The sequence below is a fragment of the Thamnophis elegans genome, chromosome 5 (genome assembly GCF_009769535.1).
Source record: "Thamnophis elegans isolate rThaEle1 chromosome 5, rThaEle1.pri, whole genome shotgun sequence".
NCBI classification, from domain to species: Eukaryota; Metazoa; Chordata; class Lepidosauria; order Squamata; family Colubridae; genus Thamnophis; species Thamnophis elegans.
The window spans coordinates 61,298,922-61,443,100 of NC_045545.1; the positions used below are offsets into that span (position 1 = coordinate 61,298,922).

The 144,179-nt window shown below is 39.2% G+C and overlaps 6 protein-coding genes across 9 annotated transcripts; 3 read left to right on the top strand and 3 right to left on the bottom strand.

The window, feature by feature from the left end:
- Window positions 1-853: 853 nt before the first annotated feature.
- LOC116509425 (bcl-2-like protein 15) lies at window positions 854-11,819 on the bottom strand. The gene is made up of 7 exons (XM_032218583.1): window positions 11,749-11,819; window positions 11,393-11,586; window positions 11,291-11,362; window positions 8,145-8,183; window positions 7,357-7,481; window positions 1,812-2,030; window positions 854-1,093 (listed from the first exon to the last, which is right to left on the bottom strand). The coding sequence occupies exons 2-7, from the start codon at window positions 11,532-11,534 to the stop codon at window positions 1,073-1,075; spliced, it is 618 nt and encodes a 205-aa protein (XP_032074474.1). The 5' UTR covers window positions 11,535-11,586; window positions 11,749-11,819; the 3' UTR covers window positions 854-1,072.
- A 3,587-nt stretch (window positions 11,820-15,406) lies between these two features.
- BCL2L15 (BCL2 like 15) lies at window positions 15,407-26,662 on the bottom strand. Its single transcript, XM_032219053.1, has 7 exons — window positions 26,610-26,662; window positions 26,226-26,408; window positions 23,893-23,937; window positions 22,161-22,205; window positions 21,179-21,303; window positions 16,573-16,791; window positions 15,407-15,933 (listed from the first exon to the last, which is right to left on the bottom strand). Exons 2-7 carry the CDS (start codon window positions 26,341-26,343, stop codon window positions 15,901-15,903), a joined length of 585 nt encoding a protein of 194 aa, XP_032074944.1. The 5' UTR covers window positions 26,344-26,408; window positions 26,610-26,662; the 3' UTR covers window positions 15,407-15,900.
- A 5,497-nt stretch (window positions 26,663-32,159) lies between these two features.
- Window positions 32,160-52,976, bottom strand: AP4B1 (adaptor related protein complex 4 subunit beta 1). Its single transcript, XM_032218516.1, has 11 exons — window positions 52,673-52,976; window positions 50,864-51,020; window positions 49,393-49,617; window positions 48,886-49,016; window positions 48,210-48,357; window positions 46,658-47,154; window positions 41,488-41,571; window positions 37,077-37,180; window positions 36,110-36,317; window positions 35,113-35,397; window positions 32,160-33,053 (listed from the first exon to the last, which is right to left on the bottom strand). The coding sequence occupies exons 2-11, from the start codon at window positions 50,974-50,976 to the stop codon at window positions 32,626-32,628; spliced, it is 2,223 nt and encodes a 740-aa protein (XP_032074407.1). The 5' UTR covers window positions 50,977-51,020; window positions 52,673-52,976; the 3' UTR covers window positions 32,160-32,625.
- An 86-nt stretch (window positions 52,977-53,062) lies between these two features.
- Window positions 53,063-58,223, top strand: DCLRE1B (DNA cross-link repair 1B). 2 transcript variants are annotated; one of them, XM_032218517.1, is made up of 5 exons: window positions 53,063-53,311; window positions 54,567-54,766; window positions 54,966-55,131; window positions 55,789-55,971; window positions 56,366-58,223. In XM_032218517.1, the coding sequence occupies exons 2-5, from the start codon at window positions 54,578-54,580 to the stop codon at window positions 57,493-57,495; spliced, it is 1,668 nt and encodes a 555-aa protein (XP_032074408.1). In that variant the 5' UTR covers window positions 53,063-53,311; window positions 54,567-54,577; the 3' UTR covers window positions 57,496-58,223. The 2 variants fall into 2 exon arrangements, with proteins under 2 accessions (XP_032074408.1, XP_032074409.1); XM_032218518.1 differs by lacking the exon at window positions 54,567-54,766 and having other exon boundaries at window positions 53,064-53,311.
- Window positions 58,224-76,173: 17,950 nt separating this feature from the next.
- HIPK1 (homeodomain interacting protein kinase 1) lies at window positions 76,174-114,556 on the top strand. 3 transcript variants are annotated; one of them, XM_032219114.1, is made up of 16 exons: window positions 76,174-76,520; window positions 81,320-82,397; window positions 89,892-90,015; window positions 92,542-92,661; window positions 93,601-93,687; window positions 94,106-94,290; window positions 94,868-95,030; window positions 95,335-95,557; window positions 96,108-96,229; window positions 97,528-97,662; window positions 101,066-101,208; window positions 101,998-102,180; window positions 102,623-102,838; window positions 104,186-104,418; window positions 106,444-106,577; window positions 108,967-114,556. In XM_032219114.1, exons 2-16 carry the CDS (start codon window positions 81,322-81,324, stop codon window positions 109,435-109,437), a joined length of 3,615 nt encoding a protein of 1,204 aa, XP_032075005.1. In that variant the 5' UTR covers window positions 76,174-76,520; window positions 81,320-81,321; the 3' UTR covers window positions 109,438-114,556. The 3 variants fall into 3 exon arrangements, with proteins under 3 accessions (XP_032075005.1, XP_032075004.1, XP_032075003.1); XM_032219113.1 differs by lacking the exon at window positions 76,174-76,520 and adding an exon at window positions 76,545-76,684 and having other exon boundaries at window positions 101,069-101,208; XM_032219112.1 differs by lacking the exon at window positions 76,174-76,520 and adding an exon at window positions 76,546-76,684.
- Window positions 114,557-127,886: 13,330 nt separating this feature from the next.
- On the top strand, window positions 127,887-137,175 carry OLFML3 (olfactomedin like 3). The gene is given in 5 exon segments (XM_032217317.1): window positions 127,887-128,904; window positions 129,760-130,045; window positions 136,211-136,501; window positions 136,504-136,872; window positions 136,875-137,175. Coding segments are annotated over 5 exon segments (1,170 nt in total). The 5' UTR covers window positions 127,887-128,799; the 3' UTR covers window positions 136,994-137,175.
- The last annotated feature ends 7,004 nt before the right edge of the window (window positions 137,176-144,179 follow it).

Below are 144,179 nucleotides of genomic sequence, written 5' to 3' on the forward strand. Positions count from 1 at the left end.
AACCCCAAGTCTATGGCAACCAGGCTATGGGCAAAGTTTGCCTGCAATGCTGCATTCTAACCACTGCGCCACCAGGGCTCTTAGAAGAAACATTATAGAAACATACACTTTATTTTAGCCAAGAAGTTATGCATCCCTAAAGACTACTACTTTAAATGGGATCAATATATTCAACATTTCCCAAGCTGAAGCTCTGCTAGCTTGGAGTGATGGGAAGTGTATTTCAACACATTTGAAGGCTGTGAGATTGACATATGAACGTGCAATTTGCTCAAAAACAAAGATTTTCAAGCCAGAAGGGAACAGTCAGTCTTGCCATATCTATTAAAAAAGAAAGGACTCTCCATAAGTCAAAATGCTTCATACCAGTTTCTGCTAACTAATTTAAATTTCCAATTCATGTATACCTTATAACTATGTGTAGATACTACACGTGAGCAATATGGGTCATCTCAGGGTAATAAATTGAGGGAATTCGTTAGGTAAATTTCCAGATAAGGCATATATTACATAGTCTTTAATAATCCATATTTCTTCTATCTTTCTTATTCTTAGGTATTCTTAACTATTTTCTTCCCATGCCAATACGGTTAGTTAAAGCTCTCTAATATGCTTTATAATATTTTTCCTGAGACATTTTATCCTGCAAATGTTTACATATAGAGAATTGACACCAACTAACAACCCAGGAAAACGAGATGCAAGTAATGTTCTAGTGTTCTCAGATAGAGACATTTCCTTTGGATGAAACAGGAATATATTAATAGGACAAAGGAACTGATGATCTACTAAAGCAGGGCACTGTAAATTGATGCGATGTATTGTGTGGAATTGTGGCTTCAGGAATTACCTATGAAATTCCATAACTGACAATTTAATAGTAATGACAACCAAGCTATTGTGAGTTTCTTTTAAAATTAATTACATTTATGTTGTTTTTTTAACAGAATTGTATTTAGCCTTTTCAATTCATTTTCAGTTCCATTTCCAGTTTTGAAGCAACTCTCCAGCTCTATTTCCTCCAAAATAGCACATGAGTCTTTAATATTGGAACCAAGAAACTATGGGCTGTTTAGACTCTTCCAAGATTACCCTAAAAAAAGGAAAAAAAGAAAAATGTTGCTAATTAGATGAGGGTGGAAGGAGCAATAAATGACCTTTCTCCAAAGTATCTAGTAAAGATCCTGAATCCATTGTTGCAAAATACATTGGGATTTTGATTTAAGACCTGAAGATGATATCAGTAGATGGCACTGTATTTGCCCCCATATCTAATACTCAGAGGGAATACCATTGCACAAGATAAGGATATGGTCTCATCCATTAAATATGGAAGGAGCTTGCCTTGTCCCTGCCTGTCCTCAGCAATCAGCTCCTTTTGCTTGCTGTTTGGGGATTGCAGATTAGTGAAATACATGAATCCGGATAGAAGGGACTCTGCACTCATGAGCATGTGAGAAAGGAGTGGATCATTATGTATTAGTGCAGATGGTTTAGAATTTAGAATTTTACATTCAGAAATGTTTCAGTTAAAACTGAGGAATAAATCTTTAAAATGGGACACTAAAATTTTTCCATGTGGTGCTTTCAGATTGCTTCGGACTACAACAGTCAGACTTTCCAATGAACAACTGTTGACTGTTTAATAATTTTGTCCATTGGAATTAATGGAATTAATTCATGTTGTTAATTAATTAATTAATTAATGTTGTTCTGCTAGTTATTTTTTATATTTTCTGAGCTTTTGAAGGTTGGCCTTGAATGCAATCTACCAAAGTGCTAAGTCACAGATAAGCATTAATGTAACTTACCCAACCACCTTGCCTTTCAATATAGCTTCTCACTTCAGGATTTCTGTTGATTGTTTCTGTGAGTATGTTTATCTGACTGCGATCTCCATGAGTTTTCTTTATAAAATTCACAAACAACTTCACAGCAACAGCTAGAAAAGCTCTTTCTGGCTCTAGCTCAGGATTTTGACTGATCCAAATGCTGCTGAGAGATTCTGCTACTTCTCCAAATTTCTTTATCTGTAAACATAGAGTGAATATTTCAAAAAATAAAATGCAACTACTGTAAGACAACAGACATTTAGGGTGGGCAACAGGTCTGATTCACTTTTAAATTTGAATCAAACATTTATTAATAGGATCAAATATCAAAATTATTTGATATTTGACAATCATAATGCTTAAGGTATTTCAATTAAAGCTTAAAATTGTCTACATTTCATGAACCAACCAGTCCCTTCTTAGGAAAAAGCTGCTGAAGAGACAAGCAAATAAGATATAATAATATCAAAACTTGACATGAGATCTTGGTGGAATCATCTTCTACTCACTAATTTTAGACTGAAAGCCTAACACAAAGACAATCAACATAATTACATTGAAAGTGAGAGATACACAAGTGCCAGATTATTTTAAAATGTTTACCTTGGAACAAGTTCCTCTTAAGAGGGGGTGACTATCTCTGCTTTTTGAATCAGCCCTGCCTAATAACAGTCAATCATTACAACATTCATATTAGCTTTTTGGGGGGGGGGGTTTCATTCCAATACCTTCATCTATTTTTTAGGCTTTCCCAGGATTGATCTTGCCTTGTTGTATTGTACTCTCTGAACCTTGATTTCTGATACAAAATTCTCTGTTTGGGTCTCTGGGTTGAGTCTTGACTGCCTTTTTGTTTACTACTGTCAATGGAGGAGTGCCCTCCTGGCTTTGGACTTGAGTCATTGACGTCTTGCTCTGGTTTTTATATTACTCCTGACTAAAGCTAATCACTAGATAATAAAAATGAAAGTACAAGGGTTATGGATAAAGTATCAGAAGATACTACAGCATCCTTTTTATTGCTGCCTAAAATAGCAAAGGAATGAAAAATAGAAAGTGAAATAAGAATTGGAAGAAATAAAATAAGATGAAAGAACAGGGATATAAGTGGCAACTGTGGTGCCTTGAATCCTATAATTATTGTTTGTTATATTAATCTGTTGATTTAAATAGATCCCACATAGGTCTAAACACCATACTGCTCTTGAAAATGTAACACCGAGTCAGAGGTGTGTTGCTGCCGGTTGGATGTGGTTCGGCTGAACCAGTAGTGGAATTCAGGCCTGGGTCGCAGAATCGGCAGCAATCCAGGCCTGCCACACCCCTGAACTGGTTCCCTCACTGTCACTTGGCTGCCGCCTTTTTGGATTTTAGTGCATGTGCACAGTTCACTGTAAATTGTTCTGCACATGTGCAAAGAACAATTCACATTGAAGAGCCCACAGCGCACATCTGGTGCATGTGTGGCACACGTCTGGTGCACATGGGTTGCTCGTGGGTTGTAAACAGGCAATGAGGCCAGCAGCAACCCACCCCTGTACAGAGTAGATAATAAACCAGCATAAAATAAAACTGTTAAGATCCACATCCCTAGAGTAACAGGGACAGAATTGAAATGGAGATTGGTGATCAGATGGTGAATTTTGGCTAATCAAATATCTGGGGGAAAAAATCATGAGATCTCTCACATGTATACTGGACAACTGGTTCTTGTTAGTAGACTGCAGAAACTGAGATTTTTGTGATCAAATTGGCTATGAATCACGGATTCAATTCAGCTGCAATGTAGTCTATTCAGGGATGTCAAACTGGCAGCCCATGGGCCGGGTGTGTCACACGCAAGCCACGCCCACCCCAGTTCCGTGAAGGGGAAAAACATCATGAAATATCATCCAATGGCAATGTGACATGACGAGTTTGACACCCGTGGATATGGACATAAGGCTCACTGAACTTCATTTCTTAATCACTTTTGGAAATTGCTTCTTAACTGCTTTTTAGCTATTAGGAATCCTCACAATGATAAGTTTTAGAGCAATGAGTAAGTTTCTCTCAATCCTTGGTGAAAGACTTATTTTTTTAATGAAAGGGAAAAAGGGCCACTAGAACATTGATTTTGGGAAGTTACAAGTGGACTAAGGGTTCAGATGGATTTGAAATAAGATTTTGAAATTAATTATAAAACTCAATCCCATGGGAAAGAAAGAATATTGAATTCTTTAAGAAACGATAGGATAGCTTTGAAAATTGGGCACTAGAGGGAACTAGAAGGAATGAAAGATTATAATAAAAGGAGAAGAACAGTTAATTTGACTTACTAATACAGAATGGAACAAAATATTTTAACATTGGACGGATTGAAGAATATTTGTGAACAATGGACCAAAAGTTAATTTTAAAAATCTCTGCCATTATAGAAATGCTATGCTTAGAAGATATTATGGAAGAGGAACAAGTTTTATCAGGCAAGGCTGAGACTGATTTAAAAGGATATTTTAAAAGGAAAAGCTATAAAATACTACACTGGATATTTATTTGTTTGTTTATATCTCAACTTTTTTAATTTTATGAATAACTCAAGATGGTCAATACCTAATACGCCTCCCCCATTTCCCTACAACAGCAATAACCCTGTGAGGTGAATTGGGCTGAGAGAGAATAACTGGCTCAAGATCACCCAGCTGTCTTCCATGCCTGTAACTTCTTCTTCTTGTGCCGTATTCGCCATCGGACATTGATGATCATGTTGGTGAGCCTATTTTTATCAACAGTCACACAAAAAAGTGGTGTTGAGTTTTGTCCAAACCAATCCCTTAGATTTTGAAGCCATTACATTCTTCTTCTGCCAGGACCTTCTTTGCTATCAATCTTTCCCTGGAGGATTAAGTGATGTATGCCGTATTTTTCTGGGTGTTGGATCACATGTCCAAAATATTCTAACTTTTCTTTTTTATGGTTTTGATTATTTTGCTTGGCTTTCTCCAGTGGATTATCATCTCCTCATTTCTGATTTTGTTAACCCAACTTATATGTAACAGCCACCTGAAAATCCATATTTCAAATGCTTCCAGTCTCTTCAAGTGGCTTTCTGTCAGAGGCCAACTCTCCACTCCGTAGAGCAGGATAGAAAAGATGGAACATTTGACAAGGCTGGTTTTCAATCTTAGGCTTATGTTGTGACTGCAGAAGGCCTTTTTCATTTTGAAGAATGCTGTTTGTGCTTTCTCTATCCTTGTTTTTACTTCAGTAGTCATGTTCCAGATTTCATGTAATTAGAACTGAGGTACATGATCCTTTCAACTTTTTCTAGTGGCATTCCTTCTGAAGTTATTGGTGGTAAATTAATGGGTTGTTAGCTTAAGACCATGATCTTGGTTTTTCAGATATTAAGCTTCAAGTTGTATTTTTCAGATATTTCAGTGACTGTTGATGAGGAACTGAAGATCTTGCTTACTGGCAAGCAGAACTATGTCATCAGCATATCTTAAATTGTTGATCCGAACACCATTTACTTTGAGGCCAGCATCTATGTTTTCTAGTACTTTGCTGAAAATTGATTCAGAGTAGATATTAAACAACAGAGAAGACAGAATACAGCCCGGCCTCAACCCTCTTCATATTTCTGCATCATCTGAGTATTTTTGGCCTAGTCTCACATTTGCTATCTGATGCCAATATAATTTTTTTATGATTCAGATGTCTTTGTCCTCTAGTCCCACTTGTTTTAGGATTTGTAATAGTTTGCTCTGTTTTCTTTTATCAAATGCTTTTTCAAAATCAATGAAGAACATGTAAATACTGTGACTGATATCTCTACAACACTGTGCAGCAACTTGAATGATGAATAGGGCATCTTGTGTAGCAAGATTGCTTCTGAAACCAAATTGTGTGCTACTTAGAAGCTCCCCAATTTTTTCGTATATTCTTGTGTGAATTATTCTCAGGAATATTTTCAGGGCATCACTCATTAAGCTTATTGTTCTGTATTCAATACACTTCTTTGAATTAATTTTGGGGGGATTGTCACAAAAGTTGACTTTAGCCAATCGTTTGGTATCTTTTCTCTTTCATATAGTCGATTGAAGAGCTGCAGTAAAAATTTCTTCCCATTGCCTTCTAGCAATTTTAAAATTTCTACTGGACTATCATCAGGACCTATGGCTTTTCTTGTTTTCTCTATTTTTATTACATGTTCAGCCTGCTTCATAGTGATGTTTTGTTCAGGTGTTATGTTTCCCATATCGATATCATCCCTAGTGTCCTCAAAAAGTTCTACAATATATTCTTTCCATCCTATTAGTTTTTCATCCTTATCTAAGATAATTTTCCCTCCTTGTCAACTAAGTTGATTTTCTTTTTGTAGAGGCCTGCTGCTTCTTTCACTTTTTTGTGTAAATTGAAATTATCATGCATGTGTTCTGTCTCTTTTATTTCTTTGCATCTCTTTGCAAACCACTTTTCTTTTGCCAGATGAATTTGTCTTCTAATTGCTTTCTGCAATTCATTGTATTTTTTGTTATTTTTATAAGAGCTTTTTTCATCCATAAGATGAAGAATTTCATCTGCCATCCACTGTTGTTTCTTGTGGTACCTCTCTCTTGGTTTTGAGTTTGTTATCTTTACTATTGCATTTTGCATTTATTCCAATTCACTTCTACATCTTCATTATTCAAGTTATTGGTTTCTCTTAAATAAATTTCTAGTTCTTATTTTATCTCAACTCCATGCCTATAACACAGGACTGGAATTCACAGTTTCCTGCACCTTAACCACTAGACCAAACATGCAAGGAAACTGTAATGTCTTAATAATTAAGAAGGATGTACAAATAACGAACCAAAATAGTGGTCTGGTTAGCTTTCCTATATGGGACTGACAAAAGAGACTTTTGTTAATGTTTTGAAGGATTTTGTGAGAAAGGACATAGAAAAAAATGAAAAGCGGGGTCTAGGACATTATATGAAGGGATGAAAAATTAAGATTCTTAAAGTAAAAGGAAGGGATAAGGGTTATTTTATGTGATTACGGTTATATAGGTATATTGTTAACACTGGTTAAAATAAAGGGGGTGTTAAAGATTTGTTTATAGGTAAGAGACAAGATATTGGGAAGTACAGATAATTTGTTGTATTTTAAGAGAAGATAATAAGTTACTAAAATTGTTTATACCTGTTATGGAGGGGTGAGTTACTTCTTTATATAGTTCTTTTACTTTTTTACTATATCATTTTTATTTCTTTTCTATTTCTCTTTCGCACTTGGTTTTTCTTTTTATTCTTTTTTTAAAATTTGAATTAATTCATAACTTTTTAATTGTAACATTCAACAAAATTACTATTTTTTAAACAGAGCATAAAACATATCAAGCTGGGACAGATCAAAGCAGCCAATATAAAATGCTTTGCATCCAAGAGGCCACAAAAATGTATTCTGGCATAATTTACATCTACATAGATAACTTCTATTATTTAATGGTAAGCTGAAACTAATGGACTTTGACCACAATGCTTAGGAAGGTATTTACCTTTTTTCTGCTTTCCTCTGCAATCACTGCGTTTATTGGGCCCTCCATTTCTGCATTGTACTGATCTCCTATAGATGTCAGTAACTTGGCAATAGCAACTGGATCAAAAGTGCTTGCTGAATCAACTGTTGGTTAACAGAAAGCCAATACAGATTTACAGGTTCTTTCCCTATACAAAAATATTCTAATTCAATTTCTATTCCATTTCAATTCTAACCCCTTTGACGTGTCCCATATGACATTTTGCCTACATTTTAAATTTAGCTAAAGAGAAATTAAATTTCCTTATCTAAAAAAAAATACAGGTAATTCTTAGGTTAGAACCAATTGTTCAGCAGCTATTTGAAGTTATGAAAATGCTGAACAAGGGTGGGCGGGGGGGACTTGCAACCAGACTGTGCAGTTGCAGTTAATGCAGCATCCTTGTAGTCGTGTGATCATAAATTCTGACATTCCCTTCTGGCTTCCCATTAGTGAGGTCAATGGGGGAGCTGCCAGGAAGCTGCAAGTTGCTCCTGCTGGTTTTCCACTTGCCTATGCTCTATAGCAGGGCTCTCCAACTTTGGGAAATTTAAACCTGGTGGACTTTAAGTCCCAGAATTCCTCAGAATTCTGGGAGTTGAAGTCCTCCAGGCTTAAAGTTGACAAGGTTGGAGACCCCTGCTCTATGGTGCCTAACTACGGCAACTTCCCAGTCCCCCTATGGCACCAACATACCTTCCAATGCTTTATAGTGCCTGGCTGTGACACTCCCTCACCCACCCATAGCTCTCAACCAAAGTTCTTACCTGCTATCCTGCTTCCCTGGAGCTTCACAGGTTTTGGGCCTATGAATAGAACAAAGTTTTCTCAGAGAACAAAATGAAAAGGGAAATCACCTAGAGAAAAGAAGAAGTAGAAAGCTCACTCCACTAACCCTGCTTACATAATTGTGAAGATAAAAGCAGTGGAAGAAAGTTAATAGATATTAACAAAGTTATAGATACATTACACAGATAACCTCTTGGTATGTAATTATCGTAAACCTCAAAATGTCCCACACCATGCACAGACTAATTTATCTGCTTCACAATTGAAGCAGATTGTCTGAGACAGCATTTGGTATCCCTCACGCAAAGATTTTACAGGTGAGTGCATAGAATAAACTGATATATTTGGTTTCTGTTTCAATTTTGGGGACAATTCTTACATTACTGTTTGATTTGGGGACTGCTTCTATTCACTTTCATGTCTTACCACACTAACCATGATATCTGCAAAGACTGGACTAAATGGCCCCCATTTCCTTATTACCTACAGGTGTTCCTTTTTGCAGCTATTACACAGAAGAATAATTAGCAATAACAATAGCACTTAGACTTATATACCACTTCATATTGCTTTACAGCACTATCTGGGCAGTTTACAATGTCAGCATATTGCCCTCAATAAACCGAGTCCTCATTTTATTGTCCTTGGAAGGATGGAAGGCTGTGTCAATCTTCTTCCTGTATACATTTATTATGTTTTATCAATAGTAATAAAATACAAAACAGAAAAACAAAACAGAAAAAGTCAATCTTGAGCCCCATCAGATCGAACTACGGGGTGTGAGCAGTATGAATACATACATACATACATACATACATACATACATACATACGGGGTATATATATATATATATATATATATATATATATATATATATATATATATATATATATATATGTGTGTGTGTGTGTGTGTGTGTGTTTGTGTGTTTGTGTGTGTTTGTGTGTTTGTGTGTGTTTGTGTGTGTGTGTTTGTGCTGATAAATAAATAAAGGTAGACTAGTATAGGTCTATTTCAAGCTATTTAGCTCTTATCAGCTAGCCATACCCTTACTGGGATTTGAACCTGTGCTGTATTACATATTAGGCAGTTGTGTTAACCACTAAGCCACAAGGTTCTCTTCCTTTATCAGCTGAGCCAGGGAAATAGGTATGTATTTAGTGTCACAACCCCTGGTATGCCCAAATATATATAATGTGTTCGATATATCTTATCTTTCCTGCTCCTGAATCATGAGTTTAGCAGTTTAGGATTTTGAAAACTCGTCTGACTTTGTTAGAGGTCTGCTTATGTTTAAAACCTGCTTCCTCAAAGTCTCACCATCAACCATCCCAATTTAATATTCTAAATATGTACTTCAATACAAGTCCCGTTTTCCGCATATAGCACAATTCATGATTAGTCAAGCAGGGAAGACAAACAGAACTTTGCTGAAAATGTTAGCTCCTACAGCAGAATTAACAACATCCAGAAACTTTATAGTAATATACATTTACCTGTGGAAATAATCAAAACTTATTGTAAAAGAATAGTACCCATTTCCATTGTCTCAGCCATCCATAAGTCAAAAGGGGCAATAAGCTATGTTGCAGGCAAATAAATACAATGTAACTAAAAATCACTAAAAGCACAATTAGCCAAAACAAAGAACTGAAACCGATCAACCTGGCAAAGGAAATTTAAAAAGACAAAACCTCTATGCCCATGCTTCCCTTCACCTACAAAGAGATAACTAGACACCATATACAAGACAGAAAATAAGCCTACAGTTATAGAAAAAAATGATTAAAATTTCCCCCTGGCCATAATGATACAGTGGAACAGTCAGGTTCTCATCCACCCCATGCACAAATGATTACATGCACACCCCAATCCTCTGTAGCCTACCGCCAAGAGCTATCCCTCTTTGCTTATGAGATTAAAGGGGTCACTACCTTTCTACCAACAGTGTGCCTTGCATCTCATTTGCAATATCCTGACTTGGGAAAAAACCAGAAAATTATTTTACCAAAACCAACTAATGTTTTAATTAATAAGCTGTAGATTTAAAACACAACTATTCAATTTTAAGGATCGCAGAGGCACAGTGGCTAGACACTGAGATTGTCGATCAGAAAGGTTGGCAGTTTGGCAATTCGAATCCCTAGTGCCGCGTAACCAGGGGTGGGTTTCTCGCCCCGTTCCAACCGGTTCGGTTGGAACGGGCCGGCGGCGTCCTCGTGCACGCGTGCGGTGCACGCATGCGTACTAGCATCTGCGCGACACTCCAGCTGCTCCTGGACGATCGCGCAGGCGCTGTATGCGTCCTGCGCATGCGTGGAAGCGCAGAACTTGTCAAAACCGGGTAAGGACCGCGGGCGGGTGGGCGCGCCCTTCGCCGTTCCCGGAAGTTACTTACTTCCGGGTTCGGCGACCAACCGGTTCGCAGGGACCGCCGCGAACCGGTTGAAACCCACCCCTGCGCGTAACGGAATGAGCTCTCATTACTTGTCCCAGCTTCTGCTAAAGTAGCAGTTCAAAAGCATGTAAAAATGCAAGTAGAAAAATAGGAACCACCTTTGGTGGGAAGGTAACAGCGTTCCATGCGCCTTCGACATTTAACCATGCCAGAGATGTCTTTGAAACGGAGTTGAGCAACCACCACCACCCCCGAGTCAGGAACGACTAGCACATATGTGCAAGGTGAACCTTTTCCTTTATCTTTTTATTCAATTTTAAAACTTTGTTTTGGAGTATTATTATGCCTTAAGAATGAAGTTTTTGATATAACAGACATAGTTCAGAATTAAGAAGCAAGTTCTTCTTGCTTCTTAAATGCAAGAATTTTTTTAAATTTGGTTTTAATAAATATTTAAATATTTATTTAAATGTAACTGATTAATTAGATGACAGATGGCTAAAATCCTTTAAAATTAGTGGTTTCCACTAGTGTTTATGCTCTATGGCCTAAAGAAACTAGTTTTGGTCTCGAACAAAAACTAGTACAGGTTGCAATTTTTTTTTAATTTTTTTTTTGCTCCAAGTAAGAAGATCCAGCAGCTGGTCCTGCCTTCAAAATTTGGGAAATACACAGCCATCCCTTTGCCCTCCCTCCCTAATTTACTTTAGGAAAAAACTCTTATACCTTCGAATCGAATTTTATTTCCATAGTCTAGCTCCAGGCATCGATCAGTTACTTCTTCCCGTGGCTTCTTTAAACAATTACTTTAGGAAAAAACTCTTATACCTTCGAATCGAATTTTATTTCCATAGTCTAGCTCCAGGCATCGATCAGTTACTTCTTCCCGTGGCTTCTTTAAACAAAGAGTAGTAAACAAGGCTTCCACAATTTGTTCTGTTTGTTCTTCAAACGTCATTGAGTTATTCATCTTCAGGTATGTATTTCAAAGTTATTTTTCTAAGAATTGTTTCTTCTGTTGCCTAGAAGAGATTGAACATAAAAAGTGTCCAGCAACTTCCTTCATTTACAAGTCAGAACGGGAATCATAACTTACGGAATGATTTATGTTTTCTGTGATCTGTAGTCCCACCATCACCGTTTTAAGATATCGTCATCTATAATAACTACAAAATATTAATTACCAGAAGCATTCAGACTATCAAGTCTACCAACGTTTTCTCTTCTACCATTCAAAATACTCAGTTGAGTAAAAGGAAGTAGAATTTTATATTCGTTATTGTATGCATAACCTTTGGACTCCAAGGCATTCTCATGTCGTTGCCATAGCAATAATATCTCTCATTAAACAGATATCTATTTTTTTCAACAATTGTTTCAATTATTCTAGATGCATACTATACATCTTCCATAAGTCCCCTTCAACTTTATCTTGACCCCTAATAACTTTATGGATCCATCTATTGGTATGTAGCTTTTATTGACAACAATGTGAAACTTATTTGATACTGCCTCCCCCCCACCCCCGCAAAAAAAAATTTTGTATCCTTCTAACCGGGAGTTCTCCTGCATTACCTTCAGAGATCAGCTAAGCTTGGCTCAGCACTGTTATCTACTTGAATTTCTAGATATATATTTTATTTTATTTTATTTTATTGGCTGCCTGAATGAGTGAATATATTATGCTTATCACAGTTGAGAAATATTATAATCCTTAGATGTTAACATAACCATGAAACAGAGGCCTTCACACTCTTAGGACTCCAGGCCCAGGGATATAAACAGGTCTTCAACGCCTCCTGAACATTGCCTTCTGAGAGGCATTTCCGAGGAAGCAATGGCAGATTGAGGACAACTTCACTTTTAGTGGAGCCATTAGCCATAGTGGAAAGTGCAACCAGTGAATCTAGATTAAGGAGAAGTTTTGGGATTGTGCAGAGTGTTTCTAGCAGATGTTCCCTATAACAATAGTTATAATTTGGAAATTTAAAAAAAAGACTAATTACAATGTTGATTTTGGAAAGCTTTTAAATCGACGAAAGGGGTCAGATTGACTGAAAAGAAGATTTTGAAACACAAAAAAATACCTGCTGTGGTTTGTTTAAAATATTATTAAAATATATAAAGATTTTAAGAGTAAGAAAGTTCTTCCTGGAAAAATGTTGTAGGTCAGGGGTGTCAAACATGATGTCATTGAGGGCCCCATCAGGGTTGTGTTTGATCTTGGGGGGCGGGGAAGGGTGTGGCCATGGTGGGCGTGGCCAGCTCAACCTCACTTGTGTCGGGGCGCCTGTGATGGCCCAAGTGCTGTGCCAGCAGCTCTCCCAAGCTCTATCTTTGTTGGCAGAGGCACCCGGGGGCCGGTCCATTTTTTGAGTAAGTGATAAGGTATGGTATTAAAATTAAGAGGCGATGTAAAAAAGATGATAAATTAATTTGTGGGATGTCATTTCAAAGTATTAAAAATTAAAATGTTTAATACGTTATTTCTGAAGGATCATGAAGTTGTAAAAGCTCTGTTTATAGATATGAAATAACATATGAAAAGATTTTTTTCTTTGTTTTTTCTTTCTTTAGAGAAAATGACAAGATACTGTGCAAAGTAAATGAAAAAAGTATGAAATTGTTTTACTTGTTTTAAGTTCAAATGTGTATTATTTCTGATCGCTTAATCAACTGCTGCTGTATGAGATCTCATCTTTTATCTATTAACAAATAATATTCAACATTCAGAGACTTTATTATTTAGAGGATGAGATTTATGATGTAGAGAATTTTGACTGAAATATTAAAGAAGGTATTAAGTTGCTGAAAACATTTGTATTTGTGGTGGAGTCATTTCTTTCTATACTTTGCTTTTAAATTTTAATATTTTTCTCTTCCACTGATTTTTTCTTTTTCTCTCATCATTTTTCATATTTCTTTATACATTTCCCTAGTTTGTACTGATTTATTTTTGAATGGTTAAACTTTATTTTTTTTTAAATTCTTCCAAAAGGCCAACAGGGTCAGCACCATCATAATCTCAGAAGGAAGATATTCCAGAGGGCATATGTTATAACACATAAAGTGTATCTCCTGGTCTCTGGCAGCCGATATTCCTTGACTTGGCATTATTTGCTTCAGCTAAAAATAAGGCTTAAAACTCCTTTGCTTACTGGAATGTTTATTGTCTCTGGATCCAAAAGAACCAATTGCTAATTGGGCATCTGAACAGCCTCATTTGGTAGCCCTTTCCCCTTTTTTGTCAACAGGAGGAATATAGATATTGTGAAAGCTTTCCAGAAGGTCAATATTATGACCTGTCCATCAAAAAAAACTTTAAGGGGATGGCTGCAACTTCCCATGAAAGCAAGGACCAGATATTTTCTTTCCCCGAGCCATTATGTGCATCCTTCTCCAGGCAACTGGCTGCTTTCTACTTTCTCCCTCCTTTTCTCCCTGGGCAGTGACTTTTTGCAAGATTTCAGTCATTGCCAGCCTTATAAGGCAGGCCAGATTAAGCAACCAATGCCATATCAGCCAGGAGTCCATTTACTTCCTCATTTTTATCTTGTTTGAACTAGGTCTGAGATATTTACTCAAAGTCCTCTTTTACACCCACAGCTTTCTGACTTCACAACAGAGTGCCAAAACTTTTAATACTATTACTGTATATACTCGAGTATAAGCCTAGTTTTTCAGCCCACTTTTTGGGCTGAAAAAAGCCGCCTCGGCTTATACTCGAGTCAGTGAAAAATTTGCCCGAAATGGAGGAGAAAAAGGGGCGGGGCCATGCCGCTGGGTGACACTCGTGAATGGCCCAGTGCCCCTGTGAGTTTCCCCTCCCTCTGTGTCAGTTTGCCGCGCAGTGCGCACCGCACCATCCCCCCTCCTCACGTTCTAATGTAATGCAGGGCTGTCTTACGATTCCCCTTCCTCCCCCTCCTGCCGCTCTGCAACGATGTCCCACCTCCTCCTTGTTATGGCAAGCAGCCACATAGCGATGTCCCACCTCCTCTGGTACAGTGATCCAATGATAGGAATCACTGTGCCGTGTGTCATAGGAGGCGGGACATCGCTCCCGCGGCTGCACGGGACATCATCATCACAGCGGGACATCAGCATCATGAGGTGAGTGAAGTATTTCATTGAATACACCGCTAGTTTACTGTTTTTCTTTGAAATAAATATTCAAAAACATTATTGGTATTTATTTTTAATTTTGAAATTTACCGGTAGCTGCTGCATTTCCCACCCTAGGCTTATACTCGAGTCAATAACTTTTCCAGTTTTTTGTGGTAAAATTAGGTGCCTCGGCTTATATTCGGGTCGGCCTATACTCGAGTATATACGGTAAACTGCACCTGAAATACGCTTCTGTGCCTGCTTACTTTCAAGCTCTGCTGTACTAGTGAGAAAAGGCTTTTTCCTGCCTGCAAAGAAGCATCAGCTGTGTTCCTCATGCTCCAGGAGCTACCCAATGACAATAGAGCTCTTCATGGGATGTTATTCTCAGCTCAAGGCAGCAAGGGGGCAGGGTGTCACCCAGCTTCTTTTCTCCTTTCTAAGGCTTGCTTTGAATTAAAACATGCACATGAGATTTAGAGAACATTGTGCAACTGTCCATAAGGCAAAATGCTTCATACCAGTTACTGTTAAGTAATTTAGGTTTATAATTCAATTATACATTATAGCTATATGTAGATAGTAGATAGTACACTTGAGCAAAATAGATTATATCAGAATAATAAATTGAAGGGAAACCATTGTCATTTGGTTCAAATGAGATAAGTTTCCAGATAAGCCATATATACACAGTATTGAACTTTAATACACCATATTTCTTCTATCTTTCTTATTCTTAGATATTCGTAACTATCTTCTTCACATGCCAATATGGTTAGTTCAAGCTTTATAATATGCTTTACCATCTTTTCCTGAGACATTTTATTCTGAAAATGTTTACATATAGAGAACTGACACCAACTAACAAGCCAGGAAAATGAGATGCAACTAATTCTCCAGTCTTCCCAGACAGAGACATTTCCTTCGGATGAAACAGGATAATATTAATAACTAGGACCAAGGAATTGATGATCTACTAAAGCATTAGTATGATGTATTGTGTGGAATTGTTTGGCTGCAATTGCTTAACTGACAATTTACCGGTAATTGCAGTGACAACCAAGCTATTATGATTTTCTTTTTGGATTAATTAAATTTATTTTGTTTCTTTACAGAATTGTATATAGCCTTTGCAATTCATTTGCAGTTCCATTTCAAATTTGAAAGAACTTTCCAGCTCTATTTCCTCCAAAATAGCAGAAGGGCTTTTCATTATTGGAACCAAGGAACTATAGGCTGTTTAGATCTCTTTCAAGATTACCCTAAAAGAAAGAAAAAAAGAAAGAAAAATATCATTAATCAGATGAGGGTGGAAAGAGCAATACATGACCTTTCTCCAAAGTATATGGTAAAGATCCTGAATCCATTGTTGTGAAATACATTGGATTTTGATTTAAGACCTGAAGATGATATCAGTAGACGCCACTGTATGTGCCCCCATATCTTATACTCAGAGGGAATACCATTGCACAAGGATATGGTCCCATCCATTAAATATGGAAGGAGCTTGCCTTGTCCCTGCCTGTCCTCAGCAATCATCTCCTTCTGCTTGTTGTTTGGGGATTGCAGATTAGTGACATCCATGAATCAGGATAAAAGAGACTCTGCACTCATGGGCATGTGAGAAAGGAGTGGATCATTTTGTATTAGTGCAGATGGTTTACGTTTAGAATTTTACATTCAGAAATATTTCAGTTAAAACTGAGGAATAAATCTTTTAAACAAATTCATGTTGTGTTTCCAGATTGTTAACTGTTTAATAAGTTTATTCACTGGAATTAATGGAATAGTAATTCATGTTGTTTTGTGAGTTATTTTTTCTGTTTTCTGAGCTTTTGAAGTTGCCCTTGAATGCAATCTATCCAGGTGCTAAGTCACAGTTAAACATTAATGTAACTTACCCAACCACCTTGCCTTTCAATATAGCTTCTCACTTCAGGATTTCTGTTCATTGTTTCTGTGATTATGTTTATCTGGCCCTTATCTCCTTGAGTTTTCTTTATAAGTTTTTCAAACAACTTCACAGCAACAGCTAGAGAAGCTCTTTTAGGCTCTAGACCAGGAGTTTGACTGATCCAATTCCTGGTGAGAGATTCTGCTACTTCTCCAAATTTCTTTATCTGTAAATATGGAATGAATATTTTTTTAAATAAAATTCAACTACTGAAAGACAACATTTGGCAGGAAGCAGCTCACCTTAAAATTTGAATCAAATATTTCTTTAATAAGATTAAAGGTCTATTTTGTACAACTTGTGCAACAAAATTGTTTGACAATCATAATGCTTAAGATATTTCAATTAAAGCTTAGAATAGTCTAAGTTTCATGAACCAACCAATCCCTTCTTAGGAAAAAGATGAAGACCAAAAGCTGCTGAAGAGACAAGCAAATATTAAATAATGATGTCAAAGCTTGACATGATATCTTGGTGGACTCATCTTCCTCTTCAATTCTAGACTGAATCATTTCACTTCTTGACTTGGTTTTTATATTATTCCTGAGTAAAGCTAATCACCAGATAATAAAAACAAAAGTAAAATGATTATGGATAAAGAAGTCAGAAGACACTGCAGCATCCTTTTATTAGTGCCTAAAATAGCAAAGGAATGAAAAATATACAGTAAAATAAGAATTAAAAGAAATAAAATAAGATGAAAGAACAGGGTTACAAGTGGCAACTGCAGTGCTTTGAATCCAATAATTAACTATTGTTTGCTATATTAATCTGTTGATATAAATAGATTCCACATAGCTCTAAACACCATACTGCTCTTGAAAATGTAACAGACAGTAGAGGAGAAACCAGCATAAAATAAAACTTCCAGGGAAGATTCACATCGCTAGAGGAGCAGGGAGAGAATTGCAATGGAGATGGGTGGTCAGATGGTGAATTCTGGCTAATGAAATCTCTCTGGAAAAAGAAAAGAGCATGAGATCTCTCATATGAACTCTGGACAGCTGGTTCTTGTTAGTAGATTGCAGGAGCGGAGGTTTTTGTGATTAATTTGGGGGTTGAGTGGTTGTGAATCATGGATTCAATCCAGCTACAATATAGTCTATTCAGGGGTGTCAAACTGGTTGCTCCTGGGCCAGATGTGTCGCAAGCAGGCCACGGCCACCCTAATTCCATGAAGGGGAAAAATGTCGCAAAAGGTCATGTGACAACAATGTAACGTGATGATTTTGACACCCGTAGATATGGACATAAGGCTCGCGGAATCTCATTTCTGAATCACTTTTGGAAATTGCTTCTTAACTGCTTTTTAGCTATTAGGAACCTTCACAATGATAAGTTTTAGGGCCACCAATCCTTGGTGAAAGTAGTTTAAAGAAAAAAGGGTTACTAAGGCCACATTGATTTTGGAAAGTTACAAGCGGACTAAGGATTCAGATGGGCTTGAAGTAAGATTTGAAATTAATCATAAGACTCATTTCCATGGGAAAGAAAGAATGTTGAATTCTTTAAGAAACGATTGGATGGTGTTCTAAAAACTGGACACTAGAGGGAACTAGAAGGAAATAAAGATTAAAGTAGGCAAGAAAATGATAAGTGAGCACCTGTTCATCCTAGATGAGTTCAAATCACCAGGACCAGATGGATTACATCCCAAGGTTCTGAAGGAACTGGCAGATGAGATCTCACAATCACTGAACTATATCTTTCAAAGATCCTGGAGCACCGGGGAACTACCAGAGGACTCGAAAAGAACTGATGTAGTTTCCATCTTCAAGAAAGGGGGGAAAATAGATCCAGGAAACTATAGAACTATTAGCCTGACATCAATACCTTTGAAGATTCTGGAAAAGATAATCAAGCAACGAATTTGTGAATACTTAGAAGCAAACAAAGTCATAACCAAAAGCCAACATGGGTTTGTCAAAAACAGATCATGCCAGACAAATCTTATTGCATTCTTTGACAAAGTGACAAAATTATGAATGCTGTGGATATAATTTACTTCTGTAAGGCATTTGATAAAGTAGACCATAACCTACTACTTGATAGAATAGAAAAATGTGAGTTAAACAGCATTACCACCAGATGGATTCATAACTGGCTGACCAACATCACTCAACGTGTATCCTCAATGGAACCACATTTATATGGAGGGAAATATGCAGTGGGGTATCCCAAAGCTGTTTTAGACCCAGTACTCTTCAACATCTTCATCAATGATTTAGATGAGGGGATAGAACAGAGATGGTATTCAGCCAGTTTGCACCAGTTCGCCTGAACTGGTAGCAGAAATTTTACCCAGGTGGAGAACCAGTAACAATGGCCAGCTGGCCATGCTCCAAACTGGCTCCCCCTGTCGCTGGTTACTCACCCTGCCCATTTGGTCACCGCTTGCTTGCACTGCCTCTTTGCATATCGGCTCTCAAAGAGGCTGGCAGCTGAAAAGTCCTCGGGTCAGCAAAAAAGCGGCTGCTGTCACTCCCATCTTCTTTGTGCAGGTGCATCCCATTGCGTTGCAAGTCCACTTGGATGGGATGCACATGCGCGAAAATGATGGTGGCAACAGCAACTGCTTTTTTGTTGACTAGAGGACTTTTCAGCGGCCTGCGGCCAGCCGCTAGCCTCATTAAGAGCCGGTATGCAAAGAGTCAGCAGCTGGAAAGTTTCCTTGCCATCCAGCTGTTTCCCAGCAGCGGCGGCTGGATGGGGGCTGCCAAAAACTCAGGTCAGCTTGCCTTCCAGACTGGACAAACTGCCGCAGAAGATAAGCAACCAAAGAGGCAATAGTGAGGGAGGAAGTGAGGAAACGGGGGTGACTAGCGAAGGGAGGGTGGGGGTAGATAGGGAAAAATCCTAAAAATTTTCCTGCCTTTTCCTGTGGGCATGGCTAGGTGGTAGGAAATGTAACTGAGTGGGCATGGGTGTGAGTGATGTCACATTGGCCACACCCACTCAATAACATGCCCCCCCCCCCACCTAGCCAGCCCCACCGAACCACTAGCAAAAAAAATTTGAATCCCATCACTGGGATAGATGGATAACTCGTCAAATTTGTAGCTAGTAGGAATAGCCAACACTGCAGAAGATAGGCTTAAGATACAGAAGGATCTTAAGAGACTTGAACATTGGGCACTATCCAACAAAATGAAATTCAATGGTGAAAAAAGTAAGGTTCTACATTTAGGCGAGAAAAACCAAATGAACAGGTACAGTATAGGTGGTACCAGGCTAAATAACACTGAACTGGAACTCACAGTCTCCTGCACTTTAACCACTAGACCAAACATGCAAATGAAACTGTAACAGCTTAATGATTAAGGGGGATGTACAAATAATGAACCAAAAGAGTGGCCTGAATATGGGATATATCCCTATATGGGATTTACAAAAGAGACTTTTGTTAGTTTTGAAGGATTTTATGAGAAAGGTCAGAGAAAAAAATAAAAATAAATTAAGTTCTAGGACATTATTTGAAGAGATTGAAGATTAATGTTATTAAAGTATAAGGAAGGGATATACGTAAAGTTATTCTATGTGATTCAGGTTATATAGCTATGTTGTTAATTCTGCTAATATTACGGTCGTAATGATTTTTTTTACAGATAAGAGATGACATATGGGAAGAACAGATCATTTATTGTATTAAGAGAAGGTACTGAGTTACTAAAATTGTTTATACGTGGAATATGGAAGTGGAATTTATTTCTTTATATTTTTACTATTTTACTATATTATTTTTATTTCTTTTCTATTTTGCATTCTTTTCTGAACGGTTTTTCTTTTTATTCTTTTTTTGAAGTTTGTACTGATTTAATAGCAACATTCAACAAAATTACTATTTTTAAAAAATAGCATAAAATATATCAAACTAAGACAGTTCAAAGTAGCTAATGTAAAACACTTTGCATCTATGAGGCAGCAGAAATGTATTCTGGAAAAATTTACATCTACATAGATAATTTCTACTAGATAATGGTAAATAAAAACTAATGGATTTGGTCCAGAATGGTTAGGAAGGTACTATATTTTTGGAGTATAAGACGCACTTTTTTCCCTCAAAAAAGAGGGTAAAAATCTGGGTGCATCTTATACATTGAATACAGCATTTTTGGCCTCCCAAAACCCCATCCACTTTGCAAAAATGGCTGAGCGTAGCCTTTAGGAGGCTTCCAGAGTGCTTCTGGGGCTGGGGAAGGCAAAAATGAGCAAAAAATTGAGCATTTTTTTGCTCATTTTTGCCCTCCCCCCCCCCAGCCCCAGGAGAACTCTATAGGCCTCCTAAAGGCTATGCATGCCCTTTTGTGACAAAAATGGGCCTGTTTTCGTGGAAAATGAGCCATTTTTTGCTCATTCCCCCTCCTCAGCCCCCAGGAGCACTAAAGGGTAGGCATGCCCTTTTTTGACAAAAAATGGGCCCATTTTCATAAAAAATGGGCAGTTTTGGGGCGGTCTGCAGAGTGCAAAAACTTTTTTTTTTAATTTGCCTCTTCAAAATCTTGGTGCGTCTTATACTCTGGTGCGTTTTATAGTCCGAAAAATACAGTAATTACCTTTGTTACGCTTTCCTCTGAAATAACTGCCTGTACATGGTCCTCCATCTCTGCGTTGTACTGATCTTTTATGGATCGCAGTAACATGGCAATATCAACTGGATCAAAACTGCTTGCAGAATCAACTGTTGGTTAACAGAAAGACAATACAGATCTACAGTTTCAGTCTCTTATAAAAATATTCTAATTCATTTTCTATACCATTTCAATTCTAATCCTTTTGACATGTCCCATTTAACATTTAACTACATCTTAAGTGTAGCTAAAGAGAATTTAGATTTGCTTATTTAAAAAAAATATAGGTAATTCTCAGGTTACAATCACTTGTTCAGCAACTATTCAAAGTTAGGAAAGTGCTCAACGAGAGGGACTCAGAACCAGTCTGTGAAGTTGCAGTTGAAGCAGCAACCTTTCAGTCATGTGATGATCATTTTCCACATTCCCTACTGGCTTCCCATAAGCAATATCAATGGGGCAGCCAGCAGGAAATTTCAAGTTGCTCCTGCTGCTTTTCCATAATCTCACACTTTATATTGCCTGTCACGATGTATTTTTTGTTTTGCCAGCTGTGCTTATATTCTAAGGCATACGGTAGACTGACTCTTGTCTGTAAACTCTACTGAGCATGTCCGTTCCTTCCTTTTTTTCTCTTTCACCTTTTCTCTGTTTGTCTGAAACGAGGAGGTAAGCTAGGAACTTTGCCAAAATGTAGTTATTAGCTAGTAAGTTTGTCTGTTATTTATTTTATAATAAAAATGTGTTCTTCAAATATACCACGAGTTTATTTTACTTAATCATAAGGTATACTTCAAGGAAAACCATGGTTCAACCTCCTTTAAACACAGGGCTGAATTTCCAACCCTCACATTGTCTGCCTTTAGCACCTTCCCTATCCCCTGTAGCACTCACATCCTCCGATACTCCATTAATGCCTGCCTGTGACATTACCTGCCCGCTCATAGCTCTCAAGCACAGTTCTCACCTGCTGGCTCACTTGCCTGGGTCCTGTGTCTTATCAATTCTGGGTCTAGAGAAAACAAAGGTATTTTTTTTTTATCTGAGAGAACAAGGAACTGAATCATTCTAGAGAAAAACAGAGGTAGAAAGATACCCATGAAGCTCACTCAACTAGCCTAGCCTGCCTAATTATAATGATAAAGCAGATGGAGGAAAGTTAATATGTGTCATCAAAATAATAGATACATTGCACAGAGGATATATCGGTATGAAATGGTTGTAAACCTCAAAATGGCACACAGCAGGCTCAGACGTGATGTGCCTGTGACCGAATGTGATTTCACAAATGATTGCATAAAGTAAACTGATCTATCTGGTTTCAGTTTCAATTTGGAGAAAATTCTCATGTTACTATTAGATTTAGGGACTGCTTTTCTACTTGCCCACGCTCTACAGCGTGCCTGTTGCAACTTCCTGGTCTTCCATGGCACACATCTTCCACTACTCTACCTTCTTGTGACACTCCTTTGCCCATCCATAGCTCTCAACTACAGTTCTCACCTGCTGGCCCACTTGTCTGGGTCCTGCATCTTATCAGTTCTGAGTCTATGAAGGGAAAACAAAATTTTCTAGCTCAGAGGACAAGGAAGTGAAAGGGGGAATCATCTAGAGAAAGGCAGAAAGAGAAAGTTACTATCAAGCTCACTCAGCTAGCTTAGTTTGCATAATTGTGAAGATAAGAGCAATGGATGCTGTTATCATTAATTTGATAACATTGATGGATGTTATCAAAGTAATAGATACATTGCACAGCGGATATCTTGGTTTCGTGAGACATTTTATAACCATATATATTTTATTCTTTATACTGTTTCCATCTTTCCCTTAAATATATTAACCGAATCCACAAAGGTCTGAAAATCAGTGTCTCCAAGTTAATCAAATTAGCAAACTTCCTCAAACCCTGAAAAAGGTCACTGAGACCTAATCCACATATCAAAAGATAAGGTCTGCAAACACAAATAGAGTTAACAAAATTAAGTCTTCCTATAGAACTATACATTTGCAAGAATACATATCCACCCACACACATTTACACATGCCTCTCACCACAAAGAACTTTCCCACTCCAGACAAGCTTCTCCATCCCAGACAAACAAATTATTTTGCTTTTAGGAATAAATATTTCTACTTTCCTCACAGCTATCTGGATCTCATTTTTATTTAGTCTTGTGCAATCCCGGCTTGAGTTGGAACCCCAAATTATTCTTCTGGCAGTATGTAATGGTTGTAAACCTCAAAATGGTACACAACAGGCTTCAACTAAATTATTTTGCTTCACAATTGATGTGTCTGAGACAGATTTTGAAGTCTCTCACACAATTATTTCAGAAGTGATTGCATAGAATAAACTGATCTACCTGGTTTCAGTTTCAATTTGGAGACCAATTTCTTTGTTATTAGATTTAGCATTAGATTTAGGGATGGCTTTTCTATGTGCCCATGCTCTATACCAGGGGTCTCCACCTTGGCAACTTTACGACTTGTGGACTTCAACTCCAACAATTCCTCTGGCTGAAGAATTGTGGGAGTTGAAGTCCACAAGTCATAAAGTTGCCAAGGTTGGAGACCCCTGCTCTATAATGTCTTCCTGTGGCACCTTCCCTGTCTCCCATGGCACCCACTCACCTTCCACTGCTCCACATGTTCCTGTGACACTCCTTTGCCCACCCATAGCTTTCAAGCACAGTTCTCACCTGCAGGTACACTTGTCCAGGTCCTGTATCTTGTCAGTTCTAGGTCTATGAAGATAAAAGAAAGTTTTCTATCTCAGAGGACAAGGAACCGAAAGGGGGAAAGTTACCCATAAAGCTCGCTCAGCTAGCCTAGCTTGCATAATTGTAAAGATAAAAGAGGTGGAGGAAAATTAATAGATATTATAATTGTAATAGATATATTGCACAGGGGGAATCTTGGTATATGCAATGGTTATAAACGTCAAAATAGCAACAGCATGCTCAGACTAAATTATTTTGCTTCACAATTGATGTTTCTGAGACAGAATTTGAAGTCCCTCATACAATGATTTCACAAGTGATTACGTAGAATAAACTGACCTATCTGGTTTTCAGTGATGTGCAGTCAGGTGAGGCAAGTGAGATACAGACTCACCACTGTCATCATGAAAAGAAAAAAAAAGTAAAAGGAAAAAGGTGAGAGCTGAGGTCAGGCTGAGCTAGTTGCTGCCTCACCGTGGATGACTCTGCTTAACTGTTTAAAAAAGCCTCTAAAAAGCGCCCTTTACTATGAGGCAGGAGAACTGCATGCCTCATCTAGTCTGACTTTTTAGGCGTTTTATGATCACTTGAGCAGAGTTAAGCAAGGGTTAAAAGCCTACAAATTCCTGACATAGGTGAGGCACGCAATTCTCCTGCCTCATAGTAGAGGGTGCTCATTTGGGCGGGGCTTCTTCAGAGGACCCGAGGCAAGAGCAGAATTGAAGTCCTCTCTTGAAGCAGCTGGAAAAGGTATGTGAGGGTCGGAGGGAGGGGGAGGAGTTCAAACTTCATCCTCCTGGTGCTGTGCAGGACTTTGGGCAAAGGCTGGAGGGAAGGACCCTGGCTCACTTGTGCTCTCTCTCCCCAAAGTGTAGTTTTATTGCAGGCAGAGCCACGTTGTCTTTTCAAACCTGTAATCAGTGAAGCTGGGCTGGATCTTTCCCGGGCTGGGGGAAAGTGTGTGTGCTCCAGTATGGCTCTTTGACTGGCTTCCTGCCTCCTCCTGTGGTCTCCTCGCTGGTGCTCTCCCTCCAATCCAACTTTGTGTGTCCGTGTGTGTATTTGAGAGAGAGTGAGTGAGAGAGGGATGGGGGCAGGAGAGATAGTCCAATCCAACTTCTGTGTGCGTGTGTGTTTGAAAGAGGGGGGAGGGAGGGAGAGAGAGAGGAAGGAGGGGAAGGGAGAAGAAAAAGAAAAAGAAAGAAGGAAACTTATTTCGCAAAGGAGAAAAACAAACGCTGTCGGTTTAAATCGGAACTGAGCATGCGTGGCTGTGGAATTCTGGGAGTTGAAGTCCACAAGTCTAAAGAAATTTGAAATCCACTACTGTGTCAGTGCCTCACCAGCCATAAACCTCACCACACATCACTGCTGGTTTTAGTTTCTATTTGGAGGCTAGTTCTTATGTTACTGATAGATCTGGGAACTGCTTCTGTTCACTTTGATGTCTTATGTTGGTAGTCCTGACATTAGATCATTGACCAAATGGCTGTGGAAAACACCACCATTGCTCTATTTCCTACATTGTGTTCCTATTTGCATCCATTACAAGGAAGAGTAATTCATGTATATCTCATGTTTCCTGCTACTGAATCAGGAGTCTGGCAATTCAGGATTTTGAAAACTCAAGGACGGACTTTGTTATAGGGCCTGCTTGTGTTTTAAAAACTGCCTCTTTAAAGTTTCACCATCAACCATCCCAATGTACTGTTTTAAATATGCACTTGAATATAAATCCCATTTTTCCCATACAGCACAACCCATGGTCATGCTAGCTACTGAGGCAAACATAGCCTTGCTGAAAATAGTAGTTCTTACAAGAGGATTAACAACACCCTGAAACTTTAGTACACATTAAATCAACTGATGTTTGAATTAATAAGCAGTAGATTTAAACAGAACTATTCAGTTTTAAAATCTTATTGAATTTTGAAATTTTATTTAAATGTAACTGATCAATTAGAGGGCAAATGGTTAAAATCCTTTAAATTAGTGGTTTCCACTAGCATCTATGCACTGCAGCCTGAATGTCAAACTCGATTGCATCACAATGTCACGTGGTGTATCATGACGTTTTTTTTGTCTTTGCGGAGCTGGGGTGGGTGTGGCCTGCGTGTGATGCATCTGACCCAGGAGCCCCCAATTTGACACCCTTGCACTACAGCATATAGAAACTAACAAAAAACACTATGGTAGCAAACTTATTTTTTCCTCTAAGCTAGATGCAGCTGCTGGTCCTGACTTCAAAATTTGGGAAAAACAAAGCCACTCCCCCCCTCTCTGCAAATTTTCTTCCAAATAATTGTCATTACCTTCAATAATGATCGTTTTTCTAGGATGGAAAGAACATTGCTTCCTTGAGTAAGAAGTAGTAAATAATACTTCCGCAATTTGTTTTGTTTGTTCTTCAAACGTCATTGAGTCGTTCATGTTCAGATATGAATTTCAAACAGAAGTTTCTGTCTTATTTTTCTAAGAGTTGTTTCTACTGTTGCCTAGAAGAGATCAAACATAAACAGTCTCTAGCAGCTTCCTTCATTTACAGATCAATATATATAACATTCAGCAGATACTCCTCAGAACAGGAAACATAATTTACAAAGTAAAATTATTTATGTTTCCTGTGATACATTGGTAGCCACACCATAGCCATTTAAATATATTGTTAACTATGATAAATAAGAAACATTAATTACCAGAAACAGATATCAAGTCCGGCATTGCTTTCTCTTCTACTATTCAAGACTCAGTAGCCTAAAAGGAAGTAGAATTTGATATTTGATATTGTAAACATAACCTTTGGACTCCAAGACATTTTCATGTGGCTATAATAGTAGTAATATGTCTCATTAAGCAACTGCTATGTGTATTTTTTTCAACAATGATTTCAGTTATTGTAGATGCATACTGTAAATCTCATCTGTTTATAACTTTATAATATTTCACAATTATTTCCTACCATTGAAGAGGAGTTGGGTTTTCCAACTATAATGCTCCTTTCAATTTTATCTTGACCCCTAACCGCTTTAGGTACCATCCGTTTAGGCTTTATTGGCAACAATGTAGGACTTATTTGCCTTTCCCCCTCAAATTTGTATAAGGACAACTCTGTTATTTCTTGACACTACGCCATCTAGCTTCTAACAGAGTTTTACCCTGTGTTGTTTTTAAAACTTGGCTAAGCTTGGTTCTGCACTGCTTTCTGTCTGAACTTCTAGATACTAATATAATATAATATAATAATATAATATAATATAATATAATGTAATGTAATGTAATGTAATGTAATGTAATGTAATGTAATATAATAGTATAGTATAGTATAGTATAGTATAGTATAGTATATAATATAATAACATATACACATATACACATATACACATATACACATATACACATATAAACATATACACATATACACATATACACATATAAACATATACACATATACACATATAAACATATGTGCTGTATTACATATTAGGCAGTTGTGTTAGCCACTAAGCCACAGGCTCTCCTTTATCAGCTAAGCCAGGGAAATAGGTATGTATTGTGTCACAACCAATACATAATACAGCACAGGTTCAAATCCCAGTAAGGGTATGGCTAGCTGATGACAGCTAAATAGCTTGAAATAGATCTATACTAGTCTCCCTTTATTTATTTATCAGCACAAATGCAACACAAATGTAACAAAGGCAACAGTAAAAATAATGGCTTTCTGCCTGGATGGTCTCCTGGGGTGAGCCGATAGACAGAGAAAGGAAGCAGTATGCTTCCTCCCATATTTGGGCATACCAGGAGTTGTGACACAATACATACCTATTTCTCTGGCTTAGCTGATAAAGGAGGAGAGCCTGTGGCTTAGTGGCTAACACAACTGCCTAATATGTAGTACAGCACAGGTTCAAATCCCAGTAAGGGTATGGCTAGCTGATGAGAGCTAAATAGCTTGAAATAGATCTATACTAGTTTCCCTTTATTTATTTATCAGCACAAATGATAGTATGTGTATGTGTGTGTGTGTGTGTGTATAGCTGCCACCTCCAGTGAACTCATGATATAGCAATAGCACTAAAACATATATACTGCTTCACAGTGCTTTACTCTCTCAGTGGTTTACAGAGTCAGCATATTGTCCCCAATAATATGGGTCCTCATTTTACCAACCTTGGAAGGATGGAAGGCTGAGTCAACCTTGAACCGGTGAAACTCGAACTGCTGAACTACTGGCAGCCAGTGGTCAGCCGAAGTAGAATTAGCCTGTAGTACTATAATCTAACCACTGTGCCATCACGGCTCTTATATTGTGCTTATAGATGCTGAGAAATATTATAATTCATAGATATTACCATAACCAAGGATCTCCAACCCATGTCTTCAATGCCTTCTGAGCATTGTCTTCTAAGGGGCATTTCAGGGAAGCAGTGGTGGAAGTAAAAACAACTTCAATTTTAATGGAGCCAGTAGCCATAGTGGAAAGTGTAACCAGTGGATGTATTGCCTCCCCAAACTCTTCTCCAGATTAAAGCGAAGATTTGGAATTTCCCAGAGTGCTTCTAACAGATGTGCTTTACAATAAAACCACTTAACAGAGGTCTTGGCAGGGTTTTAATGCTCTGGGAACTGGGAGAATTAGCTTTGCTAAAGTCAGTTCAGAGCCATCAAAAAGATGCTGGGATCACCCACTTCCCTTCATAATAACCTGCACTAGAAATGGCTATATATGTGGGGGTGGGGGGATGCAATGGCTCAGTGGTTAAAGACACTGAGCTTGTTAGCTGCAAAGTTGACAGCCTGGGTTCAAGACAGAAAAAGAGGCAGCTTATCCAAAAATACTGCTGTTTTCCCCAACGTAAAACATAACTTTCATCTGGGTTGAGAGAAAACAGATGCAACATTTTCTCAGTGCTATAGACATTTTTTTCCAGAGCAGAAGAACCAATTCTTTCACAGAAAAATAACAAAGGCAGGCTGTAAATTTACTTGAGTTGCAGAAATATTAAAATGACTTTGAAAGTGACACAATTTTCCTGAGACAAGAGAAAAACATGCACCTTTTGAAAACCTCCTACTTTTAGGTCAAAGAAACTATATTCTACTTTATTTTTTTCCCTTCAGTATTGTGTGGGTTTTTCAAATACATGGTACTTTAGACTAGCTATCTGAATGTTCAGCTATTCTGATTCGTTTCCTATGCACAGTAAGAGATTTTATAAAGCTGAAGCAAACATACAGGCTGATTGCTGAATAAACCTAGAAAAGAATCCATTAAGAGCAAACCACTTCAGATGTATGTTATCTTCCATTGTACTGTCATCTGAACTGACACTCTTCCTTTTACATGAACAGCTGTGAAAACATGGCTTTCAAGGGGGCTTTTGGGGTATAAGATCATTCCAGCACAGAATGATACAAGAATCCATTGATTGTAATTTTATCAGGAATGCTTACTATTAATTTAACCCTAATTGTAGTGCACTGTAAGCCACCAATTTTTTGGAAATGAAGTACAATCTAAATGGAAGTAAATCAATACAAAGATTTTATACACCTTGATACACCATTCACTTAGGATCTAAGTGAAGCACATGCACTGCAGTTGCTGAGACCTCAGGGGTGGGTTCCTGCCAGTTCAAACCTCTTCTATAGAAGAGGTTCCACAAATCTACAGTGCCATTTAGAACCGGTTCCAGCTCCTTCCTCCCGCCCATCCGCACATCATCAAGATGAAGAGCGAGAGGAGGAATTCTGGGAGTTGAAGTCCACAAGTCTTAAAGCTGTCAAATTTGAACACCCCTGGGTTTTTTTTCCTAAAGAGTTAGGGGTGCAAGGGTCTTGTAACTTGACAGCTTTAAGACTTGCATACTTCAATGCCAGAGTTCCTGAGCCAACATGACTGGAGGAGGAATTCTGGGAGTTGAAGTCCACAAATCTTAAAACTGTCAGGTTTGAACACCTCACTGTTGTTTTTTTCCTAAAGGGTTAGGGGTGCAAGGGTCTTGTAACTTGACAGCTTTAAGACTTGCATGCTTCAAATGCCAAAGTTTCTGAGCCAAGATTTTGGCTGCTAAGCAAGAGCGTTGCTAAGTGAGTTTCACCACATTTTACAAGTTGGCCATGCCCACCCAGTCACATGGCTGGCAAGCCACGCCCACCTGGTCACATGGCCAGCAAGCTGCTCCCACTTGGTCACATGCCTAGCAAGCCACTTCCACAAAGCAAGCCACGCCTACAGAAGACGTTCTAACAAAATTTGAAACCCACCGTGAGACCTCTGCTGACAAAAGCACTGAAAGTGCTTTGCCAAAGTGTATAGAAGACTGGTCATCAGCCAAAAGAATGGAATTTATCCCAATCTCAAAGAAAGGTGATACAAAACACTGTTCCAACCACTGAACCATAGCCTTGTTACCACATGTGAGTAAAGTTTTCTTGAATCCAACTGCCAACAAGAAACTGACTGATACAGAAGCACGATTTTGGAAAGGAAGAGGAACACATGATCATATTGCTAATCTGTGTTGGATGATAGAAAAAGCACAGGAATATCAAAAAGCCCTCTATATGTGCTTTATTGACTATACAAACACCTTTGATTATGTTGACCATGATAAGCTCTGAAACTGTCTTAAACAACTTCTTTTATTACAGTATCAAATTTCTACACCCAATGAAACTATTTTAGATGCATACAAAATATTGACTACCATTATGAGTTGGAGAACAATGGAAAAGGACTGTGCTCCTTTGTGTATGAGTGACATGAATGTTTTATTTTGTTCTACATGTTGACTTAAAACCTGAAATATTTTTGCTGGGGATTTTACTAGAAAATTATAGTAAAGAAAATGTATGTTTGATTATTCATGCTATAACAACAGCTATGATTGTATTTGCACAAAATTGGAAAAGTGAAGAGATCCCTACAGAGGAGAATGTAATTAGGAAAATATTAGAATGTGCAGAAATGAACAGATTGACACTGGCTATCAAAGAGAAAGAACAAACTGATTATTATACAATTTAGGATTGTTCTATTTAAAACAGGTGGCCATGTGGGTTTAATCTATATAAATAAAAATGTAATGGTTGTTTGTTCAAAATCGCTAAGCTCCTAAAGTTCTTCACCGATTGCTTTGAAATTTTGACACAACGTTGCAGTCGAATACACAAATGTTTTTATATACATATATTATATAGATGTCACACCTGTGACAAGTAAAAGCATGATTTTTTGTAAAAACATGCTTTTTTGAAAACCAGCGCCATCTGGTGGACGTAAAAGCAACACACGCTATGCTAAATATTTCATGATTCCATTTCGGTGTTTCCAGCGCCATCTGGTGGACGTAAAAGCAACACACGCTATGCTAAATATTTCATGATTCCATTTCAATGTTTCCAATTGCATTGTTATATTGAATTTTCATAGATTTTGATTTATTTCCACTTTGATTTAATTATTTCGTGTGACATTGCGTTGGAATTGAGCTGTGTCGCTTACCATAACGTTCATTTAGTGAGTATAGTATATTCGGAACAGTTCAGCCTCTCTCCAGCTTCGTCCCAACTTTATATGTGTGGCTGGGCTGTGGCTGCACCCTTTACCCCCCCTCCTCTGACGAGCTTCGGCCATTTCTGCCAAGGGTGACGAACCCTTTCGTCCCCCCTCTTTCCCCTTCCCTCCCGCCAGGACTTTGCTATCTGTGGCGGGGCACCACCTGTGCCATCCCTCAGCCACCTTCCCCCGCCCTTAAGCTGGCCTACCCCCGACCAGCCCAGCGGAGCTCCAGAGGAGGCAGAGCATCTCCTTAGCCCGGCCGGCCACACGCTCTCCACTCCCCCCTCACAGCGATCCAGCTTCGGCCTTGCCAAGGCGGCTCCAACGGGGCAGCGGCGGTGGTGCCAGCCTGAGGTGCAGCGGAGCTGGGGCGGCCCCTGGGTGCCCCGTGAGGCGGCACACCGAATACACACTTCCTCACAGATCCTGGACGGCTCACTCTCCGAGGCCACTGACTTGGGGAAGCCCGAGCACAGCTCCTCGAGGAGATGCTCAACAACTTCCACGAGACCGACAGCCCCAGCGCTGTCTCCCCCAACCAGCCTCGCCCGGCCCAGCAGCCCCGAGTCCTGACCAACGGCAGCACCCACCTGCCGCCCCACTATTCCCAGACTGGGCCACAGCAACGTGTGGCCGGGTACAGCTAGTAAATAAATAAATTTGAAATTAAACAGAAACAAAATTATAATTGCAAATGTTTTAATTTGCAATTTACTCATATACTCATATTGTGGCAAAGAAATTTGTACTTGTTTTAGGAAAAGATACACAAAACATTTTTTTCCATACACGGCTGTCAGAAGTTAGAGGGAATATTGGTAAGTGACATCTTCCAGACACACAAATGCTCCTTAATTTACCATCACCCTCAATTCTCAGCTCTGCCATTTTAATTTTAATTCTGTAGATAAATACAAAGTTCCCCTTTGTTTGTCCACAGACATGTTCTTCATATTTGGCCTTTTGAGGGTGATTGGTTTCTCTCCATATTTTTCTAAACACAAAGTTTTCATTTGCCTTAAAAGTTATTCTGTAGAAAGCCTTTACAGACAACTTGTAAGACCTACAGCTTCATCTAAAGAATACAATAAATAAACTGTATACAAACTCTTCCTGGTTATGATCAACCCCATAAATTAGAAAAAAAATCAGGATGTCAGGCCTGCCACTGTCTCTAGAACTGTCTTCAAGAGCGCAACAAATGCCTGCAGGGCTTCCAGCTTGTTTTCAGTCTGCTTCACTAACATCTGCATCTCTGCACTTCCAGTCTCCAGCTGCAACTCAGTTAGGAAAAGGCAGCCTGTGTCATCCTGTGCCCCTAGGTAGACTTTCCATGACTGTGAACCAGGCTTGCTCATTGCAATAGTCTGAATATGGACCATTTGCAGGGCAGCCTGCAAAGTCTCTGGCTGCATGGATTCCTGCCAAGGAATGGCTTGCTGGCAGCCAACAGCCAGGTTTAGCCATGTCCTCTCAAACTGCTCTGCAGTCAGACATAGACTAGATATTAAGGTAAGGCTACTGGAACTGGCATTCATAACAGGGTCCTTCTCCTCCTTTTCCAACATCAGCGGCACTGAAAAAGAAAGAAACACCATAATATTTACTTATTATTTATTACATACATTTGTGTACCATCAAATTATCTGACTCACAGAGGTTTGCAGCAATAACTTCTGTTAAAACATACTAAACTCATCCTTCTAATCCTCTGTATAAAATACATGGTACTTTAAAATCAAAATTATAAGCATAAAATTATGTGTTAAAAGAGCAGCGGTGGTGCAGTGGTTAGAGTGCAGTACTGCAGGCTATTTCTGCTGATCCAGCTGCCAGCAATTTGGCAAATCCAATCTCACCATCTTCAAGGTTGACTCATTCTTCCATCCTTCCAAGGTCGGTAAAATGGAGACCCAGATTGTTGGGGGCAATGTGCTGGCTCTGTAAAACCGCTTAAAGAGGGCTATAAAGCACTAAGAAGTGGTATATAAGTAAGTGCTATTGCTATAAAAACAGGCCAGATCCACCATTAGTTTCTAAAGATTATTTGGAAGACTCTCTGTTCGGCAGCCAGCCCACAACGATAAAGCGCACTCCTAGAGCGGCCACTGATGGAAGACTCGGCAGCGGCGTTTTGGAGTTTGGAAGCTGGAGAAGCAGTTATGCTTGGAGCGTGGCGGTGCCAGCGCCCTGGCCCTGCAAGGAGAGCTGGGCCAGGGCATGGTGAGGCTGGGAGGTATGCTTGCTGGGGGCGGAACAGGCACTCGCGTAACTCCCTTCTCCAGCCGGGCAGAGCTCCATGCAATGACCTAGTGGTATCCCTAATGTGCCAAGCCACGGGAGCTTGGGGGGGGGGGGCAGAGCACCACATGCCTTGGCCCCCTTAGTCAGTGAATGGCACTCTGCCCGGCTAGAGAGGGGATTTGCCGGGCGGTTGCTCATAAGTGTGGTCACCACATGGCTGCTTCGCCCCTGAGGCTGTGCCCGGCTCTTCGGGAGCCAGTTTGCAAGGGAGCAGCTGCCCGGCAACCCCAAAACAATAAGCCCTCCCCCTATAATAAGCTCGAGGCCATATTTTGTGGGGCAAAAGAAAATAAGACCCTGTCTTATTTTCGGGGAAACACGGTAGTCCTTGACTTCCAACCACAATGCAGACTGAAATTACCATCATGAATCATTGTGGTCCTAAATCAAGCGGAACCTGGTTTTACAACAATTTTTGCAATGGTCATTAAGTAAATAACATAGCTGTTAAACAAATCCTGCTTCTCTAATATATGTTATTTGGTGGAAAGCTGTAAAATGGTTGTAAATCTTGTTCACGTGATTGCAGGATACTGCAATCAGTTGTAAATGCAAGCTGGTTGCCAAGCACTTGAATTGTGATCATATGACTGTGGGGATATGATGGATCCCTAAATACCATAAGGGTGTCTAGTCCAAGGACTGTAATTACCACAACAGCCAAAGATGAGTAAAAGCTCTACTGGCCATGGTCTTGACTTGCTCTCTAATGCAGGAGAACCCTAATTCAAGGACATGTCCCTCCAGAGGAAAGGCAATTTTGTCAAATCCAGTGCTTCACAAATTATAGAAACTGAAAAAGGATCTCTATTGCATCTCTTGAACTGAACAATATCATCATATGATGATGTCTCACCTCAAGCTTAAAGATGAATCAGTTTCATATACTTGTTAAATAATATGAAAGAGAGAGCGCGAAGTTTTGTGGAACTTCGCAGTGGAGAAAGTACTATTAACAATATAAGCTGTTAATAGTAATACTATATGCTGTTATTAGCATGAACATGAACATTACAATAAAAAACTTAGTATCACCTACGAAGCGAAGAATAACTTGTCAATCCGATGTCCCAAAGGTGCTTCTTTCAAGAGGCTGACTGGAGCTGAAGAAGTTTCTTAGATGAGAAGCGAAACATCTTCAAAGGAAAATCAGAAAATCCAGTTGCCTCTTGAAAAAAGCACCTTTGGGACAAACCATGGATGACTGAGAATCTCCAAAGACTAATATCTAAAAGTAATGTTTTCTTCAGTGAATACTCTGGCTATCCTTATTAGAATAAGTGAGCCCAGGAAGACTAGGAAAGTAACTAAAATCTACGTATGTCTCTTACCTTTGCCTTCTCTTTTGGAATCATCTGTGCTGGGATCTGCACAGTGGAGATCAACTACTCGACCAGCTGTCATAGCTGCCCATTGATCTTTGCCATAGATGGGCACCAAAGAATTAAAGTCATGGACCCATCCGTTAATGGAACTTTCGGTCTGCTCTTCTAAAAGGCGGAGAGAACGATCCGATGTTGGACTGCACAGAATTCCTTTCGTTTCTTCCACCCCAGCTTGTAATAGACGATAGTAAAATAAGGCACGGTCCCGAACTGCCATGTCTTTTTCCTCCTCTGGATCACAGGCACAAACATTTGGCAACAACAACAACAAAAATAAGCAATTACTTCACTTGGCTTTTAGTGATGTAGTTCCAAGAGGTTTTTCCCAATCCTTCCCTTTTTACTTCAGAACCTGTTATGCAGAGTGAAATCGGCCCAGTTCGGCCAAACCAGTAGGGACAATTGTCCTTGTTCTGAGAATCAGTAGTAAAAAAAAAAAAACTTCAGAGGATCGTGTGTCTGAATGTCCCCCCCCCCCCACACTTTTTTAAGCATTTTTTTTCCTGCCGGTTCGGGCAAATAGGCAAGAAAAAAATGCTTTAAAAAGAGGAAAAAAAAGAGCTTCCGATGATCGTGCGGCTCAGGGTCTTATTACAGGGTCTTATTTTTGGGGAAACACGGTAGTTACTGTAGAACAGCACACACAAATACAGGTCTTATTTTCTTTTGACCCCCGAAATAAGCACTTGGACTTATTTTCGGGGAGGTCTTGTTATTTTTGAGGTGCAGGAGACGGTGTGCATGGTCACCTCATGGTTGCTGCTGTGTTGCAATATTTTTGGGAAGGGCTTATTTTCGGGAGAGGGCTCATTTTAGTGCATGTGCTCAAAAACCCGTTTGGGCTTATTATCTGGGGAGGTCTTATTTTCAGGGAAACAGGACATAACTGTTGTCTTTCATCTAATTCACGCTATAGCAACCGCCATAGAAGTAACAGACTTACCAATGCAATAATAAAGTAATCGACCCAGAGTATCCTGACATTCAGCAGGACGTGCTATGAAGAGCCGGGCCACAGCCGTCAGTAGTTCCAGCTTGACAACTGAGAATGGTTCCGATTTTACATTCTCCACAAAATCTTCTAATATATAAGGGGCATTGGGAACTCTTTCTCCATGCACACCCAGAAGCCAGATTAATGCTTGCTTTCCCTAAAAAAATTAAACCAAGGAAACATTTGACATTCAGTACTGTTGAGAACAATTCACATACCGAACCTCCATGTTAAGACTATTACAGGTAGCCCTTGACTTACAACAGTTTATTTAGTGACCGTTCAAAGTTACAATGGCACTGGAAAAATGACTTATGACCATTCTTCAATTACAATTTTTGAAGCATCCCTATGATCATATAATTAAAAATCAGATTCTTGGCAACTGAATTGGCAACATATTTATGACAGTCGCTGTGTCCCAAAGTCATGTGATCACCTTTTGCAACCTTCAGACAAGCAAAGCCAATGGGGAAGCGAGATTCACTGAACAACCAGGTTACTAACCTACCAATTGCAGTATTTCACTTAACAACTGATAAGGAAGGTTGTGAAACTCACTTAACAAATGTCTTATTTAATAACAGAAATTTTGGGCTCAGTTGTGGTTTTAAGTTGAGAACTACCTGTATTTGATTTTATGATTGCTTACGCTAAAAACTCACTTATATATAGTAAATATATACTTTTTTTTTTTACTTTCAGCCTCAATTTTAGATTTCATCAACAGAATAGAGGAGAGGCAGATACAATTATGAAATGAATTATAGTACAGGTAGAGGCAGTACCTCCAGCTGTACTATACCAGAAATGAGGGTTTCATACAGAACTCTAGATCACAAGGTGCATTTTTTGCTTCTGGAATTGGACTCAAGGGTTTTGAGTCATCTGCATTACAAAAAGCATCCTTTGTTACCTCACTGTCCTGGATGATCTCTTCACAGCCAGACAAAGACTGGGCCACACACTCTATACACTCTGGACACAACCATACCAGATCTCGGAACACCTGTACTACCGCTGTAGGGAAATAGATAACAATATATTTATATATAACACTCTTTGGTCAAAGTGATAACATCTTAACACCATTAAAACCCGAGTGGAGTAAGCTTCACATTAAGGAGTGGCTAAAATAGAATTTGCAGCTAATAAAATTAAAATGCAATAAAATTCTAGCAAAATGCATTTTCACTATTTACCGTATATACTCGAGTATAGGCCGACCCGAATATAAGCCGAGGCACCTAATTTTACCACAAAAACCTGGAAAAGTTATTGACTCGAGTATAAGCCTAGGATGGGAAATGCAGCAGCTACCGGTAAATTTCAAAAATAAAAATAGATACCAATAATGTTTTTGAATATTTATTTCCTCCCCTGGAGTGGGGAGGAATTGGGGATTTTGCAGTATCCTACCCCTGGAGTGGGGAGGGAATGTGGCTTTCATAGTATCCTATCCCTGGAGTGGGGAGGATTTGGGGGATTTCATAGTATCCTTCCCCTGGAGTGGGGAGGAAATGTGGATTTCATAGTATCCTTCCCCTGGAGTGGGGAGGATTTGGGGGATTTCATAGTATCCTACCCCTGTAGTGGGGAGGGAATGTGGATTTCATAGTATCCTACCCCTGGAGTGGGGAGGATTTGGGGGATTTCATAGTATCCTACCCCTGTAGTGGGGAGGAAATGTGGATTTCATAGTATCCTACCCCTGGAGTGGGGAGGATTTGGGGGATTTCATAGTATCCTACCCCTGTAGTGGGGAGGGAATGTGGATTTCATAGTATCCTACCCCTGGAGTGGGGAGGATTTGGGGGATTTCATAGTATCCTTCCCCTGGAGTGGGGAGGAAATGTAGATTTCATAGTATCCTTCCCCTGGAGTGAGGAGGATTTGGTGGATTTCATAGTATCCTTCCCCTGGAGTGGGGAGGAAATGTAGATTTCATAGTATCCTTCCCCTGGAGTGGGGAGGATTTGGGGGATTTCATAGTATCCTACCCCTGTAGTGGGGAGGGAATGTGGATTTCATAGTATCCTACCCCTGGAGTGGGGAGGATTTGGGGGATTTCATAGTATCCTTCCCCTGGAGTGGGGAGGAAATGTGGATTTCATAGTATCCTTCCCCTGGAGTGGGGAGGATTTGGGGGATTTCATAGTATCCTACCCCTGTAGTGGGGAGGGAATGTGGATTTCATAGTATCCTACCCCTGGAGTGGGGAGGATTTGGGGGATTTCATAGTATCCTACCCCTGTAGTGGGGAGGAAATGTGGATTTCATAGTATCCTACCCCTGGAGTGGGGAGGATTTGGGGGATTTCATAGTATCCTACCCCTGTAGTGGGGAGGGAATGTGGATTTCATAGTATCCTACCCCTGGAGTGGGGAGGATTTGGGGGATTTCATAGTATCCTTCCCCTGGAGTGGGGAGGAAATGTAGATTTCATAGTATCCTACCCCTGGAGTGGGGAGGATTTGGGGGATTTCATAGTATCCTTCCCCTGGAGTGGGGAGGAAATGTAGATTTCATAGTATCCTTCCCCTGGAGTGGGGAGGATTTGGGGGATTTCATAGTATCCTTCCCCTGGAGTGGGGAGGATTTGGGGGATTTCATAGTATACTAAGTCAGAAATAACATTGCTGCGTAGCCAGGAGTGTGTCTCAGTCACTTAAACCTCATACATAAATCATTGTACGAGGCGCTCGACGGCGCCTCTTACCTTCCGCGGGTCCCACCAGGACCGGCCAGAGGCACAGCAAGCTCCGGAACCCGAGCGGGAGCCTCCGCCGCATGGCTCAGCTCCGCCAGGGACGCATCCGGCAAGGGGAAAGCGGGGTCCCCTCTCGCGCAGCGGGTGGAGGGCGCGGGGCGGCGGCAGGGCTGGGCTGCCTCCGGGTCCTGCCTCCCGGAGCCCTGGGGCGGCCGTGGGAGTCCGTGGGCGGCGGGGCTTGCTCGGCTTCCAGCAGGGAGGAGAAGGGGGGCTTCCCGGAGCCGCGCACTCGGCAAGCTCGCCGCTCAACTCAGCGCCAGTGCGCCTTCATCTCCGAGCGCCCAGCGGAAGGGCCAAGCCGCTCGCCTCGGAGCCGCTGGAGCTGGGACGCCACCTCCGCCGCGGAATTTGCTCCAACTCAGCCGCTCCGGCCCATTGTCAGCCGGCTGGTCCCTGCCTTCCCTCCCCTCCTCTCTCTAGCTTAAAGAGACACCGACTTGCCTCGGCTGGAGGCCGGGCACAGGGAGGAGTTGGCGCCAGCCCGGGGAGGGGGCTGCGAGCGGGCGGGCGGGGGGACGGGAGGTAAAAGGCTGGATGGGTTTGGTTGCCAAACCGAGGCGGCTCGCTCGGGGCTCTTCCCTCTCTCCCCACAGGTGGGCAGCGGCCGGAGTTCCCACCGAGGAACTTCGCTGGGCAACTCTCGGTTCGGACGCCAGGGGCGACTGGAACCCAGCATCCTCGGGTTCCGATTCTAACCCCGAAGGAGAGCAAAGCCGGGAAGGGCGTCAAACTCTTCCACCCAAGCTGGGAGCCTGTCACGTTTGGGAGGCTTGCAGCGGCTCACCTGCGTGGAAGTCAGCGGACTACACGCGCATACACAGACACATCCAGACAAACAGACAGACAGACAGACAGACCTCTGGCCCATCAGGAGGTCCAGCAGCCACCGGCCGTCCTTTGACTCGGACGTGGAATGGAAGGGAGTTAACAGAGGAGAGGGAATGGCTGGCGCAGACTGCCCAGCAAGACAAGAGATCCTGGGGCTTTCATAGTATCCTATCCCTGGAGTGGGGAGGATTTGGGGGATTTCATAGTATCCTTCCCCTGGCAGGCTAGGAAATGGAATGAACGAGGGGGCAGGCAGGGGAGGGAAACGAAACGAATAAGTGGCCAGGCAGGCTAGGAAATGGAATGAACGAGGGGGCAGGCAGGGGAGGGAAACGAAACGAATAAGTGGCCAGGCAGGCTAGGAAACGGAATGAATGAGCGGGCGGGCGGGCACGCGAGGAAACAGTCCAGCGGATGGAGCAGAAGCAGCCCCGGGGCTCCACTGCCGCTCCCCGCATTTTTCTGGACGGGGTCTCGCAGGAAGGAATCCCCTCCTCCTCCAACAGGCAACAGCACTGCCGGATCCAGTTGTAGACTCGAGTATAAGCCGAGCCGGCTTTTTTCAGCCCAAAAAGTGGGCTGAAAAACTCGGCTTATACTCGAGTATATACGGTACCTAAAATACAATAAAATGTTAGACCTGCTTGGAAGGAAGACCCATGATTAGGGTGCTGCCACTAAAAAGGCTATGTCTGATTCTCTGACCCTCCCAGAAGCAAAACAGTGATTGAGGAGATGGCATAGCTGATAGAGAGGATTGTGTACAAAGAAAAAGGTCTCCCAATATTCTAAGTTATGTGAAGTTCTATGGAGAATTTTAAGTGATACCAATATCCTGAATTGTTTCAGAGTTGAAATGGAAGCCCATGGTACTTTAAAACTGGTTAGCATGGGGGGGAGGGGGAATGACAGGTTACACCTTTGCAGCACTGCTAGTTAAGAACACCTTTCTAGGCAGACTCTAGAAAATAAATACCAGGAACCTAATCTGGATGGGACTAAGGCATACGATCTGGGGTCAGATCTGTCCAAGAATGAATAGCTAGATATGTAAAACACTCTTAGCACTGAGTAATCACTTGGTCATCCAGGAACTATGACAAATTGATGAAACTCCCAAAGATGCAAAGATTGTTTTTCTCATTCATACTGAGCAACATTGATTAAGTTTCTCTTACCAATTCAGAGTTGTCAAGGGGGAAAAAATGGAGTCAAAGTGAGTAACGTTACTTTAAAAAATCTTAAAAGCTTCAGTGGTTAAAAAGGGAATATGGTACCTGATACATTAGTATCCCACATGATTTGGGGCAGTGTCTCAAGTAAAGAAATGAAAGATTTATGTCATTTAAACATAGCAATAATTATGGGACTGTGCTTTTCAGATTTAAAGACAAAAAAAGATGATTTGGAATAGCTGTCAGTGTCCTTGCCACACTTGTTGAAGTTCCTTAATTAAGAAAATGATAAGAGCTTCCACACCCACTGAAAAGGACCTGTTACATCTTGTCCTCATTACAAATTATTTATTTCCTTGGCCTCTATGTGAACCAGGAAAATAGGCAGTTTCTTTAAAGAGGCACCAATTGGTACCATATATTTACCCTTACTCATTTGGAAGCAACTTTTGGATTTCTTCTAAATTTAGAAGAAAGTATGTCACATCTGATCAAACAGGCTAAATCTTGCAACGGTGAAAATCAAATATAAACCAGAAAATCCGGAATAATACCTGATGTTATATGTTCTTGCTTCAGTTCAAGGAGTTCTGTTAGAATCCTCACACATTGTTCTGAGTAGGTTCTTGCAATATTTCCTAAAAAATAACAATAGCAAAACAACAAGAAAATATTACACATATGACCCAAAGTTCTCAAGATTGCTTAATAATTCCTTAACCTGGAAGGACTGATCCAGCAACACAGAGATATTAGTAGTTCTCAGTACAGAAATGCAAAATAGGACAAAATGGAACAGTTTGGTAAACAGTAATATTATACATGAGAAAATTCTAGCCAGGCTATTGGACCACTTAAGGAAGGGAACTTTGATTTCTCAGTTTCTAGTCCAGGACCTTAATCACTACATCAAACTACAATAAGGCAAACAATATTAGGTGATTAATATTTAGGAAATAAGGCAAACAACATACATCTTGATATGCATTTTTCAATACAGTAATAGCTTTATTAAGATTTCTTAAATTTTGGAGTCATTTGATATGAAATAAAGACTAAAGCTGCCATGCTCTTTAAATTTTCAGACTATAAGATGCATCCCCCCAAAAAGCGGGTGGAAATGTCTGTGTGTCTTATAGAGCGAATACAGGCTCGTTTTTGGCCTCCCTGGAGTCCAGAAGCACTCTGCAGGCCAAAACCGGGATCATTTTTGGCCTGCGTGGTTCACATTTTCAGCCTCCCCGACGCATGGGATGCAAAATGGGATGCGCTGAGGCAAAAAACTATTTTTTTCTTGTTTTCCTCCTCTAAACCTAGGTGTGCCTTATGGTCCGGTACATCTTATAGTCCGAAAAATACGGTACTTTTGAGCAAACATACTTTCTTGGTTATTATGAGTGTAGTAACCTGTGTTTTCAGAAATATCTTAGCTGGCAGGGATCATAGCAAACATATTCAAAAGACTGCACTAACTTAGAATTGCTTCATTTTCTAGTTTGACTACACTTTGCTTCTGTCAGCCTCTACTGTGCTGCTGCTTCGGTTGCCATTGAAACGGGGAGGGAGGGCATGGTATTTGGGAGGGGTTTACTAATTGTGCTGGAGGAAGATTCTGGAGTTCTGCCTGTCGGATTGCGCATGCGGAGGAGGTTCCCGCCAAGGCCAACGGCACCGACATTCCATCTTGGTGATGCCTTTCGAAGTTATCTCACACCTGACACTTAGGAGAATTATGATTGGACTGTAACTGGGATGCCAAGGGGTGGGGAATGGGTTATTATATATATCATTCGCTTTCGCGCCTAAATAATCAGTCTTCGCTTTGCTACGCTTCTATTCATTTATAATTAGTAAAAGTACACTTGATTTCTATCAATGGACTCTCGTGGTTTTCTTTCCTAATTATTCAATGAAGAGGTGCTGACAGTAAGCGAAGACTCACTCACACCCCACCAGGAGGTCTCAACCTACCGTGGGGGGTGTACTCAAAAGAAGGAACGGAGGAAAAGATGTCATTGCAAGCGAGCGATGATGAGGAGACTGGAAGAGAAACTGCAGAACCATCTTTACCTGAAAAGCTAGCTGGGCTGAGGATAGAAGAAACTGCAGTTCGGCCCCAATGGACTTTGGGTGTGGGGCAAAAGGAAGATTGTGAGAGTTTGGATGCTGGAATTACCAGGAGAAAACAAAAGAAAAAACCAGCCGACTGGGAAGAAGCCATGACCGAGGTCCCGAGCGGAGGTCCCGAGAAAGAGAGCAAACGGAAGAATTTGAACAAAGGTACTCTATGCATAAATTTAGGGAGGGTGAAGAGGCCGAGGGGGGATGGGAGCAAACAAACCCAGAAACAGCCTCCCCCCCCCAGCCAGAGCTGCTGCCAGAGTAGCCCCCCCCCCCCCAGAAGACGCAGAATGGCAAAAGTCCCTCCCTTACCAGTAAAATATAACGGAAATCCCCGGGACCTGGGTCTCTTTGTTATACAGATTTGGAATTATATGGAAATTTATGGGCCCGATTTAGAAACAGATGAGATGAAGGTGCGAATGGTTTTACTTTCTTTGGAGGGAAAAGCGGCCGACTGGATGGTCAGCTTACCCCAATGTAACTCCCCCCTCCTGAGGAATTTTGATGTCTTTATGACTGCACTAAAGAGGAGATTTGATGATCCGCTGATTGAGAAACGGGGGAAGGTGAAATTTATGGCCCTCAAACAGGGAGATAGACCGGTGGCTGAATATAACCGCCCCGCCCCCTGCCAAGAGGGAAGGGAAGCCTAGCAAGGCCCCAGGGAGGAAGAAAGAGGCTGCTTTTGCTGCTGAAAACACCCCCCAGCGTTTCCAGCAGGAGGCGGAAGAAGAAGCGGATGTGACCACCAGCTCCTCTGATGACTCCGATGACGACGCCTCGCCTCGTTGGGTGAGTTCACATAAAGGCCCCATGTTGATCCCAATAGAGTTAAGGGTGCCACCCGATGGGGAGACAGAACAGCTTCCCGCCCTCCTTGATTCGGGCTGTTCTAGATGTATGATTAATCCTGAATGGTTGAAAAACTGGGCTTGAAATTGAGGACTTTGAAAACCCCTATTGTTTTTTGCCAAATCGATGGATCCATTGCAGGGGGTGGCCCAGCCCATTTCTACACTGAACCTCTAGAGATGAAAATGGGCACCCATGTAGAATTGATCTCTTTTATTGTGGCTCCTGGAATGGGCAGACCCCTTATTTTGGGACTCCCCTGGCTTCGTAAATGGAACCCTCGCATTAACTGGAGGGAGGGGTGGCTGCGTATTTGGACCAGCACAGCCCCAGACGGGGAGGCCGACACCCCAGAGCCTGCTGGCTCCAGTCCCGCATTGGCCGCCAGGGGCCAGGAGAAAATTGAGGGGGAAGAAAAGATTCCAAAAGAGTATTGGGACCTGAAGGGGTTTTTTAGTGAAAAATCTTCAGATAAACTTCCACCCCACAGACCTACTGATTGCTCCATCGATATTTTACCTGGAGTAAAGCTTCCAAAGCCCCAAATATATTCAATGTCCCCTAGGGAAATAGAGGAAATGAGGAAATTCATTGATAAAAACTTGAAAAGGGGTTTCATTGAGCCAGCACAGCCCAAGGTGGCAGCGTCTATGTTGTTCAGAGAAAAGAAAGATGGCTCCCTGAGATTATGTGTTAATTTCAAAAAATTGAACTGCATCTCAGCTCAGAACCTATACCCATTACCACTGATGAAGGACATGCTGGCCCAACTGGGAAAGGGCAGTATTTTCACTAAATTGGACCTCAGAGAAGCATACTATAGGGTCCGCATAAAGGAGGGGGATGAGTGGAAGACGGCTTTCAACTGCCCCCTGGGTTGTTTCCAGTTCCGGGTGATGCCCTTTGGCCTGCAGGGGCGCCTGCAGTTTTCATGCAATTAATTAATGAAATTTTGCATGACCACCTTTACAAGGGCGTTATCGTATATTTAGATGATATCCTTATTTACACTCAAACATATGACAAACACGTCACGTTGGTCCGCACTGTCCTGAAGAAACTCCGAGCCGCTGAACTTTATGCCAAGTTATCCAAATGTGAATTTCACCAAGAGAAGATAGACTACCTTGGGTATCGTATCTCCCCCGCTGGTATTGAGATGGACCCCGCTAAGGTCAAGGCGGTCACTGAGTGGGAGGCGCCCCGTACACCTAGGCAATTACAGAAATTTTTGGGTTTTGCCAATTTCTATCGTCAGTTCATCCCTTCTTTTGCCAAAATTGCACTTTCCATCACTAATTTGTTGAAGTCCAAAGGTGGGCCTAAACCTAAGCCTAGCAAGCCGTTGAATTGGACCATGGAGTGTCAAGCTGCTTTTGAGAAGTTGAAACGACTCTTTGCCGCGGAACCGGTTCTGAAGCATCCGGAGATGGACAAGCCTTTTGTCGTTCAAGCTGATGCCAGCAACGTGGCAGTAGGGGCCGTCTTGCTTGAGACTAACAATCAAGGTAATTTACAACCGTGTGCATACACCTCCCGTAAGCTCACAGACACGGAAAGACGTTGGGCAATCTGGGAGAAGGAAGCATTTGCTGTACGTTGGGCTTTGGCCACGTGGCGCCACTTTCTGGAGGGCGCTAAGCACCCATTTGAGGTGTGGACTGACCATAAGAACTTGGAAGCTTTGAGGACCCCCAGACGCCTCTCCCCTAAGCAGATGCGCTGGGCTCAGCATTTCAATAGGTTCGATTTCACACTCAAGTACATCCCAGGAGGGAAGAATTTTATGGCTGATGCTTTGTCCAGACTTCCTCAATACAACTGCTCTAAGCTCAGTGTTATCCAGCCCGTGGTTCCCACGTCCTGTTGTTACTAGGCAGCAGTCACGCTCAAAGGTGGAAGTGTCTCAAGATTTTCTCTCCGATCTCAAAAAGGCCCTTCCCCAGGATGATTGGTTCCAGCAGCATCAAGGTGAATGCACAATGAGGGACGATTTGCCATGGATTTCTTTTTCTTTTTTTTGTTGTTCGTCTGTTTGTTTGTGTTTTGTCGTTTTCCAGGCCTGACCACCTTTTTTCCGGAGGACGGCCGGATGTCAGCCTCTACTTTGCTGCTGCTTCGGCTGCCATTGAAACGGGGAGGGAGGGCATGGTATTTGGGAGGGGTTTACTAATTGTGCTGGAGGAAGATTCTGGAGTTCTGCCTGTCGGATTGCGCATGCGGAGGAGGTTCCCGCCAAGGCCAACGGCACCGACATTCCATCTTGGTGATGCCTTTCGAAGTTATCTCACACCTGACACTTAGGAGAATTATGATTGGACTGTAACTGGGATGCCAAGGGGTGGGGAATGGGTTATTATATATATCATTCGCTTTCGCGTCTAAATAATCAGTCTTCGCTTTGCTACGCTTCTATTCATTTATAATTAGTAAAAGTACACTTGATTTCTATAAATGGACTCTCGTGGTTTTCTTTCCTAATTATTCAATGAAGAGGTGCTGACAGTTTCTGTCTTTGAAGCATATTTTTTGTTTTGGAGAAGACTTTCCTACCCACACCTATAAAGACAGTCATATTCTTTTCTACCCAAAAGAAATGCTAACAGATGCAGAATTTGCAATATAATTGCAGAGGAGAGGGGTGCTGTTTTATATTTTGTTTACATAGACATTACAACATTGGTGTACATTTATTTGCATGCTGGAGGTCTTGCATTAGAATCCTAGCAGTCCTAGCAGTCCACTTACCTATGGCAAATATTGCTGCCCGGGCAAGCTCTGCTGACACATCAGTGCAGTAGTCTCTCAATTCCTCCAATATAGGCTGAACATTTTCATCATTCACCAATTTGCACAGCACTTCCATTTTCTGGCACTTGATATAATGTGGTTCCGAGTAAGAACAGAAGAACTTCTTATATTGGCTACTGAAATGGCCAGGAAGGCTGTCTATTATCTGCCGTACATGACACAAAGCAGTGAAGCAGAGTTCTCTACTCCCAGATGTGCATGCTGTTAGGAGTGGACCTTTAACTCTTACAAGCACATCTGCCTGGACATGCGGGAAATCTCTAGCCAGCACCAAGAAGAGTTTTGTGGCAGACATCACGACACTGGAACTGCTGTTTTTAAGGTATCCATCAAGTAAATTCAGGATATCAAAAAGCTCTACTTCACAGTGGGGTTTATATCGCAGCAGAAAAGTCAACACCTCACTCTGCCCCCACTGATCCAGATCTGGCATCCTGCAAAGAGGGAAAAATAAACCCAAATGGTGATGTAGGGAAGCTATAGCTTCTCTCTCCCAACCTGCAGGCCACTTTTCCCATTATTTCATCAGTATTACACTTAAATATATGAATCAATAAGATGAAATGGAGGGATATGACCAAATACTACTAAACTATATACTTCAAGTACATTTTTTCTTAGCCCTCGACTTACAGAGATTTCAACATTTTAAAGAATAATACAAATATATATTTGAATGACAGATCATCCCCCCTAAGCATAAAAGGTGGCAGAAACACAGGCTTGTTATTGTGGGGAAGAAAGGAGGCAGGAACATGGAGTGCATTAACATTCTCAAACAGATACATAGATTTTTGTCATCTGTTTGATTGTGTCCAATAGATATAAATAAAAAATAGGATAAAATGTATTAATAACAATAATATAATATCTGCTATGTATGCCTCTAAAAATCAGATAAGCAATCATATATTATCTATGAGCACTGGGTTTACAAGCTGACCAGTTATTTTATTTAAACTGTATATAATCGCATAGGGTATTTTATATTAATACTCAAATGCTTTAAAGCCAGAACTAGGAAACAATTCTTCAGAAGAAGTAATTATTTCAGCTGCCACTATGTAAAAATAAAAGACCTTGGACAATGTTACATCACATTATGTGAAGGTCTTTTCAATGGTGGGTTCCAGGTCAGGCACTTCCTGCTGAGAGAAGTTGCCTTCTTGTTAGTAGGTTATTTCTGGTCAAGCAGCTGTTCTGTCAATCTCTTGAAAAAAGACTTAACTATTCTGGTATTCTCCCACAAAAGTATTTTTGATTAATTCATGGTGTATTTTAATTAAATGTTTGTTTTTATTTTTTATTATTGTTGTTAGCTGCAATGATTGCCTTTTTGGCAGAAAGGTTATAGGTTATAAATGCAATAAATTAATACAGAAAATATTAGCATTAATTTGATACGCATATGGTTTTCACAATTCAAAACACAAAGGGCAGTGGAGAGCGATACCTCTAGTTTACTCAAGAATTTTGGAGGGGAATATACCTGTTAAGAAGATGGTGGGCAATGGGTTTGTTGATGACAACTCCTCCTTCATGTGCCAGAATTTCCTCAAGAGCCCTCAGACAATTTACCACTACAATAGGATCCTGATCTCGAAGCAAACTATATAACTCATTAATTAATGCACCATCTGCAGAAAGCACGACAGAAAGGAAGTCAGAAATATTTCCCCCTTCATCTGCAACAAAATGCTGCTTTTAACAGGATGTATACAAACATAAACAATTATTATTTAATGAAAACAATCCGGATGTTGTTCACTCTGATGTTGTTTAAAAGATCTAGGTCTTCACCCAGGCCTTTGGTGAGGAAGAATGAGACCCCTCACTTCACTTAGTGCCTTCTTTTATCTTTATTTTATTGATTTTATTGTTGGTTGATTTATATGATTGTTGTAAGGAACCTAGAATTTCAGGCAAGTTTCCAAATAATAAATACGAGATTGCTGAGAAGAATTTCTAGCAAATAATTATGGGGCAAGGTAAGAATGTGCCTTCTGTGAAGGGGAGATCCCCGCTCCCTACACACAGAGTAAAACTGTTACAACATTCATGGCCAACTTTCTCTTTATAACATCAAAACTATATGCCACATATTTATTCTAATATGAATGAAGAGGCGGAATTGAAAAGAGAATGGAAAAAATATGTTTATTTACCCACTTCACAGTCTCCTTGAAGTTTCTGCATCTTTGCACATCCAAGAACAGCTACTCTCCTTACATAAGAAGCTTTGTCTCGCAGACCATTCAGGATTGGCTGCTGAATATATTCTTGTATGCCAGGCATCCTAGGAACATTGTAGGCTATCAATCTATAAATTCTCATAAAACACTAAATGGATGCCGTCAATAATTCCAATTAAATATTACTAAATATCTGCACTAGGTTCCATAGGTATGATAGCAAAATAACAATCTACATAATTCAAGGGAAAGTCAACCTTGGCCAGCAAAATCGAAAGCTCCTCAAATGTGTCCCGGAACTAGAAGGGAAGTGCTATTTGTAGTGATGTCTTACTGATAAGAGTTAGATTCAAGAAAAAAGAACTGAAAGCTTATAGTTGAGGTCATGAGTTTTTCAACAATAACTCCTGTATTTGAGTGTATACCCTTGTCTAATACGAGATGACTGTGAAGGTCAAAGTAAGCAGTACATTTTCTTACCTCAGACTGCACATGCTGCGCAGGGCCAGACCTCTAACCATAGGGTTGGGGTCTGAACAGTCTTTGCACAGAGTATTGATAGCTAAAAGAGCTAGATCAGGCTTCAAAGGAGCATATGTACACATATACAAGTACACTAGCTTCTTTTGGACAATGTCTATGGTAGCACTAGCTTTAACCATCTCCATAAAAACACTGGATACATCTACACCTTGGGTCATATGTCTGCAAGAAAAAGATAAAAAAAATGTAGATACAGCAACAGAGATTTCATACCGGTATTAATCTACTGGAAAACTCAAAATATTATATAACTTAGTAATTATTATAGTCAATGCATAAGTCATAACAAGTTGTCACCCAGAATGTGTGTATATACCTGTGCTAATACATTCTAAGTTTTATTTGTACCCCACCTCATTGCAGTAGGTTAACTGTAAACAGTGTCAAATTAAGCCCTACACCACAAAATCTAAATTCTTCATCTGGAGCATTTTATGCTTACTTTTGACTACATATTACATACTTGGCATACTTTATTTCACTGTGATCCTCCACTTTCCAAAGTATCAGAAAAGATAAATCAATAAATATGAAATATAAATGTGTCAATGTATATACATTCTTAAGCCTAGCTATTCAACACCAGGTAAGAACATTTCAACAGTTCTCTTAGAAAGCATTTATTAGCTGCAGTTTTGATAGAAGAATGTAAGAAGAGAATTCACAATTAAACTATTGCATACTGATAATAATATGATGTTTACATAATACTTTTTATGCTTTGAAATATATTAACAACAATTAATAAAATTTGACAAACTAGAAGAAAGGTTAAATAGAATTTTCAATTAATGAGAGCATGTTTCAATATCTATGGATATTATTTCTTTGACTTGTTTAAGGGTAGCAGAAAGTTTTTTTTTAAATCACAGTTGCAAAAATGAAAATTATATATGAATTTTCATCTATAGATTATAAGATTACATTACTTTATTTATAATTGGGTAAGATCCACAGCACTAGTGTTTTGCACTCTAATGTTTTTGCACTCTTGAAAACTAAATTTAACCTCCTGAGATGTACCAGAATGTTCTCAAAAGGATTGCAAAATGAAATTCAAAAATATGATAACAAAAGAATATTCTTGTCAATGGTTTTCTTATATACAATTAGAGAAAGGTTTATAGTGGATAAAATGAATTATGGTTTTGAACAAAGTAAAACTGAGTTTAAAATAGAATGATGTACTAATAATGAACATATTATTGCTAAAATGAATAAACATTATATATTTGCATTATTTATTACTTTTAAACTTTCCTGATAGTTAATTTTGTTTTAATATTATATAAACAACTATCTAAAACAATTTTTGCATGTATGAATTAAAAAACTTCCAGGATTTCAGAAGACCAATTATAATTGACAAAATGCAAGAAAACTGTGGCATAAGCATCTCAGCACAGACCTGATCACTCGTTGGATAACATTTCTATAGCGAAGATGGTCAGTTTGCACATGAGGGTTGGACAGGGCTCTCTTCAGCTCCTTCAGGGTATCCTCTGAACCAAGGTACGGCATTGTTGAGATTTTAAACCCTTTGGCAGTTCTGATTGTTGAAGAACCTAGGATAGCAGTCACAAAGGGCAGATACAGTCATATAAACAAAACTGAGCATATAATTTGTATTCCATTCTGCTCCTTTAAATCTCTTGTCTTTTATCTTTTCTTAGAACAGAGATTTTTATTGATTTGTATCCTGCCTTTGTTATGTTTACAAATAACTCATGGTGGTGAACATACTCAACACACTTTCCTGCTCCTATTCTCCCCACAAAAACAACAACCCTATGAGGTTGATTGGGCTTAGAGTGACAGGCCCAAAGTCACCCAGCTGGGTGAATGACTTAGACGTTTCATGGCTAAGGTGGAACTTTTAACTCACAACCACCTGCTTTCCAGTCTGGCGCCTTAACTGATTAGACCAAACTGGCTCTCATTTGACAGCAACAAGCATGGCATTTTAGCAAGCAACAAGTGGACAAGTCTCTGTTTCAAGGAACTTACAGCAAATAAAATACAGTAAATATAAAAGATATAATAGAAAGGCAAGAAAACAATAAGACAAGAATAGCAAATAACAAATAACTAATTACACTTGGTTTATAAATAGTAGTTATGCTAGACTTTATTGTACAATAAAATATATAAGCAAAACTAAATTAACAAATTATCACTTTTTGGTGAATCACTTTTCATCAGATGAATAGTTCTAAGAGATATTAAATCCATAGGTAGGTGATACATCACAGGTAGTTCTCGACTACAACTATTACAACTATTTGTTTATTGCCTGATCAAAGTTACAACAGCACTGAAAAAGTGATTTACAACCGGTCCTTGGAGTCGCTTGAACAAAATTTGGGCCCTTGACAACATGTACTGTAAGCTGTTAAATTCTAAGAACACTTCATGACACAAGATACTGCTAGGTAGGTACAAAGGGAAAGAGGGAGGGAAGATAGATGGCTAAAAATTTAAAGTTATCTGCCAAGACAAAAATGAGGGTTGAACTGTATAATGAACACAGTCATTGTATACCATTATTGGTATGAAACTACAATTATTTATAAATATTTTAGACCTCCATTTATTATTTGTTTATAAGGATAGCCACCAATGCTTTGGCCTGACAGAGAGCAGAAACCAAAGCATTACAACTTCTTTATAATCAGGCAGCTAGAGAATAAATGGAGTGAATGCACTCGAAAGTTCAATTTTGCGATTTACCTCCTTCTTGGAAGGGAATCAAGTTTTCGGAAATACCGAGCTCTAAGTGGAGGAAGACAATCCTCATGAAAATCTTTTAAAAACCGTAATACAATTTTTCGTTCCTCAAATTAAATGACAACCGGCAATAAAATGCCGGGCAATTTATTTGTTTGGCAGTCACATAAAGGTTTACATTATCTTCATCGTAAAACATTTCCGGGATTTTTAGCTTTATATCCCGGTGCAGGTAGGATCAGAAAGCAGAAGAAACTTCAGATGTTCTGCAGGATCCTAATATTCAATAGTAGCCCGAAATATCATCATATGAATTATGAATCTACTGCGGAGTACACGGGAAGGTTATCACGAACAGCCGCAACCTCGTTGTTGTTTTTTTACCTCCCCCCCGTCCCCGAAAGCGAAAACATCCGCTCCATTTTGTTCGCAATGCAAAAGAATCCTGGTTTACTCCCATGACAAAACACTACGCAGACTTTGCTGCTACCTTATGCTTGAAGAAGTAAAGGTTACTGTTGCCTAGTCACAGTTCCGCAAAAAACCCGGATTTGTCTGATTTCTTAGTTTCTGTCTCTATAACAGTCTTCACAAGAAAAAAAAGAGGCGTTCAAGGTATCCTGGAAGTTTTGTTTTCTGACTATGGAATTACATATCCATCTCAATTTTTGCACGTCTATTTTCCGAGCAGCTTTAAAATGTATGGACTTCAACTGAGGAATTCTGGGAGCTGAAGTCCACACATCTTAAAGCTACCAAGAAACATCGGCCGAGAGCTCACGACGGGAACCCTCGCGTTATGACTATACTGCGCATGAGCTTCCCGGCAGGTCGATAATGGGCATGCGCTTAAGCGTCTTGGTTCGCTTTCTCAAGCCGGCGGCTTGACCATTTTTTTCCCCTTCTCCTGGAAAGCACCGCGCATGCTCGTTTGTCCTGATGGCTTACGGGTGAGTGGGTGTTTGAATTCTTCCATTCGCTGGCGGGAAGAATTAGCAGTCCATGTGAAATATAGTTGAAAAGTGACAAGATCGAAAGAGATCTCTCATTCCCCCGATTGGGACGCTTCCCGAACCATCCATTTCTGCTGCCTTCTCTTTCCTGTGCTACAAGCCTACGACAGACCACAGTAAGTTTTCTATTCTCTGCAAAATGATTTCGGGGAGGGACGAGGGTGAATTGGGCTCCCGAACAACTTCTTTGCCCACTGAATCATGAAACAGTAGTTGTAAAGTGCCGGACCGTTTTCTGCGCTGGACCACCTTCTCTAAATCTCTTTAACTGGAATGCTAAAATGTCATAAGATTTCGCTTTCACACGACATTTAGGTCATTTTTCATTAAAAAGAACAACTTGGGGATTTCCTGGATTTCATTTCAAAGACTACTAATAATTCATAGAAGAAGAATGCTGTAGGGAGAAGTTTCGTTTCGTTTCGTTTAAGATGAGCATTAGGTGATAGTGAGTTTCGGTGCCACCTTAGGCAGGAAGCCTGGGCCAGTCACCTTCTCTAGCTCTAGGAAGGAGACAAGGACCAACCACTTCTGAAAAACCTTGCCAAGAAAACTGCAGAACTATTTCAGACAGTTGTCTGGAGTTAAGTCTGACTTGAAGGCATATGCACACAAACAATGTTGCAGGGTCCACAGTTATTACATTGCATTCCAGTAGAGTAAAAGTAAAGATTCCCCTCGCACATGTGTGCTAGTTGTTACTGACTCTAGGGGGCGGTGCTCATCTCCGTTACAAAGCCGAAGAGCAAGCGCTGTCTGAAGCCATCTCTGTGGTCATGTGGCAGCCGGCATGACTAAATGCTGAAGGCACACAAAACGCTTTTACCTTCCCACCAAAGGTGGTTCCTATTTTTCTACTTGCATTTTTACGTGCTTTTGAACTGCTAGGTTGGCAGAAGCTGGGACAAGTAACGGGAGTTCACTCCATTATGGGCCACTAGGGATTCGAACCACTGAACTGCTGACCTTTCTGATTGACAAGCTTAGCGTCTTAGCCACTGAGCCACCATGTCCCTTGCATTCCAGTAATAAACTACAAATAATTGTAGAGTTTATGTAACAATAGGCATCTGGAATAAGTGGGGAACATCTGGTATGTATTGCACAGATACAGCCCTTGTGTCAATCTGCAAATGTGTCATGAAACACAGTAATTGAAATCACAAGTGCTAAGTAAGTAAAACAGCATATTATACTATATTGCTACATTACCTTAAGCTAAATAAAATTCTTGCTGCCAGTGGATATCATTTTGGATATCAGTATTCCCACATATCCCCTTTTTTATAAGTTTGGAATTTTATTGATACATGAGTTCATCTTAACTTTTCTGAGTTTTTTTTTAAATATTCAAATTCATTGTTTTTATAGGAGCTGAAGTGATGAATGGGACTCTGATTGCAGGCACACCCATTGCAGTAGATTTTTGGAATATCAGGAAAGCTAGGCAGGCTCGCTTGTTCTTTCTTTCTCATATGCACAGTGATCACACTGTGGGGCTTTCCAGCACCTGGAACCAACCTGTTTATTGCTCGCCTGTTACAGGTCAAATTCTACATCTCAGGCTGAAGGTACTTAAGTATATGTAATTGTTCTAATGTTTGTTAGCTTTTGTTCTCCTGGTGGTGCTGAAATACACATTCTGACAAACCTTTCTAGTGTTCATAATGCTGGAATACGTAGTTCAGTATCATTTAGAAGACTATTCATTTTCTTATCTTTTTGGCAAAGTCTCACATTGATTCTACTATGTCTTTGTTTGGATTCTAGGTAGCTAAGCAATTGATCCGTCCTTTGGAAGTGGGAGCTAGCCATGTTGTGGCTTTGGATGATATTGGCAAAGAGACCATGACAGTAACCTTGATAGATGCTAACCATTGCCCTGGATCTGTCATGTTCCTTTTTGAAGGGTACTTTGGTGTCATCCTCTACACAGGTATGAACTTCCTTGTTTTTTGAGAAAGGGGTAAAATACATTTTAGATTGCAACTATGATTGCCCTTCCAATAGAAGAGAATATATGTTGCCAACTGTTGAACTATGAAGTCCTTGTTGTGCTCAAGCTTGGTAGTTTGCTTGTACAGCAGCTTGCCTCTGCTAGTGTCGGTGTAGCTGTGGTTTTATCCTTGATAGTTCCATGGAATCTACATGATTTCTCCTTGTAGTATAAGTTTGTCTGAATCATGACAATCATGTGTTCTCAGCTGCTTTTTTTGTTTTTTGCTCTGTGATGCTACCTGTAAAAGCAAGCTCTAAAAGTATGGCCTCTGGTTTCTTTAACAGCAGAATGATACGGTATAATGTCTGAGGTTCAGGCCTGGATGTAGAAGAAATTTTAAACCTACTTTGTATCAATACACATTCAGTAGTTAGCTGTAAACTATTACCAGTAATTTTGCAAGACTCAATGAAATATGAATTTCACATTGAAAAATGCTTTAGAAGATTGCTTCCTTATAAAGGAAGCAGGAAAATGCTTTAGTAAGATTGCTTCCTTGTAGAGTAACTAAAGATATTCATTCTTAATTAATTTGGGATTTTGCTTCCAGGAACATTTCCCCCTGACAGTCCCATTATATTTGTGCCTTACCAGGTGATTTTCGTTATGCTCCTAACATGCAGCAAGATCCAGTTCTAAGGAACTCAAAGCTTATCAATTGCCTCTATCTGGATAATACTAACTGTCGCCCTAATACTATCTTGCCATCCCGGGAACAGGCCACTGAGCAAATTAAAAAGCTGATTAGGGACCATCCTGATCATCGGGTGAAGATCGGTAAGAAGTTCTAATTTTTCAGACCTAATTGAATGGAAAGAAGTCATGGAGCTTGTTAACTGATATGAGAACCCTTATGTTTAAGTGTGAAAATTGACCTCATCTATGTGGAAGATGGTGTATGTATGTATGTATGTATGTATGTATGTATGTATGTATGTATGTGTACACACACACATGCACACACACACACTGGAAAAACACAGTTGTATAAGATTGCCTGGTGATTCTTTAGACACTGGAGAAGGACTCCACCAAGGGAAGGTGTAATGTTTCAGGTTTTTGAAACATTGCTAAGCCACAATTATTTCAATAGTTAAATACATTCCATTCTGAAGATTAATGTTAGGCCACCTGGCTTTTGAAATGCTAACAGGTATTTGTCATCTTTTAGGTACATATAGCTTGGGAAAGGAGTCACTTTTGGTGGAACTGGCCCAAGAATTTCATACATGGATTGTGGTGAGTCACCAGAAGTTGGAGCTTTTGCAGCTGTTGGAGATTGAGGATGTTTTCACTTCTGAAAAAGGAGCTGGATGGATTCATGCTGTGGATTTTTCAGAAATCTGCAAAGAAACAATAACCAACTGGAATCGGAGTCATCCAACCATAGCTATTCTCCCTACCAGCAGACCAGTGAAAATCAGTCACCCTAATATGCATGTTGTTCCTTATTCTGACCACTCATCTTTCCAAGAACTATTAGAATTTGTAGCTTGGCTAAAGCCCTGTTCCATTATTCCTGTAGTGAAGAATGATCTATGTCAAGTATATTTTCAACAATACTTGAGCTCTGAAAACTATTCACTTCTGGAATCTAAAATTCCAGAATCAGTTAAACAAGCCATGAAAAACAAGAAGAAAGAAAGGCCGATAAAACTACTCAAGTTGTCAATCTCTCACCATGCTCCAAGGGGAGTTTGCTTTGACTCTCCTGAAAAATGTACTGAACAGAATGAATATTTCCCTGAAACAGAAATTTCTGAGCAGTGCTGCCCAGAATCCACAAACGGAACTGTGCCTTATTCTAGACAAGAACAGTGTGCTCAGTTTCCACAGTGTGAAGAGGAACAGGAAGAAACAATAATAGAACCATCAAACCTTGAGAATGACAGAGTACTTACTGTGGTAGAGTCAGAAAACATGTTTTCCACCAAACATCAGCTGAAAGACAATGCTGACAATGAATGTAAAACGTGTCACATAGCTGTAACATTAGCATGCACATGCACTTTCTCCAATGACAGAAAGGATACAATCTCAACACTAGAAAGAGTTCCTTCTTCCTGTGAGAAGAGTGACTGTCTTCCTCAACCAGCCATGGACAATGATGTCTTCTCAACAGCATCGCAGACTGATCAAATTCACAGAGTGGCCAATCAACATGTTTTAAAAAACCTTTCTCGGGAATATGATTTATCTCCATTAAATAGCTCAAAGCGAAACTCCCTCAAAAACTTCGATTTGCAAGTAGAAAACTACATAAAAAGAAGAAGAGTATCAAGAAGCATAGAGTTAATATAAACTTGCATTCTGGACAAGAACTTACAGGAAAAAGCAAAATGTCTGATCAAGTGCCAAAAAAGGGTAGCTACAGAATAATAATCTGATTTTCAAGTGAGGCATATCTGCGTCCTTCCCCCACCTGCTTCAGTTACTCATTAAAACAGATCCTGTTTGATAAGTAATTCATTTTGGTAAAAAATGAATCTTTAATATTAACAGCTTGTCTCTATTCCCTTTTTAGATTTTCTTCTATCTTTTGGGGATGCTTATTGATATTAATTTAGCTGATAGATCATAGATATATATATCTATAGATATATATGTTTGCTGGCATAATTGGGATTGTTTTTTTAACTGAGGGACAATCTGTCTTTTCATAAGTTATTCACTACTGATCTTTCCTGTGAATTTACAATATTCCTGAGAAAAGAATATGGTTTGTCAGGGATATATTTATATTTTTCCTAATAAAATTTTAAAATGAGAACTAATTATTTTCTTGGTTTTTTTAAAAAAAGGAAGCAAGCAGGAGACTTAATCAAGCTGACTACTTATGAAAAAACTGCCTCTGAATTAAAAGATTTATAATGCATCGGTGGTATTTAAATGTTAAATTAATGTTAAATTGCCAAGGTTTTACTGTAATTCATTTAAATTTAAAATATTTACTACTTTTGTTGATATTAATAGATTTTTTACTCTGATCCAATTTTTGATACCATATTTATAATTCAGTGTTTATATTATTTAATATAGGCTACATCCTGAATTTTATATTTTATATATTAGATACTAGTTATTTTACAAAAGTCCTTAAACTCTTTTCTAAATTTTATTCATCTATTATCTGTACTTGTTTTCAACTGCATTAAATCAAATTGAAATTGAAAAAGTGTTTATCCATTTAATGAATATTTGTTAGGTCAGTGCTGACTTGTGCCAGTTTCCCAAATCTCTAGGTGTGCTTTTAAATATTAAAGCAACATATTAATTTGTACAATCTTATACTGTAGCTATAATAACTTCTCAGATGGTGCTGCCACCGGAGATAAAATATGAACCCACAGATTTATTCGTACAGCAGGGGTGTCAAACTCGATTTCATTGTGGGCTGCACCAGGATTGTGTTTGACCTCAGGAGCTAGGGCGTGCGTGTCCAGCTCAACATCATTCATGTTGGGGGAACTTGTGGCAGCCCCAAGCACTTGCCAGTGAAAACGGGCTTCTGAACTCCCATTTTTAGCTGCGACAGCCTCCTGCAATCCTCTTTCAGTAAAAATGGACTTTGGGAGAGCCATACACGGTCCTCGCGAACTCCGTTTTTGGCTGCAATGGCCTCCTGCAACTGTCTGCTGGCAGAGTGGTACCGCGGACCAGTCTTTCATCATTTCTAGGGTGGCCCCGTGAGTCAGATCTAAGCACCCCCGGATTTGACCCCTGGGCCTTGAATTTGACATCCTTGCCATACAGAGGGCAGGTGTTTTTTTTTAATCATCTAATAAAGTTACATTAATTGTGGACTACAATTTGATGAGATAGTTGTTGCTAAATTTTCTTGAGTTATATGCAAATGATTTGTGGATCTGCTTTCAGATAACAAAAGAGAAATAATGCATTGATTGATCATATACAGTATTATCCTAAATTGATTAGGAGTGCCAAAAAATTGAGGCCTTTGAACTATGGTGCTGGAGAAGACTCCTGTGAATCCCTTGGACTGCAAGGGGATCAAACCGGTCAGTCCTAAAGGGGATCAACCCTGACTGCTCTTTAGAAAGCCAGATCCCGAAGATGAAACTCAAATGCTTTGGCCACCTAATGAGAGAAGGACTCACTGGAGAAGAGCCTAATGCTGGGAAAGATTGAGAGCAAAAGAAGGAGGGGACGACAAAGAATGAGGTGGCTGGATGGAGTCACTGAAGCAGTAGGCGTGAGTTTAAATAGACTCCAAAGAATGATAGAGAACAGGAAGGCCTGGAGGAACACCCATGGGGTTGCGATGGGTAAGAAATGACTTTGAAACTAACAACAACAAATATATTAGAACTGATCAATGTCAGAATTTAGGTCAGTAAAATGTATCCAGGTCACAGTACATAAGGGACATGAACAACTGGTTTTGCAGTGAGCACCATTAAATTCTGTTGGTTTTTATACATGCTCATGGCAGAGCTACAAGGCTAAGAATAGTAACAGTGGCTATTCTGCCATCATTCTAACTGCTTGGACTGGTGAGAGGGATGGATCTACATTCTGAATCAGTTCCAGTTTATCCCTGTTTGAGTCCGTTGCTTGTATATATCATTTCCGTTTTATTGTGTACTAGGACCCTGGGCTATGGCGGAGGCGGAGACAGGAATAAAGAGGCTAACGAGTTTATTCCTCAATGTAACAAGCTAACAGTGTGGAACCGGCTTCAGACAGGAACAGCGGCTTCTCATCTGACAGCTCCTTTTTTATATTCGGAGCTGTCAGATGGTAAGCCAATCAGCTGTCGAATAACTCCCGCTTAAACACAACTTTATTGAGCATGCTCAGAACATGACACTCCTCCACCCTATGCTTGTGCAAGTGTAGTCCTGTAGGTAGGCCGGATGCTGCCTAATGCGGCTGGATGAGCGAGGCCCTCTGTCGCCGCCTGGGGATGATGGCCGATCTTCCGAGGACTCTGCTTCGCAGGATGGCAACTGCACGGGCCGCAGAGGCAACCAGGACTGGTCCACCAGGTAAGTCGCCACTTCGGACTTTGGCATCGACTTCCCAACCGGTCACGGCAGCTGCGTTTCGGGGCTCTGCGCTGTCCTCCCTCGGGTGCAGGACAGGCTGGTCGGTCAGTTGGCTTCTCCTGGTCCGCAACTGGTCTCAATGGCGCTTCCAGTTCCTCCTGTCGTCCAGCTTCACCCTGTAGGAACAGGGTCTGGTCTGGTCAGTCACAATGCCCGGTAGCCACAAAAGATGCCCTATATAGTTCCTGGCATACACCACCTCCCCCGTGGTGAAGGAACAGGCACCCCCATGTGAGTCAACAGGTGTTGGGGAAGCATAGTTGGGATGTAAACAGTCAAGTGGGGTCCTGATGCGGCGACCCATTAAGACGGGGCTAGTGTTGGACTCGGGATGGAGTGGCATTATGTGCCAACAGGAAAGCGTCGATGCGCTCTTGCCAACTCAGGTGCCCCATTTTGGCGAAGGCTTGACGGAGCAATGTGGGCAGAGATGTCCTGATCTAGGTTAGGCCACCAAACATAACTACGCCCAAGCGCTTTCATCCAAACAATGCCGGGATGAGCGCTATGCAGCTGCCCCAAGACAGTAGTCCTCAGTGAGACCCGAACAACAACGCGATGGCCCCATAAGAGGCAATTGCGTTGCACGGAGAGTTCCGTAAGCCGCGTTTTGTAAGGGAGGAACTCAGGCCCTACAGTGCCCTTGGGCCGCCCCCGTCTAACCCAATCTAAGACCCGGGAAATTACCTGATCCTTTGCAGACAATCGGGCGATGTCAACAGCTGTGACCGGCAGGTTGTGGTCGTCCACCAGGAACACAGGGGAGGCAGCAGCAGGGTCATCCAGGGCCTTGGGCTTGGGGCACCGGCTGAGGGCATCTGCGTGGGTGATCTGTTTGCCGGGACGGTGGTTCAGAACATAGTCATAGGCAGCAAGGAAGACAGACCAGCGGGTCATGCGAGGGGACATGACCTGCGGAGCCTGCCGGTCACCAGCCAGCAACCCGAGGACCGGCTTGTGGTCAGTGACAATGAAGAACTGACGGCCGTAGACGTAGTGATGGAGCCAGTGCACCCCGGCCACAATGGCGAGGGCCTCTTTGTCAATTTGCGCGTAGTTCCGTTCAGCAGAGGAAAGGGTGCGGGAGAAAAATGCCACCGGAACCTCCGCGCCGCTGGGCAGCTGGTGGCACAGGACAGCGCTAACCGCGTAGGGGGAAGCGTCACAGGCAAGAACAAGAGGCAAATGTTCGCTATACTGTGCAAGCACAGCGTTGGAAACTAGCAAGTGCTTGACAGCTCGGAAGGCGGCAGCTTCCCGGCGGCCCCATAGCCAGGGTGCATTAGTGTCCAAGAGTCGGTGGAACGGCTCGGCCACGGAGGCTTTGTGGGGCAGGAAAACTGCATAAAAGTTCAGGAGGCCTAAAAAGGCCTGTAACTCAGCTCTGTTTTTCGGAGGAGGGGCCTCCACAATGGCTTTGGTTTTGGCTGCAGTCGGGTGGATACCTTGGGCATCGACCAGGAACCCCAGGAATTCCACCTCGCGGACGGCGACTTGGCATTTGTCTCTCTTGACCTTGAGGCCAACTTGCTGGAAACGGTGCAGGACAGCCCGTAGCCGTGTCATGAGCTCTTCGTGGGTGGATGCAGAGATGAGGATGTTGTCAAAGTACGGGACGATGCCTCGAAGTCTGTGGAGCAACCGCTCCATCAAGCTTTGAAATAGTCCTGGGGCGATGCTGACCCCAAATTGTAACCAGCGGTACTTGAAGGGGCCCCGGTGTGTGATGATGGTTTGAGCCTCAGCCACGGCATCATCAACTACCAGCTGCTGGTAGGCTTGGGCGAGGTCCAGTTTAGCGAAGATGGAGCCTTTGCCCAAGGCGTGGAGCAGGTGTTGGACCACTGGCACCGGTTAGGCGTTGGCTGGCAGGGCACGGTTGATGGATCAGCAGTAGTCAGCGCAGATCCTGACGCTGCCATCCGGCTTGATGGGCAAGACAATGGAGGTTTCCCAACGCGCATGGTCCACCGGCTCCAGGACCCCTTGCGCCACGAGCTTGTCGAGCTCAGCGTCCACTTTTGGTTTGAGAGCAATGGGCACCCTCCGAGGCTTCATTTGTACGGGCGGTACGGACGGGTCAAGGTTGAACGACACCAGTGTGCCAGTGTAGTGGCCCAGCTGGCCATCGAACACGGCAGGGAACTCGTTAACAAGGCAGTCCAGATCAGAGTTCCCAAGGTGATGGATGCCACTGATCTGCAGACTAAGAGACTCAAACCAGTCCAGGCCAAGCAGACTGGGAAGCTTTCCCTCCACAATGATGAGCGGCAGCCGGCCTTCAAACCCCTTGAACTGCACTTTAAACTTGCTAGTGCTGATCATAAGAATCAGATTGCCTTGATAGTCTCCAAGAGCCAAATTGCAACTCTGCAGACAGCGCTTAGTGAGATGTGGAATGAGTCTTTTTATGGTGCACCAAGACACAAGAGAAGTAGCGGAGCCGGTATCTAACTCCATCTGGCAAGGGCTGCCTTCAATGTGGACGGTTAGTTGAATCTTCTTGTGGAGGCTGTGGCAGGATTGCCAGTTGATCAGGTCACAGTGAGTTGGCTTCCATATAATGGCATGGCAATCCACTCTCGGCTTCTTGGGACCATCTTGCCTGCCGTGGAATTGCCGTGACCTGTCAGCCTGGGGCCCCTGAAGGGACATGGGTTGGGCGGCCCGGCACACTCTGGCAATGTGGCCCTTTCTGCCGCAACGCTGGCAGAGGGCTTGCCTAAATCTGCACTCAGCTCTTTCGTGGTTGCCTCCGCACCCACTACATGCAGATTTAGGGTCGCCTCTGCTTCTTGGGAAGCTCTCTTTGTTCGCCTCATGAAGGCAGTTAATGTCCTCCACCCCTCGGGGTCTGAATCTTCGCTCTTCCCCCCTTGGGGAGCGGCAGCCATGTTTAAAGTCCCTGAGGGATGAGGTGCCGCAACGGCCTGGCTTTGAGTGATAGCGGCTAGGGAAGACGCAGCCAGTTCAGCGGCACGAGCTTCATCAAATGCGGATTGAAAAGACAGGTCAGCCTTTGCCAGAAGGTGTCTCTGAAGGCTTAGATTACGAATGCCGCAGACCAAACGGTCGAGAAGGGCTTCGTCGAGGTCCCTAAACTCGCAATGAAGGGCTGCTGATCTCAGCGCGGCTACATAGTTATTGACGGATTCTCCTTCATTCTGGTTCCGCTGATGGAAAGCGTGCCGACGGGCAATTTTGGATGGCGATGGGGCATAATGGCTCTTCAGCTTGGCCATCAGCGTCTGCCATGGAACCGCCTTTATGGGATCGGGGGCTGTGAGAACCCTGGCTGTGTGGAACACATCAGATCCACATACTGACAGGAAGAACACACATTTCCGCTCATCTGTCAACTCGGTGAGGTCGTGTGCGACCAGAAAACATTCAAAACAGGCCGTATAGGACTCCCATGTCTCAGAGCCCTGGCTGAATGGCGTGAACATTAAGGTGGCCATTCCTGTCAGCTTGGTAGCGACGTCTCGTCGCGCCAGAGAAGCTCAGTTCCTAAGTGATTTTAGCTAGTGACTTCAGCGGTAGTGACCAACTAACTCGCGCCTCAGTTCAGCAATCCCACCCTCGTCGCCAGTATTGTGTACTAGGACTGTGGGCTATGGCCGGAATGATGGAGGCGGAGACAGGAATAAAGAGGCTAGCGAGTTTATTCCTCAATGTAACAAGCTAACAGTGTGGAACAGGCTTCAGACAGGAACAGCAGCTTCTCATCTGACAGCTCTGTTTTTATACTCGGAGCTGTCATATGGTAAGCCAATCAGCTGTCGAATAACTCCCGCTTAAACACAACTTTATTGAGCACGCTCAGAACGTGACATGTTTATTTCAATGGAACAGGATTGGACTGGGCTGAAAACTACATTTTTAAAAACAGGTTATAGTGCAAAGCAAACTGAAACATGTTCAAAAAGGATTTCAGTGAATGTTTTGAGTGAAATTAAGTATGAGGTGGCTAAGGATTGTAGGCAGTTCTTTTATTACGTGTTATTCAAGACCTACAGCTAGTTGCTGTTTCTGGCTTTTCCTGCCTCCGTTAATTCCCAAGGAAAGGTTTCACGAGCAAATTTTTGCTTCTAGATCTAAGACTGAATTCCCAAATGTTGGCAGGAAATTGCACATTTCATTCCAATAATAATAGTGAAAATATGAACCCTCTGTCCCCTTAAACTCATTCAATTCTCAAGACCTTTGAGGGTCCTTTTTGGCCCAAATTCAGTTAGAAAATGGTAATTTCAAGACTTTTTTAAAGTGGAAGCAAAAAAACCACTCTCATCCATAGAATTCTGGAAAAAAAAAAAAAGAGACTCCCAAATTAAGCCATTGATTGTGATCCATGCATCACTACTGTTTTCCCACACACACACTGGAAGTCAGGAGCTGAGCTCCAGCCTGCTCTCCTTATATTGCCTTCTGTACCTTACAGCTCTAATCTAAGGTTAAAAAAAACATTGAAGGTAATGAGATGAAAAACTAGGATTTTTTTTAGGCCAAAGACACTGACATGAAATGAGAAAGTAGTTAAGAGCCATGATGGCACAGTGGTTAGAATGCATTACGGCAGGCTAATTCTGCCGACTGCAAGCAGTTTGAGCCTCACCATCTCAAGTCTGACTCATCTTTTCATCCTTCCGCGGTCGGTAAAATGAGGACACAGACTTTTGGAGGCAATATGCTGACTGTAAAGTTCAGAGAGAGAACTGTCAAGCACTATGAAGTGGTATATAAGTGCTATTACTATTGCTATTTGGCACTGTTGGACCAGTGCAGTCTTTCTCAACCATGGATTCAACTTGTGTGGACTTCAGCTCCCAGAATTTCCCAGCCAGCTTAAGAAGTACAGACATCTTAAAGTTGCCATGGCTTAGAAACAGTGGCTAAGAGTGTTGGTTTCTGCGTGAAGTTATTTAGTTTTTGAATGTGATTTAGCCTTTCGTCAGGCTAATAAGCTGATGAAATTAAGAGAGAAAGTGGAAGTGACATCCACAGCAGTTATTTTCAGCCATAGTGTTCCTGTTACAGTTTTAGCCAAATGGAACACAGTATGAATGTTCACTAATAAATGAAAATATTTCCCAGGGAGAAGCTGTTGGGCAAGATGGTTAGATGTGTTAATTATTTATTTCCTGCCAGGATTAGTGTAACTGCCGATGAAGTGCCTGTTTCCTGTCATAGTTGGAAAAATAATTTCTCAAAATTTTGTCACTGCTAAATTATAAAATAGTTTTTGGCCAGAAACCATTTGGCAAGGTTACTGAGTTTCCAGTCGACATCCTTAAAACAAGAGGACAAAATAATATATATATATTTTAAAATCCTATAATATGCTGTTTCAGACCAAGGAGAAGAGGGGAGGAAAGGATCATAAAAAAACAAGTGATAGTAACATGTCTGGGGCTGCTTGTGACTGCTTGTTTTTCTAGTACATGTAGTACTTTCCCAGCACACCACGCCTTAGAATATGATATATCCCTTACGTAATTGGCAATGATATTAAACTAATCACTGCTTTCAAGATGACAACCACACTGCAAATGAAAGCTCCCATTTCAGCCCAGGTGGGCCCTGCGGCTGCCTGATTACACCATGAAGTAGATATCAGAGCACGAAGGGATGTGGTTTACTGGCTTACTCAGTTTTGCTATTTCTCAGCAGTCTCAGTAAATTACGGCTGTATGTTTCCTACAGTATGTTTGTCAGAATGGGATAGGTGTTGCAAGAGCTCACCTTGGTTATCTGCTAATTTTGTAATGAAGCAAATAAACATAACAAGTTGAGAGTGAAATTATAAAGTTGAAAAAATGAAATGCAGCCTGGGGTAGTGGTGTTGGAAAAGCAGCCCATAAAACTCAGGCAGAGTGTTGGGGAAAAGCTTCTGCTGGGAATGAGATGATATATTTTTTTAAGAAAGTTAACCACTATCTATTGTCAGGCCTGCAATTATATTCCTTTTAGAATCTTGGCTTGCCACACTGTCTCTTATTTCAATATGCTGTTTCATTAGTATTGTCGATGGGAGGGGGGAATAGATAGGAGTAGGATTGTGGAATGTATTTTCATTCTTTACTAGAAGCCAAGGTCATCTTTTGTCTCCGCACTTTTACACCTGAGCGGAAGCAGCTGGGGGGAGATGCCAGCGTGGAAGAAGGAGATTGGACCATGTGATGGATTGTGGGTGTGGGGACAAGATCATGAACTTTTAACTTGGTGGAATTCTGATGTCATTTCCAAAATTGGGATTAACACAGATGTGCTAAGATGTCTGCTTTATTAAATTGGAACTTTAAGGATCGTTTTGCCTTGGACTCTGATTTAATTCTACATGATACTTGGAACGCTGACATCTATTGGATTCAATTTCATTTTAAAGACCAAATAACTGCAGAAACAAAATTTTAAATAATATTTGTAAAAAGATCATGACAATTAACCTGGAATTTTTAAAAGCAACAATTACAAACATTTTTTTTAATCTTTTTTGGTCTTTGCAGAAGAAGCTGAGTGATTCTCATCTGATGATTAAGTGGTTGAACAAATGTCTCCCAGAGATTTCATAAAGTAATAAAACTAACAGGAAAACTGCAAGTGTATACATCCTCAGGCCTTGTATTTGAGTACAGGGGTTAAACTTTAAAATGTATTTCTTTTAAAAAAACCACCATACTATGAAATCAACATTGATTAATTTTTTTAAAAAAGTGTTTACAAGGATTCAAACATCCCATGTCTGGATTTTTAAGAGTTTTCATCTTTGAAAAGTCATTAATGAAAGTCATTAATCATGGCATGAAAAGGAATCTTATGGATAAAAACTACCTGCTATTTAACAATAGCAAAGAGCAGATTAAATAGACCATTTTCAGAATACAAAGAAGAAAAAGTGGTTCAGAGTTCTGGTTGGCAATTAGTATTATTTAACTATTTCTTAAATTATGTGAATGCATAACATACATACATACATACATACATACATACATACATACATACATATATATATATATATGATACATAGATAGATATAGATAGATAGATACACACACACGCTTACACACGCGTACCAGGTGCTTTGACATAACACTTAATCATTTCCTTGGCTCAGTTGATATGGGAGGAGAGCTTGTGACTTGGAGGCTAATACAACTGCCTAACATGTAAAAACAGCCCAGGTTTGAATCCAAGTAAGGGTATGGCTAGCTGATGACAGCTAAATAGCTTGAAATAGATCTATACTAGTCTCCCTTTATTTATTTATCAGCACAAATGGAACACACACACACATACACACACATTATGCCAAGTTGTAAAATGTTTGTCTTATGAAAAGTTCTAAGAAAAATTCTTCAATAAATGACTGGTTATTTTGATATAACACACAAAACCTGACCAGTGCAACTGTTTCTTAGTATATGACAGTGGGTGTGAATATTTTACTTCCTGCAATAACACAGCAGTATTATTTGAAACTTACCACATTTTGGTTTGCTATCTTAGGACTTCCTTGTCAAGCATCTATTGTTATTTGATTGTGATTTTGTTGCTCTCTTTTATTCTTAACTATATTTCCATTTTAATATGTTACAGTGCATTGCATATTTGAGAGGTGATTTATATCTGTTGAGTTACTTTCAGAACAAGCTCTGCTTCTGCAACTTATTTCATTTTTTTCTCCAAAGTATTTGTTCTTCTCTTAGTATGTATTTAATTAAGCCAGAAGTTTGGATTAAATAGTTGAGACTTAATAAAAGTAATATCTTTGCCTTCAAGTTGCTTCAATGATTTACATTCTCCACTTCATCATAATATTATAATTAGATCACTTTGAAAAGTGATAGTAAGCTGCATTGTCAGCATTTGGATATTTTTTTCTGATGGAGGAGCAGAGGATTTTCACCTAAGCAAATTCTCAATTTAGCAAATTGTTTTACAGTTTTGTTCTTTAAAAAAAATCATTCACTTCATAGCTCTAGCACTATTTAAAGGGTGTTGAAATTTGTTAAAAGTGCATTTCTTTTTCTTTTGAGTTTAACGGAGAAAATCCACTGTAACTAGAAATCTTTCCTCCTCATTCTGAGGGCATCATTGGCTTCTGGAGTTAACAAATAATATCTGGATACATTGTTCTATGAGAAATTGAGTTGGGGGGTGGGGATCAGAGGCTCCTTAAACCCAAAAGCTCCTGTCTACTGCCTGCATTTCGTTATGGCTGACTGCTCTAATCTTTTTAAATAAGTTTCTGCTTGGAGATAACCAATTTTGCTTTATCTTTAGATTAGATTGCTGTAAGTGCAAAGATACCAGGGATTAATTCATCGTGAGAAGAAGCCAACTGCTTTGTTTTTCTGCATGAGCCATGTTTAATTGCTAGTTAAAAGTCATGTCTAAAACAGAAACACCTAATGGCTGAGCTCCTCTGAAAACAGATAATCCTTATCTGAGCCAAGGTGGCGCAGTGGTTAAATGCAGCACTGCAGGCTACTGCTAGATCAGCAGGTCAGCGGTTCAAATCTCACCGGCTCAGGGTTGACTCAGCCTTCCATCCTTCCGAGGTGGGTAAAATGAGGACCCAGATTGTTGGGGGCAATATGCTGACTCTCTGTAAACCGCTTAGAGAGGCCTGAAAGGCCTATGAAGCGGTATATAAGTCTACTGCTATTGCTATTGCTATTGCTATTATCTTTATTCAAATGTGTTCAAGGGGTAAGGTCTCCTTATATATGAGGGAAGGGAAGGAGGGAGAAATTTTGGCTCACTTGAAAATATTTGGGTGTAATTAATATGAAGTTCCCTGAATGACATTTTGCCAAGCTCAGAAGAGTTTCCTAACTTTTCCTAAGCCACATACATAATTTTAGCCTCCTATTAGTTCAGAAATGGACTGCACTTTTCTAAAAGGCAACTGGAACAAGGCAGGTTCCTTTATCTAATTTAGATCAGGGTCAAACAATCTATTAGCCCACAAGAGCATTTGAAATTGTGCTACTATTTTGTGAGAAAAATATTTCTTTCTCCCTTTTTCCCCCCCTCATTCCCATCTTTGTTTTCTGGACTGAGAAGTACTACAGCTTTCCTTGTCAGCAATTGCAAAACATCATCTCTTGGCTTTTTAAGCTCTTAATTGTTTTTAAAAGCAATGAATAAAGCAAAGATTATAACTCTTCATGACACAATTTTTTTTTCTACAAAGTTAGTATTAAAAGTATACACGTATAAAGACCAGACATATTCACCCCACTCTTTGGCATTCCAATAAGCACTATATTAAATAGAGTGGTGAGATCTGGGCCGCAAAAACAGGATGATTACTAAATGACTGCAGGAAAATTAAGAAAACACTAGGTGGCAGCAAAGAGATTTCCTTGCTGCTATCAACTAGTCCATTTGACAATTCTAAATATATGGAATAAATATTATATATATGTATTTCATTTTTATATGCAAGGTGGGTTGCTGTTGGCATTTATGCTGGTTCGCCTGAACTGGTGCGAACCAGTAGCAACCCACCTCTGCTTATATGCTTCTTATTCTAGATTGTCTACTAAAGTCATATATGATTGGCAATTGATTAGGAGACCAGGGTATCAGGGATGCAGACTCAAAAAGAACATCCCAGAAAAAGGCAACAGAAGACCATTTCATATTGTTTTATCGTAATCGTTACTACTACACTATGATATATAGCCTTATCATATAATTGTCTTCTTTCATGGTGGCAAGTCTCTCAGAAAATAAAAGTAATGTTTTGATCACATCCCTTATTAGTTATCCTTTAAGTATCTTTGATTCACAATATACTTCTGCAGCTGTTTCCAGCCGTTTAAAAATCTCATTGCCCTATTTTCTACATTATTTGACCTCACCTCCCTCCCTTCTTTTATTCTGTGATAGGATTACCAGCTTTGCAACAGCCTCTTTGTGTTTTGTTACTCACATTTTTTAGCTGTGCCTATTAAGCCATTGCTTTTCCTGGAACTTAAAATTCCACGTAATTTTGTTATGGTTCAATATTCAATGTGGAGAAACAAAGGCCTGAATTGGAATCAGTTTTAAAAATATTATATTTCCAAGACAAAAAATATTCAACAATTTCTGTGACAATGTACCTTTTTTCTATTAAGCCTTGTAATGCTTCATTGCTATCTGCAGTTTTTAGGCCAACCACTGCTGTTGTCAGAATTTCATGCTTTCCTGCTGTTTGCATAAGCATTGTATTACAGGAAGACCATGTCTACCCCACTTAGCTGTAAAGGAAACTGATGTGAACTGTTGTTTTCAATATTTTCTAAGTCTGACTAAGTCCAGAATTAGCTAAACATAACACCCATAACTTGTATAAGGATGAAACAAAGAAACTTAAGATGATTATCATAGACTTAACTTACCAATACTACATAGAAAATAATGCATCTTCTGCTACAAAGGCAATTAACTCAACAATTATGAAATGTTTATTTATGCAATTTTAAATTTTTAAGCAGCAATGTTTCAAGTTTGATTAAATTATGTACAGTAAAATATTGAATAAAGGTGTACATTCACATGTACATACATCTCTTAACATTTGCAATATTTAAATGTATTGTTTAAAAAATCTCATTGGAACAAACAATGGTTTACTTGGGAAATACAGGTTTAATAAATTATTATTATTACTGTTGTTGTTATTTATTTATTTATTTGGACAAGCATCAGAAATCTGAAGTTTGTATTTTGTGCACTCGGAATATTTTCTTCATCTGTGACATGAGAGGGAAGTATATATTCTTTCCTTTCATGCACAAATCAGTTAATAATAGTATCCTATATATAGCATGTCATTTTCCAGTTCTTTTGGGTGAAAACTTAAAATAAAAAGCAACAACAATTAAATCATAGTGCAGAAAGGAAATCAAACCTTCCACCATTCAACATTTCCACCATCTCTCTTTCTCTGACCTTTCAACCAAATTCCAGAGGAAAGTTGAAAGGTAAAATTTAAACAGATTTAACCTCAAGGATAAAATTAGCAAGACACATTTTTTGAACTTAACAAAATGCACCAGTCTTCTCAAATAGAGGAAATCTCAACCGGACAACATGACTTCCCCTTCCCACTGGAGGTTTCCTCATTAACAAACAAAAGGCTCTTTATTCTGAGGTCATCATCCTGATTTGTAATGCAAAGAACACAAGCAAGGTGCATAACCACTGAACACCCCCTTATGTCCATCCGGCTAACTGCATTCTTCAAGAATTCTTAGGGGCTGAGTCTGTTTGCATGCTTTCAAGACTTTTCTATAAAAAAAAACTATCTTGGAAAATTGACTAGTGGTCATCTTTGAAGCTGATCTGCCTTTGTGAAATAAAACTTCTGTGCTTCAAGTGACTTCTTACATTCTGCATTCTTTGGTGCTGGATCGGAACAGATATGGGTTTTTTTCTTCTTTTAACATTAATTGTGTGCTGTGGGTAGGATTCAACAAAAAGTATTGTGTCCAAGGTTAAAAGTCATCCATAGATGGAAGTACCAAACAGCAAGTAGCTCTGACCTGTTCTTTAGCACCTCTTCTTTCACTGCAGTTGAGACTTCACTGTAAAAAAAAGGTGGTATTGCTATTGTTCATTAAATGGAAGCCTACAGTGAGTACTCATTGGTGTGTTTTAAGTAATAATGTACAATGATTGAATCGCTGGAGGAGTCCCTCCAATTGAAATGTAATGCAGTTTATGATGGTGATTTTGTTCACCATAGTAGTTCTACGCCAAATGTTATATCTTTTTCTAATTAAGACAGCAAACATACAAAATACCCCTTCCTCTTCCTAAGAGTTGAAATTCATTAGCAAGTTCAACTTGCCATGTTATGAGAATGAAGGTGAGGAAATTCTTCCGAGCATTGTGACAGCCATGGGCTTATCATTATATCTTAGAAACAGAGCATCAGTCCATGGAATATCCTCACAAAGCTTTACTGTCTTGTCGACCCCCTCCCCAAATAAAAACTCAGGTTTCAGCAGGAAAATATCATTACATATTTTGGTATGCAGGTGGTATTCTTCATGATTTATTTGAATTTGGCATCCTATCAACCCAGTGTTATACTGCAGCACTCAAATCTTTTAACACAATTAAGCAGAATTTGAAAGCACAACAAAGGAAATATTCCTACATGATAATACTAGACCTTACACTTCATGAACCATCTATTATGTAGGTGTGAATTGTGGATGATTTCTACCAGCTTATTCCATTCACCACAGTCCAGATTTGGGGCCATGTCACTTTAACCTTTTCTCAGAATTGAAGGAATACCACTATGGGCATCTGTTGGGTTGAAATGAAAGCTGGAAAGAACTCTCAAGACCTGCTTGAAGAGACAAAAGTATAGAGTTCTTTTGTGACAGCTTTAAGAAGCTTATCCATTGTTGACACTATACTGCTTATGATGATTGGGGTTGATATATCTATCTATCTATCTATCTATCTATCTATCTATCTATCTATCTATCTATCTATCTATCTCTATCTATCTATCATCTATCTATCTATCTATCTATCTATCTATCTATCTATCTATTTATCTATCTATCTATATTCTTATTTAAACTAAAATTATGAAGATGGATATGTTACTTTTTGTTATAGCTGTCTTTTTGTTACAGGATTAGTGCTCTCCTGCTCAGATTTAGTTTAACTTGCCGAAACAAACTTTTATTTGCTGTCTAATAGGATTGGGGAAAAATGGGATTTGGGTCATCCCGAAGGATGGCAGATGGCCATCCATGGACTTCTGCCATCTGGACAATCAGTACAATAAAAAGCCACAAAGGCTGCAGTCCAAAACACTGTAAAAAAAAAAAAGAAATCCAGTAGTACTTTTTGTGGGAAGTGATTGTGCAAGTTCTATGAAGGCTTTAAAAAGTGTCCATTAATAAAGCATGTTAATGATATTTTGTTTTTTAAACATACCATTAAAATATCTATTAAAAATATTATAGTTTCTTAACTTCCTCTTTCTTGTATTTTGATATACAATAATAAACATTTAAAATAAATAAAATAAAAAAATAAATAAAATAAAAATAAACATTTTTAATGTTGAGATATTTTTAATACAGCGTTATTGACCTGTATCGCTAACTGGCCAAGTAGCTCAGCAGCCATGTATATTTATGTTTGAAGTTTCTATTGTTTTTAAATGTTTTTAGTATTTTGATTGTAATATATTTTTGATATTGTAAGCTGTCCAGAATTATTGATTGAGGTGAAATTGAATGAATGAATGGCTCTCCAGGGTTTTAGCAAGAATTGGTTGAATATCCTTGCTGTTAAAAGCAAATATTTTAGCAAGTTGTTATTTATAGGTAGTTCTCAAATTACAACCAAAATTGGAACTGGAACTTCCATTGCTAAGTAATGTGATCATTAAAGAGAGTTGTGTCCCATTTTGCAACCTTTTTTTGCCATGATTGTTAAGTAAATCATGGGGTGATTGTACAAGTTCGGCCAGTCATTCTCTCAGCCCAATACATCTCATAGGGTTGTTGTGGGAAAAATAGGAGGTTGAAGGACTAGGTATGTTCACATTTGCTGAAAATTCTGGAAATTTAATGCATGTTATCTGGAGAGTGAGGGAAATGGCAGTACAATAGAGTGCAATCAGTTTCATTTAGTACAAGGCTTAGAAATAGATTGATTTAGTATTAAATACAAAGCTCTTGGAGATTAAAGGACTGGTATGTACCATCATGTTAACATCTTCTCCTTCCCCTCTATTTGCACGCTATAGAAAAGTAGTTTTCACAATATGTGCGCCCAGTCACCAAAACAAATATAAAGTTATTATAGCCTTCTTGGAACAGGAGTAAATTTCCTCCTAGGACACAATTAAGACTGAAATTTCATTCCTGATTTAATTAAATATTTATGCCTTCAATGTATTCTTCAAATTAAATGAAATGGGGTCAGTTTGAAATAATGATTTTTGAACAGATGTAGCACCAGAATATTAGCTTTATATGCTTGAGGATGGAAAAGTGTGATCATGAAAAATGTGTTTTTGACTGTGCATGGTACCCATTTTTTGCAGATATGTTGTGCAAACCTAGCTCATGTGATAAATGTACAGTATCGTACAACTCAAAATTGGCTTCAGAAAACAATTGTTATATAATCACGGGTCAGACTGTTGCGAAACTTAGTATGTGTTTTTAACCCATGGGAAATAATTAATTTAAAAACAGAGAGATTAAGATCAGTCTTTAATATGACTTCCAAAGATAAGGGATTATTGGGAGCTGAATCTAAAAATGAATCCTGCTATCTAATTTTGTTTCAAGGCTGTAATTTAGAATGACGTGGAACCAGAAAGATGCTGAAGAGTTAAGACCACAGGCTACTCCTTTCTCAACAAATGGTGTCAAAAGTTATAGAATGGTTGCATTTGACTAATAAAAAGAGACCAATGAAAATACTTGGCTTGGAATTTGAACTGAAATTTAACCTGGATACAGAAGCAAGGGACATCATACAGGTAGCCTTATGACCACAACTGAGCCCAATTTCTGTTAAGCAAGACATTTGAGTTTTGCTCATTTTACAATTATTATTATTATTATTTAATTGATTTATAGGCCGCCCAATCCCGGAGGACAATTCATGCCACAGTTGTTAAATGAATCACTGCAGTGGTTTAACCTAGTAACAAGCTTGTTAAGTGAATTTGGCTTCCCATTGACTTTGCTTGTCAGAAGTTTGCAAAAGGGGATCACCTGACCTTGGAGCCCTGCAATCATCATAAATACAAGCCAATTGCCTGAATTTTGATCACGTGATTATGGGGATACTGCAAGAGTGGCAAGTGTAAAAAATGGCCATAAATCAACTTTTTTCAATGGCATTTGAGGTCACTAGAGCCGAGGTGGCACAGTGGTTAAATGCAGCACTGCAGGCTACTTCAGCTGATTGCAGTTCGGCTGTTCAAATCTCACCAGCTCAGGGTTGACTCAGCCTTCCATCCTTCTGAGGTGGGTAAAATGAGGACCCGGATTGTTGTTGGGGGCAATATGCTGACTCTGTAAACCGCTTAGAGAGGGCTGAAAGCCCTATGAAGCAGTATATAAGTCTAACTGCTATTGCTATTACTACTAAACAAACTGCTGTAAGTGGAGGACTACCTGTAATGACAATCGCGCTAAGAAAAAAAAAGGTAAGCAGAGGTCTCAGTTCCTCGCTTGGCTTAATATAGCAGACAGCCACGTTGCTTCTGAAAACGTTCAGTAAAACCGTTCATTTGCGATGCCCTCAAGAGGCAAGGAGCTCCGACTGAACAAGAAACACGTCCGGCCGCAACCCGGATTCCACTGTAACAGTAACAGTTGAAAGGGACCTTAGAGGTCATCTAGTCCAACCCCCTGCTCACCCAGACGACCTGTACTAGGGATTCCCACTGAGCCCTTTTTAGTGGTGCTTAGTCCGAAAAACAGGCCCAGGACTGAAGCTGGACTAAGGACAGAACTGCGGAAACCCAACGGATGGCCTAGCAAGGCTCGGCGGGCGATGAGGTCTAGGACGAGCTTTCCTGCTCGCCTTATCGGCATCTGCTGCCTGCTGTCCCAAACGCGCTTCGGCTCTTTAAAGAGATTTTGGCTATTTCGCAGTAAAGCAGCACAAGGAAATTTGAGCAGATATTCGCTTTGATGTCGGGCGGATGGAGAAGACATTCGCAACAGCGCTCTATGGCTGCGAGCAAATGCACCCTCAGATTCCCGGATGGACGCCATCAGGCCTCCCCCACCCCCAATACTCGCTTCGGCAACCTCGCCTCTCCCCACACCCCCCTCCGTGTCACGTGGTCTCCCATGATCCTCCCCATCTCTCCCTCGGCGCTCGGCTTTCTTCGCCTTGCCGCCCAGAGCGTGTGGAGCAAGCTAGAGTTCCGCATTCGGCAGGTTCGGCCTGGTTTAGGAGAGGGGCGCGGAACGGAGCGGGAGCAGCTGGGTTGAACCGAGGGGCCCTTGAGGGCGCGGCATCTAGCAGAGCGGCGGGGCCGGGGCCGGGCTGGGCTCGCTGGCGGGCGACGGGGGCCCAAGCCTGGCGAAAGCGGAGGCCGAGCGGCCTGGGGGCTGCCGGTGGGCTGGCCGGCTCGACAGGGCCGCGGCGGCCGCACTCCCCCTCTCCCAGGGCTAGGATGCGCCCGCTCGTCCCCCGGCACCGGCAGGCAGTTCCCGGCCCGGCCCGCGGTTGAGATCCCCCGAACGGCGGCGAGTAAGTACCTTCCCTCGGGGCGGCCGTGAGAGGGTAGGGTCGAACGGGACAGGCCGCTGGGGACGCGGTTTAGCCCTGATTTGATATAGGTCAGTGACCGCCATCTCACTCGGCCACCGCTGAGGCCTGCTCGGAAAGACGACGAGCGAAAATGCTTGCCAGAAGTGAGTAAATTGCGGTAGATCGGAAGACCCCGTGGCGGTAGACGATCGGGTTTCCCCTCCCCTTAACATGGTGTAATCTGCCTTGTTTTTCCAGTTCCCAGAGTCTTATAAACTTGAATAAAGATACTGGATTTTTCCATTCTTCAAACTTGTTTGCTCCTTCCTGCTTCCATCGCTTGAGTGGATTCCTCAAAGTCTTTTGCCGTGTAAATTGCGGCAAACATTTCCGAAAACCTTCTTGTGTCGTGCGCATTAGGCAATTTCGTTGCGCTAAAATTCAGTTGGAGCTCAACAAAAATTATACCGAATTAGCAATTGGCGACAGCGCTTCTCGCAGAGAAACACGACGTATTTCCCCAGAAAATAAACATTTGAAGACACATTGTTTTTCTCATAGCAGGATAACCTCAGAATAGTTGCTGAATTTCCCACTGATCTTACAACAAACGACATGAGGTGTCTTGTATGCCTTGTGGTATGCTATTGTTGCAATTATGATCTTTCCTCAGTTTCCCACAGTGATTTTTGTACCTAGAGCCAAAACAAATTTTTATTGGTGATTTCAGATAGTACTTAAAAATGCTGTTTTAGAGTAAGAAGTAGCTAGAGATTTTACATTTAGTCCTGTGATGTGCTATATAAGTAACTCATCTTGAGGCATTCCTCAGTTAATTTTATATGAAAATAGTAATGGTTTGAAAAATTTTCATTTAAGCTGCTATTAAGTTACTGCATATGAATGTCTGCGCTTATGTAAGATGCTAAGCTAAATGTGGTTGGCTAGTAATTGGTTGTGTTGTTTGAACATTGTGGTTATGGTACAGAACATTGTATGATCTCAAGCAGTCGAGCTAATTCAATCAAGTGGGTGAGACATAGCTCATTGCATATAAGGTGATCTGAGTCAAAAAATGCTGATTTTTTTCATTAGTAAAATCTATGTAGTGTAGAACTAAAGTTATTGGGATGACAGGGAAAAGACATATTTTTAAGTCCACCTTCAACCATTGAAGTTTATTAGTGACTTTCAGTGAGTCTACTTCACAGATTTGTGAAAAAAATGAAGGAAATACTATGTTTACCTGTATGAGTACCTGAATGAATGGTGAGATATGCATTTAACAAATAAAGTGTTCTGTAGTAGATCTTTTTGAAAGATAAGCAATATCTAAATCTATCAGAATGTAGTTCAAAGGTACATTCAAAGGCATATTGGATTTGATGGGATATGTATGTATGTATATATAGATATGGTTAATATATATATATATATATATATATATATATATATATATATATATATATATATATATATATATATATATATATATATACACACACACACACACACACACACACACACACATATGTCTATGGAGATTTTTAGTCATCCAGGTCATGGTTGTCCCAAAGGTACTTTTTCAAGAAGCAACTGGAGTTTCTGGTTTTTATTTGAAGATGTTTCACTTCTCATCAAAGAACCTGAAGAGGACAATATGTGCATATATATATATAATATAGTATTCCATAATGCTACTAACAACTTGGTAGATAAATTTGTGGAGAATAAGGCTTAAATCCTCTTTTAAAACTGCCATAATTTTCAGCCATTCTTGTATAATGAAGTACCTTCTAAAAGTTAATGTGTATTACATACAAGTGTTTTTTTTTCTTTTTGACAAAATTTTCCTAATCATTTAGCTCCATTGAACAAACCTGCTCCCTGTTCACTGCCTTTTACTTATTCATTTGTTTACTTATGAACAGAATTGCTTTAAAGAACCAACATTTTATCTAGTCCAGTCTAATACTCACTGATAGAATGTGTTGATAGAAAAATAGAGTAAATAGCTTAAAAATTAACCATGATGCAACAGACTGAAAACTATCTAGGCCTTTGTAACCTGAAATACTGACACTTCCTCCTGTTGAGATTACATCTTTAGTGTAGTTCTTTAGAATTGAATGTGTGCTGTTTTTATCCTGGTAACAGTTTACTTTTAGACCAATTTTATAACACATAATTGATGCTGATGTGGCATTAGATCTAGGTTATATGCAGGATGGAGAGGATTTTAGGACAGTTTCCTGGATACTGATAAAAGTATTTTGCTGAAACATGTGTTATGGTTGTTCTTCGAAACTTGATACAATGCCTTTAGTACAGCAGTCTTCCTTGGGCAGATACTGCTTTGGGAATAAAAACCTGAGATTCATTTCTTGGAGCCAGATTTTATTTTCTTGCTACTGTTTTTTATTCAATGAGCTAATATTCTAGAGTTGAAATGGAACTGACATAAGCTTTTCAAAATACTGAGTTCTCTGCCAATTTTCTAGAAATCTATATATAAAATGCTGCTGCTTTTGCTTTGCATGAGAAGTGCTTTGCCATTGGTAGATGGCATCTGGTTATTGCTGGATATATAAAAAAGAGCAGTCACTTCGGTATAGGCTAATTTATATTGTATTATATAAAAGAAGCTTGCATTTATATTCATTATTAAAAGCCAGTAGTTTTTTGGGGAGAGATTCAAACTGCAGTAGTTTGAACAAATAGATTAATAGCCAAGCTCCTAAAAGTCCGAACATATTTGTGTTGTCAGAATTGGAAAATAGTTTACTGGCAAAATACTTGTGTTAAAGTTTAAGCCTCTGATAGACCTGATATTGATAGAGTCAAAAAAGACTCAACATTTTGTAGGAATATTATTAGAATACCTAATAAACTGGATTACTAACATGTGAGGAAGTGGTGTAGGGTTTCCTGCCTAGGCAGTGGGTTGGACTAGAAGATCTCCAACATCCCTTCCAACTCTGTTATTCTGACTTTTCCTCTACTCCTAGAGTTGGTGATGTTTTGTTGTATAATATGTTGTTATAGTTACTAGCCAAAATATGATTCTAGTATTTAAAACACTGGAAGTTATTACTGGAAGTTACTAAGGGATAGTTTAATTTTATGTTAGGGCATTTCACGTGCAAAATTAATGCAATCTAGAGATGACTCAAAATTGAAACTGCATTTGTGATCGTTAATAACTAATGAGTTAAATGTACATTTTTCCAGAACTATCTTATAATAATACAGATAGCCCTAAACTTACAACAGTTACTAACTAACTTGACAACTGCAGTGATCCACTTAACAACTATGGCAAGAAATGTCTTAAAATGGGGCAAAACTCAGTTAACAAATGTGTCACTTAGCCACAGTAAGTGTGGGCTCAGTTGTGGTCATAAGGACTATATGTAGCTATTTTTTTTCTTCCATTTTTTTTTCCTGAGTATACTTCTACTGGTCTGTACGGATGGCATAAGGAAGCACTTGCACGATAGGCAGCATTTTAGAGTTTAATAACATTGCTAGGAAGTGAAATAGAAAGAAAAAATGTTAACTGGTGCAGGTAGCATAAATAGCATTGTGAGTGAATGTCTTTGTTTAAATAGGAAAATTAGTTACAGAATGAGATTTTATTAACATTGCAAATAAAAATGTTGCAATTTATGAATTGACTATGGAACATTTGTACAAAAATCTTGCATAAATCATGGATTGTGTAGTTTTGGACATGTGTATATCTTCGAAATCTAAAAAACAGTTTTCATGATGATTTTTTTAAAAATTGGGTAGCTCTTGAATAACCTTGCCATATATAGTTGTCTTTATTCTGGGAAAAGCCAAATAATTAAAAGATACTTTTAAACTATTAAAGGTTAAAGGATCAATTAAATGCTAATTTAAATATTAAATGAAGTTTTAGTATCCTGAGACAGGAGTCCTCACCCCTGGGCCGCCACCCACTACCGGGCGGTGGCCTAGTTGGAATTGGGATGCATGAGTGGCTGGCCAGAGCGTGTGCAGCTCAACTTGCGCGAGTAGCGTGCTGATCATTCAGTTAATATAACCAAGATAACATTTGTGCCTATTTGGTGTACTGTTTAAAAACATCTGGCTAAAAAATAGAGACTGTGAGTTCTAGATCTGTTTTAGGCACAAATTCAGCTGTGTGAGTGTCTTAGTAAGTAGGAAGAAAGCAGTAGCAAAACCCTTCTGAATATTGCCAAGAAAGTTGTGTGGATTTGTCCATGTAATCATTAGGAGTCAAGATTGACTTTATTTATTTGTCTGTCTATTTATTAAATTTGTTTGCCTCCCATCTTGCTGCAAGACTTGAAGACACAAATATATATACATACACAAACACATAACCATGCACAACAGACACACAACTTTATGTGAAAAGTAGAATTTTGTGCATAATAGTAGAATTATAGTTAGATTTATAGATCACATTCTTCCACTGTACCACTGTAACATTGACTTGGACTTTTCTAACCTTCTGAAGAAGGTGGATGAATATCCCAATACAACTGGAATTTCCCTTTATAAAGCGATCTGTTGCAACTAATTGCTCTGTTGGAATGACTCCAGAATAATAATTATAGCTTCTTTTCCTGCTATTGCTTCTAAGAAGGTTTTATGGGATATATCTATCTATAGAAATGGGATACAATTATAATCGCTAATAGCAAATTTGGGGAAATGAATGATGAGTTGGCTGCTCTTACTTGGTGGCAAAAGATTTGTGATTTCTATTCCTGCCAATGTGACGTCTAGTTTTTTGTTTCCTCTAGGTATGGCCTCACAGCTGCAGGTGTTTTCACCTCCATCAGTATCTTCGAGTGCCTTTTGCAGTGCCAAGAAACTGAAAGTGGAGCCCTCTAGCTGGGATGTTTCAGGACAAAGTAACAGTGACGAGTATTACAGTCACGGCAAAAATCTCTCTGGTGCTCAAGGGCCAGCAAGCTCTTCTCACCAGGTAGCAAACTTCAGTATCCCTGCTTATGATCAGAACCTCCTTCTCCCTGCTCCTTCAGTTGAGCACATTGTGGTTACAGCAGCAGACAGTACAGGCAGTGGCGGAACAACCTCCTTTCAAAACAGCCAAGCCCTAACACACAGGGCTAACATTGCTTTACTGGAACCATATCAAAAATGTGGCTTAAAAAGGAAAAGTGAAGAAGTTGACAGCAACGGTAGCGTGCAAATAATTGAGGAACATCCACCTCTCATGCTGCAAAACAGACCTGCGGTGGGTGCTGCGGCCACTACCACCACTGTAACAACCAAAGGCAGTAGTTCCAGTGGCGAAGGTGATTACCAGCTAGTCCAGCATGAAATCCTTTGTTCTATGACAAATAGCTATGAAGTCTTGGAGTTCTTGGGCCGAGGAACTTTTGGACAGGTGGCAAAGTGCTGGAAGCGCAGCACAAAGGAAATTGTTGCTATCAAAATTTTGAAAAATCACCCTTCTTATGCCAGGCAAGGTCAAATTGAAGTGAGCATCCTCTCTCGACTGAGTAGTGAGAATGCTGATGAATATAACTTTGTCCGTTCATATGAGTGTTTTCAACACAAAAACCACACATGCCTGGTGTTTGAGATGCTGGAACAAAATTTGTATGACTTCTTAAAGCAAAATAAGTTTAGCCCTCTGCCTCTGAAATACATTCGACCAATATTGCAACAAGTGGCCACTGCTTTGATGAAACTGAAAAGCTTAGGTCTAATACATGCTGACCTAAAGCCTGAAAACATCATGTTGGTGGATCCTGTGCGCCAGCCATATAGGGTCAAGGTCATAGACTTTGGCTCTGCTAGTCATGTTTCAAAAGCTGTGTGCTCTACTTATTTACAGTCACGATATTATAGGTAAGTCTCCATTTTCTATGTTCATGCCTTTTGTATCACAAATCTTGAATCAATGGAAAACCTTATATTCAACTCACTGGATTTTTACTATAACCTGTAAACTGGTATTTTTTTTTTAATGAAATGCTTTCTTATCATAGAACAGCTCGTTAATTTGACTGATTGCATGCCCACATATCAAAAAAGGAAGAAAAATTGACCTAAGTAATCCATTCCAGATATAGGAATTTCCTTCTGGTTCCTATTTGGTGTTCTGTCACTTCTTTGTTATGGTTTGAGATAGTTTGAGGAAACTGAAGGATGGTTTTCCCATAGCTTAAGCTCTCCAGAGAAAGGTAATCCTTTCATTCCCTCACTGAGCTAAATTTGATTATATGAACTATGAAGATGAGCTTACCTGTGGCAGTGCTGTAGAATGGCCTGTTCATTTCAATGCCAAGTTTAAACTTGCATTTTGTTTCATCTTTCAGCTCAGCAACATGTAAAATTTATTGACAGAAGCATTTTTACTTAGACTAGAGTATTTACTGTAGATGTACATTTTCAATTATGGTAATTGTAGTAATAGTAATTTTATATCTGCTTTTGTGCTGTAACACCTTTTGGTTTTCATGTCATGTGATAGCAAAAGTAGTGATTTTTTAAAAATGAGCTCGTTTTCTTGAACCCTAAATTTGAGTATTAGCTTTAGAAACCATAGATTAATTGAATCTTACCCAATCTGGTGTTTTTAGATTATAACTGCCATCATCTAGTACAGCAATCAAGCTGGGAATTATGATAGTTACAATCTTATTCATATTGAGAACATTAACATATTGGATACTAACAGGTAGTATCTGAATTAAAATTGTAATACTTGTGCCAAGACATCATTAACAGGTAATTGCAATAATACTACTCAGTAGAATCCAATTTGCTTTATTCAGGAAAGTGATTATTTTTTAAAATAACTTTCCCATTTTTTCCTTATATGCATTTGCTTCATAATTCCTCAAGAGTGCCCTTGATTTTGAAATAATGCTATTGTCAGCATTCCTCCTTATTATATTTCATGGCAAGTAGTCATTTCAGACCTTATCAGAAGATGCAGTTATCCTTTTCAACCTAATAATAGGAAATTAACCATACACAGTATAAACTAAAATATATCTTAGCAATTCATGCTCTCCCTTCAATTGTGGGTGCTGCAGTCTCAAATATTTTGGGTTAGTGAGCACATTATTAATGTTTTCACAAAATGTCCCCGTGTCAGTTTGGCCAATTACAAAATAAAACAAATGAGAGAGAAACCTAGCAATACTTTCTACAGATGCCTTATCAAAAACAATCTTATGACTAAAAAGTTGGGGGATTTCTAAACAAATAATTGGATTCCAGGCATTATTCTTTTTTTAAAAGTTTGAGAGTTCTAAGCCATTCCTGTAGGTACAGTTAACTGAAACCTTGCTTTACAGTTTATTACTGTTATTACTACAATTACAGTTATTAAAATCAGGTAGGATTGATAATCCTATAAAAGCTTGTGGTCATAATCTATACATGAATTAAAATAGTCATTTCTGTTCTAATTGTTGTGAAATTTGAGGTTGTTCCGGGAATTGCCTTTTTAATCAAGGAAAATTTTCAGTTATAGTAGAATATTGTAGAATCATAGTTCCAATTTAAATCTCAGTTTACATCAGTCCCCCCCTGCCATTTATTGTTGGTATCTTTTCCCAAACCTATTTCCTTGTATATATGCAAGAAGTGAGGATGTGATTAAAAAGTAATGGGAGGTATACTCTGCGTCTGTGCTTACTTCTCTGGCCACATTTTAGATCTGTCAATCCTGGAATAGTAAAATGTGTGTTATATTTTTATAATATATTGGCGAACACAATATGAAAGAGTGGTGAAGCGCTAGTAGAGTTGTTTTTTATTTATAACTACAGCTTCATAAAGTGAAAAACAACTGTTCTAAGAAAGAGCAATATAAGTATTAAGTTTATTGGATAAAAAGATTCCAGTATTAGTATTAGACCAGCATCAATGTTCCCTCTATTTTTTTTTCAGTGTGTGCGGAAAAGTATAGTGTTTGAGCGGCACATTTTCATGCCTGAGCACCTGAATTTTTTTAGCCATAATTGCCCTCACAGCAGATGTTGGGGAGGGGGGCAAGGAGGAAAATGGTCCCCTCCCTCTCCCTCAGACCCACAGGAAGGAAGGAAGGGAAGGGAGGGGGAGGGAAAGGAAATGGGAAAGAAGAAAAGGAAATGGAAAAGAAGGAGAGGAACAAGGACAGAAAATGGGAAAGAGAAAAGGAAAAGAGAAAGGAAAGGAAATGGAAAGGAAGGAAAGGAAAGGAGAAGGGAAAGGAAAGGAGAAAGGAAAGGCGAAAGGAAAGGAAATGGAAAGGAAATGGAAAAGAAGGAAAGGAAAAGATAAAGGAAAAGGAAAGGAAGGTAGAAGAAGGACAGAAAGGGAAAGGAAAGAGTGGAATGGGTTGGTACTGCTCAAAAATCAAGTCTCAAGATCCCGTGGCTCAGGCAGTCCAACTCCACGCTGCTTCCCTCTTCCCAAAGCGAAGGGATCGCAGAAAAACTGTCGAGCCCAGAACGGGGCTTCAGACGACACAATGCATGAGAAACCCCGGATGTGCAGAGAAACGCAGGCTACAACCAGCGAATCTCATTTTCCCAGGAACCGACGAAGACTCAGAGGACCACTGGGAATTTTTCCTTCTGCAGCATCATCGGTCTCTGGGCAGTTTTCCTTGATTTCACCAATCACCAGATGAAGGAGAGAGTTTGGTGCAGAGAGAGAAGGGAGGGGGGGATATTTTCAGTCACATTTAAAGACATTAAAAAACACTGTGCTGCAGTTTGAAACTTGTGCACGGTGTTTTCTTGTTATCTGTGCGGCTGCGCAGGCGCGCAGCTTAGAGAGAACATTGACCAGCATAACTGATTGAAAAGTGATTTTTGTTCCCATAAGTATCTAATGCTTATATTTCTGCCTGTTATTGTAAATCACGACACAGATGAAAGTTGTGGGCAAAGTGCTTTGTTAAAAAAATAGGATATAGTGGAATACTTTCTTACTGTCCTAATGTTCATGAACACATTTGTTAGTTGTGGAGTAGAAAGTAATAAGATATACAGAAGCCCTAAATATTTTCCTTTTCCTCTTACATTAATTATAGGAGAAGTAATGTTGCCTTTGGCAAAATGAACTTCATGTTAATAATTTTTCCCCTATCTTTGTTTTTAATTTATATAACTTAAAGTGAACACTAAGCTGATAATAAGTTACAGAAATATAAAACTGATCAATAATCAACAGAAATGTATACTGCACCCCATATGCTAAACCATGTTGGCGAATCTTTTCGGCACTGAGGGCGGAAATGGGAGCGCATGTGTGCATGCCGGAAGAGCAGCCGCCTGGTGCCCAAGCTGGTCTTCTGGTTTCTGGCACACATGCATGCGCAAAGACCAGTTGGCCAGTACACATGTGTGCACTGTAAACCGGAAGACGGCACCGGGAAGATGCCCTTTCCGCCTTCCTTCATTGGAATGAAAAAGACACATTAGATGATTTTCCAGATTTCATGAGCAGTTTTTAAGTTGACTTTGCATGCTGTAGGAAAAATTAAAGTTTGCTTTCATCTTACAAAAACTGAATTCCATTTGATGTGGGTTTATACATTAATTATGACTTTTTTTTAATAAGCTAAGGCTAAAAATCCTGGTTTAGTACAATAAGTGAATATAGTCTTATGGAGAAGCTACTTTACTTTGCATAACTGAACTTTTAAAAATGAGTAGCATGTTTCTTAAATGTTTGAAGGTTGTTTATTTAAATAATCTATAGTTAAGATTAGTCACAATGTTCCCACTTTGGACTTCACCAGCACAGTGATAATCAAAAATGGAATAATTTTTTTTCATTATCTTACTTCTGACTTTATTAGGGAAAAATAGCAACAGAAAGTCTTTTTCAGTATTGGGATAAGTGTCCTAGTGTTCCTCATTTGCTTCCATTAGCAATAAAAACATGGACAAGAGTTAAAGATTGTAAAAGCTACCGTATATACTCGAGTATAGGCCGACCCGAATATAAGCCGAGGCACCGAATTTTACCACAAAAAACTGGAAAAGTTATTGACTCGAGTATAAGCCTAGGGTAGGAAATGCAGCAGCTACCGGTAAATTTCAAAAATAAAAATAGATACCAATAATGTTTTTGAATATTTATTTCAAAGAAAAACAGTAAACTAGCGGTGTATTCAATGAAATACTTCACTCACCTCATGATGCTGATGTCCCGCTGTGATGATGATGTCCCGTGCAGCCGCGGGAGCGATGTCCCGCCTCCTATGACACACGGCACAGTGATTCCTATCATTGGATCACTGTACCAGAGGAGGTGGGACATTGCTATGTGGCTGCTTGCCATAACAAGGAGGAGGTGGGACATCATTGCAGAGCGGCAGGAGGGGGAGGAAGGGGAATCGTAAGACAGCCCTGCATTACATTAGAACGTGAGGAGGGGGGATGGTGCGGTGCGCGCTGTGCGGCAAACTGACACAGAGGGAGGGGAAACTCACAGGGGCGCCGGGCCATTCACGAGCGTCACCCAGCGGCATGGCCCCGCCCCTTTTTCTCCATTTCGGGCAAATTTTTCACTGACTCGAGTATAAGCCGAGGCGGCTTTTTTCAGCCCAAAAAGTGGGCTGAAAAACTAGGCTTATACTTGAGTATATACAGTATACAATTATTTGTTTGGAGGGTATAACTTTTGCTGGTTACGTTTGTTTTTTTTTAAAGCTAAATGGACACAATGTTCCTTGTTGGACCACAATTCCAAGCCTTTATTTTAAAAAAAATAATGTATTGCATTAAAATATTACTTTTTTATTTTAAAAAAATTGGTTGGAGGCAATATTCCTATGCATAATAAGCTAAATTAATGTGGTAGAATCTTGTAGATTTCCCTCCTTGCTAAAATTCCAAAGCTCTCTGTGGACATTTCTTTTTTTAAATACTTACCAGCTATAGGCTTTGTATATCCCTTTTATATAGACGTTCTTTATCCCTCATTTAAGGACATAGATATAATAAACTGCAGCGAGTTACCTAGACAAGAATGAGAGGAATTCAGTCTTTTCTCCCATAGCTTGAAAGATCAAATTCAACTGGACTGCTATTTTTTTTTGTTAGCATTTTGGATTGGGTGCTGTACCATCAAATATTTTATTGTTACTTTCTTTGGATTTTGTTATCACCCTGTGTTTGTAATATGTATTGTTCTGAAACATTTTGCATGATTATTAAATTATAGAGGCAAAAGAAGAGCAGGATATATCACTCTTCCTTCGAAGCTGAATCTGTTAGGCTTTGTTGCTTCCACTGTGTACATTGAACAGCAATTCTGTTAAGATGTGGCAGTGTTAGAAAGGCAATCTCTACTAGATATCTGCTTTTTGCCTGGATTTATCCATATGGATATATCAGAAAAAAATACACAATATAAAGCCATATTCACATGCTACCATGAACCACAAAATAGCCAGCCACATTTTAGCCTACTATGTTAATGCTTGTCAGTTTAAATTAGGCTAATAGAGAAAAATGTTAAGTTAATCATGGGTGAGCAGTTTACATCAAGAGAGCCATTGTACAACTTAGAAAATCTCTGTTCTTCCATTTTTATTTACGCATGTCTGAAAATGAAATGTACTCTTAAAGTTGTAAAATAGATTATGTTTTGCATATGACAATTTTTCTAAAATTCTCACTAATGTTTTCCAGCTTTGTAAATATACCAGTTCTCATTATCACATTTTAAAACCAATATACTGTACTAAAGTCAGCAGAAGTAATATGTAAAACTGGGATGGCCGGTTGTGGCTGGTTACAGCTTCTGGTTCATTTGGTGAATCTTGAATTCGCCAATCCTGATCTAAAAAAGCTAGTGAAGCAAAAAATTTTATATAAAGTGGAACGTTTAGGGATTGTATCATCCTCTGATTGGTGAAATTGCTGGATTATAACATAAGATTGAGGGAAAGGAGCAGCTGAGGAGAAATAATGGAATTGAGGAGAGAAATTGTATCCGGTTTCAACCACAACCCATATTTATAAGCATTTTTCCAAGCACTTTGCTCTTGGTCCTAATGATAAATAAACATTCAACAGATTTAACTGACTTATGTTCAAGTTGATATTTCTCAGCTAGGCTATGCTTTTGCATTGGGCCTTAGATCAATTGACTGATATCGTGAATTGTGTGCCAAATAGATCAGGACACTCTTTTGTCTACAGCTTTTAAGGTTATGCTTCATTTTATCATTTTATGTTGTTCCTAGTTATAAGTGCATAAAAAGTAATGCTACTGTTACAACTATTTTCAGAAATAATTTCAAATGAAGTCAGTACTTTGAAAGAGACCTATATCACTTTACAGGCATGGGCTGATTTTTCTAGAAATTGTCTCTTCCAATTTAACAAGATGTAATCCATGAATACATATATTTATATGTATAGATGACTGTAATGGAATATCCTTGAATGTAAAATTGCTGCCAGTGGTAGAGAAACTATGTGCATCAGTATTCCTACCTAAATAAGAAAATAAGAGTTTGTAGATAACCGTATCAGTTTTGAAAAATCTCAGCTATTAATCTTTTGTAGCAGAAGTACCCCAAATGTAAAGGTTAAAAATATTGGAACTCCTGTTTGGCCAGAACCTAACGTATTTTTCGGAGTATAAGACGTACCTTTTTTTCTCAAAAAAGAGGCTGAAAATCTGGGTGCATCTTATACACTAAACACAGCATTTTCTGCCTGCCGAAACCCCGCCCCCTTCACCAAAATGGCTGTGTAGAGCCTCTAGGAAGCTTTTAGAGAGATCCTGGGGGCTGGGAAGGGCAGAAATGAGCTCCTTTTTTGCTTAATTTTACCCCCCAACCCCCAGGAGCACACTCTATAAGTTTCCTAAAGGCTATTCATGCCCATTTTTTTTTACAAAAAATGGGCCTGCTTTTGCAAAAAACGTGCTGGCTTTTGCTCATTTTGCCCTTCCCCTTACAGGAATACTCTGCAAGCCCCCTAAAGGCTAGTCATGCCTTTTTTTGGAAAAAAAATGGGCCCATTTTCATGAAAAACGGGCCATTTTGGGGAGGTTTGCAGAGTGCAAAAACTTTTTTTAAAATTTGCCTCTTCAAAACCTTGGTGCGTCTTATACTCCAAAAATACGGTAGTTTTTCAGAAGTTATATATCTTACAGGTTGTCATAATACCTATAGTAGTTTTCAAGATCAAAGGATAATTTGCTATTTTTGTCAGAACATTTATGCATTTTTCCTGGAAAAAATAGTGGTTTGCTATTGAAAAGTTTTCTGACTATACATGTAATAAATGACAATATTTTACTTGTCATTCAAGCCAGTGGGATTTGTGAATCATTAGTAAATTCTGAATAATAAATAAAATATTGCATATTTTGTAGAGCTCCTGAAATCATCTTGGGTTTGCCATTTTGTGAAGCAATTGATATGTGGTCACTGGGATGTGTGATAGCCGAATTGTTTCTTGGCTGGCCTTTGTATCCAGGAGCTTCAGAATACGATCAAGTAAGTCTCTGCTGATATTCAAACAATACTGACTTTAAACTACTATGCTAGCGAAAACATTTCATTGAATCCAATAGGTTTTGCTTTTGAGTAAATATTAGTTGATATTTGTGCATGGGCTAAATGAGAGCCTCTTAAGTCATTGGCACTGGACTTTTGCTCTGAGAACAATTGATTGGGGTTAATCAATAAGCACCGATTCTTCTCAGATTGATACGTATAACTGTGCTCAATACATTCTTATAATTTCTGTTATTTTTAGTATGTGAGTTTTTAAGAAAAAATATAATCTTATAAGACATCATGTAAATATCTTTCATTTTGTCTTCCCCCATCGTATTTCATGATCCCATGTTATAAGAAAAGTACAAAGAACTACTAGGTTATGGATTATCTTTTTGAATAAATGGTGTAAAGTCAGTACTGTTAAACTAACAAGCATATTTTCCTGCTGCTGCTGCTTCACTTAAAGAAAGAAAGCTAGCACTTACAGGGTTACAGTATTTTCTGCCTGTGGCTATACAGCACAGTTGCCTACTCCATTCTCTGCCAAAAAAGATTATTGCCAACTATCTCTGTTTTAGCATAACTATATGCAAAGAATGGTTATAACTCTATATACATGATTTCATTAAGTCATGTTTGCTCTGAGACAGACAGGGTCGTGGAATTGTTCTCCTTGCTATGACCAATCCAATTAACTCTTTTTCCTCTCCAACTGTTCAAGTGAATATTTACACTCCAAAAATTCACTAAAAATGAAGAACTTTCCTCCTCATACATTGGTTAGATACCAGTCTCCTTTTAACTACACTTTCACATGCACAGGTGGTCCTCAAATTCTAACCTTTCGTTCAGTGACTGCTCAAAATTGTGGTAGTGCTGAACAAGGTGACTTACGATGAGTCTTTAGAGTTCTGGCTATTTGCAGTGTCCCTATCATCATTGCAATAAACCATAGTCATGTGATCACAATTTCCAATGTTCTGTTCTGGCTTTCCACAAGGTAAAGTAATGGGAAAACCAGTAGGAAATCAACTTTGGCCTCATTAGGTCCACACCTAACGAACTGCATGGTCCTCATTTGACTATGACAGTTCTGGGACTGCCAGAATTGCTATTCCCAAGTGTTTACATGCTATTGTGCTTTATGATCATATTGCTTAGTGATAAAGTTCCTGTTACCAATTGCTGTATAACTGCTGGACTATCTGCATCCGTTTGCACCTCATTTCTTTTTAAATATAGATGGTGTACATGTAAATATTTTCTGTTATTTACAGCTATTCTAAATTGGTCTGAAATCTACGTGATATATTTTACTTACATTGCTATATGTACAAACGGAAGGGAAACTTTTGCCTTCCACAGGCGTTTTATTGGTAAAATATTAGTCAAGAAGTTTAAAAGTTACAATAAATTGATATAAAACAGGCCCACACAACTTGTGGATGGGAAAGGGTCGCATTGGTACCTTAATAATAATTATGGCCCACAGAGAAATAGCTGGTGCAGAATTGTAGCTTGAAGTGCTGGTGAGGCCCAAAGTTATTGGAGGATTCCACAGCATATCTTTTGGAGCAGCAAAAACAACCCCACCTAAGTGGTAGCACATCCTTTCTGGTGATAGCAGTATTTGGCAGCAATGGGTTTATGAAGTTTTTAAAAAAAATTCTGCTGAACCACACAAGACTCGGTCAGCCACATGTGGCCTGCAATCTTTTTTTGTGCAGGCTCAGAGATAGAAATAGTATCTTAAACACAACTTTCCATAGGAAAAAAATAGTAGTAATGTGTGTAAAAGAAAATGTCGAATAATTTGGGTGATTTCCTGGTAAAAATTAATACGTTTATTTCTAAAACTCATGGTATTGAATGAATATCAAAAAGGATGATTCCAGATGACTTTTAGATGTTAAAACAACATGGAACACTAACCTTAATGTGAATATCTTATGAACATGACCTCTTCAATACCTCAAAATAGAATCCTTGAAAAAGGCATGAAAAAAATCTCATTCATATATTAATGAATTAGCAAAGTTGAAAAATAAGTTGAATAGTTTTTTAAGGAAAACAATTATTATTGAACATAAAATTGTATTGTGTTCCACATAGCTCATTTATTAAGAACAGCTGGAAAATTCTGTTCATGGTTCTGTCAAAAGATTTGGTTCACAGCAGAGGCCAAAAGTTTTTCTCCATGGAAGTAATCAAATTATGTAATTCTCTCCGACGGGAGTAAAACTTCCTCACAAAAAGCATTTGTAGGATACTAGCTGCCTAGGAAAAAACAGTTTCTTTTGTAACAGGCTGTATTTAAAGTCCTTGTGTCATTATTGTTTTTGAATTGATAATTTATTGTAATATGCTTTATTCAATTATTGCATGTAAGCTTGCTTTTATTCTTCTATATACGTCTCCATACTCCTTTGAGTGGAATAATGATATCAAAATGAAATTACTAGTCCTATATATTAATAATAATTGTTTATTGATAACATCAATATTATTTTTCTGTTTCAGATTCGTTACATTTCACAAACACAAGGACTACCAGCAGAGTATCTTTTGAGTGCGGGAACGAAAACAAGCAGGTTTTTTAACAGAGATCCAAACTTGGGATATCCTTTGTGGAGACTAAAGGTTGTTTCTTTTAATTTCTTTTTTTTCTTTAGATATTTAACTTAAGTTAAATCAATTACAAACAATAAATGTAAACTAATAAGTAAACTATCGATATTCCATTTAGTAGCATTTTGTCTAGGGAAACATCAGCATCTGAAAATCAGGAGTAGAATATTTATTAATTGGCTAATAACTGGATGGAGTGTATAACTGCAAACTCATTAAGTAAAGGAGGCCTAAATCGTGACTCTGCACAAATAATATACCATAATGTGATTTGATTTTGATTTAGGGTTATGTATAAACCTGTCCTTATGGGATAGTGGATTAGTCATAAATGTGAGCTACTGTAATTTGTCCAAGAAATTATGTGATTATAAATCTGGCCATTATCTATAAAGTATCCCGTCCAAAACTGGATCTTTTATGTACTAAAACCAGGAAACCATTGGTGGAAAACGATGAGTGATAACAGTGGGATTCTTTAAAACTGTCTCTAAGAAAATGCTTCTACAGTGCATTTGTCCAGTAAAACAAGATCTATAAATAAAAATATTTTAAATACCGTTGTTAATAGTTGATGCAAAAGGATGTTCTGAATCGGACCTTGGGTTTTTTTTTTGGAATTTACAACAGACATGTCTGTAAAAAACACGTTTGTCTCATGAAAATCAATCAATATAGTTTCTGTAAGATTTAAGGCAATGTAAATTGATTTTGAAGAAAATTGTAAAGTTCAAATGTCTTTGGCCATTTTCCGTAAGCACACATTGTATTTGCTAGTTATTTCTGCCCTGATTGTAAAGCTGTTTTCCTGATTTAAAACACACTTTAGATCTAAGCTCTTCAGAAATTCTCTGAAACCTGCAGTATTTCAGGCTGACCTACTTTTGCTTTTATTGTACTAAAATATTAAATCTTGATATATTTTTTTGTAACTTCCATTTTATTTGACAGACTCCAGAAGAACATGAGTTGGAGACAGGAATAAAATCAAAGGAAGCTCGGAAATATATTTTTAACTGTTTGGACGACATGGCACAAGTAAGCTGCCAATAATATTGCCTTTGAAAAGTACAGGTATTAAATCCAGAGAAGTACTAATTTACAGTTGTTTTACATAGAAGCTAATTGTGTTCCCTTTCTATTATCCCCCATGGGGCTATACAACTGGTCTCTTTAGTATACCTGAGGATAATTCTCAGTAATTTAGTAATTACAAGTAAATGATTTTAGGAAAATCATTTAACATCTGGTAGACTTGTCTTGAACATACACTTTAAATGCGAGGGCAATATTTCTTTTATGTTAAACATTTGTTAAAAACAAACCAAGAGATAATTGGAGTAAACTAGAACTACATTCCTCAAGAACTTAAAAGTTTTATGTATTCTTTATTTTTCCTGTCGTAAAATTTATAAATTGAACAAAAATCTAAACAATTTTAAAACTTTTCCACAAGGTAAATATGTCTACAGATTTGGAGGGAACAGATATGTTGGCAGAGAAGGCTGACCGAAGAGAATATATAGATTTGTTGAAGAAAATGTTGACAATTGATGCAGATAAGAGAATTACTCCGCTGAAGACCTTGAACCATCCATTTGTGACAATGAATCATCTCCTGGATTTTCCACATAGCAACCAGTAAGCTTATGGCCCAGATAAATGATACTATTAATTTATTCAGATTTGTAATCTGCTTCTTCTTGTTTTTGGACAAATAACAAACAAGTAACAATAAGTATTATCCTTAGATAATTTCAGAAAGTGTTTAAATTAAATAAAGTAGTGGATTCATTAAAATAAATTCCTAAACAATAGTTTTACTATGATGTTATTCAGACACTTCTAGAAATCTTGTTATAATAGCAAATTATTTCCTTTTTAAATCTTGGCTTTCCAGTGCCATGTATTGATTTCTCATAGACAGGTAAGTTTTCGCTAGTACAAAAGAGGGAAACCTGGTAGTAATTTGCTAGAAATATTTTGCAGTATAGTATATTTTGGAATAAGAAATACTTGGTTTTGTTTGTACTGTGGAATTGTGATGGAGAAGAATAGCAGTTATAGTTACTTGGGCAAGTATCAAATTAGATTTCAGAAAGAGCCCAAGAAACTTAAAAGGTTTTGATGAATATTAATTTGCAGCCATTTTATTTTTAATAATCAGACATAATCTTCTTATAATCTTTTAGCTAAATCGCTTCATATTCTCTTTTAGTGTGAAATCCTGTTTTCAGAATATGGAAATTTGTAAACGAAGAGTTAATATGTATGATACTGTTAATCAAATAAAAAGCCCATTTACGACACATGTCGCACCAAATACAAGCACAAACCTCACTATGAGTTTCAACAACCAGCTGAGTACTGTGCATCATCAGGTAAATCTGTTCCTATTTGTTTCTTTTGATGAACAAAATCAAAACAAAACTTCTTGTCATTTCCTGGCATGATCTTCCTAGTAATTGACTTGTTTTTAGTACAGTAGCTTTAATGAATTTCATTTGTTCATTTGAGTGCTTATGAGTTCTAGATCCCTTTCAGGACGAGGGAATTTGATGAGTTAAGGTTGATTAAGAATGTGATTGACATCTGCAGATGTTTTTCGTCTTGTTTTCATTTGTTTAATACATATGTTAAATATTACAGTTTCAAGTTCTAATGATAGATTATCTTGTTTTTCAGGCTAGTGTTTTGGCTTCCAATTCTACAGCTGCAGCTACTCTTTCTCTAGCAAATTCAGATGTTTCACTGTTGAATTATCAGTCTGCTCTCTATCCATCCTCTGCAGCACCAGTTGCTGGTGTGGCACAACAGAGTGTTTCGTTACAGCCTGGAACAACCCAAATTTGCACTCAAACAGACCCATTTCAACAAACATTCATTGTATGTCCTCCTGCCTTTCCAAGTAAGTGTGTTTTTATCCTGACATACTATTTCTGAATATCCATGACACCATAATTTTAATAAGGTTTTAAAAAGATAGAAAAAAGTGCTGTCTCTTTATGCATTAGAATCTACATTTTCTCACCTTCTGAAATAAAAACAAATGATGTGAAAGAAATACCTAGGCAACCCAAATTGATTTTGGAGCTTCTAGGACAAAATTGGATTTTGTAATATAGAAAGTAGTATCTTAAGTATGGTATGATATACATTTCATAATAGAAGGAAGCAGCATGGTTCACTTAATGGCTATTTCAAAAAATGTTTTCTTGACTGCTTCATAACTGTCTTACAAACAGAGGCCAGTATCCCCAACTTTTTTGATCCTGTGGCATACTGGGTACCTTGAGAACATAATATCAGTTGTCATGGTTTACTAGCTTCTGGGATGGTTGAAGCTTTTTCAGTATTGATAATTATGACCATAACCTGCATCTTTTTAATGCATCAACTTTGGAAAGTAAGCTGTGAAACATATTTGGGTAGTTATTTGTGATCTTAATTTCATCCAGCTGGTCTTCAGGCAACCACAAAGCATTCTGGGTTCCCTGTAAGGATGGACAATGCTGTTCCAATTGTGCCACAAGCGCCAGCAGCTCAGCCCCTGCAGATCCAGTCCGGAGTTCTTACACAGGTAAAAGTGGGGGGGGGGGGGAGCGAGTAAAACGAGATGTCATTGATATGTTTGGATAATATATGTGGTGTATTCTCAACTGAATTGAGAAACAGAAATTCCTAAGCCTTTTAAAAATCATTAGTACTATATTAAGGAAAATATAAAATATTTCTTTGTCTGGTGATTTCTTTACTTTAAAGGTTTGGCCTTTTTAAATGGACTTTATTGTCCAAGACCAAAATTTTAGGCAACTTTCATTTACAGGTACAGATCTACCATTGTGCCTAAAACAGAAGGTATTAGCAACTGTTATTCTGGAAAAAGATACGTTTTAATTGGCTTTACTTGCTTGCCCTAAAATTACAATTAATATAAGATTTAGTAGAAAGCAGAAAAAGATGTTGTCTATCACTATTGGTTCAATTAAATTACACTTTCCCATCAACTTTCCCATTCACTTTAGGAGTGCTTTATAAATTTGTTCTGTTCCTTGATGCAGAGAAAATGACAGGTCACACATAATAACAAAGTTTTAGACTTTGATAATATTAGTTTGCTGTCCTGCCATAAAAACAAAGAAGTCTCTGCTCTCAGAAGCCTTTTTTTTTTTTTTGGTTGCATGTTCATTGTTAAAATGGGATGTTTGTTCCGGAACAGAAGATTTTGAAATAAGCTACATACATTACTTCCTAACTTAATTGTATTATCTTTGCAATGCAGCTTTGGTTACATTATTGTAAACTCCATTTAGGTCAGGCATGAATAACTTAAGGAGAGCAAATTACCTTTTTTATTTGCATTGCAGAAGGCATTTGGAAGCACTTAGGCTAGCATAATACAAATCCAATATTGTATTCAATATGAATACAACAAAAATTTTATTCTTTTCTCGGGTTTAAGATTTTTGTGGTGAAATATACTATAATTATACCGGCAGAGCAATTGAATTGCTCTATTTTTAAGAGGAGATCAATAGGAATTTTTATATCAAAACCCAAAATGCTGGTTTAACAACTGAATGCTTTCGGTATGCCATTTTAGAAATTATTTCTGTTTCCAATCCTTCCCTGCACTTATGCCCCCCCCCCCCATTAATTTTTGTTTTAAGTGCACTAAACACAAACGGCTTATTCATGGATATGAAGAAATACTTGTTACCAGTATATACAAGTTGGACGAAAAGCCTATTGATTTTCAGTGGATACTTATGAATTCTGCAAATCACTCAAAAGCGCCCTTAGTATCTTTGGGGGAAGCCTTTCTGGCCCTGTTACCTTAGTACATTTGTTTCACTCACTGCCTAATCTACATTTCAGGGAAGCTGTACACCACTAATGGTAGCAACTCTTCATCCTCAAGTAGCCACCATCACGCCGCAGTATGCGGTACCCTTTACTCTGAACTGCGCAGCCGGCCGGCCAGCGCTAGTAGAACAGACGGCTGCAGTACTGGTAATTGCCTCCCTTGATTGTGTTCACTAACGGAGTTTTTGTTTTAACTTAGACTTGCAGAGGGCATGGAAGCATGTGCCATCTTGTGGCTGTGTTCTTGCTACATCTTAATGTCTTGTTGTTTTTCCTCCCCAACATTGCTGAAGCACTGTCTGACTCTGATGTTTAGTGTTGCTCTGTAAAGAATCCAGATTCATTGACTGTTGTTCTTTGCTAGCTAGATTGCTGATCAAGCTCTTCCCCAGTTTGGAAAGAGCAGTAATGTACTTCTTCTTTTCTGTACTCTTTATCTTTTTTTATTTTGCTGATTGAAAACAATAGTAATGGTCCTTAGATTGATTCAGCCATTAATGCCTGGGTAGCCATGTCTTGACAAATTTAGGGTTTTTTTTCGTTTCTTTGCACATATAGATGTATTAAGCATAGGGAATCTATAATATCATTAAATCCTTTACTGATTTATGGCTTTAACAACCCAGATTTATTAATCTACATGAAATGGTTAGCAGCAACCCAAATCTCTCTGGCCTCTCATTACCCCTGACCAGTATGCATCATCCTTAAATAGATGCTGCAACCCACCCATGCTTTTAGTTCCTTTTACATGTCTTGGTTGAGATTAAAGGTGAGCTCTTCCTATCTAAGCTATATCTTAGAGTAGTTCTTTAATTCTCTAGAGTGGTTTAAAAAAAGCACTGTATGGATTTCTCAAATTTTTCTTTCTCATTCTGGATTTCTCTGATTCGAATTCATGCTTTGTAAAATCCCACAAAACAATCAATTAGAAACCCCAGAATCAGATCAGTGAAAAACATGGAAACATTGCAGTGCACTTGAAGTGGTAATGTCCTCACATGTCTTGCCAAACACACTCCTATTTGTTGCATACTCATTGTCTTATGTTACTTTAAAGTGATAATTTGCGAGCATCTTTCTCTTCCAATGGAGAGAAAAGGGGCATTGTTGTCTTTAGTCAGAACACGTCTCACCAAGATGAGTAACTGGACCCTCTGACATTGCTACTGTTGCTCCAAGGAATGTTTCTAAGGCAAGATAGATTTTTTTTTTTAAAAAAATGTAACTGCATGTGTTGAAAGGATCACTACAAATTTCGTAGTTCTTCATTCTTTCTATTATTCAATTCTAGCTAAATTTCATAATTGAAACATATGGAGTACATCTAATAGAAAAATCTTTGATTATTTACTATCGGAAGACTATTTTGGATTTTTCAACCAATAGGCTAAACTGTCCTTTGGATTTACTGCTAAGAGACTGAGACCAGAATGCTATATATACTCTGCACTCAAAATTCATTGGATCAGAAAATTAAAATCTGAAAATAGTATAAATTAATACAGATTAAGACCTCTTGTCTCACAGGAAAGGGAAAGCAACTATGGAAGACACAGGCCATTTGAATTTCTTTTCTATTTGTGTCCCTTCTATCTTTTGAGATTTCTCAAGACATAGCCTTTATGTTTTTGAACAATTTTCAGCTTTAAGGATTAAAAACTGGATTTTAATAACTCCCTAGATGACATATGTGGAATTAGAATCAGCAAAGCATTCAGAACAGAAACATTTCAAGCTTGAAACAATAGTTTGGGGTTCAAATGAAATGCATCAACCTTAATAAAAACTTTGTTTCGACCAGTCTGGAATCATTTTTTAGTTTGGAACTGAGCTGTTTTGAACTCAAATACTGGACTTACGGAATGGTCAGAACAATGTGGGAACACTGAAAAGTGGAAGCATTCTGTTTGAGCTCGAAACAAGATTGAAATGTTTTCTGCGCCTCTGCTTGGAATACTAATTGCTATGCTTCTGTGATACGATGACACAAAACATACCTTCTAGACTAAATCCACTTAATCTTATCTGAATCCTACCTTTCTCTCCATGGATTTTGGCTTCTAGGCTTTTGCCTGAAATGCTCACCTTTAGTGCTTTCAACACTTCTCCCTTTTGCCGCTTCATCTAAGTTTACGTTAGCCATTTGCTAAGCTTTGCATATTTTTGTCCCTCCTCTGTCAAAACAGTTCGTCGCTTGGAAAGCCCGATTTCTGCCTTCTGGTGGCGACATTAGATCTCGCACTGTATTAAACTCTCTGCTTTGTCTTGTGCAGGTGTTGGCTTTGGAAAGAGGCATGGTGTGACTTAACATTATTCTCTTTTTTTTTTAATTATTCCGCTTATGTTGGCAGAGGGGTTAGCAGTTCTCTGCTTGAAAGCTGCTTGTTTGGAGCCAGTGTTTGGAATAAGAGAATTTGTTACTTGCAGAAATATGTCATTTAAAATTGCATTTGTAATGTTTTCAAGCTGTATTGCAGTTTGAACTGTGGAATGTGATTATAAGAATTGGATTCTGGAAATATTTTATTGCAGAACTTTTTCTTGTAAATAAGTTTTTGCAAGGAGAAAACATTCTTCTTGGATGGATTTAATAAATCCATTGTAAGCAATTCACACTGTAAACAGATTTATTATAACTATGGTTGGATCTGAAAGCAAACACAAAAACTAATTGATCCTCCATAGGACTTACATGTTACAAGCAACAGAGAACTCCTTTTATTAAAAACAGATGTGTTGGGATACATTCTTCATGCCCCGGAGAGGAAGAGTTAGCTATATTCTACAACATTACTCCTGTAGAATTACAAAAATAAATAGTTTGCCTAATAATTGTTACAAAAAGGATGTGCTTAATCTGCCAAAGTAGGAAGAGAGATAGTTGAACCTCAGCTATCAGGTATGAGCTCCTATCCAATGAGAAATTGTTATAGTGCTTCTGTTATAATTCAGAGCCTTTATAGTTATATAATATGCACTTAAAATATTTAAGACTGCAGATGGCCCAGCCATTTCATTTTTTTAAATCTTAATGGCTCAATAGTAACTATATCATTCAAGGTCAGTGGTCCTAAATTTGTGGATTTCATCTGATTTATGCACATTTGGCTATATTTAAAATAAATTTAAATTTTTTGTAAAGTATTAGCTTTCAAAAACAAATACATTATCTCCAAAACTTAGCCTAAAATTTTGCTGCTTTTCTTAAAGTCTCAATTTCTCATTCCATATTTGAAGAACCACCCCAAATTGCGAACTTTTCTGCTGTTTAAATGCTAAATATTTTCTACAACACGGTGTCAATATAAATCTCTTACACAGTTGGTCTTATGAGATATACAATGAACAGAGTTAGAGGAAGCATTTTTATTTGTATTTTTTTTATTTCCATTTGTAAAATTATTTGCAAAAATGCAATCTCATGTCTTTATCTCTGCAAGTTAACAATATCTCATTTCTTTTACGTTAAACAACTTATTTTTTTTTTTAGTTTTTTTTAAAAGCTAATCTTAATAAATCTTTTGTTTTTCTTTTTGTTGTTTTGCAGCAGGCCTGGCCTGGAGGGACCCAACAGATACTTTTGCCTTCTACCTGGCAACAACTTCCAGGGGTTGCATTGCACAATTCTGTTCAGCCTACAGCTGTGATTCCTGAATCAATTGGAAGTAACCAGCAGTTGGCTGATTGGAGGTGAGTCTTCAACCAAGCAGAAATATAAGTAGTACATAATATGAAAAAGTGCAGAAATGATGCAGTGTTTTTGGATTATATTTTTTAGAATAGATGATCAGATGTATAATAGTAAAGTAAAAAAAAATTCTTTTTAACTAGTATGTTCTTTTTATATCCCTTTGGGAAGACAGGAGAGTGAGAGAAAGACATTTAGAAATATGATTGAATAGTCAGGAAATGTGTGGATAGAGATAATTTCTGCAAATGCTCATAAAAGGTAGAAAGAGATATATTGGGCATTCTCAAGATATGCCATCATGTAATGTTAAATTACAGGGTTTTTTTCTGTAAAATAATGTACAGTTAGTGTCTGAAGTTTTAACAGCAAGGAAAGAATACTGTGGTACAGTTACATTTTCTGTTCAAAGAGATCAAGCAAAACCTACTGCAATGTAGATAAAATAATTATAGATTCTTCCCATTCCAGAATTCTAATTGGATACTGTGCTCTTAAGAGTTCTGGTCTTCTGGAGTATATATGTATGTGTGAATAGATATGCTTTCAATATTGATTCCTGGTGTCTGCCTGGGCAAGTCCCTATAGTTTTGTTTGCAATGTTTTTTAGAATTGGTTTGCCCTTCCTAGGTCTGAGAGAAAATGGCTGGCCCAAGGTCACTCAATTTGCTTTTGTGCCTAACATGGGACTAAAACTCAGTTTTCTAGTTTCTTACCATTATAACAAGAAGGCTCTATATTCTGGAGTACGTAAATAATGTTAGGAAACTCTGGTATTTTCTCTCCTTTAGAAGTGCTCATTCACATGGAAATCAGTATAGCACTATTATGCAGCAGCCATCTTTGTTAACCAATCATGTGACTCTGGCTACAACACAACCTTTGAATGTTGGAGTGGCTCATGTTGTAAGACAGCAGCAAAGTAATGTGGTACCAGCAAAGAAGAACAAACACCCATCTCACAGTGCCACTAAGTAAGTAAATTATTTGTCCCAATTCTGAGTAGGAATTGGCAGACTGTATTTTTCATATACATACACTTTCCAGTATATACATACATTTTTAGTATAATAACACTATGATTTATAGCAGATTAAATCCTCAAGCACATTCAACCCAGACAGTTATAAGAACTGTCGTGTACACTAGCTTTAATTTAGCACCTATAGCTGTTTCTGTATTGTTAAGTAATAAAAATATATAATTACTGAGGAAAAGTAGAGATTAAACGTTTAAATACAGAGTCTGGAACAAGCACTGATATGAGAATCTGAACAACTAAATGACATGCTTTTCTCCTGGATTGCACGTGAGTATTTGAGCTGGAATAAGCTCAGAGCCATTCAAAATATATAAGCTCTGTTTATGCCTTTGGTGGGTGAATTCATCATAATTATACCCCCATCTTTCCCATAGGCCTGCATCTACTTTGGAGGCTATTCCTTCTCAAGTCTACTCTCTAATTGGAAGCAGTCCTCTGCGTGCCACATCTTCTTCCTCCAATGCTCTCCATCCGGGGCAAGAGCAGCATCAGCCCATTGTTATTCCAGATACCCCCAGTCCTCCTGTTAGTGTAATCACCATCCGAAGTGACACTGATGAAGAAGAAGACAACAAATACAAACCTACAAGGTACAGACTTAAGCTTCTTTCAATTCATTAATGCGTTGCAATGAGAAAGAGAGAGTCATAAAGCTAAAAAGAAAAAGAGCCCATTGTTAAATGGTTGAGTGTTCTGACCTCCCCGCCTCTGGCCTGCGAATCACCCAGATACAGGCTTGGCTGTTTGCCACTCTTTAATCATGGAGTTATTGACTCCTTTGGCTGAAGGCCCAGACAAGACTCACATGCAAGAATAGTTGGCAGCAACCCAAAATCCAACAGGCCAGATACAAGACAGACAGAGTTTTCCAATACTGTTTCAAACGTTTGTTTCCTGAAAATGCCCCCTCCCAACTTCTCCACTATATACTCTCTTGGGAGTGGCCAAGCCACAACCACCTGGGCTTAATCATCGTCTATGAGTCTGCCTACGGAGCTGCTGCTTCCGTTTGTCCGCCCTTCTTAATCTTGCATCAGGGACAAACTGCCTTTGATCCTCCCCACTGCTCCATGCCTCAGGCGTCTCCTGGTGGCCAACCAGCCTCTCTGGTCCCTGCTCTGAGTCTGAACCCTGCCCAGGGTCCTCCACATCTTCCCTGCCAGACTCATATGGTTCTTCGCTATCCGAGTCCATCAGCTGCTGGGCCACAACAGTAGAGTATATGTTTTTTCAGGTGCAAGGAAAGTTCAAGGATCAGTCTGACATCTTCAGATAGAATTAAAGGTGTGTGCATTGATAATTCTGGTCTAGATTGATCAATAGAGTCGAAGGTGTCTGGACTGATAATTTTGATCTAGACTGAACAGTAATTGATGGGATATAATACCCTTTATGTATGTAAATTGTTAAAGCTAAAGTAATGTAAATGTCATACAGTGATACAGAGCTGTTGGATAAGTACATCTTTTTTTGAAGCTCAGGGGATTCTTTATAGGTTATACAACTATAAACTTGCATATCTTTAGTTTATGATCTGTGCTAGAAGTATTAGTTTTGGACTAGCTCCAAACTATTCTCCATCATTTAAAAAGTTGCAAGCCTTGTTAAGCCAGTCTAACTTAATGGATAGTTGTGAGAATGAAATAAGATAGATTTCACATATCCTACTCAAAGCGTTTGGAAAAGTGATGGGATGGTATTTAGTGCCGTTTTATATTAAGAAAAATGCAGGAGTTGCAGTTAAATGCAAAGTTCACATCCTTGTGTTCTTTGAAAAACTTTTTAGAAACACATCATTGACTGCATTGCACAACTGATTATTTCTTTTTAATCTTATTTGGGTTGCTGAATAGTTTGGATATGTATTTTTAAGTATTGTAATAAGGCAATATTAAGATAAATAAGATAACTAATAAGGAATTATTGTTTTCTCATAGCTTGGGAATGAAACAGAGATCCAATGTCATCAGCTACGTTACTGTTAATGATTCCCCTGATTCAGATTCTTCCCTGAATAGCCCTTATGCATCAGATGCACTTTCCACACTCAGGAGCTCTGGTGGTGCGCTGGAGCCAAGTAGAGGGGCAGCTGAAAGCTCCACCTCCCGTACCATTATTGTGCCTCTGAAAACACAGCTTAGTGACTGTACTGTAGCCACCCAGGCCTCAGGTAAGCTGCATTGCCTATAAACTGCATTGGTCTATAATGTGGAACTGATTTTTTTGACTCCCATTTTTATGAGTTTATACTGAAAAAATGTATGTGTGTTTTCTGTTAGTGTTTGCATAACCAATATACCAAAGCTTCCATAACCAATATACCAAAGAGTAATTGTCAGGAGGAGTACATGGGCATTTCAATTATGATGGCTCATAAGGAAAAGGTTGTTTGAGTATAAATACTTTAAAAAAAGATTTTTTTATGATGGATATGTTCAGAGTACAACAAATTAATATAAATGCAATCTTCATTAAAAAAATAACAAATGTATTAATTATGAGACCTAATGTGTTGCAAACTAAATGTTTCTCTTCAAATGTAAGAAGTATGTGTATTTGTGCATTCCTGTATTTTTATTAATACTTTATTAAGTATTCTGGACTAATCAGTACTTTAGTTCTATATAATATAAAATCATATACAATGGAAAAGCAGAGATGTACTCAAGTTTTTATCAGGCACAAATAACCAGAACATATGTCAAACTACAGAAGAGTTTATTATTGCTATCTATAAACAAGAATCTAGTCAACTGATGGCCAAAGCTAGATTGGCGCTAAATAAGAGTCAACAGAATTCATGAGGCTGGACTTGGATTTCTTTTTGCAGTGCAATGACTCCTAACCGATGACATGTTTCACTTCACCTTCCACTTCAGCCTGCTCTTGTATAGTTTCTTCTAATTCAATATAATCATTTTCCCAAGTCAATTAAAAAAATGTAACAAGAATTGCAAGATAGCAGTTGTTTAAAAATCAAATTAATAAAACAATGAAAAGGATATAAGGAAAGTAAAAGTCTCTTCTTGGTGTGCTTAATTATCGCTCCAAGAAGATGATGTTAGAAATGTACCTAAAAGTCTGTGAATGTTTTAAAACAGTTCTTTAAACCTAGCTTATTTTAAGAACAGACTTTCAAACCTTATAGCTCCTCCTTTTTAATTTACTTCCTTTAATTCAGACACCAGAAAGGTTGATGGATAATTTTGATAGTTTTTCATGCAAAGTTTAAGTTTATTCTTTTCTTTTTTATACCAGTGTTGAAACCCTAGAGGTGGGGCAAATATTTGGGGGCTGTGTTTTGCTATTTTAATACAGGTAGTCCTCAACGTGCAACAGTTCATTTAGTGAACATTCAAAGTTTCAACAGCATTGAAAAAAACCCTTAAGACTGTTGTTCACTCTTTTTATAGTCACATGATCAAAGTTTGGACATTTGACAACTGACTCATATTTATGATGACTGCAGTGTTTTGGGGTGGGGTGATAACTGCTTGCAACCTTCTTACAAGCAAAATCAATGGGGAAGCCAAATTCATTTAAAAACTGTGTTACTAACTTAACAACAGTAGTGATTCACTTAACAAGAAAGATGGTAAAATGGGGCAAAGTTCATTTAACAACCATTTCGCTTAACAATTGAAATTTTGGGCTCAATTTTAACCATACGTTGACTACCTGTATTGGGTGTTTTTTGAATATGCAGGTTTTAATTATTTGGGCATGCAGTAATGTGAAGGAAATAAGACAATAGACTGGATCTTAGTTAGATGACACATCTGGGGAGTTAACATGATCTCCTTACACCCTAATAAAAGGTCAAGTCAATTTTAAAACCTTATGTTCAAAAATATGATATGATAGGTTTCTTCAAAAAATTCATCGAGTATGTACAAAGTCTAGTACATTTAGTAGAAATCAGAACATCTGATCTTGATTTAAAACTGTTCCTAAAGCTTACTTCTTTTCATCCCAAAACTCCATCCCTTTGTCTACTCTTTGCTTCAAGACGACATGTATCTTCCCCAGGATTTTGCCTTTCCCCTTTGGCAATATCTTGATATAGTTATTCTCAAAGAGATTTGGACTTCATTCAGGAAGCTTTTCTTTTGAAATATTTGAAGAGTTATTTACTTTTGGACTGTATTAAAGAGGGGGATTCATTATGGAATAAATTTGATGATTTTTATTGTAGGAGTCTTTAGCCTGAGCAAGATCAAGCCAATGGCATCTGTAAGTGGGCAAACATCAGGATGTTGTATCACACCAAGTGGATATCGGCAACATCGGGTAGTGACAAATGGTGTACAACCACTCAACCTTAGCCAGGTATGTAAAATGATTTCTCCTCCTACATCTTGCTGCAATGTTCACATAGTAGCAGTTAGCAGTGCTTTATAGTAAAGGAACAGTTAAAAAGTAAATAGCAAAAAGAGAATTTGTGAATGATAAGAAATTTCAAAGAGCAATATTACTAAATTTGCATTCAGTAGTGGATTTCTCTTTCTGCTTCATAAATTATGGATTTGGACAGCACCATAAGGATCATGTAATTCAGTCTTTTGCATTGTGCAGGAAAACCTATTAAGCCATCCTCATGCCTCTTTTTTGGAATAAGATTAGGGCAATCAGGATTTCTAACCATTTTGGGCTCCTGGGTACAAATCTTAACGATGAAAAGCAATACGTTGTTTGTCACAATGTGCAGAATAATATTTGTATCCTAATATCAAGTTTAAGTTTGTTCATCAAGAGGTTTGTGTTGTGAGGAAGCCACACACATTTCATCAATTATGTGTCGTCCCCCCCACCCCCACCAATGACTACTGTATTTTTCGGAGTATAAGATGCATCGCAGTATAAGACGCACCAATGTTTTGAAGAAGCAAATTTTTAAAAAGTAGGTAGGTAGATAGAGGGATAGAGAGAAAGAGAGAAATACAGTAGGTAGGGAGGGAGAAAGAGAGAGTAGTTAGGTAGGTAGAGGGATAGAGAGAAATAGAAAGAGAGAGAAATACAGTAGATAGGTAAGGAGAGAGAGAGTAAGTAGGTTGGTAGGTAGAGGGATAGAGAGAGAAATTGAGAGAGAGAGAGAAATATAGTAAATAGGTAGGGAGAGAGAGAGTAGGTAGGTTGGTAGATAGAGGAATAGAAAGAGAAATGGAGAGAGAGAGAGAAATATAGTAAATAGGTAGGGAGAGAGAGGGAAGGTAGGTAGGTAGATAAAGGGATAGAAGCGAGAGAGAGAAATAGAGAGCAATACAGTAGGTAGGTAGAGAGAGAAAGTGTAGCTAGGGAAGAGGGATAGAGAGAGAGAAATACAGTAGATAGAATATAGTACATAGGTAGAGGGGAGAGAGGGTAGGTAGGTAGATAAAGGGATAGCGAGAGGGAGAGAGAAATAGAAAGAGATAGAGAAATACAATAGGTAGGTAGGGAGAGAGAGAGTAGTTAGGTAGGTAGATAAAGGGATAGGGAGATAGAGAAATAGAGATAGAGAAATACAGTAGGTAAGTAGGGAGAGGGAGAGAGATAGAGAAATAGAGATATAGAGAAATACAATAGATAGGTAGGTGTTTCTGCTGGCACAAGCACTTGATCAATATAATTCTCATCAATCAGTTAAAGAGCTTTCCAAAAGGGAAAAACAAGTTTTTGCACCGTGCAAACCTCCCCAAAACAGCCTGTTTTTCACAAAAACAGGCCCGTTTCCCCCCCCCCCAAAAAGGCATGAATAGCCTTGCAAAGTGCTCCGGGGGGAGGGGGAACATGCAAAAAAAGCCAATTTTTCACAAAAATGGGCCCGTTTTCCATCAAAGAAATTGCATGCATAGCCTTATGGAGGCTTATAGAGTGCTCCTGTGGGGCTGGGTTTTGTTACTCATTTCTGCTCTCCCCAGCCCCCAGGAGCTCTCTAGAAGCCTCCATAAGGGTATGGCACAGCCATTTTGGTGAAGGGGCGGGACTTCAGGAGGCAAAAAATGCTGTATTCGGTGTATAAGACGCACCCAGATTTTCAGCCTCTTTTGAGGAAAAAAGGTTCGTCTTATACTCCAAAAAATACGGTACGTGCATTGCTAGAATTTTAAAGAAACAGTCAGTGCAGAATTGTTATGGAAGTCTGTCCAGCTTTGAAACGACGTGGGCAGCAAGCAAACAAACAAACAAATGGGATCAGCCAAATTGAATGCAAGGTAAAGATGGGATAGGAGCCCAAATGCTAAACTTTATATTTATCTCTGGAATGCACAACCCAAAGTGCTATTTTCACATAAATAAACTGAAACAAAGACAACTATCAGCCTGTTCTTCACTCTGAAAAAAACAAAGACAACTATCAGCCTGTTCTTCCTCACCAAGAATGTTTCATAGATTGCTCTCTGATACATAAACAAAGAAAGGAAATGTAAGGTACAGAATATTTCCTTTACTATGCAGATGTAGATTAAAAGTAAATAGAGTAATTAAAAATAAAATGTAATTAAAAGTAAATAGAGTTAGCGAGGTAGATAGTTGTCTGGAAGGGGGTTTAGGGAATTGCAGTATCTACTATATTATAAGCTCCAGAAGGTAGATTCTCTTTGGGTGGAAAAAATCCTCTTCATCTGATATGTACCAGGAACATTGTTTTGCTTTTCTCTCCACTTCCTATTAGACTTTTTTTTTGTATAATAGTGTTCTGGATGCTTTCTTTCTAAGTCTGTTCCTTGCTTTATAGAACCAGCAAGCAACTGTACTGGCCTCTCAAGAGAGAAGTGGAAATCCAGCTCCCCGCAGACAGCAGGCCTACGTTGCTCCCCTGCCAACAACAATTGCTCAGGCTCCGTATACATTCCAGCATAGCAGCCCAGTCCACCCTCACTTGGCAGCGGCCACAGCAAGCCAGCCTCACATGTACACCTATGCGCCTACTACTGCTGCCACCTTGGGCTCCACCAATTCAATTGCTCATCTCTTTTCCCCTCAGGGCTCCTCCAGGCATACCACATACACAACCCATCCAAGCACTCTTGTGCACCAGGTCCCAGTCAGTGTGGGGCCCAGCTTGTTAACCTCTGCCAACGTAGCACCTGCTCAGTATCCACATCAATTTGCTGCCCAGTCCTACATTGGCGCTTCCAGAGGATCTGCAATTTACACTGGATACCCACTAAGCCCTACCAAGATTAATCAGTATTCTTACTTGTAATATGGGGGCAGAAACTGTCTTGAAGTCATGAACGATCATAGAGGTGAAGGGATCTGCAGTAGGCTTTGCAGTATTCTAACAATTCCAAGGAAAATAATGGGGAATCACCCCTTGTTGACAATTCTGCTTATGCTCTCCAGAATCAGGTGGTACTGTTGGTGGAGCCCTGCTGTTCAGGGGAAACATAGGTGATGACTGGGTAGAATCTTTTGAATCAAATTCTCATTAAGATTTTACATTTAATTTTTATTCATGCTTTAAAAACAAACAACTAGGGCCTGAACCCCATTTATTTAAAGCTATTACGTTAATCAGAAGGGAAAATGACTTTTTTTAAAAAAAGCTGTTCTTTAAAAAATGTATTAGAGTTAAATAGTACTTGTTTAAATTATTTTAGCAGCTTGCACAAACTCATATTGCCACTAAAATGCACATTTAACTCTAGGTTGCTAGGGCTGTTTTATAAACTTGAGTTAATATTTTAATTTTAATTTTGTAATTCATCTTCTTGGAAGGCAAGAGCTGAATTCGACAAAAGCAGTTATTTCCTCTCTCTTTAGCTTCTCTTATCTATGTACATAGACATATGTATATTGCTTTTCAATTCCCTAATTTTAATTATTTCTGTTTAAGGATAGTGTAGCATTTTTGTATACAGCTTTCTTTTAAATCACAGATTATTTTTAATGTGTGAATTTTCAAAATGAAGAGAGAGGGTTTTTTTTCCAGAAACAATTGGAGAAAGATGAATTTGCTTTCTGTTGTTAGATCACAGTCTGCAATGTTACCATGACTGCATTGTCCATAAGCTCTTGCACTTAGCTGAACGTATTTAGGATTGCATTGCTGTTTCAGGGCAGAAGCCTCTGGGAAGTACTTCCTGTCAGGTTCACTAAACCGAATAGATGTGCAGTTTCTGGAGAGTTTTATCTGAGATTTAGGCCATTCAAATTACATTCTTTCAGTTTAAAAATAACATTTAGAGCTGGATTCTTTTCGCAGAAATGGAAGGGTTTCTTCCCCATCTTGTCTTTCTTTGCCTGGTTCATTTAGCTGAAGAATCCAAAATTCACCTTAGCATCCACTTACTGAAATGTAAACTTTTTATACTTCTGCTAGCACCTCCTTCTAGGAATTTGTTGGCAAGAAACATTAAAGCGCTCTTATTAAGACTTGTATACAATACATGCATGTAGGAATTGCAAAAACATGACACAAAATTGCAGATTTTAAATGTTTATTACTGAATTTAAAACTATTTTAGAAGTTTTGTAATGGTGATGTTTTAATATTTTACAGAAAATGAAATATGTACATATTGATTAGAATTAAATACAACAAGCAAAATTTCCTGCTAATCCCAAATGTTCTGTCTTTGTAATCAAAATGTGTAGTGATTATACTTGAACTCTGTACTTAAGTGTTTGTCTAACTCTTAAATGTTTCTGGGGATGAAATTGATATATTCCTTTGTATTTAAACCAAAATGAGTTGTTAATACATGTTGGAATGTATGTGAAATAATGCAATCGCCTAGAGCTCATCACTGTAGCACTGAGAGAGAAAGAGAGAAAAGGAAAAAAAAGCTGCATGAGAGACAAGGATATCTTCTGATTTGTTTTGCACAGGTATGTGTGACTGGTGTGTAACCCCCCCTCCCCCAATATTGTAGTGCCTTAAATGATTATGTAGTGTGACTAGAGTTTACAGTGAGCTTGCCTTACGATGGACCAGCAAGCCCTCCGCTCTCCGTCAAATTGAAGCAATTCATTGAATATGTCCCACTAAGGCTAGATATAGGTAACGAAACCATTTGCTTTAAGTTTCAATGCCAACATAAATGGAACAATGGGCATCATTCAGCCAAAGCGGAGTACTTCTGTAGTCTTGCTTACTTCAGCTGGAAAGAATGTATCCAAATTTGGTTCTCCTGAGATGGCCAAATGAGTTCAGACATCAAGCCAAGCCATGCATTTGTTAACCACAATATAAAATGCAGACTATGCTTTGAGTTTCAGTCATATGGCAGCCAAACCATGATGTAGGATAGTCTTCTCTAGAAAGTATTCCTTTCCTAACCTGATAGCTTGTAAACAAGACTGTTCCTTCAAGATATGCCAAACAGCCTGTCATGCTGATTGGGGGTTAATGAAAATTGGCATATCTAGAGTAGACAGTGTGGGGAAAACATTGTATGGCATGGTTTGATTATGGCATGTATACCTGAAGACAAAGTAATTTGGTTTGCCAGTTCAAACAATAAGTTTGTAATCAAGTTCAAATTACAGCTGCTAATCAAGGCTTAGTGTGGTATATGAAATGCTTCTAAACTGAAGCATTCAGACCTAAGCATTTTAGTTTGATTGACCCTCCCCCCCCTCAAAATTGTAACTATTCTAGCTGTTGATGCATCTTTAAGAGTATTATGCTGGGAATGCATTGGGAAGCATATTTGGTATTTCAGAGGTGTTTAAGCATGTGCAATTTCTTTCCCTTAGGGTATACTGTAATATTGTTACCCATGTGTGTAGCAGAAATTGCTTATAAAATATTTCTAGTTTGGTGTTACAATTAGAACTTTTATACCAAAGAGAGCTTACTGGAAAGCACATAATCTAAGTTTTATTTAACACCGCTAGTAATTTGGCGCTTTTGGAAAGCTTAGAAAACTCTAGCACTTGCTGTAAGGAAATAACACATGAACTGGCTTGCTAGTGGTGAGCGTCTAAATCTCTTGGTTTCCCGAATTCGGTCACAATTGTTTATTTCACCACTGCCATTATGCAACGACTGTTCTTGGCCAAATGGAGAATTAACTATCTTGGAGAGTGGTATTGCTACAGCAATAAAAGGCATTAACAGCCTTGGAGCCCAGTTTGTATTCCATCCAATCTACATTAAATGACTAGATTTTGTACTTTAGAAAAATAATAATAATAATCTAAGAATATTAAACCAATTTCTGGAGCATGCATGTTCACATGTTATAATAGTCCAAATGTGAACAGTTTTTGAAATGGTAACTGGCAATAACTCTGACCCATTAGTCAGGAATTGGGGAAGGGGGAGTCATGATTTCAGTGAGGCCAAGATTTCAGAGGTCTTAAAGCCACTTACCCCAATAGCTCTAAATAGTCTGTGGACCACAAGCCTTACAGTTTCCTTTTTAGTGAGGAATCTGTTGTCTTTGGCAATAGAGGAGAGTGGTTAACAGTGTGACTAGCTGTGAACATTTGTTTACTGTACTCTTGTTTTGTTGTATTTTTTCTTCTTCTGTATTGATGTGAAGATAACCGAGGAATTTCAGTTCTTTACATCACTGGTGTCAACAACAATTTCTGTTGCTGTAACATTCTCAGAATAGTTTTCTGCTTAGTGCCATGACCTGTAGCTCAATTCGCCTTATAGAAAATCTGAAAGTGGATTATTTTACCAATTAAGCATATTAATATTAAAATATTACTAGAATATTTCCAATGCGGCAAGGATTTTCAGTAAACCTGCTTGGAAAATGTAAAGTACAGGTCTTAAAAAAAATAACCTATCCTTGAATGGGTTAATCATTTTTACCTCAAAGTCAGTTCACATCTTCTGAGTGAACAAAAGAACTGGGTTTTCAAGAAAACTTTATAATTTTATATAATCCAAATTAAGCAATTATGAATCATTAACAAAAGACATTTCCCCAAGTTTTTGATTCTGACTTCCTCAGTAATTTGCTCCAGAGACCAGACACTTCATATCTGGAAGCAAATAAAATATATTAAGAGTTTTCTCTAAAAGGCCGCCTTCTCACAAAGCATGTGAGATAGCAAGTTACACACATAGCATACTACTGCCTCTAAGCTCTTTTAAAATCTCTCAATGTGCACCTGGGATGTTTGTCCAGATGGACACCATCCCAGGAAAGGAGACATAACTCCAGATGTTTTGGTTTGGGAACTCCCCCACCCCCTTTGGTACCTGTATTGGCTTCATGATTCTTCCTGGCTGAAGATGGGGTGGGGAGATTTTTGAAAGTAACCCCTCATGATTTGTGAGAACTAGGCTGCAGGGGCATCTTTTTCTCCCAGTGCATTTCCAGGTTGCCTCATAATGAAAAAGAGAGAGCAATAGCCTCACAGTTGTGCAGCCTACAAATAATGGAACCTATTTTATGCACACAAATCAACGTTTCAAAAATTTAGTTTCCTTTTTTCTGAGGGAATTTGGAATATCTTCATATTATGCCTGCATTTTCTGCAAGTTCTGAAATTGGTAGGACTTGCCTGTGGGTAGCTATGCTTTTCTCTGCAACCTGAGCTCATTTGTAAGTAAATTTATTTTTAGTAATAGCAAGACAAATTATGCTTTACTTAGTCACTTCTGTGATTAAACCTATTATTTAACATTCTTGATAGCTGAACTTTCACCTCATTGTTCTTGATACTCCACTGCAAAGGCAGCTTCTGAGCTTTACTGCTTGCACATAGTTAAACAGTGCAGTACCATACCTCTGATTTCAATATTTTTTAAAACATAAAATTCAATTGCTTCTAGGTGACTGGGATTGGCACAGCCCTGCTTTCTTGTTTTAATTTTTAACTTATGAATGGTGCCGCATGTTGACATAGTTGTTTGTTGCTAAACTTTATATAATGTGTGATTTCAGATTCAGCTTGAACTATTATCTAATTCACTACATGTAGCAGTGCATTATATGTAATGTTAGTATTTCTGCTTGACTCCTTGATATTGCAATGGAATTCCTACTTTATTAAATGTATTTGATATGCTAGTTTACTGTGTAGAATTTAACTTTTTTCTGGTTGTGCTCTTCCTTTTTACAAGCCGCTAGATAAAGGTAGTTTCTGACAATTATTGATCTATGTTTGTATTGCCAATGTACTTAGGGGATAATGTAAAAATCATTTTAACAAGAGGAAATACAGATATTTAAAAACTTTAATACTAACTATATGGGAAAAGGGTCCATTGTGAAAACACGGTTTATCTTTGGATTCAATGTTTGTCTTTGGTTTTACAAAGTAGCTTGTATTTTAAGTATTTTCTACATAATATGGTAAAAATGTAGAACAATTGCAATGCATCAATAAAAAAGTTACTTTTCTGTATTCTATTAATTTGTTGATTTCTGAGTGAAAACATCTTGTGGTTAACTCCATTTTTAAATCCCAATTGTACATCAAGGTAAAATGAAAGAAGGAAAACCTTGTGCCAAGTCCCATTTTTATGTAAAGGATACCATGTAAAAGCAGAAAGGGGAAATGGAAAGCTGTCTAAGAGAACAGGGAATTTGTCAGAAGCACTGCATGGGGTAGTTTAGCACTTGAGAGTAGGGCATAATTTGATGTCATGATCAAAACGAATTTTTGTTGAATATGGAGATGGTCTGAAGATAGAGAACCATGTTTTTTTATTTTCCTTTGGTTCCTTCTGGGCTGAGAGGCAGTGATCTGCATTCATATGCTCAAAGAACTGAGACGAAAGAAAATGGTACCTTGGCAATGATATAGAGAGCAGGTTTTTCCCACTGCAGAGTAGAGTAGCTTCAGAAACTGGTTATATTTCATCTTGCTTCGTGCTCACTCCCACCCATCAGGATCACTCCATTTTCCATGCCTTTCTGTTCTGAATAGGCATTCCTTTTCCCACCGGAGCTGTTCCATTGGATCACGGCATATACCGAAAATTTGCAAGGAGAGCCTTCAATTGCAGTATGAACCAAATGAGCTATAGACTCAGCATAGAAGCATGATAAACTATCCCTACATGCTATTCACATTTCTATCATGTATTGGAATTAGCTTTATATATTATGTATACTTTCTCTGGTATCATATACCAACAAATGTCTTATAAACAATTCTTTTTTAAGTTCATAACACAATGTAAATTTCAACCCTTTTGATCGTGTAGTTTTCCAATTGGTACACTGTAACCAGTGCATCATACATTTTTAACCTATTCTTCCTCAGTTTCAAATTTCAGGAAAAGTTTAAACATTTCAGCAATTGCATGCTCACCATCAATGCATATTTGAATTTTAATTCTGTCTTATTTTGCTCCAGGCCACAAATAATTTTATTCATTTTGAATCTTTTTGATAACTGTAAATGGGGAAACAAGACAATACTTGGTTGGTGGGAGTTGGCTCATGCCCCTCCTGCTGAATCTAACGGGACTGTTGGATGTAATTGGAGAGAAATAGTCCCTAAAATAATGTCCTATGCCATGAAAGGCTTTATGTTATGACCACGATCTTGAAATGCATTCAGGAGCAACCAATGTAGCCCAAAGAGCACAAGTGTAGTGTGTGCTGATTGAGGGTTGTGCATAATTGCATTTTGCACCAGCTGAAGCTTACAAATACTCTTCAAGGGCAGCCCCCATCTCCAATTGCAATAATACATACAAGTTACCAAGGTATGAATGGTGAGAAGAATCTTCCAGACTAGGAATGGACACAAACAGTGCACAATATGTAGTTGATCAAAGGGCCTCCTGGCTATGGCTACCATTTGTTACTTTAACAGGAGGTAGAAGTCTGGAAGGACCCCCAAATTGCACACAGGTTACATTTGGGATAGTGCAATCCCATCGAACAAGATATGGAAAATCCCCAGAACCAAGGGCCTCTAGCATCTAAAGTCACTCTGTTTCTCAGAAGCCTGTTTCCTAGATACTGAGCAGGACACACACAGCATGCTTAATTGGCTTGGGTTGGATGTAAAGCTGCATATCATCCCCTCACTTTGTGCTACTAGTGAGAGGAAATACCAAACTCTGGTACCCCACAATCAGGAGCTCAGGTATGGGACCTCTTTCTCCCAATTAGCCCTAATTGGAACTGACCATACAGGAAGGAAGAAAATCAATACAACATAGTTTCCCATACGCCCAACCCTTGAGCCAATTTAGAAGGATAACATGGTAGATGTCCACTGAGCGCCCCTGGAAAATCAAGAAGAACAAGAATGGAGGCACTACCTCTATCCTGCTTCCACCAGAGGTCATCCAAATGTATGACCAATGCTGTTTCCATTCCATACTCATGCCTGAATCTTTCCTGAAAAGGATTCCTCTGGGATCCTCATAAATTGTTCCATGACTCCTGTCTCAACAACCTTTCTTAAAAACTATCATTAAGCTGAATAGGCTTCTCTACTTTTTTATAATTTATCTAGATACGATATTTTTTTATTCTTCCCTACTTTCCTTATCATAATATGTAGCTGATCCCAGTTCATTCTTGCAACAATCAATAGATACACACACAAGATTTTATGCTGAAAGATGTCAACTATCCAGTTGACAAATCTAGAAAAAGAAACTCCTGGGACACTATTTTACCATGAGTATAATTACTGACTAAACCATATTGGCACAGATGAAGCAAAACCAAATCTGGGTTTCCTGTGCAAAAGCTAGTATAGGTAATCTGCCTCCTCCCCTATGAGCCACCCTGCAGTCCCTTATGTCCACCAATCACTTCTGTTAATTTTGTTATGGAAACCAGTCATGCTATGACATCTGCTTAGTGTGTCCTTGAGGTGGGAGCACCATTTCATGGGAACTGGCAATGCTTGGATGCAATTCCCCGCCCCCCTTGTATTCCATCCCACTCTCTCTCTTTTCTTTGTCTGCAGGCAAGCAAAACATAGGTGAAAGATTGAATCAGTCTTGACATGAATGTATTTCTTGGAAGACATTCCGTGAAATATTATCTGATACATTTTAAAATTAGATTTGGCAGAATTTAATCTGATATTAGAAACTCAAATTCTTGATTCAACTTAATAAAATATTGCAATAATTTTAGATTGTTTATTTGTATGCCGCCCTTTTCCCTGGGGGGACTCAGGGCGGCTCACAATCAAAAGGAAGGGGGGGACAGACTTTTACATATAAGACAGTACATGATTAAAACGCAACATTCATACCATTCGGGCGGGTTACAGTATTTAGCCCCAGGCCTGACGGGATAGCCAGATTCTAAGGGCTGTGCGGAAGGTCTGGAGGGTGGTGAGGGTACGAAGCTCCACGGGGAGATCGTTCCATTGGGTCGGGGCTACCACCGAGAAGGCTCTCCTCCGCGTGGTGGCCAGTCGGCATTGGCCAGCGGATGGAATTCGGAGGAGGCCTAAACGATGAGATCTAATGGGTCGTGTGGAGGTGATCGGCAGTAGGCGGTCTCTATATTTTTCACTATATGTTTGCACATATTATTTTAGATGTACACCTAGCAATTGATTGTACTGTATGCTGTAGTGTTTATCCTACCTCAGATAATTTTGGAAGGTAAGCAGTGTTTTGGCTGGATTTGATTGGGGGAACCATCTGGGAATTCTAGGTCTATGGGCCAGACTACAAAATTAAAAGAATATTGAAGAAAGTATTGGCATGAAAACCGCTGAGAAAACTACTTGGATGTGGTCAGCAAAAATAGAGCTCGACTCAACAACATCTTTATCTTTTATTAGATTCTTTTGTTGTTGCTATTTAAAAGAACAACAAGGTGATTATTGTTAAAATGCATAGATAGAAAAATGTAAAGAAGAAAATAGAAAAAGTAAACGAATGAAAACTAAAATCACTGGTAGAGATAAATGTGTTGGCTACTCTTCTAAGATGCACAGAGTCAGACCAAAGTGAGTGGTAATAACTTTTTTCCATTTTCTTCTATAAATAATAGAAGCATGATCTGTTGAAGCATGATCTCCCACCACATTCTTTATACTCATGCCCATTTACACCAGAAGACGTGCAGAAGGGGCTGGATTCTTTACAAAACAGTAAAGCTGCAGGATTTGATGGCATGTACCCAGGACTACTAAAGTACTGTGGACCAGCAACTAAATTTTGACTTTCCTCCTTTTTCAGTTCCATATTATACTGACGATGGCTGCTTCCTATATTCAAAATGACCAAAATTATTGCAATTTTGAAATCAGGAAAGGATCCAAACCTTCCCCAAAGTAACAAGCCAACTGGTTTTCTCTGTGCCACCAGAAACGTTTAGAAAGATTTGTGTTAAACAAAATAGCCCTAGCAGTAGAATCTGTAAATCAAATAGAACAAATTGGATTTCATTCCACACGTGATTTAGCAATCAAGTCCTTGTACTAACTTCCTACCTGAAGATTCCAAAGGAAAAGGAAAAATGTCTGTTTTTCTTGACTATGATATTGCCTGGAGGGAAGGACTTCTCAAATTAATTGTCCTTTTTATAATACCATTGCCTTGATTGACAACATGCTGAGTAGCAGGTTATTTCAAGTTTTCACAGAATTCAATTGAAGCAGATATCATAAGTTGAATAATGGTCTATCACAAGGATCACTAATATCACCTGCCCTTTTTAATTTGGACACCCATGACCTGCCTGAAACTTTTTCTCAAAAATGAATTTATTTCGATGATATCTAGCCCACAGACCAAAGAACCAACTTGAGTGATGCAGAAGTTATCCTTTCTTACGATTTTCAGAAGCTGGATGACTATTTCAAAAATGGTGTTTCCAACGAAGACTAACAAAAACAGAAGAAGCCATATTCCACCTCAGCAATAGGTACACAAATTACCAGCCTTCAGTGAAGTTCCAGAACCATATTTTACAATGTAATAATTCTCTGAAGTATCTGGGGGTAACACTGGACAGATCACTAGCCTTCTGACGACAACTGAAAAAACTGCAAAATTTAAAAGCTGCAACAATTTACTGGACATACTGACTGGAACATCCTGGGTGATGATGCTAACACTCTATGAACAGTAGCCTTTAATACAATACAATACAATAGCAGAGTTGGAAGGGACCTTGAAGGTCTTCTAGTCCAACCCCCTGCCTAGGCAGGAAACCCTATACCATTTCAGACAAATGGCTATCCAACATCTTCTTAAAGACTTCCAGTGTTGGGGCATTCACAACTTCTGGAGGCAAGCTGTTCCATTGATTAATTGTTCTAACTGTCAGGAAATTTCTCCTCAGTTCTAAGTTTAGAGCCGAGGTGGTGCAGTGGTTAGGGTGCAGTACTGAAGGCCACTACAGCTGACTGTTATCTGCAGTTCAGCGGTTCTAATCTCACCGGCTCAAGGTTAACTCAGCCTTCCATCCTTCCGAGGTAGGTGAAATGAGGACCCAGACTGTGGGAGCGATATGCTGACTCTGTAAACCGCTTAGAGAGGGCTGAAAGCCCTATGAAGCGGTATATAAGTCTAACAAAAAAAAAGTTGCCTCTCTCCTTGATTAGTTTCCACCCATTGCTTCTTGTCCTACACTCAGGTGCTTTGGAGAATAGTTTGGCTCCCTCTTCTTTGTGGCAACTCCTGAGATATTGGAACACTGCTATCATGTCTCCCCTAGTCCTTCTTTCTATTAAACTAGACATACCTAGTTCCTGCAAAAGTTCTTCATATGTTTTAGTCTCCAGTCCCCTAATCATCTTTGTTGCTCTTCTCTGCACTCTTTCTAGAGTCTCCACATTTTTTCTATATCGTGGTGACCAAGGCATTATAAAGTGGTATTAACACTTCATGTGATTTTGTGTTTATGTAGCCTAGAACTGTGCTTGCTTTTTTGGCAGCTGCTGCATACTCCTGGATCATATTTAAATGGTTGTCCACTAGGACTCCCAAGATTCCTCTCACAGTTACTACTATTGAGCAAGGTACCACCTATACTGTATTTGTGCATTTTGTTTTTATTGCCTAAGTGTAGAACCATACTCTTTTCACCATTGAATTTCATTTTATTAGATAGTGCCCAATGTTCATGTTTGTCGTGATCCTTCTGTATCTTAAGTCTGTCTTCTGGGGTGTTGGCTATTCCTGCCAGCTTGGTGTCATCTGCAAATTTGATGAGTTCCCCATTTATTCCCTCATCCAAATCATTGATGAAGATGTTGAAGAGTACTGGGCCCAAAACAGAGCCTTGGGGTACGCCACTGCATACTTCCCTCCATGAAGATGCAGTTCCATTGAGGACTACACATTGAGTGCCGTTGGTCAGCCAATTACGAATCCATCTGATGGTGATGCTGTCCAACCCACATTCTTCTACTTTATCTAGTAGTAGGTTATGGTCTACCTTACCAAATGCCTTACTGAAGTCCAAGTAAACTATATCGATGGCATTCCTCTGGTCCACTAATTTTGTCACTTTGTCAAAGAATGCAATAAGATTAGTCTGGCATGATCTGTTTTTGACAAACCCATGTTGGCTTTTGGCTATTACTTTGTTTACTTCTAGGTGTTCGCTAATTTGTTGCTTGATTATCTTTTCCAGAATCTTTCCTGGTATTGAGGTCTGTAGGTCTGTAGTTTCCTGGATCTATTTTTTTTTCCTTTTTTGAAGATGAGACCCATATCAGCTCATTTCCAGTCCTCTGGCAATTCCCCAGGGTTCCAGAATCTCTGAAGGTTATAGTTCAGTGGTTCTGAGATCTCATCTGCCAGTTCCTTCAGAACCCTGGGGTGTAATCCATCCGGTCCTGGTGATTTGAACTCATTTAGGGTAGACAGGTGCTCACTTACCATTTTCTTCCCTATTTCAATTTGTGTTCCTAATCTGATTTTTGTGGTGCTATTTTTGATAGGTTGGACTGTTTTATCCCTTTGTGTAAAGACAGATGCAAAAAATGAGTTAAATAGTTCTGCTTTCTCCCCGTTGCTTGTCACCTTCTTGTCACTTTTTCCCAGCAATGGACCAATTGTTTCCTTAACCTTTTTCTTGTTTTGCTTTGGTTTATTCCATAGCTGAATATTGTGCCAGCATGTCTCTTAACAGCTCCCACTACTAAGTGGTCAATATCCAAATCTGCCAGACAATGCATATCATCTCTAGTACATTGCATTCCATTACTGTGCACTGGCTATCAGTATTTAGCAATATCATACCACCCTGCATTGGAAGACAACAAGCTCTTGTCCAGCTATGGTCAAGGATGCTGGACAACAAGACCCTCCCTATTCACCAGGATATTGCACAGTCCATCACAAAATTGCAATCCCATTGGCCAGCATGGAAAAAAGATATTCACTTGACCCAATTGACTGCAAGAATGCCTGGAGAGAGGACTGGTCCAAGAATACTCTTGTGGCCTGACCATTGGCGATTCCTCTACCAAACCAGCCGCCCAGTGGTTTATTAGAATCAGATGCCTCCTAGATGGTTAAGGCTGCCTAGAAAGTGATCCATGTAGTGCCGCTACTTCTCTGTGGAAAGGGATTGTCCTTCAGCCTTGAAGAAAGCTGTGGTATAGCACCCCTTTAAGAGGCTATTGCTGAATCCAACCATAGTGATAAATTTTGTCAATCTCGAATCTCTCCACTCTGGGGAAGGTGTTGGAGATGTTGATTGGGCTTAAGCTCTAGAAATCATGGAAAAAGTAGATTATCTAGACTTGTTTCAGTCAGGGTTCAGGCCATGATTCACTATGATGATAATATCAATGTATAAACCACACTTATCTATGATGGTTCCAATTGTTGTTGACCAGGTGAGAAGCCTGCCTGTGACTCCTAATTTGCTGACATTTAGGACACAAATTATCACTCCTCTTTTGTTTAACACCTACAGGAAACCATGGGATGAGGGCATCTATTGTTTGAGGTCAGCTACATTAATCTTTTGATGATAGAATTTTACATCTCCACCCAGGTTGACTGATCAGTGTTGAAGTCTTGACCCAATGTTTGATTTGGTGGATTGCTTCTGAGACAGCCCCTTTAAAGTTCAATTTTGACCATTTTGGAGAACCCTTGGATGTATAAAGCCCTTCATGGTAGTGGGCCTGGGTATTTGAGAGACCGCCTACTGCCAATTACCTCCACTAGACCGATACGATCGCATCGATTAGGCCTCCTCCGAATTCCATCTACTAGCCAGTGCAAACTGGCAACTACCCGGAGGAGAGCCTTCTCGGTGGCTGCTCCGACCCTCTGGAACGAACTCCCCGTGGAGATTCGGACCCTCACCACCCTCCAATCCTTCCGCGCCGCTTTGAAGATCTGGCTGTCCCGGCTGGCCTGGGGTTAAGATTTCAACCCCACCCGAATTGTGTGACTGTTGTGCTCTCTTTTAATATGTTGTATTGTTTCCATATTGGAATACTGTTTGTCTTTCCCCCCCTCCCTTTTTGAATTGTGAGCCGCCCTGAGTCCCCCCAGGGAAAAGGGCGGCATACAAATAAAGGAAATGAAATGAAATATATATGTGGATATACACTATGGATACATAGTGTTGATAATTAAGCTGGAATAAAGCAGGAAAAGGCAATATGGTACCTAGGATCATTTTGGCACCTACTGAGTTTCCTATCCTATACTTTTTTATTTTCCCAGAAAGGATGCTTATATTTATGTCTGATTTGTGACTCAAATTCTACACTGTCTATTTTATGTCTTCTGCCACAAGGCAACCTGCTGATATTTCAGCAGCACTAGAGATAATTTTGCTAATGATCCCATAAGATTCTTGAATGAAGAGCTCATTGGCTCTATTCTTTGGAGTAATGAAACAACTATTACTACCTCAAGGTTTGTCATTGCAGCTGCTTCCTGCACTTTCTCCAAGGAATTATTTGCACAGTATTCTTTTACTTTCAAAAGATAGATAATTTGACGTCCTCAATAAATTTTGGATTGCAACTTCTATCAACCACAGTAATTAGGACTTACGGTAGTTGTACTTTATGAGTAAAGTAATATTACTGAAATTTAAAGTTTCCTTGAAAAGGCATGTTTTTAAATCTCTATTGAAGTCTGTAATTATAATCATATTGCCATGATTGTAAGCAGAGCCTCTAGATGGCAGCATATGGCTTTGAGTTGAAGAAACGGGAGAAAACAAACCCAGATTCTTTGTTTTCTCAAATCAGTCTTAAATTCAATTCTTATACTGCTTTAAAGGCTGGTAAATTATGATCTATGAAGAAATATTGGGTTAAATTTTCCCAAAAGTATCAGCTTGTTGTATTTATGGTGGAGAAAAATATTTGTAATGCATATCTTGAATTTCAATATATGAATTATTGTACTTTCTTTTTGTGGCACAACTTAATATCATTATCTGGAAACAACAATGATACATGTCTTGTTCATGGAAGGGTAATTGTGTGGGAAATAGGTTGTATAATTAGTCTTTTTTTTCAATCTTTCATTTCTCTTTCAGTCAAGAATAGTTGCTCATTGATAGAGCAACCGGTATATTGGTTCCCATTATTATCTCTGCATAATTTTAGGAATAGTTTTGTTTATTTATCATATTTCTATACTGCCCATCTCAACCTAAGTAACTATCATTTCTCATTAGAATTCTCTTTATTAAAGGTCCACCTATTGTCAATATGGATCACAACTTTAAGATCTCTGGACTTCAACTTCTAGAATTCCCCAGCCAAAATGCTGATATGTAAAATAAATCTAATGAAATAAATAAAAATCCATGGTACAGACCATTGCACAATGAAAGTTATGCAACTGTTCTGTGTCATGGAATTTTCTTGGCAGTCCTGATGATGTTCCACTTGTAGTTCGCCCATGTTTTCCTACTCATTCTTCCAACTTTCACCAACAAGCACTAGAAATAAAGAGAACAAAAGAGGACAATGAACCTCCAGCTACCCATTTGTTAAGAGCAAAAAGGACATGTTAATTGCATAATGTGTATCACCTGGTAGCACTGGAAATAACCCAGCTGGAAATATCTTAAATGCAAGGCGATGCCTTGGTTTATAATGGAAAGGCAAATCAATGGTTCCAAATAACACAATGGACCTATTCTGTTCTGCCAGTGGCAATAAATGTGATCTTGAAGCATCAGAAAAAGAAACTTGTAATTAATTCCAAACTATTGGCATTCTTCAGTACTGTAGCCTGTCACATAGATATTGATCTAGTTATTTGCTGAAAACCTGATCGCTTTGCTAATTCAGATGAACAGTAGTTCATTTTTAACTGACTTTGACAATGAAGGATTTTTCCTGCTCTCCTTAAGTCAATTATAAAGGGTAACATAGTGAAACTTCTGAGCAACTGAGAACTCTTTTTATTTGTTACTCTTTGGAGTCAGTTAATCTTATTAATCAACATGTCAGCTGCATTTCTCATGAGGAATCCACCCATTTGTTTCAAAATTGTACAAAAAGAAAATTCAGTAATGGCTTTTCTTAGAGCAGAAGCCCCTTTCCCCTCTTTTCTCCCTCCAAAAATACATTTAAGGATAATCTGCACTTCACTTTGTGCAAGTGTACAGTCATTATTTCCCCACATTTCTTGCAAAAGAGAGCATTAGCGCTGGCAGTGGTGGGGTTTTTAAATCTGTTATTGAACCTAATAAACTATCAAGAAAACGGTCATGAAGTTTCTACAAAATTGTATTATAAATGTAACTGCATCTTGAGAGACTTTGCATACTGATTCGTGTCTTTAAAAAAACAACAACTGATGTTCCCTGTCCTTCAGAAGTATACCATAATCCTATTTCATATACAAACAGATGAAAGTGATCTCTTTCCCCTAAAAGAGGTGGCACAGTGGTTAGGGTGCAGTACTGCAGGTCACTTCAGCTGACTGTTATCTGCAGTTCAGCGGTTCTAATCTCACCGGCTCAAGGTTGACTCAGCCTTCCATCCTTCCGAGGTGGGTGAAATGAGGACCCAGACTGTGGGGGTGATATGCTGACTCTGTAAACCGCTTAGAGAGGGCTGAAAGCCCTATGAAGCGGTATATAAGTCTAACTGCTATTGCTATTGCTAATTTATTTGAACAGAGTTATGTTTGAAATGACACTTAATTGGAAACTGCCCTATGTTGAGATAGATTACTAGCCCATCTAGCCATTTTAAGGTACAACAGGCTGTATCTTAACACCCGTGTTAAGACACCACATATATATATGTAGTATTTCTATGGATTCAATTCCTATTCAGTATTGTCATAAAACCCAGACAGTATCTAAGCAATCAGTACTTATTACAGAATAAAAGCTGTCACTATGTTTTGGACTGTGAATTTTTAGAAGTAGTTATTTGCTTAGTTTTTGAGGAAGCCTTAGCTTCCATAATAAAATCTAGCCTTTGCTTTTCAGCTAATTATTTCAACATCTCATTCTCCATTATTTCTTTTATTAAGTAAAATCCATACTTGATTTATTTATTTATTTATTTATTAGACTTATAAACCGCTTCATAGGGCTTTCAGCCCTCTCTAAGCGGTTTACAATTTTTTTTTAGCAAATTGAGTCAGCAACTTGCCCCCACAGTCCGGGTCCTCATTTCACCCACCTCGGAAGGATGGAAGGTTGAGTCGACCTTGAGCCAGTGAGATTTGAACCGCTGACCTGCAGATCACAGTCAGCTAAAGTGGTCTGCAGTACTGCACCAGGGACGTGCAGTCACTAGAGGCAAGGGAGGCGGAGCCTCACCAGTCTCCTCAGGAAAAAGAAAGAAATTTAAATATTTTTTAAAAAATAATTAAAGCCAAGATAGTTGCTACCAGATTCCAGGTCACAGTGGCTTGGTGTCTGTTTAGTGTTAACCAAAGCAGGAGGCGAGAGAACTCGGGGCCTCCTTTCCATAAGGAATTTTTCACCTTCTAAAAGTTAAGAAATAGTTAAAAGGCAAAAAAGTTCAGATGCAAAAGAGGCACTAATTCTTCCGCCTCCTGATCTGGAAGCAGCGAATCATGTCTTCTTGAGCACACTTACGTTGGGCGGGGCGTGCTTCAGAGGAGAGAGGAGTGGGAGAGAAGGAAGAGACTGGCTCTTTGCTGCAGACCTGGGCGCTTGGCGGCTCCCGCGATGCAAAGTGCCCCACCGTCCCCGATGCTGCTGCCCACCCGTTGCCCCGGCCTGCTTCTCCAGGCTCCGCCACTGGAAGTCCCGGATCGCCTCTGGGGGAAGGTTGAGTGAGAAGCGGAGCGAAGGTTCTCTGCGGCCTCCCGGCGCTGCGCACAGGCTCTCGCAGGAGCGCGTGTCAGCGGCCGGCGGCCTGGAGCGGCCCCGGCTGCGAGACAAGGGAGTGCTTAAAGCAGCTGCTGCCGCCGCCACCACCCCTCCTTCACCAGGTGGGGTGGTGGTGGCGGCAGCGGCAGCGGCTGCTTCCCCCCCGCCGAGGCCGACTGCTGCCCTGCTTCGCTGCTTCGCTGCTTCGCAAAAGGATGCCCAGCTGAGCCTCACCAGGTATAAACCTCACCGCACGTCACTGTACTGCACCCTAACCACTCCGCCACCTCGGCTCTAGAACTAGTCTGCAGTTCTATTCCTCAGGATTTTGAGTGGAACACCTGTGCCAAAGTACAAATAAACTACTTGATTATGTTCAGCTGTACTTTAATTTTCACAGTATTTAATGTAAACAAATTTTAATTTTATGAAAAATAAACAAATGCCATCATACTTTCAGATTCGTAAAGAAACTCAACTCACTAGCATTCACTGTTTGATGCAATACTTAGTATCTGATTCCCTTGTATAATAAAATACATATGTATATGTGATTTATGAAGTGGGTACTCATATATACATTGTGGTTTGTTTGCTTCCAAATAATATTAGAGTTCAAGTCGTTGCACTTGCTAAATAGATGTATTTTGTATGCAAATGCCAAGGTCTATATTCACACACACATCCTTCTAAAATTATGCTACATACATTATTTTTACTTGGGAATTGGACTGCAAGCAAATTTTCCAGCTCAACGTAGCATTCCTTTAATGACATAGGATGCTGAGTTGCAGATAAAGTACCCTAACAAAATGCATACAAAATGACTGCCAGAAAGAACATAGGATTGCCTGATAGCTAAGTGTTTCATTTTGTCTCTCTTTTTTAAATTAGGAATATTGACTTTTGAGTAGTTATTCCACAGGACTGATATTGCTACTGAAAACCTCTGCCACCTCCTATCTTGGCACTCCTTGCCCTTACCATGTTTTCCCAAAAATAAGACAGGGTCTTACTTTCTTTTGACCTCCAAAATAAGCACTTGGCCTTATTATCTGGGAGGTCTTATTATTTTTGAGGTGCAGGAGGCAGTGAATGTGATCACCTCATGGATGCTGCTGTATTGCAATATTTTTGTGGAGGGCTTATTTTCAAGGGAGGACTTATTTTCGCGCATGCGCTCAAAAGCCTGATTGGGCTTATTATCTGGGGACGTCTTATTTTGGGGGAAGCAGGGTACCTAAGTGCAAACGTAAGAGCAGTATTGCAGTGATGAGAGGTCTATGATGGGATGCTTTCATCTAAAAAAACCGTAGATGAATGAAATTCAGGGATCATACTGCAAATAGAGCTGCAATGGCCCTTGTTGAAGAAGGCTATTCTAGAACAACAGTTCATTTATTAAGATCATTTTGAAACTACTCTGAATTACTAAATTTTGAAGTAAAACTATAATCAAGGAAAAAGAGAAAGAAATTGAATGAGTTATAAATCAAGCCAATATGAAGCTTGTTGACATACTTAAGTCAAGTGACAGTGTGGTTGAAGCTTGGAATGCATGAATTCTATAAGGCACAAGTAATCAGGAACAGGAATAGAGTTCAAAGCACCAAAAGTTCATTTCATGCTACTTATACATAAGAATCTGTTCTAATAATGGTCAAGCCAAATTAACCCCAGATAAGAATTAACTGAATTCAAGGGGGCTGGACTTAGTTTTTTGTGGGAATGTAATGACTCAAAACCGATGGTGTGTTTGACCTCACCCATGTGCTCCACCCATGAGATGTCATCTCATACAAATTCAACCCCTGTAATAAGTTGTTGTTTAATGAAATGTGCAAGTCTAGTCAGTTATAATTTGTCTGATAAATGATAGTTAAGCAAGAAATGGTTCATACAATGTGCGCACAATCATATTTGTAAATGAAATATGAATATAAACACAAAATAAAAAGTAGATGATATACATCTGCCATATACAAATTTGTAACACAAAGACATTTGAAATATTCTTTGTCTAAATGTCATTAGAAAGTTATTCCCATCCATCTCCCAGGACAAAGATACTGGTCTGAAGAAGGCTTTCTGCATTATTTTTATACTTGTAAATTTGTTGAGAATGTGATCACAAACTAACAGTATATAAGTTCAGTATTGTTTCATCTACTCACTTCTGAATTCCGGTAGTTGTAGGATTCTGGTAATAAAGGAGTTAAGACTCAATGCTGGCTCCTTTTGGAACGGGCCAGCCTCTTCTCTACAACTAGACATCTGGATTTAATAAAATCTAGCAAATGAGAGTGTGCTCTCTCTCCCTTCTTTTAGAGAGAAACTGTCAAAACATTCCAATGGTGTGAGGTAAAATCTGGTACAGAAGTTTCTGGCTGGCAAAGCACAAGACAACTAGCACAACTATGGCTCCTCAACATATCTTGCTTCTGTTGGTTATCCTGGTCAGCGCTGTCGATGGGCAACAGCAGTTAATGGAATACATGGAGAGAAGGCTGGCTGGTTTAGAGGTGAGCACAAGAGATGGCAACAGACACATTCATCTTTGAGCTTTATAGGCACACGGCATTAGGACTGCAGTTGTATAGATTTCTTATTGAAAGTTCGAATAGTAGAAAAAAATCCTCTTTCAAGCAGGAACTCACTATAGGCTTAATTTGAAGGAAGATAAGAGTGTTGTTCATGATTGTAGATAATGGTATGGACGTTTGAATGCATGTAACAATTTCAGGCTGCTTAGTTTATATTTGTAATGAGAGTTATGCAACATATTCTGAAAATAAAAAGGTTTTTTTCCAGATTATAAAGTCTTGTTCCATAATTTAAAATGCTACAGTTATTTGAAAGGAGCATCCTGTTGAAACATAATAAATTTGACAGCACTTCAACCACCAATTCATGAATGCTCTACCCAGCTATTCTGAGGATTAGTAGCTGGATGCATGCTATTGACTGGGAGACAGAACTATAAAATAAGAATTCTAAAAACTAGTTTGAAACTTGGTACTTTTAAACGTAAAACTAAATTGCAGATCATCTTAACAATGAAAATACAAGTATGCAGGATGCCTGATAATCCAGTAGGTAAATGAAAATATCTCAGAATTAGCTGATATTTTAACATGACAGGCTTTTAAAATCAAGACTTTCAGTATTTAATCTATCATAACAAAGGCTCTGTAATATGTCAGATCAAATATAAGCTGATTTTTACAGAGTGAACGCTGTCTCGGTTTGAGTTTGAGTTCATTTTTTATCCAGTTATGAGCTTTTTTGTTTTTTCCTGCAATTATCTGGATGTAACATGCTTGCTAAAGAGTTTCCTCTACATTCCCCTTAAAGCTTCTAATTCCCTCTACCATCAGGAACGCATTTCCCAGTGGCATGATCAGAGCAGCCGTTATTCCACTGAACTGAGAGATTTCAAGAATAAGGTGGTGTCCATGTTGGAGACAGTGGAAAAAGATAAGGAAATACTCCGTGCAGAGGTGGAAAATACTGCAATACGGGTGGACCGACTGGAGAGAGAGGTGGACTATCTTGAGACCCAAAATCCTGCTCCACCCTGTGTGGAAATAGATGATAAGCTAATGGAGAATCAGGCTTCTCCTGGCAAGAAGCGCAAGAATGAGAAATATGACAAACTGACAGGTAAGCAGAATTCAGATTAACAGATTAACAGAGTTGGAAGGGACTTTATAGGTCATCTAGTCCAACCCCCCACTCAAGTAGAAGACCCTACACCATTTCTGACAAATGGCAGTCCAATCTCTTCTTGAAAGTCTCACATGAGGAAGCTCCCACAACTGTTCAATTGGTTGATTGTTCTCACTGTCAGATTTGAAATAGTTATCCAGCTTCTGAAGATATTGAGAAAGGATAATTTCTACATCACTCATGTTGGTTTTTTGGGCTGTGAGCTAGATCTCATCAACATAAATACATTTTTGAGAAACAGTTCCCCCAGGTCATGTGCCTGCACTAGAAGTCAGTGCTAACAATCCTCCCACATGTCTTGTTATATGGTTCCTAAATGTTACCATCAGCTGTTAAGATATATTTGGCAGGGTTCACATGTTGGCTAAAGCTGTAATGTTTGGTTTGGATTAGCATGCTGCATTAATCCAGCCATTTTGGTGTGTAAACTATGGTTTGTGGATTAATGTAATGTGTAAATTGAGCCAATTATTCATGAAACTATAGCTCAGAAAGCTTCAGCTTAGTGTTATAAATGTCAGCCTAACCCCACTAAATAAGGAATATTAAAATAGGCATTTGTAAATGTTTACCATCATGTGGGGATTAGGTATACAGTTGAACTCTATTTCATATCTTATAATTCAAAACTCTGCCAGAGGAAAGACGGTCTTCAGTATTCCGAAAACAATTCTCCTACCAGAATATAACAAATGCTGTTTTTTTTTTTAAAAAAAGAGAGATTTTGTTACAGTGGAGAGCTGGCAGCTCTATATTGGTCATTGTTAAAGAAATAAAGACAGCAGCCTAGTGTTAAATAATAATAAATACAGTGGGGAAAAAAAGCATAACTTTAAATTATTTTAACGATCAAGATGCAAAGCTCACAAAATGATGTAGCTGGTATTCAGCAAAAACTATAATTTATTATGTCCTCGCCAATGGGAATTGTTGCATTTCTCCTTCACTTAGCACAGCAGCCTAAGTGGCTGGACAGTTTTGGAAGGGAGGGGGGTGTCATATTTTATTCCCTACAACAGAAATAACATTTACATTTTATATGAAATGATTTTGTTTTCTTCCTAGCATTTTGGTCAACATAGATTTTCTCCAGTCTCATCTTCCAGTGGTGCAACTATTACCACTGGAATAAGGTCCATCTAGTTTGCTGCTGGCTATCCTCTCCACCCCCCTCCATCATTCCCTAAATTATGGATTTAAGAAAATAGAACTTTGTCCAAAATACAATAATTTGTGCCTGGTCATTTGTGCCTCAAGAGAGAGAATTTTGGATTAATTTGTTCTGTGATTCATTTGTTTGTTTTCTTGGCTATTCACAACATTGTGAACACTAAAATTCAAAAGCATGAATATTCTCCTATCTTGCTAACTTTTGCTTCCACAGAGTATCACAATGAAAACTATTGTCTACACAATTCTGACCTTTGTGGTTATAGATACAATACAATATTTGAATATATTTTCCACAACCTTCATTGCTATCCTACCAAGTGCTGTTCTGAGATGTATTTTTGACTGTTTGATCCTTTGTTGTTGATTGATCCTAAAAGACAGAGACAACCCATCACTTCAATATTTATTTATTTATAACAAATATAAACAATTAATTGATAATCAAGTAATCAAATTTATTGCAGTCTTCAGATAGGCGCTTCAATTATCCTGGGCCAATTTTCAATTATAAGGCTGTTGCTGTACCTCTTGTCATTGGCTTTGCTTTTTTTTTTGTATTTAATCTTAGCTTCCTTTTCTCCCTGTACTCCCTACTTTTTATCACTAAAGTTTCCAGATTATTTGTATTTTCAGTTATCAAAGCAATGTCATCAGCATAGCAAGGTTATTTATTTTTTCCTTCCAATTTCCCTCCCTCATGCTCATCTTCTTTCAGTAAAGCCCTCACTCTGTCTCTCTCTCTCTCTCTCTCTCCACACATACACACACACACACAGTATGTAGGTTGAATAAATAAGGACAAAGTATTCAGGCTTGTCTCATTCTGCCAGCCTTGAGTTAGTCTGTTTCACCATGATCCATCCAGACTATGACAGATAGTCCTCAACTTACAACAGCAATTGGGACCAGAATTTGTGTTGCTGCATGAGGGAGTCATAAAGCACAATTGCATTGATTTGTAATGGCAATCACTACTATCCTGGTTAACTGAATTCTATGATCATTACCAGTGGTGGTGGGTTGCTAACTGGTTAACTACAGGTTTGCTCGCGCTCGTGTGCATGCTTGCGCACTTGCACAAAAGCTTCTGGATGCATGGGTGGAGCCTCCCGCCACCGCCACTACTGGTTCCGCCGAACTGGGCCGAACCAGCAGCAACCCACCTCTGATCATTACATAAGACAATTTTCTGTCAGCTTCTCGTAACTAAAATTATAGGAAGTCTGGCTGGAAGTTCCAAGTCCCGGGCCTTCAGGTAACTAAGTGTCTGCTGCTAGGTGGAGGAGAAAGCAAGGGTGTGCTTGGAGACAGTCCATGAGAAGTGAGGCACAGCAAATGGAGCAAAGGTGGTATTCAGTCATATCTCTCCAGTTTGGACAAACCAGTAGCGGCAGCTGCAGGAGGTTCCCCCTATCTCGACCCCTTCCAGTCAGGCTTCAGACCCGGTTACAGCACAGAAACCACTTTGGTCGCATTGACCGATGATCTCTGGAGAGCCAGAGATGGAGGACATTCCTCCATCCTGGTCCTCCTTGACCTCTCAGCGGCTTTCGATACCATCGACCATGGTATCCTTCTGCGACGACTGCGGGAGGTGGGAGTGGGAGGCACCGTGTTGCGGTGGTTCTCTTCCTACCTCTCGGACAGGTCGCAGTCGGTGTTAGTGGGGGGGCAGAGATCGTCCCCTAGGCCCCTAACATATGGGGTGCCTCAGGGCTCGGTCTTATCCCCCCTACTATTCAACATCTACATGAAACCGCTGGGAGAGATCATCCGCAGGCACGGGATCAGATACCATCAATATGCGGACGATACCCAGTTGTATCTGTCCGCCCCGTGCCAACTCAATGAAGCGGCAGACGTGATGAACCGAGGCCTTGAGGCCGTTAGGGACTGGATGAGGGTTAACAAGCTTGTGCTCAACCCAGAAAAGACCGAGTGGCTGTTGTGTTTCCCTCCCAAAGATTCGACCAATATTCCATCACTCAGGCTGGGGGGTCAAATTTTATACCCCTCAGAGAGGGTTCGCAACTTGGGAGTCCTCCTAGATCCACAGCTATCGTTTGACCACCACCTGACGGCTGTGACTAGGGGGCATTTGCCCAGGTTCGCCTGGTGCGCCAGTTGCGACCCTACCTGAATCGGGAGGCACTCACAACAGTCACTCGGGCCCTTGTGACCTCTAGGCTGGAATACTGCAATGTGCTCTACATGGGGCTGCCCTTGAAGAGCATCCGGCGACTTCAGTTGGTACAGAACGCGGCCCGCGCGAGTGATTGTGGGTGCACCGCGGTTCACCCACATAACACCTATCCTCCGCGAGCTGCGCTGGCTACCTGTCGATCTCCGGATGCGCTTCAAGGTGCTATTAGTCACTCATAAAGCCCTGCATGGTAGTGGATCTGGATACTTGAGAGACCGCCTCCTGCCAATCACCTCCCTGCGACCAATTAGATCACACAGATTGGGCCTCCTCCGTATTCCATCAGCCAGCCAGTGCCGGCTGGCAACTACAAGGAGGAGGGCCTTCTCAGTAGTTGCCCCGACCCTTTGGAACGAACTCCGCGTGGAGATTCGTACCCTCACCACCGTCCAGGCCTTCCGCACAGCCCTCAAGAACTGGCTAGCCCGTCAGGCCTGGGGACAAGGATAGCTGCCCCTCCCGAATGATGAATGTATGTTGCTTATTACTTTTATTATATGTGTCTATGTTACTGTTTGTACTTCCCCTCCCTGATTTTATGTGAGCCGCCCTGAGTCCCCTCAGGGAAAAGGGCGGCCTACAAATGTTAATAAAATCTAAAATCTAAAAATCTAAAATCTATTTGCCCCAACATAATGTGCAAGCACTGCACATGCACAGAAGGTGGTGTGTGTTCCTGGAGGTGTGATGCAAGTCAGGGAAGGTCGAGTAAGAGTGTCTAAGTGGTCATAATATAAGTGCAGAGGGACTGGAGGTGGGTCATCAGGTAGGTGAGATTTATCCCAGAGATGTGCGACATTCCCAGCTGGTTTTCCCATTGACTTTCTGGAGAATTTGGCAGGGAAAGTTGCAAATGGTGAACATGTGATCATGGGAGAGTTGGCAACTGATTATAAATACAAATGGGTTGCCAAGCACCCAGGCTGCAATCACACGACTGCAATGATTCTGGAATTGCTGGACTCCAAGAACTGGTTTTAACCTCCATTGGTTCAGCTTTGTCATAAGTTCAAAGTGTTGCTGAATAATGGTCATATGTCAAATATTACCTATATATGCTATATAAGAACAATGAAGTATTCTGGGATTCCTATTTTCCTAAGCATATTCTCACCACAATCACATTTCTATCTATTTTCTATCACATAAGAAGCACAATTTCTATGTGCTTTAGCTTCACAATTATCAGTGTCCATCAGCAATATTATATCTTGTTTCTTGGTCGTTTCTAAAGCCAGTTTGAACATCTCCAATCTCCTTTTCCATGTAGGGCTTTAATCTGTGTTGGATAATCCTAAACATTATTTTGCTACCATGTGAAATTAAGGACATTGCACAATAATTTGAACACCCTTGAATTTCCTGTATTTAGTATTGATATGTGGAATGATCACTTCCAATTTGTTTGCCATTATTCATTCTCCAGACTGAATGGCATAGTTTAGTTAGAGCTATATTATTCTGCTTCTAATGTTTGCCATATTTTCATAGACATTCCATGAATTATTTTAACTTTCTGACTTGTAATGATTAGGATTACTGATCCTTCATCTTCTTGTACTAGAGGTTCTTGTGAATAGGAATATCCTCTAAATTGTCTCCAACAACAAGCAGCCTCTCTTGCTGTCATGTTCCTTTGATTTCAGATTGAACTTGATAATAAAACTGGTTAAACCTCTTTTCTGAAGTTGGAGCATAAATTTGAATCATCATATGAAGTATTGTCTGAAATGTCTAATTGACAATATTCAGTCATTGATTGCATTGTACCCAAGAATTATCTTGGTGGCATTCTTCATAATTATGAAACTAACACCATTTCTTATGTGTGCTTATGTATATTCTTCAATTTATTGATGTCTAAATGGTCAATCTGTAGTCATTTCCTTTTCATATCATCTTTCATTGTGCTGAGATTTCCCTTGTTCATATTTCTTATGTTCTATGTTCCCACTGTAATTATGTTGTGGCAGCTTCAAATTTCTTTTCCTGCATGACAACAGCATAGCAAAATCTCTTGAAGACTTTAATTTACCCAACTCAAAAAATCCACTAGTACTCCAAAGATCCTCAAATATTCCTCAATAGCATAGAAGCATAGAATCATAGGGCTGTAAGGGACCTTGGAGGTCTTCTAATCAAAACCTTGCCCAAGGCAGAGTCGTATACCATTCTAGACAAATGTTGTGCAGTTGCATGAAAACATCCAACAATGAAGTACCTGTGGATCCTAACCTTCCTTGCCTATCTAGACACATTGTCCAGAAGCCCAGTTTGCCCTAAGTATACTCAGGTAATCTGTGTAAGTTAGAATTTCATATGGTATAGTATTTATATGGTGTACTTTTAAGTTAACTTAGTTGTTTGCTGTATCTCATCAGTTAGAAGGTACATGCTTTGGGATTAGAAATGGGCAAAGTATTTGCATGAAGGCATACTTTTAACATACAAAATAAATGAATATAAGATACTGGTTTTTTTCCCACAGCATCAGTATATATAATGGAAGGCCATCAATAGTTTAATTATCAATAAAGAAGTGGTATAAATAATTGTTTTTAAATATAAATAATCTCAGATATCTGTAAAATTTAAGCCACCTGTTTTTGAAGATGTTTTTGAAGATGACATGGAACATTTTATGTGCTTACATTTGTTAATATTATGCTTCATTATGGATATGAGATAGTATATATTAAGCATGCTATAACTATTCTTTATAGATTGCAGTGACACCATATCCCAAGTCAAAGCCATGAAGATATTAAAGAGGTTTGGCAGCACTGCTGGACTCTGGACCAAAGACCCCCTCAGTAATTCAGAGAAGATCTATGTGTTTGATGGCACCAGCAATGACACTGTCTATGTTTTTCCAAGGATGAGAGAATTCACCCTCTTTTCTGCTACCCGAAAGGCTGCACGCATCAAGTTGCCCTACCCATGGGTTGGCACAGGACATTTGGTATATGGAGGATATCTTTATTATATTCGGCGGCATGGCACATTTCAGGTCATCAGTTTAGCTTGACCAACAAAACAATTGTTGATAGTTCTGTCTTCCCAGCTGAGGAACAGATCCCCGTCTTTGGTCTCACATCCTACAACTACATTGATTTGGGGGCCGATGAGGAAGGCATCTGGGCTATTTATGCCACCCAAGAAAATGAAAGAAATATAGCATTGGCCAAACTAGATCCTACATCTCTAGACATTGAGCAAATGTGGGACACACCATGTCCGCGGGAGAATGCAGAGAGCGCTTTTGTTATCTGTGGAGCTCTCTATGTAGTATACAATACCCGGTTGCCCAGCAGATCCCGTATTCAATGCACCTTTGATGTCAGTGGCTCAATGACGTCTGAAGATGCTGCCCAACTCTATTTCCCAAGCGATATGGTTCTCACTCCAGTATGAAGTACAACCCCAAAGAGAGGCAGATCTATGCTTGGGATGATGGCTATCAGATCATTTACCGTATGGAGATGAAGAAGAAGAGTGAAGTCTGAAAAAGGCCTTTGTCTCTGGCAAAAGAGAATCTGAAACATATCTCAGTGCCACAGGTTATGACTCAGATATCATACATGTCAAGTGGTGCATAGCGTAGGAAGGCAGCAGCCACAACGAAGACTGATTAGACTGACCTTTTAAAGGGAAATACCTTTCTGATATATTAATGCTTTTAAACAGATATTGTCCGCATTTTTATTGGTGCCTGTCAATTTTCATTTGTTTTCAACTTAGATTTTTTTTTAAAAAAAGTAAATAAATAAATTTTATGATAGAAACACTTTTGTTCCATTCAAAAGCATGAAGAAAGATTTGTGTATCTAACTTCTTAATTTACATGTTCTTCAATAGCTTTAAATCCAACCTGGGATCCTCCACTCTGTAGATCTTTGCTGTAGATCACTCCTTTTTCAAAAGCCATTCAGAAGAGATTATGAAATATTTGACTGTCATTTCAGACTCCAAGACTCCAGGACAGGGGTGTCAAACTCAAGGCCCGGGAGTGCTTAGATCTGGCCCACCCTGGAAACAGTGAAGGACCAGGCCGCAGTATCTTTGCCAGTGAAAATGGAGCTTGGGAGGGCCCAGGCTGCAGAGGGTTGCAGAACGCTGTTGCAGCCGAAAACAGAGATTGGGAGCCCATTTTCACTGGCAAAGCACTTGGGCTACCACAGGCACCCTCGACATGAGTGACATTGAGCTGGTCATGCTCTCCCCCTGAGGTCAAACAGAACTCAATGAAATCAAGCTTGACGCTCCTGCTCCAGGAGTTTGCAGTGGTTATGGAGTTTGCAGTGGCTTATTTTAATGATTAATTTAATGAGACTTCAGCTCAAATGGTGTACTAAAATTGGACAGAGCAATTGGAAAGTGCAATAGTGGGGTTTGGAGATAAATTATTATGCTGTATTGCCATTCCTTCTCCCCAGTGTGATGCTTTTAATGCTGAATGAGTTTAGATCAGTGTCAAAACTAGTGTAAATTTATTTTTCCCCAATGTTTACAATTTGATTTAAGAACTTCAATTATCAGAGTGGTCTATTACTGGAATATTTGAAGTAGGGCTAAATATCGCTATCTTTCATTTGCTGGTCTAGACATTCAGTGTGACTCACATCACAATTATTATCTGGGAAAAAGGTGCATTTTCCCATAAGCAATTTTCTTTTTTCTTCAGCTTTCATATCTAGCTATTTTTTTGTGCTGAACATCAGAGAGAATTTAATGCATTTTGAGTCCTTTGTGCTTTGGAATTTCTAGTTGATAATTCTTTATACTGGATGCTTTGAGCGAGGCTGCTGTGGGTGTGGGTGTCTGTGTGTCTATGGATGGTTGATTGGTAGTTATCATTTATGTGCAAATGACTGAGAAATTAGGATTTCAATTTTTTATATAGAGAACCTGTTTATAGAGACAGTATATTTATATAGAGAGCATATTTCTTTATGTGCACAAACAAGAAGAGTGCTGGCACAGAGAAACAGACATTAGTTGATTGCATATATGCAAACAAAATCTCTTAATCCTGGCCAGACAATCCAGTCTTCCTCCTCGTCCTCCTCCTCCGAAAAGATGGCAGAGAATCTGGTTGCATGTCAATTTGAAAGGTTCCTGGATGAAATGAATTATCTGGACCCCTTCCAAGTTAGGATTCAGGGTCCTGTTATGGGGCAGAAACAGCACAGGTCACATTGTAGATGATCTCTAAGTAGCCTTCAGTACTATTTAATATGGTATCTTTTTGGGCTAGCTGCAGAATTTGGGGCTGGACACGGCAGATTACATTGGTTTGGCTCCTTTCTCCAATGTCAGTCCTAATAGGTATTGATAGGAGCAAGAGGCCCATCCCATCCACAGCTGCTATTTTATGGTGTCCTGCAGGGCTTGGTACTTTCTCCAATCTTTTTAAACATCTATATGAATCCATTAGGTGAGATCATCACCACCATGGGTGATAACAGAATTTGAAGGGTCTTGGAAGTCTTCTACTCAACTCCCCCCCCCCCGCTCAAGCATTCCTAAACCATTTCAGACAAATTGTTTTCCAATCTCTTCTTAAAACCTCCAGTGTTGGAATACCCACAATCTCTGGAGGCAAGTCTTTCAGGATTTTTCTCCTTAGTTCTATTTATTTATTTATTTATTTCCCTTTATTTTGTATGCCGCCCTTTTCCCTGGGGGGACTCAGGGCGGCTCACAGTTCAAAAAAAGGGGGGGGGAAGGGCAAACAATTCCAACATAAAAACAATACAACATATTAAAAAAACACAACAGTCACACATTCGAGTGGGGTTAGAATCTAACCCCAGGCCAGCTGGGACAGCCAGATCTTTAAAGCGGTGCGGAAGGACTGGAGGGTGGTGAGGGTCCGAATCTCCACGGGGAGTTTGTTCCAGAGGGTCGGAGCAGCCACCGAGAAGGCTCTCCTCTGGGTAGTTGCCAGTCTACACTGGCTGGATGATGGAATTCGGAGGAGGCCTAATCTATGTGATCGTATCGGTCTGGTGGAGGTAATTGGCAGTAGGAGGTCTCTCAAGTACCCAGGTCCAGTACCATGAAGGGCTTTGTAGGTGATAAGTAGCACCTTGAATCGCACCCGGAGATCAACAGGCAGCCAGTGCAGCTCGCGGAGGATAGGTGTTACGTGGCTGAAACAAGGTGCACCCACGATCGCTCGCCGCGGCCGCATTCTGGACCAGCTGAAGTCGCCGAATGCTCTTCAAGGGCAGCCCCATGTAGAGCACATTGCAGTATTCCAGCCTAGAGGTCACAAGGGCACGAGTGGACTGTTGTGAGGGCCTCCCTGTTCAGGTAGGGACGCAAACTGGTGCACCAGCGCGAACCTGGGCAAATGCCCTCCTGGTCACAGCGACAATGATGTTCGAAGGTCAGCTGTGGGTCCAGGGAGGATCCCAAGTTGCGAACCCTGTCTGAGGGGCGTATAGTTTGACCCCCCAGCCTGAGAGATGGAACACTTGGCCAATTCGCGGGGAGGGAACACAGCAGCCACTCGGTCTTTTCTGGATTGAGCACAGGTTTGTTGACCCCCATCCAGTCTTTAACAGCCTCTAGATTGGTTCTCCTCCTTGGTTAGTTTCTATCCATTGCTTATTGTCCTGCTTTTAGGTCCTTTGAAGAATAGGTTGGCCATCTTTTCTTTGTGTCAGCGCCTTAGTTATTGGAACGCTACCATCATATCACACCTAATCCTTCTTTTCATTAAACTAGAACACACACATTCCTGCAACCATTCCCCACTCCTCTTCAGGTGCATTTTTCATCCCACCTCTATTGAATATTAATGGATTTTTGAATGTATGCTTTTGATTTATTGTTTTAAGATTTGTATAATATTTTAATTCTATGACTCTAAGCCTTCTAAAGTCATCTCATTGAGATAGGTAGCATAGACGTTTAATAAGAAATAAAAAATAAATAGCCTGATACTGGACAGAAAGAATAGGTTGTAGAGAGAGTTCGTAGCAGAAGTACATAACCAACAGCTGTTTGATGGTAAAGAGCAGCTAGCTGTGGTTCAGTGACTGATATCTCCACAAAGTTCTGGACCTTTTGTATGTATGTATGCATACCTTTATTTATTTATCAGCACAAATGCATATGTATGTATGTATGTATGTATGCATGTATGTATTGTGTTACAACCCCTGGTATGCCCAAATATGGGAGGGAGCATACTGCTTGCCTTTTCTGTCTATTTGCTCACTCTGGGAACCATCCAGGCAGAAAGCCATTTTTTTAATGTGCCTTTATTACATTGTGGTGCAATTGTGCTGATAAATAATAAAGGGAGACTAGTATAGATCTATTTCAAGCTATTTAGCTCTCATATCAGCTAGCCATATCCTTACTGGGAATCGACCGGGGCTGTATTACATATTAGCAGTTACATTAGCCACTAAGCCACAGGCTCTCCTCCTTTATCAGCTAAGCCAGGGAAATAGGTATGTATTGTGGCACAACCCCTGGTATGCCCAAATATGGGAGGGAGCTACTGCTTGCCTTTTCTGTCTATCGACTCACTCTGGGAGCCCTCCAGGCAGAAAGCCATTTTTAAAATGTTGCCTTTGTTACATTTTGTGTGCTGAAATGGCTTCCTGCCTGGATGGCTCCAGAGCATATATTATATAATATATATATATATATATATATATATATATATATATTAATTTATATATATATATCTATCTATCTATCTAATCTATCTATCTATCTATCTATCTATCTATCTATCTATCTCTATCTCTATCTCTATCTCTATCTCTATCTCTATCTCTATCTCTATCTCTATCTATCTATTATCTATCTATCTATCATCTATCTATCCTATCTATCTATCTACTATCTATATTATATATAATATACACAACCACACACACCACACACACACACACATACATACTGTATATGAATATATAGATATAGATATACTGTATATGAATATATATATATATATATAATATATATATATATATATATATATATAGAGAGAGAGAGAGGAGGAGACGAGAGAGAGAGAGAAAGAGAGAGAGAGAGAGGGAGATAGATAAGATTATATAGATATATGATATATATATATATATATTCCCTCTGTAATTTTTCAGTAAACTCTTTGAATAACAGCTGAGCATATCTGTTGGCATACTTTCAGAACAACCACAAAAAGATGCCTCCATTAATGGTGTATATAGCCCTTTATATCAAAGATTGAGCAGGCTGATTTATAAAAATATAGACACATACACATAAGTGCTCAAAATCCATCAACTGACATTAGCAGTTTAGTAGGAAAAATACAGGTACTCCTCAACTTACAACTATTTGTTTAGCAACTGTTCAAAGTTACGATGAGAAATATGACTTACAGCCGGTCCTCACACTTACAATGGATGCAGCATCCCCTCACACTATCAAAATTTGAGCACTTGGCAATCAGTATGTATTTACAATAGTTGCAGCGTTGCAAATGCGATCACTTTCCCATCTGGCTTCTGACAAGCAAAGTCAATGGGGAGAGCAGCTTTGCTTAATGAGTGCCTGATTCATATAACAACTAAAATGATTTGCTTAACAACCGAGGCAGAAAAGGTCATAACATTGGGCATTGCTCACTTTACAACTGCCTTGCTTAGCAACAGACATTCTAGTCCCAATTGTGTCAAAGACTACCTATATGCATTCCAAATCATTCCCGCTCTTTAAAATAATAAATCAGACTTTAGATGTATTTCATTATTAGGACTGATTTCTCTCCTCTTTTATACAGAATCCATGTCTGTCGCCTGGTTCAGAACTGAGGCAGAGAAGGTGTTTTGCTATATTCACTTCTATTACTGCAATTAAGTATGTTTCCAAGTATTTAGTTGGAAAGTTTTGATTGATTTGTGACCTGAAACTTATATAATGCTTCCATCAAAATTTCCCAGCAGTTTATTATAAAAATAGTACATACATTTGTATAGAATTGAAACTGAGAATTTGGAAGAGGTTTCTTAGATTTTTGTTAGGAGTACACAAGGTATAGCAGTGATTGTTAGCACAACCCTGAAGTTACAATCCAGTTTGGAAACCTAGCAATTTAAAGGTCAAAAGCCAGAAAAAAAAAGGAAACCACTACCACTCAGAATATGCAAGATATTTCCTGAGTATACAAAAACTAAATCATACTGCTAGACAACCTTTGGAAGATTCATTTTCCTCAAATCACCGGCATTTTCCCCCATGCTATGTTAGCAAATGGCATATCATATGGATTAGAAAATATATGTATTAACATTTCATCCTGGATTAATAAAACACAATAAAATATTAACGTTAAAAAGATCTTTGTCCTGCTAATTTAGTATGTAACTTATGGGCCTAATACTGAAATATAAAAATCTGCATTGTTCATTCCCATAGATTGGTTTTCTGCGTTGTTCACATCTAGTTTTTCAAAGTATAAAGAAGTTTTCTTGTAATCTTTATACTAGATTGTATCTCTGCTCCCTTGATGCTGTTTTGGTCTTTATAGTCTTCCCTTCTCCTGGCCTTTTCGTGGTTAGGAAGGATTTTTTTAAGCAATGCTTCTGCCAAATTCCTGGCTCTCATCCTTCCATTATCTGCAAAAACACAAACTTAGTTGGAAAAGAATCTTCTGCCAATTTGACTACTTTTGTTTTCTTAATAGATTTGTCTGCCAGGGATGAAACAGTGAACTACAATGGTGCTAAGTACACACAGACCACGTCTCATCATTTCCTATACCAATTTTTGCATGCTACCATCCTGCATATTAAATGTTGGAAAAAGAGTTGCCTTTGCATGACCAGAACTGAATGGTAGACATGTATGCTGATCTGGCATGGAAGAGTCAGGGTCTAACTAACCACATGCACCAAAATCCCAAGATAAAATCCTGCATGGGGAACAGAGATAGGTTTGAAGCTAGAAGAATGGATTCCATGTAACCAATGGGGGGAAAATACAGATTTTAGACAAAGGCTCTAGCAGGGCTTTTAAAAAAGATTTAAAAGATTTTCTTGGCTGGCTGCCCCATCCCTTTCTCCAAACTGAAGTGATTCCAATGCAGACTGGAATTCATGGGAGAGAAATTTATATAACAGCTGGGGGCTATGTCAGTGCCAAGTTATTTCCAACACATGTGGGAAAAGAGAGAAGCTTGTTGATGTACTCCAGACTCACATTGCCTTGGGAAATCTCTTGGGGGGGGGTCAGAATTGCAGGACAACATTTCCTGAGTCTGCAAGCCAATAAGTATTTCTACTTTACTATTTTAAATCTGGAAAATCTAGATCTGTTTGGAGTTTTCTAGGTTAAGCAACCCAATTAGCAATTTGTAGCTAAACTGTTCTCCACTCTCCTACTCCTACTGTGATTTACTACCTCATTTCCTGACACAAGTTCTTATCCTTTTTTTTTGGGCAAAGCACATTAGGAAGCTGCATTACACAAACAAATTATTTAATCATTTTAAGCCAACGTAAACTTAGGCTTCAGTAAAATATGTAAATTAGGTCAATAATAGATGAGCTCTTTGTAATAAAAAAGCACCATATGATATATTTACAAATACTGTAGAAGTTTCCAGACATTTCCATATGTGGGAAACTGGTTGGAAATTAAAATCCAAATTAATTGGAAATTAAATTGCCTTTTGGGCAACTT

Coding starts and splice junctions, on each gene's coding strand:
- HIPK1 (XM_032219112.1), top strand. Junction 92,662..93,600: donor ATCCTTTGTGGAGACTAAAG/GTTGTTTCTTTT, acceptor TTTATTTGACAG/ACTCCAGAAGAACATGAGTT. Junction 102,839..104,185: donor AACAAATACAAACCTACAAG/GTACAGACTTAA, acceptor GTTTTCTCATAG/CTTGGGAATGAAACAGAGAT.
- BCL2L15 (XM_032219053.1), bottom strand. CDS start 26,343: ATGAACGACTCAATGACGTTTGAAGAACAAACAAAACAAATTGCGGAA. Junction 23,938..26,225: donor AAAAACGATCATTATTGAAG/GTAATGACAATT, acceptor TTATCTTCATAG/ACCTAGAACTGACAAGATAC. Junction 15,934..16,572: donor TTGAAAGGCAAGGTGGTTGG/GTAAGTTACATT, acceptor TCTTTCTTTTAG/GGTAATCTTGAAAGAGATCT.
- DCLRE1B (XM_032218517.1), top strand. CDS start 54,578: ATGAATGGGACTCTGATTGCAGGCACACCCATTGCAGTAGATTTTTGG. Junction 54,767..54,965: donor TTCTACATCTCAGGCTGAAG/GTACTTAAGTAT, acceptor TTTGGATTCTAG/GTAGCTAAGCAATTGATCCG. Junction 55,972..56,365: donor TGATCATCGGGTGAAGATCG/GTAAGAAGTTCT, acceptor GTCATCTTTTAG/GTACATATAGCTTGGGAAAG.
- AP4B1 (XM_032218516.1), bottom strand. CDS start 50,976: ATGCCGTACCTTGGTTCAGAGGATACCCTGAAGGAGCTGAAGAGAGCC. Junction 47,155..48,209: donor GCCCACCATCTTCTTAACAG/GTATATTCCCCT, acceptor CCCTCTTTGCAG/GATGCCAGATCTGGATCAGT. Junction 37,181..41,487: donor GCAAGAACATATAACATCAG/GTATTATTCCGG, acceptor ATTTCCCTACAG/CGGTAGTACAGGTGTTCCGA.
- LOC116509425 (XM_032218583.1), bottom strand. CDS start 11,534: ATGAATAACTCAATGACGTTTGAAGAACAAACAGAACAAATTGTGGAA. Junction 7,482..8,144: donor CCAGGGAAGCAGGATAGCAG/GTAAGAACTTTG, acceptor GTTAACCAACAG/TTGATTCAGCAAGCACTTTT. Junction 2,031..7,356: donor CAGAGGAAAGCAGAAAAAAG/GTAAATACCTTC, acceptor CTATGTTTACAG/ATAAAGAAATTTGGAGAAGT.